Source organism: Cajanus cajan, chromosome 4 (assembly GCF_000230855.2).
Source record: "Cajanus cajan strain Asha chromosome 4, NIPB_CcT2T_4, whole genome shotgun sequence".
NCBI lineage: Eukaryota > Viridiplantae > Streptophyta > Magnoliopsida > Fabales > Fabaceae > Cajanus > Cajanus cajan.
This window is the reverse complement of record NC_138520.1, coordinates 49091826-49236004: the sequence shown is the minus strand read 5'-3', so window position 1 is coordinate 49236004 and position 144179 is coordinate 49091826. Positions and strand designations below refer to the sequence as shown.

The window sequence follows — 144179 nt, the reverse complement described above, 5'->3', positions numbered from 1 at the left end:
TATGCTTAGGGCAGTCCTAAAGGGCAATCACAAATCTTGGGATGAGTTTTTACCTCACATTGAATTTGCCTACACTAGGGTAGTTCACAAAACTACCAATATTTCTCCTTTTGAGGCAGTGTATGGGTTTAATCCTTTAACTCCTTTAGACTTGATACCTCTTCCTAATGTTGAACACTTCATTCATAAGGAAGGGGCTTCAAGGGCTGATTTTGTTAAGAAACTTCATGAAAGGATTAAAACTCATATTCAAAATCAAAATGAGAAGTATGCCAAACAAGGAAGTAAAGGCAAGAAACCTATGATCTTCGAGGAAGGTGATTGGGTTTGGCTTCACTTAAGAAAAGAACGTTTTCCAAATCAAAGGAAGTCCAAACTCAATCCTAGAGGAGATGGTCCCTTTCAGGTCTTACAACGTATCAATGATAACGCTTATAGACTTGATTTACCCTCTGATTATGGAGTCAGCACTACTTTTAATGTTAGTGATCCTAAACCTTTTGTAGGTGCTAGTGATGATGAGGAGGAGTCTTTAGATTCGAGGACAAATCCTTCTCAAGAGGGAGGGAATGATGGAAGAGCATGGGCTAAAGGCCCAACCACTAGAACTATGGCCAGGAGATTACTTGAAGACTTGACTGCTTCAGAGCTTAGTGGGCCCAATGGGCTTGGTGAGCCTAGGGTGCTTCTCACTTGGACTTTGATTGATTAAACACCATGTTTTATTGCATTACTTAGTATAGGAAGTTACTTTGATTTTTAGTCTTGTATTTTGACCATAGATTAGGGTTGTTGTATTTGGGCTTATTTTTGGGCTTCTTAAGCTTTGGGCTTTTGATACCCAATATTAGGCTCATTCTTCTTCTTGTATTTTTTTCTATTCATTGTATTCATTAGACCAATGTAATTCGGTCAATAGATTAGGTTTATTTGTAGAATACATTAATAGGAGAAATAGGTTTCATTTATGCATCATTTAGAAGTAATTTGAATTGAATTTGAGTCACATGGATGGCATGGAGTGGTTCCGGCCATGTGAGCTTCAAATTCACTTTAAATCACTCCTAAATGACACCTAAATGATGGTAGCATCCGGTGTGAGCATGAGTTGGCCAAAGTTTGAATTTCAAATTCAAATTTGAAATTCAAACTTGGCGCCAACTAGGTTTGCTAAAGGTGCCGCCAAGTTTAACCTAATTCCTTCCTATAAATGTAATTTTTCCTACCATGTTAAAACACTTTTGAATATATGAGATTTCTGAATACATATCAGTCATCTTTCAAGAGTCACCGAAATCCAAGAGAGATCCATAGAGAGTGCCTTCAAATTTCCTTAGGAAAACCTAGTTTTCTTCTCTTTGAAGTGAGCAATCCTTTGGGTTCTTGAGCTTGGATGCTTCCCTCTATCATTTCCGCGAGTGTTCTTCTTTTCTAAGGTGTTCAACATCTCGGTCTCATCTCCATTGAAGAGGATCCGTGCCTAAAAGGAGCTTGGAGGATTTCATTCATCACTTCTCCTTCTTACTTCTATCATCTTGTCTAAGGAGTCTCATTTCTTCTTCTGGGATAGCAAGTTGAGTCTCTCTTTCAATCTTTTCTTTTTATTTTAAAATGACTTTTTGCTTCCTCCATAGTTTAAGTGATTTGAGCTCTTTAGCAAGGTGAGAAATACTTTTTGGAGAGCTATCACCTCCACCATAGTTAGAGTTATCAGACATCTTAAACAAAAGAATTTTCCCACAAAATTTTTTTTGAAAACAAAGATTTTGGTGCTAGACTTTGCACTTGGAGGTCTAAGTATACAAATTGAACTATAGAAGGAGGTGAGATATAAGGAGCCACTTAATAACCAAGCATCTTCAAGTAAAAATTACTAAATCCCCTTGTACTTTGTCTTGCATAACACAATTTTCGCAAAAAGTTTTCAAAAGAGAAAATAACACACAAGTTTCTAAGTGTCCTAGCTAAACGTCCCTAGGTGTTACTTTGGCCTTTGGAACCTTGGAAACACCACTAAACAAGTATAGAAGCTACAATCAAAACTTAACTTGCAGAAAAACTTAAACCCTAAAAAATTAAACTAGACGTGTAAATCAATAAACCTATGTGGGTGCTTGAGAAGCACTAAGAGCTTTCAAGGACTACTCCCACCAAGTACTAAAACGGATTTACCCTAAATGAAAACACTAAGGAGAGATGAAGATGTACCAAAGACACCTTCAAGACACTCTCGATGTCCTTGTACACAAATGAAACTAAAATTGCAATAAAATTAAACAAAGTGGCTGCACCAAAATTTCAAAAAAAAATCAGCCACACAATTTGAAACCGAATTAGAGACGAATTTAGTGAGAAAATTTTGTGATAGAAAAATTTCTGTCTCTAATTTTCGTTTCTAATTCCTTCACAAATTTTCTTCAAAGTTTTAATTTCCTTCAATTCAAATTCAGCCTCCACTCCTTGCAGCAACTTCCTCACAAGTGTTTCACTCCTTCTTTGAAGCAATCTTGATGGTGATTGGCTTCAAGGTGTTTTTTCTACCTCGAAAATCTTCCACACCAAGAGAAATCAATCTTCTAGGCCTCCACAAACATCCTAAGATGCTACCTTTGTATCTTGGCCTTCCAATCATTCAAAGAAGAATTCAACACACCAAGTATTTGATGGAATACAATGATAAAAAATTGAAACAGCACAATTAAAGAAAGTTAAACTGAATGGAAACACGATGAGACAAGACTATAAAGATTGCCAACAAAATGAGACAAACTAGCATTAAGGCACAAAAAAAAGCAAGCACTTCAAAAGGAGTCCTATCAATGGCTCTAGAATAGATTACAAACCAAAAGGCTAAGATTAGAAAATGAAAAAATAGAATTAGCAAAGAGTACATAATGCTGGAAAATTAATTGAAAACCGTGAGCAATTTCTTGGAATTTACACTCCTTTTGGCTTTTGTTTTGTCTCTTCTTTTACTTTTATTTTGTATATTATTTTACTTCTATTTTATATACAAACAGGAGTTTAATACCTTTTACAAGTTGTATAAGTCTCGGTCTCAATGTGAAAAGAGTTTTAAGAAAAATTTCACAAACAAAGAGGTTCACTAGTATTTGTGTTACTACTATTTTTTCAACAATTTTCAACACATTTTTTTCACATACTCCAAGCACACATGTTCTTTGATTTTCTTAAACCTTTTGTACACTTTGAACCTTTGTTTTTCTCTATTTTGTTTGATTAAAAATACATAAAAGATTTGGCCAAAACAAGGACACACAAGGACCTAGAAGCAAGTAGTGTTTATGACATTTTTTTGACAACTTTTTAAGTGATAGAAAAGAATGGCTCAATCCAAGAGGGGGGTGAATTGGATTCAATGACACTTAAAAATTTTCATAGTTTAAGGATCTTGATTTCTTTAAAAACTTTTTTAAAATTAATTTCCAATGAAGTATATTAAACCTTTTAGTATATGAGAATGACTCATATATGATTTCTTGATTAATCTTTGTTGAATCGGCTTAAAGAACAATTAATATGCAGTACTTATATTCCAATTTAAACCATTTTAATCATATAAGAATATTACTTTATACCATCCATTTTAACATTCAATTAAAGATTGTTCAATGTGATAAGGATGAGAGAAGAGTTCAAAGTGTTTTATCCTGGTTCAGCCACTCCACATGTGACCTACATCCAGTCCTCAATCATAACCTGATTATGATTTGTTCCACTATCTCAATGAAGAATTTTTACAAGCATACCGCACATGCATACACTTCAACATACAAGATATACCCTTTCTTGCACCCAAGAAAGCACTTCTTGTAGAAACCCACTACAAGAATTCCTTACCACTTGAGAAACCTACTCAAGATTTTTACCACAATGCACAAAAATATTAAAGGAACAAATTCACCTGGAAGCTGAACAAATCAGATTGTGAATTCTTGACCAATCTTAATTCCTCTATCCAAGAATGTAGTGATGATGATGATTCCCCTCAAAGCATTTCACAAAATGTTTTACTTCTTGGTTTCACAAAGAAAACCCTCCAAGAAGATCACAAAGATCAAAAGTTTATCACAAGGACTTCAAAATATTACTTTTTTTTCTTTTTGTTTCTGAATGTGAGAACCATTTTATAAAGTTTTCAGACCCAGATAATCGATTATTTTTAAGGATAATCGATTATTTTGTTCTTCATGAATTCTGGAAATCACTCAAGAACAAAATAATCAATTATTTTGTAGGAAAATTGATTATTCCAGAGAGCACTTTCTAGAAAAATTGATTATTTTACAGATAATCGATTACTACAGCAAGGTTTCTCAACCTCTTGAAAAACAGAGCTAAAATAATCAATTATAGTTAGTAATAATCGATTATTTTGAGTTAGGTTTCAAAATTTGATTTCACACATTCAAAACCTTTCCAAGTTGTTTTTAATCATCATCATACTCACTCTTAGACATTTTGAATTAAGATTTAACTCATGCACAAAGCACAAACATGCATAGAAAATAAAATTGACCAACAAAGCAACTCAACACATAAGAACTCATAAACTACTCCTATTACATTTGGTATTCATTTATTATCTTCATGTCTTCTCTTTTGTTCTCATCAAAGCTTGTATCCTTTGTTATCATCAAAACTTATCAGAAATTGATTCACCATCCATGAATCTCAACATTAAGAAGACATAATGGAAACCTAACCCTAAGAATTTGCTAGAACTAATAGCAAATATGAACTCAAAGATGCAAGTAAAAAGTGAAGTTAGAAGAAAAACACATAGAAGGGGGGTTAAATATGTGTGTGTGTGTGTGTAACTAAGGCTTTTTACAAACATTTTTGCCAGGAAGGCTCTTTTTCGTCTAGTGAAATAATATTAGTGAATGCTAAACTGAAACTGCCTAGGATTGGTTTAACAAAATACTTTTGCGGCTGGGATTTTATCGTCTACACACAATAAATGTTTCTTAGACGAAAACGTATTTCTTAAGGGAGACATTGTTTCTTCAGATAATAGTTTAAACAAGAGTGTTTCTCGTCTAGGGGTAGTTTCATTGAAGAATAAGCAATGGAAAAAGTTTTTAATGTGATTTAGCAAATAGATAAGATCTCGTCTGAAATGTAAATAGATAGTGCAAGGGTTTTATACTGGTTCGCTCAGACTGAGCTACGTCTAGTCTCCTTCAAAAGAAGGGTTCTAGTAGATATTCAATGAAGTAAAAGTATTATGACCACTTCTGGTTTGCCAAGTATTGTCGACCACTTCTGACCCGTCAACTTCACTCATCGACACTAGTATTTTTAATCAGCCTCTTCAGGCTCGCATTGAGTATTATCGACCACTCTTGGTCTTGAGTATTCTTAACCACTCCTAGTTGGCTAATAGCACTAGTATTCTTTGTTCAGCCTCTTCAGGCTCTTAGTGAGTATTCTCGACCACTCCTGGTCCCAAGTATTATCAACCACTCCTGGTTGGCTAACTTCACTCATTAGCTATAGTATTCTTTGTTCAGCCTCTTCAAGCTCTCAGTGAGTATTCTCGACCACTCCTGGTCTTGAGTATTGTCAACCACTCCTGGTTGGCTATTAGTACTAGTATTCTTTATTCAGCCACTTCTAGCTCTCAGTGAGTATTGTCGACCAGCTCCTGGCCCGCCAGCTTCACTCACTAGTGCTAGTATTCTTAATCAGCCACTTCTGGCTTGTAGTGAGTATTCTTTGACAAGCCTCTTTAGGCTTTACAAGTATTCTTTCCTTAGCCTCTTCAAGCTTTGCAAATGATAAATAAACAGTTGAGGTTGAGTGTTTGGTTTACTCTCACAAAGAGGATACGTGTTTTCTACACTCACTAAGGTATATGATCCTAAGTTACACTTAGAACACCTTAGACTATAGAGATAATTACATCAATGTACATTTGACTCTAGGAGCTCTATCTTTCGTTTCCTTACTTCATGGGCTTGATATCACTCCTCATCTATCTTTTCTAAAGCTAACCTTTTCAGGTTCGAAGTTGTGACATATATATAGTTTGGTAAAATTTGCCCGTTGCAAGTGTCTGTTGAAGTGAATATGATCGTTCATGACTAGTTTGATCTTTCATTTAATGGTCATGATCTTGCATTAAATGTTGCTTCCTGTTCATGGACATTGCGTGAAGTCTTCTTCATTTTCCATGCAGTAGTGTCTGAATTTAGCAGAGACCTAGGAACCTTTTTGTCCTTTTCTGATTGCTAGCTGTACAACATTGTTCTTATCTGAAAAAGTAATGTACTTTTTTCTGACACATGCATTCTTTTACTTCTACGCTTGATTTTCTTTTTCTCCTTTTCTATTGCTTGCGCAATCATTTTGAGCTTTTATGATCGTAGACGATGCCTGAGCTGTCTGGGAGACTTGATTTATCAATTGCTTGTATGGCAGTTTTCGTCCGCGTCTTTTGATCTTGTGTGTCTCAAGTCTTGTCCTTCATCTTTCGTTCTGTGTCGTCCTTAGTTTAATACATAAGGCTTTCATTTGTGGTCTGTATCATCTAAAGCTTTAGACATTTTCCTTTTTGTGCTAGGCTTGGCTTCGTTTGACCTTTGCATTTGACACTTGACGCTTTACTCTTTATCTTGGTTCTAGAATAGGAAGTGGCACATGCCGATGCTCTATTCTTCAACTTGGTTGTACTTGTGTTTTTCTGAAACACTAACACAATTGTTAGGAATAACAACGTGTATTATATTTGTCTCATTCAAAACCTTACTGGGAATTTCTTCATTTGACTTAACAAAAAAGAAATCAAAGCACATTTAGGTTCAACCAAAACAAGAGTATGTTCAAATCAAAACCGAATCAACAAATGTTAAGCAAAATAGGTTCAACAAGCTAGTCTAGGAATTTATGACATGTAAAAGGACTACACATGACTTCTAGACAAAACTTTAGGATTCAAAAATCAAAACACATGCTAATATCATTGTTCATACATGGATTAGGAGTTAAGAAAAGGACTCAAGCAAAATAAAAAGGCATAAGAATAATAAATCTAAAAGCACCACGCAGCTTGGTTCAAGATTAATGAACAAGCATTATTTATGAACCAAACAATCAATGAGACATGTATATCTATAAAAATATGTCCAAAATTTAGATCTATTTAACAAACATTACAAGACAAGAAAGAGGACAACACATGACCAAAAATTAGTAGAAGAGATTGATACACATAACCTTAAGAGCAACCATGGCTCTAGATACTAAAAATGATGGAAGAAACTTGGAGAAGAGATTGGCATTCTCCTCCTAGCTCCATCTTTATTGTACAATGTTCTCTTAAGGCTTTAATTCTTCATGGATCAAAGTTTCAAACTCCAAGAGTTTGAAGAAGTAACAAGATTGGCACAGCAATCTTCTTGAAGAAGAAGAAAAAGTTTGGAACCAAGACACAAAGGAAGGATTCCTTTGTGAAGGTTCTTAAAGAAAGAAGTTTCTCCTAGGTCTCGACCCTTGAAAGTAGAGAGAATTTTCTGAAATTCTAATCTCATTAACATTAAAAGTGATTACAAAGACAAGGAAGAGATTTATATAGAGGGGGAATCTTATGGTGCAAGCTAGACTAACTATGGTTCAAGAGAACCATGGTTAGTCCTCTCACACTCAAGCTTGACCGTCCTAGTTAGTTTAGGAAGCTTGTGGAGCAAACTTCTAACTTAGAAGCTTCGGAAGCAAGCTAAGTTAGAAGCTTGTAGCACAAGCTTCCCAAGTGTATAGGAAAAGCTAGTTAATTCAGCCATGAAGAAGGCCAGGCGCCAAGGTTGCTTTCCAACATTTAATCCAATGCAAAAATCTTAGAGTTGGTTTAGTTAGGTCCACTAAATGATGGTAAGACCTAGCTAAATCAATTACTTGGAAAAAAAATAGAGTAAAACAAGCCCAATATGTAAAATTTAGCCTAGGCCCAACTTTGGCCTAATTACTAGTTACACCTACACACCTTACTATTTGACACCCCAATTCTACTACTGAAAATATAAAAATCAATGACCCTTAATACAAGATCAAATGGAGCAAAAGTCTCCAGGTAACATACCCTAAATTCTCTAAAGAGTATCCTATAATAAAATAAAGGAAGTGCCTCACAAATACAAAGGCAAAAAAAACCTATACAAGAACTACTATGTACAAAAGAGCTAGGCCACTTCTCAAGATGTGATGGCCCACATGAAGAGTAGCTTGGGCTTAGAAAGCCCACTAACCTCCAAGCTAGCCAATATTTCTTGTATACTCCTAACCATAGCTCGAGTAATTGGACCCTTGGCCTATGGTCTTCCATCATATCTCCTAGCCTACTAGGCTAAACATTTAATCTTGCTTGCAATACTGTGATTATATGCTGACCCCAATAATTTTTGCACATGATGAGAATCAAATTTGAATTCTTTGTAACACCTTTCTATCCCTAAGCATAATAAATAAAGATTTTTCTTTTTGAAGAACAAATAAATTAAAAACATTTAATAAAAACAAATTAGAATTAGTTCATTTAGTAAAAGGGTTCACAAATACATCATGATAAAATCTCTTCAATTAAAACATAATTAAATTTCCAAAACTAATCGAAATAAGGCAAAAGCTATTTGTTTACACAAACTCCAACAAATATAAAATCACCATAAAATAAAATTCATTGCAGCTATAAATGCAACATAATAAGCTCTATGTCTTGATGTCATATTATCATAGCAAGGACCCAAAGTAATCATAGAAAGCCCTAAGTTTCGCCTTATCAAATTCCTCCTCTTGTACTTAATCTAACCCTACAAGTGGTAATTGTGACACCCTCTACCCTGCATATCATAATACAAATAATAAAATTTGGAATACCACAGTCTTTCTTTTTTAAAATACCAAACATGTTCAGATAGAGAGCACCACATTCATAATTTAAACAAATAACATAATTAGTGGTAATTAAAAAAGAAATAAGGTTAAAGGTTTTGAAAATAATTTAACAGAAACAACATCCTAATTTAATTCTATCTACACCCCGATGTCACATGTCTTATCAGAGAAAATCCCAACATAGAAGATTAAGCTTCATCATCAACATCCTCAGCCTCATGCTGATAATCACCTGTATGACAGTCAAAGAAAATAACATAAGAGAAAAGGGAGTAAGAAACATCTCACTCTGGCTCACAGTGTAGAAATTTACGCCGAATAGCCAAACACAAACAAAACAAGTATAACATAGATAAATTAATAATAACATCACATCTCACTCATCCAAGACATATCAATTTTTCATATAACATTAAAATGCACATGTATGGACACGGACTACATTTTATCATGCATGTGGCGCCAGTAACATATCACATGGCATATTACCGCTAGCAATACACGAAGAGTAGTCTAGGAGTACATGTCGGGTACCCTCTACACACTCTCACTAGAAGGACATACTACTAGGGTCTCATCAAGATAGCTAAGTCGCGCAAGATACATCCCATGCACACAATGGGCGAGACTGTGACTTACAAATTGAGCTATCCCCAAGGACTCACTACTACAAAAGGCACATTTTACATCGGTTGTTTTAGGCATTTTACATCGGTTTTGAAAACGATGTAGATTCAAGCGATGTAAAAAGTGCAAGACATTTTACATCGGTTTCCAAAACCGATGTAAAAAGTATCATTTCTACATCGGTTATTGACATAACTGATGTAAAATATGACATATTTTACATCGGTTCTGGGTGGAACCGATGTAAAATATATCATATATTTTACATCGGTTCCACCCAGAACCGATGTAAAATATGTCATATTTTATAAAATTTCATGTTGCATTATTCTCCCCACATCTCAATGCATTAAACAATTGGGTAACATGGATCAATCAGAATTTAACCAGATCTAATTTTTCCTATCTAGCTAAGATGGATCCATGTGAGGGTGGGGGGGGGGGGGAAGATATATTGCTATTGCAAAATAGTTAGTCCTGTTTAACAGAAAAAAGTGAAATTATATCCCTATGGGGAGAACTCTTGGGTAACAGATGCAAAGATAAAAGTAGAAAATTTAAATACTGCCTATAACAGAAGGACAAACGAGAATTAGATGCTAGGAAAAAAAAGATAAATTATACCCCATTCACACCTTCAACAAGAAAAACATAGAAGAAATCAGAATTTGTTTCCAAAGTACATACTTGGATATCGTTTAAGCTCTCGTTGGACAAGGTCGTAAGGGAAAGGACAAAGTTGTTCCACTCTACATATTGCAACGTCCTTTGCATCAACCTTTCTTCGTTGATCATCAAGTTCATAGTAAATCTGCAAGTGGTAGTTGAATTTTATATTCATATACAGCAATTTAGAAAACAATGGATATATACTAGTCTGATGTAATTGAAGAACCACTTAAATTCATATATACGGAATAATAAAATCCACCAGATGTAACAGCATGAAAACTGGTTAATAATAACATGAAGATAGCTGGTTTATAATGAGAACCACATACCTTTCCAGAGCAAAGTACTAAACGTCTAATACCCTCCTCAACATCTGAGTGGAGATTTTGGTCTTTTATGAGGCGCTTAAATCTGGTTCCCTGTTTGTCAAAACCTGGGTGGCCTTGGACATCATCAAACTCAGATAAATTTGATCTGCAAGCCTTGCTACAAAGCAGTTTCTTGGGGGACATTACAATGAGAGGTTTACGGAATTCTCTATGAACCTACAAGATCAAAAGCAGCAGAGTGAGGCAAAATATGAGCATTTGAATTCAATTAGGCAAGTAGAAAACCATGACAAACAACTATGTGAGGATCTATAGAATGAAGTAGTATTTTCATATTAAGGTTCCACTATAAAACAAAAACACACTTAGGTCGAAACATTTTGAATTTCAGGTCCAACTCTTTCCAACACAAAGTGTTTTAAAAGAATCCTCTATTGTCATACTTTGGTTCACATACAGGACAACCAAAAAGGTCTAAGGAACTAGTCATGAATTTGTTAAAACTGAGAACAGAACATAAACTTTTATGAGTATTCAATGCGCTAATTTAACAAGTCTGATTCTCATTCCTTCATTTCCAAACTACACAACAAAATTTTGAGCAAGGTCCTGAACATACAGAAGTGTTGACACTGTCATATTCAATCCAAGAGTTGACATGACAATAAACATCAGTAAATAATTATATTAGTAATTGCAGTAGTAAATAAACTTAACAATATAAAAAACAAAGGTCACAACGCACCTGCTAGCCTAGCCTTGAGCCACTGACAGAACTTTATCAGAACCCTATGCAAAGAGCCAAACAAATAAAGGGAACAACACATTTGGCACACAACCATTTTAGAAATGAAGGAATGCCAAAACTGTAGCAGAGTTGAAACACATGACATATCTTCAATTAAATATATTATATATACAATTTTAATCCATGCATATTTCCCAGTCATCACAGGAAATTCAACTTCCACCCAAAACATAATCAGTAAACCACACTGACTTTTATGTTTCACAGAGGTGGTTAATGAAAATAAAAACCATTATGTTGCAGTGCAGAGCAGCCATTATACAAGTTAAATAAAAACCATTATACAAGTTAAATAAAAACCATTATGTTGCAGTGCAGAGCAGCCAACCCCAAAATCATTATAGTGGATAACACATGGTGGGATGACATATATTTTAAAGATTATAAACACAAGTTAAATATAAATGGTCAAAAATAAAATAAGTAAAATTAAAGACATTTATAATTAATGGTCAAAAGCCCATCTGATGATATTACTCATGATCAGAGAAAATATACAGTTTAGTATATTTTACACACACACAAAGGTATACTAAACAAACACAACAAATACGTTTTATTGTATCAAGGAATATGAACAATGTGATACCTCCGGTTCGTGACATTTGACTCTTGCCGACCATAAGAGACAAAAGCTTATTACGCCCAAAAAGCAATTCACCATGCTTGACCCCTTTAAAATAAATACACATCAGAATTTTCTAAAGTGGACAAAAAAATGGCAAGTGCAAGCTTTATTTCTTTTAAAATCATCTTACCAACAAAATAACCCACACTGTATAGACTTGCAATATGTTTGAAATCTGAATAAGATACTACAACATTAAGGCATTAACTCTAAATCCATTAATAATTGAAAAATGAAGGGCATATTCCATCTACATATCAAAGAAAATGAAGGGCATGCCAGAATAGAACAATAGATAGTTTCATCTAGATTTCAGATTTATTTTAATGAGTCAACTACTGCTAAGAATTGGAGAACTCTATATACCTGTCACAAATGATTTTCTATATTGAATCGTTAAATACAACGAACTAGATTTCAAGAATTATGTGAGGAGTTTTTTGCAAGTGTAAAATTCCTTCTTAAATTCAGTCGACTATGCAATTCATTAAAGAATTGAACAGCGATAATTTTCTTTTATAGGTGATTAGACTTCTAAAATACATCAAAGACAGATTAGGCAGCTTACTGTTCCAGATTAGTAATACATGAATACACAATGTTGTTCAGAATCTGCTACTAAATGCACACATACAAAGTACAAATACACGTGGTAGAATTGAATTTGGAATTAAAATAGAGACGGGTATTGTATGAAATGATAGTGATGTTAGTGTTACATAAAAGAGGAGGGAGAAAAAGTGTTAGAGATGAGGACCTGAAGTTGAGTTTGAAGTCTGGTTCCACTGAAGTCGGAAAGAGAGGAAGCTAAGGGAGAGAAAGAAAGTTGGTTCTGTTGGAGTGCAACCACCCTTGCCATGATGATTCTTTCCACAGTGTGTGTGGACTTTAGTCCAATGAAAATGGTATGGGACAGAAATTTGAAGTGTTTTTCTTTCTTTCCCTCACCCAATTAACTAACTCCCCACCTCTTCTTTGCTTATGATAAGACAATGACCCACCTCCATCTCCATCCACAGCCTCACAATTCATCCACAAACTGTTTGAAAGAATATATTCTGCATAAATATAAATGGAGTGTACTAAATCTCTAAATCTTAATATTAGTTCAATCTATTTGTTGAGTGAAGAAACAAAACAGGCTTAATCAAGATCTCTAGCCGCAAGTAAATCCTCCGAACAGTTTCCTAAATTTTCCCCAACAACATTCGTGGTAGTTGTTTCCTTGGCTGCCTGCTCGTGAAAGAAAAGATAAGCTTCTGAATTTGAACTTTAAATCACAAAAGAAAGTGAAAAAATTAAGTGATAACTTCATCTAGCTTAAGACTGTTGTTCCCATTTATCAAGTCAATTATTCTCCCTGGAGTCCCAACCACCACGTCCACACCACGTGAAAGTGCACTCTGCTGGGTAACATAAGAAACACCCTCGTAGACACAAACAGTGTTGAGATAAGGCGCAGATTCCTTTATCTCCTTCTCCACTTGCTTGGCCAACTCCCTTGTAGGCGCAAGCACCAAAGCTCTCGGAAGCTTACTAGACCGCCTGCAACAAAGAATCAAATGCATGACCATCAGCATGATATGTAATCATGTGTATGTCCGGAGTCATGTTGGATGATCTAAAATCATGTTAAAATTACCAGCTAGTGAAATTTTAAGTAAACGTCCACATGTTGTAAGGTTTCACGTTGAGAAACTAATTTTTCAAGTCCAAAATTGATTTAACTTTGAGTTGAAACAATTCTAAATAGTTTTTCGAGTTGGATAAATAATTATTTTACTGCTAACTTGGTTTTAGAATAAAAAATCGAAACACTTAAAAATCAATTGGTGTTATATATACATAAAGCAAAGTGCAGAACATGAAGGATGATTGATTACCTGTGAGAAGGTGCAAGTTCATCTTCAGTGAGGCCTTTAATAATTGGAATCCCGAACGCCAATGTTTTACCGGTGCTGGTCTTGGCTCGAGCAATGATATCTCTGCCTTCAAGTGCAGGTACTAACACAGCTCTCTAATGATGCATAAAGAAGGAAATGAAGGTAAACATCGGTAGCGTAATGTAACCCTAACAAGTAAGAAAAAAAAGAAAAGGAACCTGAATAGGGAAAAGGTGCGTAATCCCTCGGGTGCGGAGGGTTTTGACAAGGTGCGTGGGCAAGTGGAGCTTGGAAATGTCGAGTTTGTCGGGCTTGGCAGTTTCGGAATGGGAATTTTGGTCGAAGTCGTGGTCGTTTGGGTCGAAGCCTTGGCTTAGTCCTTTGAAGGCTTCTTCACTAAGGAGGGAGGAATTGGGCGTGGCGACGACGGAAGGGACGAAGGTGGGGGTGGGCCTGAGGCCCGTTTTGAAGGTGGAGTGGCGGTGGGCTCTGACGACGTCATTTCCCTCAAGCCCCTCCACCACCACCACAAGCCCCAAACACGTCTGGAAGAAGCAGATCTAGGTCCTCCTCCTCCTCAATTTGTTCGTCTGCGCCGTCCTCTTCGTCGTCTGGTTGTGGGTTTTCTCGCAGAATCAAAATCAAAAAAACAAAAGGGCTTTGGAGAACGATGGGAAGCAAAGGGTTCAGAGACGACGAAGGCGTTCTTTAGATGTGACGAGCGCGAGGGCTTTCTTTGGTGGTGGCATATGCAATCGAGGAAAGCTATTCAGTTCTACATCGGTCTTAAAGTGAACTGATGTAGATATATTTATGTTTTTTTCTTATTTACGACATTGCCACCGTGCTTTCAGTACTACATCGGTCCTCCAACAAACCGATGTAAATACTTAATATTACATCGTTTTCTTTTAAAACCGATGTAAAATACCACCGCAATTTATTTTTACATCAGTTATACTAAAACCGATGTAAAATTGGCGATGTTGATGAATCCTTTTCTAGTAGTGACTAATCCCCAAGCTTTTACACAAGGGGGCCTTCCCTAGCAGTGTATTCCATATCGTACCCTTAAAAACCTTTATGCAAATGATGCATGTCAATCAGGACTCTATGCATTCTCATATCACATTATCATGTCTCATCATCATGTCACATCATCATGTCATATCGTCATATCACATCATCATATCACATCATCATATCACATCATCATATCACATCATATTCACATAATCTCCATAGAGCACTTTAATTCATATCAAAACTTTTCTATTTACGAAAGTAGACACATATTCGTACACCTCATTCAACAAGGAATACAACAGAACAATCAGAAAGCAAACACATAAAATATTAGAAATTTTCCTGTTCCTCATAGGGTTTCCCGTATGAACCCATAGAGCACTCTAATTCATATCAAAACATTTTTATTCTCAAAATTAATCACATATTCACACAATACATTCAACAAGGAATACAATAGAGCAATCAGAAAATAAAACAGAAAACATTCATATTTTTCCTGTTTCTCATAGGATTCTCTCAAGAACTCACAGAGATCTCAAATCATACAATTATTTACATATAAAAAGAGAAATAGAAAGAAACATATATAATTGGGAAAAACCCCTCATACATGAGCATACAACAAACATAGAATTGGGGGTCAATCCCACTACCCAACATACATTCCCACACCCAGAGCAAGGTTTATCACTCCTCCCTTACCTCGATAAGCAGGAGCTGAAACTAAAGCTAGATCTTGTTGGTCAGTACTTTCTGATAGCAACTACCCTTGCATTGTGTAATTAGTTACATATGTAGTGTCATATACCCTTCATTTAGAACGGATAATATATAATATATGTATTTAACTCATAGATGACTACCCTACATGAAGAAATATTACTTAATATTTGTCTGTTTTTCATCATTTTCAAGCGTCCTTAATCAAGGTTTTAAGTGCACCAACCAAGAAGGAAGAGGATGATGATAATTGGGATCTTCTAGAAGTAGAAGCTCCATATATTTCAATTGCAGGTTCCACTTGCATTTTGTGTAGATTCTTGCATGAAAAATTACTTGGCTTATTCAATGTATATAAATAGACATTATTTTCCAGTGAAAGTCACCTATATTTTCCACCAAAATGAAGTTTACTCATTTATGCAAAAAAGAGAAACTGATTTAGTACTAATAGTAGCATTTGAAATTGATAATACTTTTATGGGTGAGCTTGAGTAATTCACTGCCTTTAGCAAGTAGCTCTTGACTGCAGGCACCCAAAAAATTTTCCCCATTGAAAACTTTCCCACTATCATTGGTACTAGTATTGTTGGTATTAGTATTACTGTTGATAGCACATTAAAAATTGATTTTATTAGGTTGAGTTAAGTCTAAGTTCAAATTTTAAAATATATTTAGTTTTGGAAAATAAAATAAGTAGAGTTATCAGAGATGACAAAAACTAATACAGATAAAGGAATAGTAACAAGTGCAAACTCTTTTAGTCAATGTTCTCCTTTTTTTGCAAACTCAGACCTTGACATGCCTGTAGTTCCCACTCCTGTTGCACAAGTTCGTGACAGGCTTCTACAAAATATAGTTGCAGCTTTAGAATATAATTCTGACCAGGCTTCTTCAAAGGAAAAGGCCCAACTAATACCTCTGATCAAGATGTTACAATGACTAAAGCAAACATTGTCTCAATTAAGGTCTCAACAAATACTAGAGGTTCCTCTATTAAGGTTAATATCTCACACATCTTTCCCTCTATTTGTTTGTTTTTCAAGTATAATTTTGTCTGCAATTTGATTTTAACTTTTGATATATCGTTGAAGTTATTGATCCAAGTAAATTTTTAAGTTTTAACTCTTAATTTTATTTTTCTTTCGTAAAACTTCACTTGAAAAAGAACTTTCACTAATAATAGTTTTTCACACACATGTACATTACATTCTCTGATCATGTTTTTTTTAGAGAAAACTAATATATCAAAATGAGAAAATTATGACTTAATGATTAAAGATAAAGAAAAAATAAAAAGATAATGATAAATCGCTAAGATATTATGTTAATAAACCCCTAAGATATTTTGTTATTTTCAATAATATCGTCTAATAGTGCAATTACATTCCATGTAGGCATCTTGATGGAACTAGGAGAGGAGATTGATGTTCCTCCACTTTGCTCCATGCTTAGGACCGAATCTCTTGAGGTAGACCTTGGATCAAAGCTTGAAACTCCTTGAAGAAATCTTCAATGGAGGTGATGCCTTAGAAGGAGGTTCGGTTACTTCCTTTGGATGAAGAAGTTTGTAGAACCTAAGCTAAGGTTTGAAGAACTTTGGAGAGAACTTAGGAGAGAAAGTTCCTCACGGTTTTGGACTCTTGAATTTGAGAGAAAAATCTGAAGATTGATTCTCATTTATGTCAAAAGTGAGTACATGTGTAGGAAAAACAAATATATAGGGGATGGTAGCTTGTAGGAGAAGTTATCCCTAACCATGGTTCATTAAGAACCATGGTAGGATTAACTTAAACTCCTACGGTTTAGCTAGCTTCTAGGAGAAGCTAAACCTTGACCATGGTTCTTTTAGGAACCAAGGTAAGGTTAAGCTAACCTTGCTTGAGTTTAGAAGCTTGTAAGACAAGCTTCAAACTCAAGCAAGAATGCTTGAAAAATTCGGCCAAGGAGAAGGAAGGAAGCTAGGCGGCCCATGGTTCAAATTGCTCCTTGATTTAATTTGAAATTCTTTGATTTGGTTTAGTTAGGTTCATCATATGATGATGAAACCTAGCTAAATCAAATCTGTGAAAAATTAGGAGCAAAATGAGTCCAATATGTAAAATTTTGCCTAGGCCCAACTCTGGCCCAATTTCTAAGCACACTCCCTAGCTTTGCTAAATGTCACCCCCTTTATCCTACTGAAAAAATAAAGAATGAGTGTGTCAACTAGGGAGGTTAAATGGAGTTAAACTCTCCAAGTAACCTACCTCAAAATCAATATACAAACACTAGAAAAAGCTAGTAAAGTGCCTCACAAATACAAAGGCAAAAATAACCTATACACAAGACTATGTATAAACTGTACAATATAAACAAATAGAACTAAGGCTTTCTCTTCATGATAGAGCATTCCAAGTGAAGATTATCTTGGGCCTGACAAGCCCATTAGTCTTCTCTAGATCCAGCTCTTCCTGTATCCTCCTAGCCATAGCTCTGGTCACTGGGCCCTTGGCCCATGGTCTATCACATCTGCTTCTAAATGAACAACTATTTAGCTCTTGGTATTCTAACATGATGTAATAAAATGACTGATTTAGAGTGCTTAATGTATTGTCAACCAGTGTTGTCGTGTTGGACATCATTGTTGCCATATCCTACATGGATCAGCTTATTGTTAACATGCATTAAAGAATTGTATCATGTATCCTAATTGTTGCATTAGTTTTATAGTAGGAATAGTATATCTATTAGGATTTAGTAGAATGGGAAGGGAAAATCAGTTACTGGCACTACGTCAGTTAGTTAGAAGGGATGGATTTGATAATAAGGGAAAATAAGGGAGAATACGAGAAGGGAATAGGAATGGCAAATATATCCGTACCCACGAGTAATACCTGAAACCATCTCGACTTTGACGGGGAATACCCGATTTGACCGGGTACGGGTACAGGTACGGGTAAAACCCGATATATTAAATCGGGTACGGGTACGAGTTTGTACTTACCCGTCCCGTACCCGTACCCGTACCCGTCTCCGTTCTTATTTTTAATTTAATACTCACTTTCAATTTAATTATATTAAAGAATTTTAATATTTTTTATGTGTGATTATTTATTATAATATCACATAGAGAAATAACCTAATTATAATTATAATATAATTAAAAAAATAATTTAAAAATATTATATTTTTTAAAAAAATAAAAAATAAAAGATTTGACGGGTACGGGTACGGGTATACTCGATACTCGATGGGGACGGGGATGGAGATAAAAATCACATACCCGACGGGTACGGGTACGGGGACGGGGATGGATTTGGCTCGTGGGTGGGGACGGGTATCATGGAACCCGTACCCGCCCCGCCCCGTTGCCATCCCTAGAAGGGAAATCCTTCGAGGAGGTTTCTTTTTCCTATTCTTAGTTGATCACTAGAATTGTACATTTTCTTTGTTCTTATCAAATTTCTATTTCTTTGTTTTTAATTATTAATAATTTTTGTCTCCTAGAATGCCTATAAAACCAATAATATGCAACAATAGTATCAAACTCATCATTTTCCTAGTGTAGCAACAATATGCCTCTATATTTTCTTAGGAAGTCTCGAAAGTACCTAGAGTTAAATTTAAATTCTTTTGTTAATTGATTTATTGTAATTTTTTAAGAATACTTTTAATCATCTAGTGAACACATAAGCTTTATTGATTGTAACTTTTTAATTGATTTCGCTTCACCATCAAAAACCTTTAATAATTTAGTAAACACTACAGTGGAATTGATAATAAGTGAAAATAGAACAACCCTTTCCTCTTTTTTAATTATTTTTTACATGTTTTATTTGTTTGATTAGTTTGTTATCTAATTGGATTTTGAACAGGCCACTTAACCAATGCATTATGTTTATTACTATAGAGTGCTCCACAACCATTATGGAGAGTCATAATGAGTCGTGTAATATGACTTTGCAGTACAGAAGGGAATGTGGCAGGAACAATTAATCTGCAGGATTTTTTTACTGATGTGTGTCTGGTGCTTTGATTTAGGGAATTGTGTACCACAAACATATGGTTTTGATTGGCAGTGTGGTATCAATATCATTCTTGTAAATTCAATTACACATTTGGATAAGCTTTTTTTATTTATCAAATCTGGCACTAATTTCTCTATCACATTTGGATTTCCATTTCATTTTTATGGTTATGTTGCTGCTAGGTGTCATCAATAACTACAAAAAAAATTGAATTTAGCGACCACCAAAATCGGTCGCTAAATTGCTAAAATCGGTCGCTATTTGCCTTAGCGACCGAATTAGCGATCAAATTTAAGTAGTCGCAAAAACCCTAGTCGCAAAGTTATATAGCGACCAAAAAAATTTCGGTCGCTATTTAGCGACCGAAAATTTTGGTCGCAAAAGGGTTGCAATAATTTTGGTCGCTGATGTGTATGGGGACCAAATTAGTGACCGAATAAATCGGTCGCTAAAGATTTATTTTTTATTTTATTAAATTTTATAGACATTGCAAATTCGGTCGCTATGAAATACTCATATTTGGCCTCTCAAGGATTCTATTTCACAATACTTCACTTTTCAGCATGTTTTGTCCTTAATTACACAATTTTTGAGAAACTTCCCAGAAGGTCACCCATCCCTATATTACTCTAAGTCAAGCACGCTTAACTGTGGAGTTCTTATGAGATAAGCTACAGAAAGGCATATGCATATTGTTAGTATAGGTAGTACAAATTAATTCATTTAAGTCATCCTCAAATATACAATCTCATACTTATACTATCTTTGGATCCCTCTCATTTCGGTGTATCCGAACCGTTATAAAAATACAATAATATATTTAATAATTATATTACCAATAATAATTATATTATATTTAATTAATCTTTATTTATATATATTTACTTTTATAATTAACAATCTACTTATTTCTATTTAAAATTAATATTATGATACAATTTAAATTATCTATTATAAATTTAAAATTTTAAATAATAATTTTTATATTTTAAAATGAGAAGGGTTATAATAACACTGGTATAACTTTTACTAAGTATTACATTATTCAATAACTTTATATTAAATGTGAATTTTGTAAATCCAACCGTTAAATTGAAAGTTCATATCACTTTATATGTTTATATCAAGTTTTGTAAAATTGAACAACAACTTGAAGGTAATCAAAGTGCTCATATTTTAATATATTTTGAAATGTATATGTTACGTCAATTTTATTTTACAAAAATGAAGTATCAAATCATCTTGAATTCATATAAAATTTTGTATTTCAATCTAACGGTTGAATTTATAAAATTCAAATTTAATATAAAGTTATTGAGCGATGTAATACTTAATAAAAGTTACACCTGTGTTATTATAACACTTCTCTTTTAAAATATTATTTTTATAAATTAAATTTTAACATTTTAAATAAATTATTAATTAACTTAATATATTTATTCATCTTAAATCTAAGATATAAAATTCAAAAAATGTATTTATCCTTGTTTTATTTTCTAATTATCAACCATTAATAAAATATTAATTTAAAATCTTATTAAGTTATATCATAATATTTTCATATCAAGTTTAAAACCATATATTAGTTATAAAATATGTTAATTTGCATTAAAATTTTATTTCAACATGAAACTTTAAAATAAATGTGCGAATAAAAAAAAACTCTGTTAAAACAGTCACGTATTCTATTTGATAGAGAAAAAAGCAAGGAAACGCATTGTGATGTATTAAAAACTGATAAAAAAGAACCAGAGGGTGGTTTGCCCAATTAGTTAAGGGGGAAGACTTAAGATTTTCTCCACGTAAGTATGTGTATGGATTCGAGCTCTACTGTCAGCAATTTTAGCCTTTTTAAACAAAGCAGGTGTAATTGTAATAAAAAGGAGGTGTATATATCATAAGTTAAATACTATGAACATCTATGAGTAAATTAAAATCAAAGGATAATAATTTTTTAAAATACTAAAAAATATTTCATTTTATAATTGTTTCACAAATTCTTACTAATTTTTGTATAAGTCAATTGCTTTTAAACAATGAAACTAGCACGATTATATCAATTGAATTGAATGATTAAGCCTAACTTTTAAAATAACAATTGAAATAAAATAAGATTCATGAAAATAATTTCAAAATATATTAAGTAAATAATTTTTATATATAATAAAATTAAAGACAAGGATTAAAATAATCAATGGAGTTAATGTAATATTCATTTATAAATATTTAAATAAATTATAAGTAGCAAGGTATTATTTAATTGATGTTTAAAATAAAATATTTTATAATATCTAAATGAATTTATTTTTAAGATATACTATTATATACATATTTATTTAATATAATTTTAAAATATATATGTATAATTAGATATATTTTAAATAAATATTTCTATATTAAAAATTAATTTATCATTGAACAAAATAAAAATATTTCAAAATATGGTTGTTGTTGAATTAGTTTCTCATGGTGGGATCATATTCATATATAATAATAGAATCACGTCTCCTCAAAGAAGCGATATCTACTCCAAAGTACTACAAGCATAATCGAAGATAGATGGTATAACGTATTTTAAGTAATTGATCTCATGTGTTATTGGTGTATATTTTTATATATATAATTTATTTTATAATTTTTATTTATTAAACTAATGGAACATTAATTATATTTTATCAATTTTAGATTTGTTTGATAAATTTTTATTAATCCTTATATAAGCCAATTATTTTTAATTTAATGGAACTAACGTGTTTATATCAATTGAACTAGATGTTTAAGTCAATTTTAAAAATAATAATGAAAATAAAATAAGATTTATGAAAAGAAGTTTATTTATCTTAACAAAATTGGAAAGCACAATAAATTATGTATTTTCATATTATCTAATAATGTAATAAAATATTAAGCATGGTAAAAGAGAAATAAATTTCTCAAGAGAAAAATAAATAAATTTTCAAGATAAATTATTATTTAAATTAGTCTATTTTTTTTTAAAAAAGATTCAATTAAAAAGATTATTATTTAATTTTCATTTATAGCATTATGTTTCTCATTTTTTAATACATCATGATGTATTAGTTATCTATTTTAAATTATATAATTTGTTTTATTTTAAAAATCAAATTAATTTTATTGGGAGGGTATTGATTTTTATTTCTTATCAATAATATTTTTATCATTACAAAAATAATATTTTATTTTTTATATTTTTTTCATTTAAAAGAAATATATTTCTAAATTTTTTAAAAAATTTATATTTAGCGACCGATTTTAATTTGGTCGCTAAAATTATTATAAACAATAATATTTTTATTTTTTTAACGACCGATTTTAATTTGGTCGCTAAAATTATTATAAAATAATAATATTTTTTTTATTTTTTTACCGCCGATTTTAATTTGAACGCTAAAATTATTATAAATAATAATATTTTATTTTTTTAGCGACCGATTTTAATTTGGTCGCTAAAATTATTATAAATAATAATTATTTTTTTATTTTTTTAGCGACCGATTTTAATTTAGTCGCTAAAATTATTATAAAAATAATTATTTATTTATTTTTTTAGCGACCGATTTTAATTTGATCGCTAAAATTATTATAAATAATAAATATTTTTTTATTTTTTTAGCGACCGATTTTAATTTAGTCGCTAAAATTATTATAAATAATAATATTTTATTTTTTAGCGACTGATTTTAATTTAGTCGCTAAAATTTTTATAAATAATAATATTTTTTATTTTTTTAGTGTCCGATTTTAATTTGGTCGCTAAAATTATTATAAATAATAATTTTTTTTATTTTTTTAGCGACCGAAACCATTCCGTCGCTATTTTAATCAATAATTATTATTTTAGCGACCGATTAGCGACCAATTTTCGCCACTAAAAAATTTGGTCGCTAAATAAAATTTGCAACCAAATCAAATCAAATTCGGTTGCTAATTATGTCGTTATTAGCGACGGAAAAAATCGGTCGCTAATTTCAGTGGCTAAATTGACTTTTTTTGTAGTGAATATTTATTCGTTTCATTCAAATTTATATATAAACATGTATATTATAATTTGTTTATGTGAGTTTTGTTATTGTAATTTGGTAGTCAAGTTAATCTTGATGCACAATATTTGTCCATTACATTTATATATGAAAAATATGTTTGAAATATTTATATATGTGTTCATTACAGGTAATAAAAAAGAATCTAAAAACAGGCATATTTTATTTTATAGAAAAAATGCAATCTACATTGGTTTTCTAAAGAACATATGTAAATTTATGCATAAATTTGCATCGGTTTTTGTGAGAATCGATGTAAAAGGGTATAGATTTTCTAAGTTGCTCTATTCTACATCGATTTTAGAACTGATGTAGATGACCTCGCAAAACTGATGTAGAATATGCATCCTGTAGTAGTGCAATGTGGTGACCATGGTACGTACTTGAGCTTGGCATGAAGAGGTCAACGACCTCTCTACCTAATTTGCATCTGGCTTGGATGCCCTATTCCCTACATTGAGTAGTTAGGGATCTCTCTAAAATCCTTGTGCCCAACGTGGCTCTTTTCACGCCTAACACAAGAATTTGGGTTCATTGGTCACAATGCCATGAAGATACATCGTTGCTGCAAATTCTACACTTAACAGAATTGTGAGCTTCACGAAGTAGAGTCTTAAGAACCATCCAACCTTATAAGTTCCTCTATTACATTCAAACATACAGTAAAAACATCATATAGTATAATTCATACAACAATCATAGAGTACCAATTCACTCAAATTCATTTATTTTGAATCAAAATTCCCAAATTTTATAACCCTAGTCCTCAAACACTTCAACTTATCATCAGATCAAATCTATCAAAATTCATGCTTGAAAATACAATAATAAAACAACACTTCAACATTAGATCATACACACACAATAGATATTCAATACGAGGCTCGGGAATTGTCTCACTACTCTTATCCCTCATATGTGCTCATAAATGCGGCTATCTCACTATCTCTTACCTTGAGTGATGATTTTGCACTTCAAGTGCATTCTCCATGGCCTTAGTCGTTACACTGCACTTTATCTAATGGCTTCCTCTAGATTCTTCTTTGCAAGTACTCTTAGAGTTTTAAAAGGATGTGTAAAGAAAATCTAACCCTTGTTTTGATTTTTAAAAGGTTTAAAGTTGGGCTTAGAGTTCATCCAAACTCGCCTTCCTTTCCACACCCATTTATATTTTATTTGATTAATAAAAATATTACTTATATTATAAACTCAATTATTTAATTTAATTAAACTCATAATATTTTTTTTTTATTAAAATAACTTATTTTATTTTATTTTTAAAAAATTTGAAATGTTATATTCTTCACTAAATAAATCATTTTCATAATGTATAAATGTAGTGTACTTAATCACTACGTGAAACTATCAAATTTTTCTATTGTCAATTTGACCAATATTTCCTATCTCTAACTTTTTTGAGTAACTGACATTAAGAGTTGACTATATGTTATTTATGCATAGAAAATTTTACTATTTTATACAAATTAATTATGGCTTCTCAATTTTAATAGTATTTATTGGTTAATGAAGTATCATATTTGTTGCGAAATTTATTTTTTGTTACAAATAAATTATTTTACATGTCAATTTTTTGTTTTGTATTTTTAACATTTTGTATTATAAATGATACTTTTCATTGAACTAAAGTTTAGACTTCAATTGTATCATTGAAACATACTACTTATTTGTATCAAAAATCAGTTTGCCCGTCCTATATATCCATTTTTTTCTCGCTTCCTTTGTGATTTTTCTTTTCCTATATATTGTAATTTGTCTATTGTGATTTGATTTCAACATGTTATATATATATATATATATATATATATATATATATATATATATATATATATATATATATATATATATATATATATATATATATTCAGGAAGACTATAATTCACTACTAGAATTTCTCTTATTACATGCGACTTTTCCTGCAAATTTTTCATAAAAATTCGCAGGAAACGTTGTTCCTGCAAATTTTCTTGCGAAATTTTATCTGTAGGTAATACCTTCGTGGATAATATTTTTTTGCGAATTTTAAAATTCGCAGGAAATTTTCCTGTGAAATTTCTTGTGAAAAAAATTTGCAGGAAAGTTTCTTGCAAAAATAAATTCGCAAGAAAGTTTCCTGCGAAAAAAAATTCGCAGGAAAGTTTCCTGAGAATTTTTTCGCAAGAAATTTTGTAAGAATATTTTTTAGGAAAAAATTAAAGAAATTACTATAAATTCTATCAATAATTTTTCAACTTTCAAATGCTCACAATGAATTCATCCGAAGCATTTGTTTCCATGCCTCCAACATGTGATACATAATCTTTTAAATTCTAAGATTGTAGATTATAAGCCTAACACTCAACCATATAAATCAACTTGTAAGGTAAGTGTTGCCCCAACTTATATACTATTTAATTACTTTATTTTCGATCGATGTGGGACTTGAAATTTTTTTAAAATATTAAACTTATAAATTTAAATATATTTTTTTTATTTTTCCTGCGGATTAAGATTTGCAGGAAAATCCGCAGGAAAAGTTACCTGCAAAATTTTTCTACCATTTAGTAAACATTACTTGCGAATTTATTTTTGCAAGAAAATATGCAAGAAATAAAATAAAATTCTTACTATATTTTCTACAAATTTTTACCATGGAAAAAAATTTCTATGATTATTAAAATTCTAGCAAAATTTGTAAGAAATATCTTTAAATTATTTTTCGCAAATAAATTCGCAAAAAATTTCTGCGAATATTTTTTTATAGGAAAACTCGCAAAAAATTTCTGTGAATATTTTTTTGCAAGAAAATTCGCAAAAAATTTCTGCGAGTATTTTTTTGCAAGAAAATGACACTTTTCTAGCATAGTTTTAAAAACCGGACCGGTCATTGAACCGGTTAAGGTACTGGGTCAGTGGGTCAAAGGTTGAATCAGTGGGTCACTAGCTGAACCGCATGACTCGATTTTTATTTACTTTTATTAAAAAAATTCATATTAAATATATTTAATACTTATAAATTTTAATAAATTCATATCTTATTTTAAATTTCAATTTTTCTATCTTATTTAAAAAAATTATTTTTATTTTGTAAAAAAATACATAAAAAATTACATGTTAAACGGTATATTAATACAAATTAAAAATATAAATAATATGTACATATATAATATGCTTGCAATTAATATCACAAAATAATATATGTAATATTTACATAGATATTATATTATTAAATATATAATTTAAAATTAATAATATACTATAAAAGTTATCTAAGTTGTATATATTGCAAACAAATATATTAGAACAAGTAGTCATTGTTATATTTAATAAGACTCCTTGCTTTTTATTAAGAGATTCAATTTTCATTATTATTTTTGTGGTTTATGGTCTCTTAAAAAAATAAAAAAAATAAAAATAAAAGTGGTTGAACCGGTTTGAGCCACTGGTTCACCGGTTGAACCGAAAATTTGACCGGTTCAATCCGATTTAAAACGGGTCGACTGCATAACCGGTCCAACTTAAGATTCGGACCGGCTGAACCACCGGTTCCCGGTCCAACCGGTCCGTCCGGCCGGTTCGGTCCGGGTTTTAAATCACTGTTTTCTAGTAGTGATTACACCAGTGTAACTTTTACTAAGTATTATATCGCTCAATAACTTTATATTAATTGTTAATTTTGTAAATCCAATCGTTAGATTCAAAATTCATATCACTTTATATGTGTATATCAAATTTTGTTAAAATTGAACAACAACTTGAAAGTAATCAAAGTGTCCATATTTTAGTATATTTTGAAATGAATATATTATGTCAATTTTGTTTTATAAGAATGAAGTATTATCATGGATTAATATGAAATTTTGTATATATGATCTAAGAGTAAAGAATTTTCAATCTAACGGTTGGATTTACAAAATTCATATTTAATATAAAGTTATTGAGCGGTGTAATACTTAGTAAAAGTTACATCAGCGTAATTATAACCCTTCTTTCTTTCTCTCTCTCTCTCTCTCTCTCTCTCTCTATATATATATATATATATATATATATATATATATATATATATATATATATATATTATTTCACAATTATTTGTTCAAACTTGATGTCAATAGTTCTGGTATTTGCCGTAGAAGAACTCTTTGATAATGAAGAAAAAAAACTTGGTTTCAATCCTTTAGGACTTTACTCGGAATGTAAAATAAAATTGATAAATTTTACAATATAAGCTAATACATATATAATACCACTAACATTTCGATCTCGGAGAGTGCTGGAATATGCCTACAGAAAATATGTAGCTACCAACTTTTCACATGTTAAGGAAAAAGAATAAAACTGCGATTGGAAACAACTTAATCATGTTTTTATTCGTAGACTCTTATTACTTTAGTGTTTTAATAAGTCATACATATATGACTATTAAATCTACTAGAATAAATTAAAATTATGATATTCTTACAGGTTTCAAGTAAACTCTAAAAAGACCGAATATTGGATTCTGGTGCCCGAAAACGGCTTACTGTATCCAACGTTAACCTTTAACCAAAAGAACCAAAACTCTTTGGGGGTGTCGATCTGGTAGTAGTTATGATTTTCATTTCTGTTCTCCGTCTTTGATAAACTGCTATATCTTTTGTTGTGATTCTACTGTAGAAAATGGAAGAATATGGTTATTTCATATACGAGTAAATTGTTTGAAAAACTAAATTAAATTTAAAATATATAAATGCTACCTTGAGATGTTGAACAATTTGAATTGTCTGAAACTCTAAAGATGTGGACATGGAAAGTGAGTTTTGTTCCAGGAATGAGCTCAAAGATGCAAACATCACCTATTTTCAAGTTATTGTCCAGTGCAAATGTCTTCCATCCAGTAGAGAGTTCGAGTCTTGTTCTTTTGGCGACTTTCCGTGCTAGGTACCTTACAGTGCAAACTCTCCCATTTGACACCTCAAGATTTATGTCTCCCCTCTTGTTGCGCAAATCAATGTATCTCTTACAAAATTTAGTTGGAAAATTCTGCCGAGGAAAGCAAATTCTGTTATTGCTGACATACATTTTACTACTATATATGATTTATGTGGATAATGATAAATGATAAAACTATATATAAACAAGAGAGATTTTAGTATTTTAACCATCAAGTTAAAGGGACCATAATGTTTAATTTATTAAGCCAAATATCTATCATAACACAAATAGTTTTTAGTAACATTTGAAAAATGTTACTTAATTATGTATAAATGTTACTAATTTTCTTTAGTAACATATTATTAAATGTTGTATATAGTTCATGTTATTAAAGACTTTTAATAACATTTTTACATGATTAGGAAACATTTTTCAAATGTTATTAAAGTAGTATTTTTATAACATTTTAATGATGTTACTAAGATTTTGTTAACTTTATAAAATGATAATTAATTTTAATTTAGATATTACTATCAATTATTATATTTTTTATGCCTCCAAACTCCTAGGAATTCTTTAATGGTGTGTTTGGATGAAGAAAAATTTAAGGAATTTTAAATTTTTGGTATTTGAATTACTTTGATTTCAATTTCTATCATTATTAAAATATTTTGTTTGGATAAGTCAATTCAAATTTCTTAAATTTTAAATTACTAGGTTGGATATGATAATTTGATTCCACCATGGTAAAATTGATTTTAAAAATATATTTATATGTTGAGATTTTTAAATTAAATTTTATAAAAATAAATATTAGCTAATTTTTAAATATTTAATCATTTTAAATATTTAATATTGGATAATATTTAATAATTTTAAAAATATTTTTGAATATTCAATAATTAAAAACATGAAGAGATAAGAGATAAGATAAAATATATAAGTGAAATAAGAAGAAAAAAAAAATATGAGCAATTTCAAATTCTTACTTTTTTGGAAGAATTTGAAATTCTACTATTTCAAAGAATTTCACAAATGTTTGAATTTAAAATTATTTATAAATTCTCCATCCAAACAAGACATTTTACCTCAAAGAATTTGAGATTCTTCAAATAAATGAATTACTTCATTTAAATTCCTCATCCAAACATACTATAAGAGAAGATTTAAAGACATTCTTAATTTTTTTAGGAGAAGACATTTTTAGTTAGCCACCACTAATTATATATAAAATATCAAAGTTTATTTATCTTAAGTATAACTATATGATTATATATACTCTTTATGAGTCATTCATCTATTTGATATAAGACTTTAACTAATGGGTAACAATTAGAGATGAGAGAAATATAGTTTTTTTACTTGATGTGGGACTTTGATTTTAGAAGCAATTATAGTAACATTTATAAAAAAAAAATGTTGCAAAATAACCTATATAACATTATTTTTACTCGATATGAGACTTTGAATTTGAAAAAAATTGAAAATAATAATATTGAAATAAAAAATGTTACTCTATTTATAATAACATTTTAAAAAAAATGTTACAAAATATCCTATTTATTTCATATATAGTAATATTTTAACAAATGTAAGAAAGAAAATGTTACTAAAGAATTAAAATCTATTAGTGATCTAGCCAACTAGTAAAATATTAGTGATTTTCTTTTTATTTTTTTACATTTTTTTCTTCTGGACTTCTATCTTCTCCTTAAAAAAGAAATTGTAGACTAAACCCACTTTTTGAAAAGTTAAGTTAAAAAACACTTCGTTTTCTATAAAATAAAAGGAAAACATACATTATATATATTTTTATATCCTTAAATTTAAAATAGATCTTTTAATTTTAATTTATGTAATTTTAAAATATTTTGTTTTAATCTCTCTCACCACCAATAGCATAATTGATGATAATAGATTAAGACAGTTATATAATTAATATCAATCAAGTTTAATAAAATTTTTTTACTAATAAAAATACAGTAGATAGTTTTGTGCAATAATATTTAACTAATTCTTTAGTGAATTTTGAACTTAAGGACTAAAAACGAATTTTTGAGATTTCTATAACTATAAAAATTAATTTTAAATTTGAGAGAGCAAAAGTTTACGTTATACTTAAAAGATTAAATACATATTTTAGTCAAATTAAAAAAATTGTTTATTTTTTAAATGAAAAAAAATGGAAAATGAGCTTTAAAAAATTGGCATCTCCTATTCCCCTCTTTTCTTTCTCTTCTTTCCTGTGCTCTCCCAATTAAGATTAAAAAAAAAAATTATCAAATACAGTAACTTCTTTATTTTTATTTTCTTTAACTTTAAAACAACAGAGCCAAACACACCCTAGCATGCACATGAAGTATGTTTGGAATTGAATTAAAAAAAATAGTTATCCAACAATTTTTTCCAGTATCAAATATTTTCTTGGAATTAGTGAGTTGAACAATCTTAAATGGTGATTAGAATATAGTAATTTTTCAACTTATATGTTCTACAAGCAAAATCTTAAAACCTTAGCAGCTTACCAAAGGACCCCGAGACAAAACGTATGATGGATTCATGACAACCAGGAAGGATGGATTACAAGGTCTGAAACAATTTGCTCTATCAAAAGCCGTAACTTCCTTATTAGTAGTCATTAGTTTTCCTGCAAAATTAGAATTTTCTAAGCCAGTCATCTTTCGTGCTACTAAAAGCAGATCTTCCTTAAATTTCACATTGTCATTAGTATGGATTTGGTTAAGAGTTTGAATTTTATAACATATGTAGATTAATATAAAAGTTCTTATAATCTAACGTGAAGGCTATTTTTTTTTTCCTGTTCTAATAATCCTAGGTAATAGGTGCTTGTGATTCTAAGGGACAAAAGTAATTTTTGAGACTTGTTAGATACAGATAAAATCTCTTACCTTTGCACTTTATGTCAGTGTGTTGTGGGGCAGCCTTTGGCAATTTCATTGTGTTATCAACCTTAACACATTTGGTACTCTCAATCCGTGATTGAAGGAATTCCAATCGGGAATTATCTTTTCTCTTTTGACCTGATCTATGATATTCCAAATTCTCATCATTTACAGGTTTATTATTTCCATTATTGGAGGCCATTTTACCTTCAACTTTTTCGAGAGGATAGTCTATCTCCAAGGCACTGCTATCAAAGATGTGGACCAACATATGGGAAGTTCTTTGGTATGTAAAAAGCAAAAGATGGCCATGAGCTAGAGAGTGATGCTCTGCAAATTCCTTCCAACCCTTTTGAAACCATAATTTGCCATCGCGTTTTTCCAAACTCAATTTCCATTCTACACCATTTGGAGGCTTAAGGAATACAATATTTGGTAACCCTTGTCCACATTTCTCTACAAACTTATTTGGGATCATCTGTCAATCGATCATATGAAATTAATATTTGTAATATATATGAAAGAAAAAAGTCCGAATTGATTTGTGCAAAGTCTAACAATTTTATAAAGTTGCGTACCAGTCTAAATTTGAAATTATTTTGCCTTTTGGTTAAAAGGGAGGTTGAAAGACTTTAGAACTTACGAGAACAAATACGGAAAGAAATTGAATAAAAATTTCTCACCCAAGTTAAGATCAAAATTTTCACTTCATCTATTAAAAAGTTTGGTTAGAAAATTTCTGAAAGAACGTAAGGTTTATTTTTTTTATTATAAGAAATATGAAGGCTGTTCATCATGGTTCAAATTGCCCAAAAAGTTTGCATGTATAAGCATTATTACTCATGGACTAACGAATACATTTAGACCTGCTGCGTGTTTAAGGTTTAGGGTTCGCATAATCAAAGGTTTTCATGTTTTCATTTTCCTTATCCGTGACACAACGTCACATCTCAAACATAAGAAGTAAATAACATAAAACACTAGAAAAAGGATAACAAAAAGGTTAACAAGGAAGGATTGAAGCGCTAAATTTTTTAGGGGTTCATGCAAAATTTAAGTGCACGCTTACTAGCTTTCCTTCTTGAAGGCTATGAGCGATTATGATATTGAAAAAGGTCATTGACTTCCCCTGATGCTCGTGAAGAATTTTACTAGCCATGAGCCTGAATAAAACCTTAGGTGAGTGCTGCACTTAAGAGTTGGATGATGGTCATGAATCAAGAACAGTGACAATAGATTTTATAGAAGGGATGACTTTCAATTAATAAACAAGAGTGAAATTCATAAGCCATTTAAGTTCTTCTTGGACTTGCAAATTAGCTTATTTCTTTTTCCTGATTAATTCCCAAGGCTTCTTGGAACTAACTAAAATCACAATTAAGTCTTTGTTGGAATTGATCTTCTTTTCAATGCTATGAAAGCATAAGGTTAGGGATGGCAACGGGATGGGTCGAGTACGGGTTTCATGATACCCGTTTCTGCGACTCAAACTCATTCTCGTACCCGTACCCATACCTGTCAGGTATGTAATTTCATCTTCATCTTCGTCCCTGTCGGGTATTGGGTATATCCGTACCCGTAAAAAATTATTATTATTATTTTTAATAAAAAAATACACAATATTTTTAAATTATTTTTTTATTATATTATAATTATAATTAAATTATTTCTTTATCTCATATTTTAATCAAGAGATTTCTTAATAATTAAACATGTATAAATGTTTTACATTATAATAAATAATTACACATAATAAAATATATATTAAACTTTTTTTAACATAATTCAATCGGGGACGGCTACGGCTACGGGACGGGTATGTATATAGACGTACCCGTACCCGGTTTAACATATCGGGTTTTACCCGTACCCATACTCGTACTCGGTCAAACCGGGTATTCCCCGTCAAAGTTGAGACGGGTTCAAGTATTACCACAGGTACAAGTTTATTTGTCATCCCTACATAAGGTCAAAAAGGTAGGAATTATAATAAAGTCCACAAAAAGGTGTAGAACTAAAATCATGTACAAACAAGGTTCAATATTAGTTAATAAAAAAAGAGAAGGGATTCAATTATTTCAAGAGTAAATTATTTTAAACTTACTCCACTCACTAATTTATATTCTACGTTAAATTTTGACGATTCAACTGTTCAATTAATTGAATGCATATATCAGGTTTGCAAAGTTAAAAAAAAAATGAAAATTATTTGATATTTTATTTTATTAATCCAAATTGACGAATAATCATAAAAATATTTTATATATATTAATTTAAATTAATGAATCAAAGTATCAAATAGTTTTCAAATTTTTTTAAAAATTTGTAGACTTGATCTATGTATAAAAAAACGGTTGAATTTTTGAAATTCGATTTAAAATATAAGTTATTAAGTAGAGTAAGTCTTTGGGATAAGTGATTCCCTCCTCATAAAAAAATATAGTAAATACTTTTTTTCATCTCCCATAATAAGTATTACATGTATTCTCTATTAAAAGCAACAAAAAAAAAGTAGACATTTTTTATTCTTAAATATAAATAGAATTTGACAACTTTTATTTCATTTAATAATACCTTCCCTAAAATGTCCCTCCTTTAATGCATGCTTTTGAGTTACAGTACTTTATTTGACATTTATAAGAGGGACAATTTAAGATGAATATTATACTATTAAATAAAATTTTATCCAAATAACTAAATTTCTTAATATGAGTGAAATCAAATTTTTTTATACTTATAATAGAAAACAAATGGAGTAAAATGTTAGAAAAAAAATGTCTCAAAATAAGTGTTCTCTCTGTCCAAGAATTATTGCAATTTAAGATTTTTACACAAAAATTAAGAACAACAATAAACGTAATACATTTTGATATAATTTTACTAATAAAATAGTTTCACCCACTCATTAAATGTTACTTTTGATTGTGGTGGTTGAAAAATTTATAAGAGGACAAATAAGAAAAAACAATAACTAATATTACATTAAAAATTGAAAACTACAATCATTTTAAAAAATCAATTACAAAAATTACAGTTATTTTAGGATGGAGATACTATAATTTTAATTTTTCAAAGTAACATTAATTATATGTTTTTTTTCATTTAGAACCTTGGTAATTTTTTTAAAGTATTAATAGTGTTTAAATCGATCAAACTACATCTATTATAAAACAAAGAAACTATTGAATGTTAACAACACATTCTTTGATATAAAATGTTTAATATATGTTTATTAGCAAAATTTCATGTAATTTATTGAATAATATGTTGTATGTAACACTTTTAAAAAATAAAAAAATAAAGTGTTTTAATAATATTTATATTATAGGGTTAATTAATTTATTAGTAAAGGTTATAATATAAGTGGTGGATGTTTTCAATTAATAAAATAATGATAAATTATAGATTTGTGAGTTAGTTTTTGAGTTTGGACTTTAGAATGTAACCTAGAGTCTAACTTATTAATAAGAGAGGAAAGTAAGAGTTAAGTCAATATACCTAAGAAATTTTATAGAGAAAACCTTGAAGGAGAACACCAAGGAACGCGAGGAATAACTTAGTATTCCTACAAGTTCTTATTGAAGGCCAATAAATCTAAGGTACTCTTTGTTCTATCTCTAGATATGGAGAGGTATCTAATTAAATTAACACCCTACTCTTGTGTTGGTTATGCTCAATTAGACCATTTACGCTCAATCTTAATTCATTTTATCTTCACATGATTAATTTTTTTTTTTATCATCAATTAAAGCCTAAGTTCCTTTTCTATGGTTCAAAAATTATAGGTTTCCCTCTTAATACATCTGTTAATCCATAAAATACAATTAAACACTAACTAATTCATTCAACACATACAAATCAATAGAAAGAAATCAAATAAAAATAATCACACAAGGATAAAAAAAACTAATTCAATCAAAGATATCATAGGGTTAAACCCCCATATCCCATAAATAAGAATGACTACTTAAAGGTAGCCATTGAAACAAAATAAAGATCGAAAAAGAAGACCATAAACCAAAATCATACATCCAACCTTAACCCCCTATACTAAAAGGCAATCTAAACCAATCATCACCATTTCATGAATATACCAATAGAATGTGATACACCAATTCAAGAATATACAAATATGCATATATAATAATTCAATTACCATCTTGAGAGGTTTAAGGGTCACCTCACTACCCATATCCCTAATATTGCCCATGAATGAGACATTTTCACTCTCTCTTACCTTAAGTAACGATTTTGAAATGCAACTCACACTAGTAGAAAATAAGCATTTTACGTCGGAAATACGAAAATCCGACGTAAAAAAAATGAGGTAGCATTTTTGTAATTTTTGCGAACTTTTTTACGTCGCAACTGGTAAGGTCCGACGTAAAAAGTCCAATCTACGTCGCACCTGGGAAGGTCTGACGTAAAAAGTCCAATTTACGTCGCACCCTACTAGGTCCGACGTAAAAAAGACGCAAATTTGAATAAGAGAGCGCGAGGCACACCGCGCGCATTCACTTTTCATCACTTTTCATTTTTTTCTCTGTACAGAGGGATGAACTCTTTGTTACTCATTTGCACATTGTTGCTGCTCCTCAGGTATGAAACAAGGTTTCGTTAGCACTTTTCTACTTAGCATTGCTACTCTGGTTATCTATTTTATTCGATTTTTTGGTTGTTTTATTTGTGTAGGTAGTGGACGTTTTTTTTTTGTTATTCTACAAAGCAGAATGGCTTGTTCTGCAAGCAGAACGGCCTGTTCTGCAAGTAGAACGGGCCGTTCTCCAAGCAGAACGGGCCGTCCTCCAAGCAGAACGGGCCGTTCTGCCTGCGTTCTTAAGTTTTTTTTTGTTTTTTTAAGACTTTTTTACGTCGGGTTTCGTAATTTCCGACGTAAATTTACGTCGGATTTGAAGCCCCGACATAAAATTTACGTCTCCCGCTTCTACGTCGGTACGTTTTCTGACGTAAAAAGCCTAAAATATCCGACGTAGTACACCTCTTTTGTACTAGTGTCACTACCTATAGCCTCAGTCACTACTTTGCACTTTCTATGATGGCCTCTTCTATATGCCTTTAGGTTATCCTAACTCTTCCTCTTTTCCTCACCCTTTTCTTATTTTATTTAATTTATAAAAACATGATTTATATTATAACTTAATTAATTAATTAATCCCATAATATAATTTTTTTTACTAAAAGTAGTATATTTTATTATATTTCAAAAAAATTAGGATGTTATAACTTTTCTCTCCTTAAAAATTTGTCCTTAAATTTTGCCCTTAAAGAAACATTTCGATGAAGATCTTTCTTAGTGCTTTTAAGTTCTCAAGTATTACACCCGCCCACACTTAAAATTCCATAAGGTATCATCCTAATTACCTCTTAATCTTAAGGAAAATCTCTAAGGAGATTCTATAAGGATTAGATAGTTCTATTATATTGGTTATCTATACAATGAGAGGACAAGTGTTTTCTAAGCATGGAACAAATTCTCTCTTTGAGATTGGTCAATTTCATTATATTGATTGCCAAGGAGCCTTCTAACCATTAACAAGTTTCCTTCACAAGGTAAGGTTTCTTCCTCAGAATCTATAGCTTCTTCTTCACTACTAGAAGTAGAAGAAGAGAAAGTAGTTTCATCAAGGCTACTATAGTGATTTTGGCCTCTTAAAATCATTGTTTTCTTTGTAGGATATTGAGAAGCTATATGTCCTCTACCAAGACACTTGAAACACTTGATGTCACTTGACTTAGATTCTTTAGAAAGTGTTTTGAGAGAAGATTTTTCTTTTTCTTTTTCTTTTTCTTTTTCTTCTTTGGAATAAGATTGGGAAGAGTGACCCTCCTCCTTGAAACTCTTGGAATAAGAGGGAGTGGAGTCTTTTCAAAAATATTTTGCTTTAAGTTGATGTTCCACCCTTGAACAAAGTTAAACAAGTTCATTCAAATCTCTATAGGGTAAAAGTTCAACTTTGTCTCTTATCTCAAGGTTAAGATCACTTAGAAATCTAAATATTATCGTTCTTTCTTCTTCCCTTATCCTAGCCCTCATCATGAGTACCTCCATTTGTTGCCTATATTCTTCCACACTAGATGACCCTTGTTTCAACCTTTGTAGCTTATCCATAAGTTTTCGGTCATAGTGTGGGGGAATATGCCTCTTTCTCAAGGCACTACGAGACTCATACCAATATTGAATTGGGGCTCATCATGATTTATTCTCCTTTCTTTTTCTAAGGAGGTGCACTAATACATAGCATGCCCTTGGAAGCTAAGGGTTGTTAAGGAAACATTCCTTTCTTCACTCACTCCATGGCAAGAGAAAAGTTGTTCAACTTTCATTTCCCAATCCAAATAGGTTTCCACATTGTTTTTCTTATGAAATGAGGGAATAGTGATATTAGGTTCCTTATTGGAGGTCTCTCTATGTCTAGGTTGTCTAGGGGGTCTTTGATAGTAATCATCATTGTGATGACTACTATATAGGCTTTCACTTAGAGGTTGGGTGAGTGTTTAATCACTATTTTTAGTGATGGAAATCCCTACAAAGGCCCAGGTAGAGATTCAGATGGCTTCTCCACTTAATCCACCAAAGGTTTGCTAATTGCCTAGGAGTATTCTTCACCTACATCCAAAATGAAACCAACCCAAGAGCAATAGTCCAAGAAAATAAAATTGAAAAGGGACAATTAAAGAAAGGCTAAAATCAAATAGAATTGATTAAGACAAAACAAAAGAGGTCAAGAAATGAAAAACTAAAATTAAGGCATATTTAAAAAAGCAAGCACACAAAGAGAATAGTCTTAGAATGGATTTAGAATAGATTAAGTGCTTTAATCCACTTGATTTGGTATTTAATATGATTCATTCCAGCCACTTCTAAGGTCTCAAAATAAGTCCATGAAGGTCATAAGTCCAACTCCAAAAGCATAGGTAAGGTAAGGGTCCAAGTCCACAAGTCTAGCAAACAAGTCCTTTTGGAAAACAATTTTTTTGTTCTTTTTCCTTTCTTTTTTTTTTTTCACGTCAGATTTTTGTCCTCTTGGTCCAGATTTCTTAAATTTTCATCCCTCTTTTGTTGCTTGGATTTTGCACTTGTGTATGGTTAGATTTTAGGTCAAATTTTGGAGAAAGAAGGAGAAGACAAGTGGAAAATTCTTAGAGGTGTTTAGGGTATCTTTTGAGTGGAAAGTGTGTTGTACAATCTAGTACAAATATGTTTTGCAAAAATTTTCCAGTACACCTCTTAGATTCTTTTAGGTATAGTAAAGCATCAAATATTGACCAAATTCAAGTGGGAATGCAAGGAAAAGTGGGCCATAAATTGAATGCATGTGCAAGGAATCAAATTACACATGGATGCTCAAAAACACATAGAACATGCTAGGACTAAATAACATGCATGAATGACACCTAAAGCTTCTAAATGTCACGCCCACCTTGATGCCATGCAACATAAAACTTTTTTTTTCATGTATTCATGCAAAGTGTTTGGCATACATACATAGATTTTCTTTTTTTGTAGACAGAAAGGAATAACAAGACTAGAAACTTGGATGGATTTAAAAATCAAAAAGCATGTTCATGGCATGTTCTTCATGTTCATATGCAACTCAAAACCTAAAATCAAAAAAGATGAATACCACCTAAACAAGGAGGCCTAAAGCACACAAGGAATAGGTTCATATGAATGCATAAAATGAACTAAAACTCAAGACAAGACATGTAGATCATATGAACATATATTTTTGATGATCTATTCGGCCAAATAACATGACAAGCAAGAAGACATTGACATGACCAAATACAATGAAGAAAGATAAAACTAGAAGTTACCCTTGATGAACCTTGGCTCTAGATACCAAAATGATGAAAACCACTCTCCATTGAAGGATAGATGTTTCAATGGAATGGTCACCTTGCTCCAAGGATCATGGAACACCAAGGATCTTTTAGTCACCAAGAAGGAAATGGGGCATTCAAGGTGAGAAGGAAGGAGGGCATGAAGTGTGGATACTCTCGAGGTAGGGTTGGCTCACTCCAAATGAAGGTGGAGGCCACTTTATGGTTTTCACTCTCCAAGGGTGAAGATAGGAGAAGGTTGGCCGAAACTCTCAACCGAATGACTAAGGAAGGGATGTTGAGGAATGAAATGCTCACTCAATATCATATATTCCAAAGTATTTACAAGGTGGGTGACCTAGTGTATATATAGAAGCAGGAAGGAATTATGGTTGCATTTGTGAGTGTATGGTCAAGTAATGCAAGCCAAATGTGCTCCAAATGCACCCTAAATTAACCATAATGTGATGCCTACTTGGTGGCCAAGGATGGAATTTTTGGCTTGGTTAAGCTACAACTAGATGCATAATAAGACCATGCAACTTAGGTCCCCTCCTCTTGGGCCTAAGCCTTTCCAAGTCCAAAAATAACTCCAATGATCACCAAAAACATGTCTAGGGCTAGTCTCCCAACCCTAATAAAATATCCTAGTTATAAAATAAAATTTTATGATCTAAGGCATCTTATAATACAAGGGTAAATGGGAAATACAAGTAAAAATAGATCTTATGTCTAAGGTACCCCAAAATACAAGGGTAAAATCAGAAATACAAGTAAAATAAATCCTATGTCTAAGGTACCCAAAATACAAGTGTAAAAATAAGAAATTAAAGACAAAGGTAAAATAGGAATAAAAATAAATCTAAGACTTAGAAAAGTGATCAATACTCTATAATCATGAGGAGCATGTCTCTAGGAATGTTAACTCCCCTGTCCTCTTCCAATCTCTTATCCATGGGCCTAGTGATGGATCCCACATGTAGCTCCAAGGATGGTCTTCCATCATCTTCCTTGGGTTTCTAACTTATTGCACATGCATAAGTAACTTAGCTACTGTGAAGTCCCACATCGGTTAGGAAGGAGAACGAAGCATGCCATATATATGGGTGTGGATACCTTCCTTGTGTGGACGCGTTTTGGGGTGGCATGCGTGCCATTGCCAGAAGCAAAATCGTGAGGGCTGCGGCCAAAGCGGACAATATCCACATGCGGGTTGCTGGGGTGTTACATTTGGTATCAGAGCCGGGACCCGGGCTGGTGTGCCAGCGAGGGCGCTGGACTCCCTTGAGGGGGGTGGATTGTGAAGTCCCACATCGGTTAGGAAGGAGAACGAAGCATGCCATATATATGGGTGTGGATACCTTCCTTGTGTGGACGCGTTTTGGGGTGGCATGCATGTCATTGCCAGAAGCAAAACCGTGAGGGCTGCGGCCAAAGCGGACAATATCCACATGTGGGTTGCTGGGGTGTTACATTATTGTGAAGTCCCACATCGGTTAGGAAGGAGAACGAAGCATGCCATATATATGGGTGTGGATACCTTCCTTGTGTGGACGCGTTTTGGGGTGGCATGCGTGCCATTGCCAGAAGCAAAACCGTGAGGGCTGCGGCCAAAGCGGACAATATCCACATGCGGGTTGCTGGGGTGTTACATTTGGTATCAGAGCCGGGACCCGGGCCGGTGTGCCAGCAAGGGCGCTGGACTCCCTTGAGGGGGGTGGATTGTGAAGTCCCACATCAGTTAGGAAGGAGAACGAAGCATGCCATATATATGGGTGTGGATACCTTCTTTGTGTGGACGCGTTTTGGGGTGGCATGCGTGCCATTTCCAGAAGCAAAACCGTGAGGGCTGCGGCCAAAGCGGACAATATCCACATGCGGGTTGCTGGGGTGTTACAGCTACAACTCTTTCCACTCTGACTATCCCCTAAGGTCTTGCTATCTTTATAACTTTAGAGGTGAAAACTTATATTAGTGTCCTATGTCTTTCCTTTAATCTTGTATTCTTAACCTATGGACACTAGGTGTACTCAATTCACCTTGGAATCTTAGAATTTAATCTATACCCCACCTTAAAACCACTCTCCTTACTTTGACTCAAATGCTTTAGTTGAACTAACAGAAATGGACTTAGCTTTTGGCTTTTACTAGTCTTATTTACCATTATATTAGTAATTCTTAATATATCCAACCTAGGATTCATTAAAGGTTACTCAGATGTCAACTATGTTTTCTAGACTTATTCTAAAAGGTTCAACTCTCTAGTCATCTTGGTACACACATTAAAGATTTACCTACACAGGGTTGAATCATAATTCTTAAGAGTTTCTAACCATTTCACTTGTCTTATGCTCAACTATTTCTGATCAAAAGATATTTAAGGTTCTTACTATCACTAAAAATTCTCACAAATATTACTATAATGCTAACTCTCATTAACCAATTCATATTACCATAAATTAAAGAGATACTTACTTGTTATGGTCACTAGTCTAACTAGCAGTACTCCATACATAACAGTCTAACTAGCAGTACTCCATACATAACCCATGCTCTTATACCCTTCTTCACTATCAACATGAGTGCTCACCAAAGTGTCACACAAGGCCTAACAACTATTTACTAAGGGTTCTTCTATTTGGTCCTTAAGCTATCTAAACAAATAGGTTAAGTTACTATTTTATCGACTAATAAAATAATCTCCCTAAACTCATCTTAGAGGTATTGCAAAACACTACAAGAGTTTACTAGGATTAGAAAAACTAAAACAAGTATGGTAGTTAGTCTACCCTTAAGTTCTTGGAAACTATTCTCATATCTAACATCTAACACAGAGATTTGACCCTTCCTAGTCAACTATAGAAAACTCTACCTCTCTCCTAGGTGAAGTATTAAACACATTCTTATAGAAACTTCTACAAATCTTGAGGGAATTATAAGCTCAGTTATTCTCTCCGGTTCTAAAGAAGCAACCTCATGTACACTTAAAATTGTTTTCTTAACAAATATTAACGTGATCTATGACAATAAAATCCACACTCTTACTTACACAAGAAATATTGCTTCGTGAAGAAATTAAATAATATACCTATACCAATAAGTAAATGAAAATTTTCATTTACTTGTGACTGTTTCATGTCAATGTATCGTTTGAGTTATTTAATGATTTTTTTTTTTCTTTATAACCAAAAACAAATATTGCATCGATCTCATAATATTAATGTTTCGTTTGGGACAAATGAAATCAATGCAGTAGGAAAAGCACGAATTCTTACGTGAATTAATCTCTTTTTTTAAAAATATTTTTCAATTAAAAATTAAAAAATGTGTAAAAATCATTTTGTAGGAAAAAATAAGCTTCGTTATATTTACGAAGAGATCATTTTGTACGCAAGCATTTTCCCGAAAAAAGAAAATAACTATCTCACGTAAAACAAGTAGATTAAAAACTCTACCTAAAAATTATACAAATATCCAAAATAAAAATTTTATCTCTAAATTTTGACTTATATTTTAATGTAGGGTTAAATTTTTACGAAGATGGTTCACGCATTATATTTTAATATTATATATTTTTATAAACTCATCCTTTTAAAACTATTAAATAAAAATATATTTAATTTCCTAAAAACATAAAACACATTTAACACTTAAAAAATATATCAATGTGTAGAAAACATGAATAGTTTTAGTGTCTATGCTAAAATTGACTATGTTTGATAGAATATTTTTTCTATTTGTTTTAGGGAAACATTATTTAAGAATAGATGTTATTTACCTTCCTTTCATTTTTGTTAGTTTAGTTTATTTTGTAGGTTTTGGTCTAGTCTTCTCACTCTTGTCTTCTTTCTTCTTTTGAATATATTTCAATAATTATGCAACAAATAATTGATAGTCCTTAGGATGCGAATGTTGTTCGGATGTCTTAAATTTATTGTGATGCTTTTGCATGCTTCACATTTTATTTTAAAAAAATAAACAAGCAGTAGGATTAAAGAGAATTAAGGAGTTGGATAGAAGTGATTAATGTGTTAAATCCAATGTTGAGTCATTCGAATAGTGTTTAAGTTCGATCTTTGACAGAAATAATTATTAGTCAAACGTTACTTGCCCCCAATCAAACTAGATTAATTTAAGAAAAAACCTTAAAATGTGAGTGAAAGTAAAAAGGAGAATTTATTACCGGATGATTTAGAAGGAATCAAAGAAAAAAAACGGAAGGCATTAGCTTCAAATTCGGAACGGGCCGTTTTGATTTCAGAACTGGCCGTTCCAGATTCAAAAATTACTCATAACAGACTAGTCCGAAACTCCACATTCCGATGATCAAAATGGTCATTCCGGTGAAGTCCGACGTCTATAAATATGAGCCTCGTGTATATAGTGCTCAGGATAAAAAAAATTGCATACTAGAGTCTCATATAGCTTGAATTCTTCTCTTTCTCCCTGTTCTTGTATTTCTTGAGATTTGTAAGGTAAATTGTAGTGTGTAAGGCAGCTAAAAAGCGCCTTAAGTCAACGATATTAGAAGCATCTTTTATAAAAGCTCGCTCAGGAGGTATTCCCATCAATTTCCTTCTCTACCATTTACTATTTCTGTCACAAATATTATTGTAAATAAAAGCAATCATGTAAACGTCTTAAGTTCAACGTGTAATTTTAAGATTAAGCATGTAAATAATCATTAATAAAGAGAACCAAATATGTGAACTTTTACTCTCTATCTCGCTAATTTCATCATAGGATATTGATATAGGTGTTGTACCATCACTACAAGAAATTTTGAAATTACAGACGACCAAAATTTGTGATTAATCCAAAAAAATTGTGGTTAACACTTCATTTTTGATGGATTACAGACGGAAAATGATTCGTCGGTAAATTGCTCATCTGAAACATTTACCGAAGAATTATAATTCGTGGGTAACTTTCTGACGAAATTACCACGGATTTGATAATATTTTTAAAAAATAATTTTGAAATTATATTAAATAACACCCTTATTTAGTGCAACATCCCTCATATCTGACCTTTTAGCAACTCCACTTCACGACACTTCACGCAACTCCTCATTGGTCAGAACCCTTCACCGATCAGAACCCTCCATGGATAAACCTTTTTGAGATATTCATCCGCTTTTAAGATCATAGATTGACCCCACAAATCCCACAAATCAACACAAGACTTTTCAGCATGCCCTGTCGTCACTCGCACATTTTTCTGGAAAACATCCCAGAAGGTCACCCATCCCTAAATTACTTCATGTCAGGCATGCTTAATTGTGAAGAGTAGATGCATCTTATTGGTATTAATAGTACAAATTAATTTCTTTAAGTCATCCACAACTATACAATCTCATACTTGTACAATCTTTGGATCCCTCTCATTCTAGTATATTTCACAAATTACAATATAATATAATACAATAATTTTTATGTAAATTAAAAAATACTAATATTTTAGTCTATGTATTTCACAAGTTACATTTTTATTATATATAATTAAAATTTATAATAAATTATATATAAAAATAAATATTATAGTTAAATCAATAAATCATATTTAAAATTTGTATAAATATATATTAAATTAAAATTAGTAACTAATCAAAGAATAATTAACTTCTATATATAAAGCTGATGAGTCATTATTTTTCCTTACTTTCTTACCTTTCTGTACTTATTTTAATCTCTTATCTGTACTTAATTGTTTATATTCTGTACTGTTTTCTATTTGGGTTTTAATTGGACCGGTAATTCATATTTTAATTAATTTGAATTTTCTAAATCTAATTATTCCAAATTTCATTTTCAGGGCAGTTTAATAATTATCTGGGCTTGGAATTAATTTTTGGACTACAAGTGGAGCTGCCACGTCATCTACCACATCATCTGCCATGTCACTGCTGCACCATTTTTTCCACCTCAGCATTTAATTGCAATCTGTATTTTATTTTATTGAACTTGGGTCAGACTTGTATTTTTATTTGGGCCCAATTTCGTTTTTTAGGTCATAGGTCTAGGGTAGGGCTGACTTGGCAGCCACTAGTTTGAATATTCTAAAGTGACTACGTGAACAGTAGCCCCCTTCATTATTGTGGACATTTTTGGCTTCTCTCTTGTTCTTCTGTTTACGTTTTGCTCTCTTGTAGCCCAGTTTTACGTTTTGTTCTCTAGGAGCTGCCATTTTCGTTTTGCCTCTTCTTCTCTGGTTGTGGAACTTGAATATTTACATTTTGAAGAATACATTGCATTTTCGTTTCTCTTCTCTGCCTTGCATTTTCGTTTCCATTTTCGTTTCCATTTTCGTTTCCATTTTCGTTTCTGTTTCTGTTGTATTTTAATGGAAGGCTAAAAACCTCTGGGTTGGCTTCTTGTTGTGGATTGTAATCTCTGTTTGAGGTTCAGTTATGGTTGTATATCTCTGTTCTGCTTTGTCTTCTTCATTTAACCTCTGTATCAATGTCACAGTTGCTTAATCTGTGAAGAGGTTGATGTTGTATACATTTGCTTAATTCGTGAGGGAAATCTTGAGTTAATCTTCGCTTAGTTGGTTAACTCGGATGAACAAGGATTAAGTGGTTAATGGAGTAATCTTTTGAGAACCAGGGATAAGAGAGTTATAATCCAAACAAGGAGCCAATCTATTTTACTTACTGTGTTATCTGCGTTTATTGTGTTACAAACTGAATTTCTGAACCAAACCCCCCCATTTCGTGTGTTTAAGCCTTTAACAGTAAAAGACGGTCCTTGGGAGACGGCCTAGGAGTCACTTCCTAGTACTACATTTACTTGTATTTATTTGATCGGATACGACTTCGATCAAAAGCACAAATATCTTTCTTATGCTATAGCGTTTTTAGAGACTTTTCTTTAACTAGAAGAATTTTATATATTTTTTTATCTAATTTAGTTTTTATTTATAATTATTACTTATAAATTGATTTTATTATTTTTATCATAAATTTAATAAAAAATTATTACTAAAGGATTTATCCGTCGTTAATTACTAACAGATTTATCTGTCGGTAAATTACCAACAGATTTATGATCTATCGGTAATTACTCATGGATTTATCTGTCGGTAATTACTCACAGATTTATCCGTAGGTACCTACGAATTTATCCATCGGTAATTACCCACAGATATATCTGTGGGTAATTATCTAATTTAAATTTTATTTATCATAATTACTTATAAATTAATTTTATTATTTTTAACATAAATTATTAATAAAAAATAATTACCCACGAATTTATCTATCGATAATTACTCACGGATAAATCTGCGGACAATTACCCACGGATACATTCGTGAGTAATTCCATGGATAATTATCTAATTTAATTTTTATTTATCATAATTACTTATGAATTAATTTTATTATTTTTTAAATAATTTATTAATAAAAAAATAATTACCCACAAATACATTCGTTGATAATTTTGTGGGTATTGTTGATAATATTTTTTAAAAAATCATTTTAAAATTGTATTAAATGATAATATTGTTTTATTAAAAATAATATAGTTCAAAATTGGTAAAATTATTATAAATGTTAAGAAATTATCTTTTGATTTTAGACTAACATGTATCAATGTCATTTCACTAATTATATATTTCTCAATTTAAATAAAATTAACTATATAATATTAAAATATGTTGATAGTAAATTATTATTTTATACTATCATTTAATTATAAATTATATATATATGATAGTTGTTATGGTAAATTAATTAGCATGAGAAAATTAGTTAAGTATTTAAGAATTTAATTTGTTAATCTTTTATCATTAAACTTTTTAAAGTTACCCACGAATTTTTTTTGCATTTTATATGAACAACATCTAGATAGATAATCCGTGGAAAATATCTGTCTGAAACATCGTAATTTTCCCACAAAAAAAATTCGTTGGTAACATCCATCTGAAATTTCTAAAGGAAAAAATATGTGGGTAATATCCGTCGAAATCATTTATCTTTCAGACGGACACATATTTGTAGAAAAAATTCATCCGTAATGTCATTTTTCAAACAGATATTTATTCATGGGAAAAAATCTATCGGTAATGAGTGTTTCTTTTGTATTGGGTGTCTAACACATTCCAAACTCAATTTTGGTTACGAATTAAAGCCATTTTGGTAATTTTAAAAATATACTATTTTTCCAATATTTTGAATAAAACATTGGTGGTGACTCCTTCGAACTCTTTTTCTAAAATCATTGATTAGGGATTAGTCTGATTTTCGAGTATTCCGTAACCAATAAGATTTTCAAAATAGAAGTCTAAACCATCTATCGACAAGATCAAAATTTTTTGGGTTCCGAAACTGAGTTAGGAAGAAAGTTTAATACATAAAAGACCACATTTTCCCTTTTTAAAACAAATTAAAAATTAATCTTTCTTTCTCTCCCTCTATTTCTCTTTCTCCCTCTCTTTCTCTTTCTCTTTCTCTCCCTATCCCTTACTTTCACTCCCCTCTCTCTTCCTCTCTCCCTCTCTCTCTCCCCTTATATTTCTCTTTCTCCCCTTCTCTATCTCACCTCCCCCTTTTTTCCTCTCTCTACCTCTCTCCTTCTATTTCTCTCTCTCTCTCTCTCTCTCACTCCCCCTCTCTTCCTCTCCCCTCTCCCCTCTCTCTCCCTTTCATATCTTTATTTCTCTATCTCTTTCTTGTATTTCATTATTTTTTGCCTTATCAATTTTATAATATTATTAAAGTTTGTTATATTTTTACATTTTAATGATATTTGTTAACATATATTTTTATTTTTATTTTACTTGTATGAAATAAAATAATATATTTTATCCTTCTTAATTATTAAATAACATTTTTCTTTGTTTATTTCTTTTGTTGAGTTTTATATTTAAATAATTTTAATTATAAATTTTCAACTTTTTACAATAGTTTAATGACATATTTAGAATAAGATTTGAGTAAATAAATATATATAATGAATTTATTTTAATAAAAGATAATTTTGTAAAAAGTATTTAAATAATTAGAAATATACCATAGTAACCAAATATAATTTTGATAGTCCTTAGGATGAGAACGTTAATAGGATGTCTTAGATTTATAGTGTGATGCTTTTGTATGCTTCATATTTTATTAAAAAAGAAAACAAAAAGAAGGATTAAAGAGAATCTAAGAGTTGGAAAGAAGTGATTAATGTGTTAAATCTAATGTAAAATCATTCAAATAGTGTCCAAGTTCAATCTTTAACAGCAACAATACAATCTTTAATTAAATATTACTTACCCAATCAAACTACATTTGTGACACCCTTACTACCCCAACACATACATCGTAATAATGTAATTAAATTAAGAAAAATAAACTTTTAAAGTTGGTAAAATGGTTCACATAAAAACCTTTAGAAACATTCTTCGATATCCAAAATATTTTGAAAATGAAACTTGGAAAATAAAACATAAGAGGTTATAAAATGTTTTCAAAATAATAAGTACAACTCCATTTACAAATAAATTTCATGTCCTAGAAGTCCTTTGCCCCGATGTCACAATATCATAGCATACCCATAACTCAACTATTGGCATTCTAGATGTCACTCATAGTCGGATCTTCCTCACCTAAAACATCCACAAATTATACGGTGAGAAAAGAAAACATTTATATGAAAAGCACACAAGAAAAATCTACAATATCGTCTCATCATAACTCATTACTTATTAAAGTATTTACAAGCATTTCTATCTATCCTAATTCTATGAATCACGCAACATCTTCACATCACAATTCACAATCACACCAATCCATCACAAATCTTGCAATTAACCTTATGCCAAGGTCACTCCTGTAGCATCTCTTGCTCGAGGTCGTGCCACCCGACATAAGCATTAATTGCCTCACACATCCCACCCTATGCCAAGGTCATGCCTGTAGCATCTCTTGCCCAAGGTCGTGCCACCCCCGACATAAGCATGAGAAATCCAACATCCTACACTGTGCCAAGGTCACGCCTGCAACATCTCTTGCTCGAGGTCGTGCCACCCCCGACATAAGCTTGAGGAATCACCCATCCCATACTATGCCAAGGTCACGCCTGTAGCATCTCTTGTCTAAGGTCGTGCCACCCCTGGTCACAAGTGTGAGGAACCACAATTACATTCACATTCACATCCACATTCACATTCACATCAACATCCACATCCACATCTACATCTCAATTCCACAATACATACACAATCCACACAAAATGGTGGTTCACATACCCCTCAAGTAATTCACCATGAATCCTCACCTAGATCATCAATTTTATCAAATAATATAACAATAACATTCATAAATTAATATAATAATCAATAGAATTAGCAATTTAATATAATGTTAACATAAACGATAAAATCCTCAATTATTCCAAAACCTAACTCACAAGCACTTTTCTACAATTTCGTTATCTCTCCTAGATCATCATTCTTAAAAATTAAATATATATTTCTCATCCTTAACATATACCGAATCTAATGGGATCATCAAATTCTCAAACAAAAATAATCTAATTTTTCCAAAACCTAGCATGCAGGCACTTTTCTATAATTCGTTCTCTCTCCCAAATCATCATTCTTACAAACTAAATATATATTCATAATCCTAAATATATACAGAATCACATAAGACCAATAATTCTCCAAACAGAAGTAATTATAAAATTACTCATAATCCTACGAGCTTCCTCTTCTACCCAATTCCCTCATGTAACTTTGCATACAAATAATCCTTTTTTTTCCCGTACCTGGATAAACAGTAGCTGAAACTAAGGATCTGGTTGATCTCCTCCGCTGGGTTCCCCTCGGCCTTCAAACAGTACAGAAGAAGAGAAGAGAGAAAAGAAGAAAAGAACTTAGAAAATGAGAGGTGTGCTTTTTAGGAGTGGTAGAGTGCTCTATTTATAGGCATCAGGCTTCGCCAGAATGGCCCGTTCCAAATCCGGAACGGCCCGTTCTGGACCCTTAACTCACGACTAAAAATCACATCTAGAACGACCCGTTCTCAAACCAGAATGGCCCGTTCTGGGATGCATTTAATACTCACAACGGTCATATTTTGGAACGGCCCGTTCTCAACTCTGGAACGACCCGTTCTCAATTTGGGAACGCCCCGTTCCCATCTAAAATTTGTAGACAATTTTTGTATTTTGGAACGGCCCGTTCCATTTCTGAAACGGCCCATTTCGGGCTACCAAAAGTAGGTCTATTTAGTAATTCGGAACGGTCCGTTCTAATTTTGGAACGGCCCGTTCCGGCCTACTAAACCACCTTAATTGGGCTCTTGGCCCAGTGAAAATTGGGCTGTTACAATTCTCCCCTCCTTTATGAAATTTCGTCCCCAAAATTTTTGCAATGGTTAGACTCCTCGCATCTTGCTTTCTAATTCCCATGCAACCTCACTACCTTATATATGTACAACTCTATCAAATTCACCAAGGAATGTCTATTATCAACAAGGGTAAGGTAAGTAAACTTAGTGAGTCTATTCACTACAACCCAAATAGAATCAAATTGTTAAGCATCTCAGACAAACCTACAACTAAGGTCTATCCCTCACCATCTCACTTCCAAAATGGAACTTCTACGTGCTACAAAAATTCCTAAAGACTTCTAGCATACTAAACACGAGTATACAAATTCCTCTACTCCTCTATTTATCTTAGGCCACCATGCTTCCACTGCACCACTCTGATACATCTTCCTAAGGTCCTGATACCTCTTAGTAGCTCCTAAATGAATGTTAAGAGTACTCTTATGTCCTTCCTCTAAAATCATCTTTCTTAATTCAAGGTTACTGAGCACCCAAGTTTGTTCTTGCACCTCAAAACAACGTTGATTTCTACTCAGAAATGGTTATCTATACCTATACCAATCTTCTCCACTTAGTTCCCTAAGAAAGGATCTGACTCCTAGGCTTCTCTAATCTCATCCATTCATTCACTAGTCACTTTCAACATAATCAATTCAATGTTCCTAAGGATAATCTCACACACCAAGCATAAGTCTCTAAATTCTTCAATCAAATTCAACCCTTAAATCATAAAAAATGATATATCAAAGGTCATCATAAGGCATCTGCCACAATATTGGTTTTACTTCTATGATCATCTCTAAAGATCAAGCACCTAAGCATAAGTTCACTAGGTATACATATTAGATCTCTAATTTCACCACTCCCTCTACACCCAAGTCAAACCCTTATCCATCACCTTATCCTATAGCCTCATATCTTGTCACCAAAATGAATCAACTAATTATGCTTCTCCAATTTCCTTCAACAATCCATTCGTTACTCAAGTCATACTTAGTCTCACACTACTAAGGGTAACCTTCTAATTTGAGCCAAAAAAGATTCATCTCTCTAATCATAAGGGAGGATAGATGCAAAGATTTACTACTTATCAGCCACCACATTGGCTTTGCCCGGATGATAACTAAGATCAAAATCATAGTCCTTAAGGAATTCTAACCATCTCCTTTGCCTCATATTTAATTCCTTTTGGTCAAATAAATACCTAAAACTCTTATGATCACTAAACACCTCAAATTTTGAACCATACAAATAATGTCTCCAAATCTTAAGTGTGAATACCACAGCTGCTAATTCAAGATCATGGGTGGGGTAATTCTTCTCATGTATTTTCAATTGCCTAGATGCATAAGATACGACCTTTGCTTCTTGCATTAACACTCCACCCAAACCCATCTTAGAAGCATCACAATAAACCACAAAAGTCTTACTAAGGTCAATTTTACTAAATACACAAGCACCCACCAACTGGTCCATAAGATCATCTATCCTAGGCAATGGATATTTATTCTTAATGATCACCTTGTTCAATTGGCGATAATCTACACACAATCTCATGCTACCATCCTTCTTCTTAACTAATAGTACGGGTGCTCCCCAAGGTGATACACTAGGCCTCACAAAGCCCTTCTCCAACAAGTCTTCTATTTGTTTCTTAAGCTCCACTAACTCTATGGGTGACATCCTGTAAGGTGCAATAGAAATAGGTCCTGTTCCTAGTACTAAGTCTATAAAAAATTCTACTTCTCTTCTAGGTGGTAAGCTAGACATATCATCAAAGAAGACATCCGAAAAGTCACACACAACAGGCAGTTCATTCACCAAAACATTACTCTCAAAACTCAAAGAAGCTAACAACATGTACACTTGGGCATCCTCTTGAAAAGATACCTTAACTTGGTTGGCAGTCAAATAATCCTTACTCACTTTTTCAACAGGCTCACCAAAAATAATAGATTTATTAGCAAAATTCAAAAGGACATGATTGGAAGATAACCAGTCCATACCCAGAATGACATCTAGCTGACTTAGAGGCAAACAAATTAAATCAACCATGGAATCTCCACCATCAATAATCAAAGGACACTTTAAACAAATATCAGAAGTAGGAACTGAACCACTAGTTGGTGTCTCTACTATTAATTCAAAAGATAAAGCAGAAACAGGTAATTTTAATTTGGACACACACGCATGCGATATGAAAGAGTGAGTCGCACCAGAGTCATACAAGACAATTTGAGGAGTTCCATCAATGAAACACATACCCTGGATTAAGTCTTTTGATTGAGTAGCTTCAGCACCACTCAAGGCAAACACCCTTCCCATCGCCCTAGGTTTGCTAGCACTCCCTCCAACTTCTATTGTTCCTTTCTTGTTCTTAGGGCATTCACGAGCTTTGTATCCTTTCTCTTGACAATTAAAACATGTTATTACTTTTGATGCCTGACACTCATATGCCCTATGACCTGGCTCTCCACATTTGAAGTAGTTGTTGTGTGGAACATAACCCACACTTCCCCCTTTAGAAGTTTGACTAGTTGTTGAAGCTTGACTCCTTTGTTGCACTGGACCTTGGTTATTCACTTTAGAACTCGAATCCCCAACAGACTTGGTGTAAGGTTTACCCTTACTAGATGACCCAAACTTATTATGATTCCTCATGGGTCCTCCACTCTTATAATGAGTTACTCTAGCACGATTGTCCTCATCATAGACTCAGCACTTGTTCACCAGTTCATGATATTGAGTGATCCCTTGATAATTGAAAACTTTTTTTATCTCAGGGCGAAGACCACTCACAAACTTCGCACATTTGTCCTCCTCATTGCCCACACCATCATACATAGGACAAAATCTAACTAAGTCTTCAAACTTAGTCACATACTCAGCCACATAATCTTCTCCTTGCTTCAACTCAAGAAATTCCACCTGTTTCTTATGTCTCACATCTCGGGGAAAGTATTTCTCCAAGAATAGTCGCTTAAAATTCTCCCAGTTCACTTGGGTACCTACAGCTATCATTCTTTGCAAATCACCTTGCCACCAGATGCCAGCCTCTCCAGAAAGCATGAAGGCAGCCAAAGTCACCTTCTGCACCAGAGGACATCCCATAGCTTGGAATATCTTTTCAATCTCAAATATCCAGTCAACAGCTCCATCAGGATTATAACCCCCATGGAAGCTAGGTGGATTATTTCGCTGGAATCTCTCCAACCAATCTATCTCTGGTCGTTGGTTCAAATTACCAAGAGCCTGAGCCATCGCTTGTAGAGCATCAGCGTTTGCACGATCGTTCCTACCTCTTGCCATTACTTTTCTGATCCCCAGAAAAGTTAACAATTATACTCTAATTAAAAATAAACAACAAACTTAATCAATCATCATACTAGCATATCAATAAGTTCAACAATCAATTCATTACATCATTTATCTACCAAACAAGCATAGTAGACTCATAACTCACGACCGATTGGATCAACCAGGCTCTGATACCACTAAATGTGACACCCTTACTACCCCAACACATACATCGTAATAATGTAATTAAATTAAGAAAAATAAACTTTCAAAGTTGGTAAAATGGTTCACATAAAAACCTTTAGAAACATTCTTCGATATCCAAAATATTTTGAACATGAAACTTGGAAAATAAAACATAAGAGGTTATAAAATGTTTTCCAAATAATAAGTACAACTCCATTTACAAATAAATTCCATGTCCTAGAAGTCATCTGCCCCGATGTCACAATATCAGAGCATACCCATAACTCAACTGTTGGCATTCTAGATGCCACTCATAGCCATATCTTCCTCACCTAAAACATCCACAAATTATACGATGAGAAAAGAAAACATCTATATGAAAAGCACACAAGAAAAATCTACAATATCGTCTCATCATAACTCATTACTTATTAAAGTATTTACAAGCATTTCTATCTATCCTAACTCTATGAATCACGCAACATCTTCACATCACAATTCACAATCACACCAATCCATCACAAATCTTGCAATTAATCCTATGCCAAGGTCACTCCTGTAGCATCTCTTGCTCGAGGTCGTGCCACCCCGACATAAGCATTAATTGCCTCACACATCCCACCCTATGCCAAGGTCACGCCTGTAGCATCTCTTGCCCAAGGTCATGCCACTCCCGACATAATAGCATGAGAAATTACACATCCTACACTGTGCCAAGGTCACACTTGCAACATCTCTTGCTCGAGGTCGTGCCACCCCCGACATAAGCATGAGGAATCACCCATCCCATACTATGCCAAGGTCACGCCTGTAGCATCTCTTGTCTAAGGTCGTGCCACCTCTGGTCACAAGTGTGAGGAACCACAATCACATTCACATTCACATCCATATCCACATCTCAATTCCACAATACATACACAATCCACACAAAATGGTGGTTCACATACCCCTCAGGTAATTCACCATGAATCCTCACCTAGATCATCAATTTTATCAAATAATATAACAATAACATTCATAAATTAATATAATAATCAATAGAATTAGCAATTTAATATAATCTTAACATAAACGGTAAAATTCCCAATTATTCCAAAACCTAACTCACAACACTTTTCTACAATTTCATTCTCTTTCCCAAATCATCATTCTTACAAATTAAATATATATTTCTCATCCTTAACATATACCGATTCTAATGGGATCATCAATTTCTCAAACAGAAATAATCCAATTTTTCCAAAACCTAGCCTGCAGACACTTTTCTATAATTTTGTTCTCTCTCCCAAATCATCATTCTTACAAACTAAATATATATTCATAATCCTAAATATATACAAAATCACATAAGACCAATAATTCTCCAAACAGAAGTAATTATAAAATTACTCATAATCTTACGAGCTTCCTCTTCTACCCAATTCCCTCATGTAACTTTGCATATAAATAATCACATTTTCCCCGTATCTGGATAAACAGTAGCTGAAACTAAGGATCTGGTTGATCTCCTCCGCTGGGTTCCCCTCGGCCTTTAGAGAGTGCAGAAGAAGAGAAAAGAGAAAAGAAGAAAAGAACTTAGAAAATGAGAGGTGTGTTTTTTTGGGAGTGGTAGAGTGCTCTATTTATAGGCATCAGGCTTCGCCGGAACGACCCGTTCCAAATCCGGAATGGCTCGTTCTGGACCCTTAACTCACGACTAAAAATCACATCCAGAACGACCCGTTCTCAAACCAGAACAGCCCGTTCTGGGATGCATTTAATACTCACAACAGTCATATTTTGGAACGGCCCGTTCTCAACTCTGGAACGGCCCGTTCTCAATTTGGGAACGCCCCATTCCCATCTAAAATTTGTAGACAATTTTTGTATTTTGGAAGGGCCCGTTCCATTTCTGAAACGGCCCGTTCCGGGCTACGAAAAATAGGTCTATTTAGTAATTTGGAACGGCCCGTTCCGGCCTACTAAACTACCTTAATTGGGTTCTTAGCTGAGTAAAAATTGGGCTGTTACAACATTAGTTTAAAAAAAAGCTTAGAATATGAGTGAAAGAATAAAAGAGAATAAAATAAGAGAATTTATTGCTGGAGGATTTAGATGGAATTCAAAGAAAAACAGCCGGAAGGCATTAGCTTTGATTATTTTATTTAGTCAAGTAATATTAACCATTACAAGCAAAGCATTTATTTACTCTTCCTCCCCCACCACGAAAAACCACAAGATTTTTCAAGGCCAGCGCCGGCGCTGGCGCATCATGCAGATGACGACGCAACCTTCACAAACTGAATCACCATCGGGTTCTTGTCGGTCACCACCAATCGCCGGTTACCTTTTGCGTCCTTATGAATCCCGATATTCTCACACGAGTCGTCCTCACGTGCGCAAAACATAAGCTTATAGTTGTTAAGTTTCGGCGAAGACGAAACACTCATAATCTTGAACCAACCCTCTACTGTGCTTTCGTAGCCGCCACTAATCTTAACAGCGGGCCCTTCCGGTAGCCCCTCCACAACGGTCCACCAGGGGTTGGACGCACACTCGGGCGAAGAAGAGAACCCAATGCGCACTTTGGAGTCTTCGGGGATGAAGTAGGAACGGAGTGAGGATGCAATTTTTACCGGTAGCCCGTTGACGACCTCAAAGGGAGATTGCACTACGGTGAGAGGGCACGTTTCTTTTCCGGTTCTGACTCGTTCTATGCCACCTCCTTTTCCCATTAAATCTGGCATGAGGTAGTATGCGGCAACGTTGTTCTCAACGGGTTCGCCATCGACGTCGAGAACGAGTTTAGCGGTGGTTGACGCTATGAATGCCGAAAGGAGAATGATGCTCAACACTGTGCTGCTCTTCATCTCTTCCGAAGCTATCGAAGGCTTTCTTTCAATTTCCAACAGTGTTAACTACTTATAGAAAAGGAAATGAGGGTTAGACACTCCTATTATAGTTCATATGGTAGCCAAAATTAATTATAGATGATATCGGTTTAATATGAAAGAGAATAGAGGGGGAAAATGGCATTTAGTTGATATGATGAAATTAAAAAAAAATGGGAATACTATATATTTATTATTATATTTTTAATTTATATTTTAGCAACCAATAATATATATATATATATATATATATATATATATATATTAATTCATATAAAAAATTTGCACAATATTATTATTTTTTTATTTCCCTATTATTAATAAATATAATAAATAATGTGATAGAGATATAAAAATAATATTTTGTTTTACAATTTATTGTATGAGACTATAAGAATCATTTTCCTTTTTCTCTTTTCGCTTTTTTTATTGGTATAATTAATTTCGCATGTATTATTTTCTTTTATATATATATATATATATATATATATATATATATATATATGCAATTATGCATTAAAGAACTATTTAGAGTATTCATATATCATTATTTAATATAATAAAAGATTGAAAGCGAGTAGAACAAAATATAGAAATGTTTATCTTTAATGTTTATCCATACGTTCTCTTCTTCACAAATAGTTCTACGTACTAATAAGAAAAACTAATAATATTTTATCGTTATATTACAGTTATTCCGTATTAGTGTTTGCAACAAGTATAAAACTAAAAAAAATATATTATATATTTTATAGTTTAATAAGCTATTTAATTAAAGAAAGATTCAAAAAGGCTCATGACACTCCTAATAATGTATTAAATCTTGTAAATTTTCTTTTTTTTTTTAAATTTTAAAGACTTATCATTAATTTGGTGTTATTATTTATAATGATTCTTTTTAGTTGTTGAATGTGCAATACTGCCTCAAAATTTTCTTAATACTAAATTAATATGATCAAATGATAACTTTTACTATCCCCACCGATAGATATAAAGTAGATTTTCTTAACTAAGTGAAGATATAAACAGTAGATTTTCTTAACTAAGTTATTGGGTCCGAATTATGTTTTTAAATACGAAATAGATTATATTAAAAGAAAAAAAAATTATTTTATGTATTTTAAAGATCTTTAATAAAGATTAATTGTTAATTTTGATTATAAATATTTTTTTATCGATAACAAGGTAAAAAAATAACTTTTACTTATTATAATTTTTTATTATGTGTTTTTTCTATTAATTCATGACTTATATATTATTTCATATTTATAAATATGCGGGTGATTATATATGATTAATGTAATATTATTTGGTATTTTATTTTATGACGATGTTAAATTAAAAGGTTATATCATTTTTTTTTAATAAAAATTATAGAGGTGTAGTAAAGTAATGATAACATTTTAATGGTGTTAAAAATGTTTATATATATACATATATGATTTCATGACATAATACACCGTCAATCTGACCAATGCATGTACCTAAATACACTCGGTGACACAGGAGATATGGAAGTAAACAATGAAGAATCCATGACAAAGAAAGATTATTTTGAACGTACGTGAGCTCAAAAATTTTGTTTATGTAACCTGTGTACATGTAGTATGTTTTAAAAGGTGGCAACTGGCAACCTCCAACGTACGTGTGCTTCACAAGAAAAATGAACAAAAATCAGGAATCATGAAGTGTGTAGGCTACGTGTTTTCCAATGAAACAAAATTCTCAATGATGTAAATCTATCACGGTGTCAATAGACGCTTCACACATTCTATGGACACGTTGTACGCGAATCTTACCATTAAGTATGATAAATTTAATTTTAATTTATGGTGTAATAAATAAAAAAATATTTAATGGATATGTGATTCCAGGTTTAACATATTACCACATAAAATCAAAGTCTCAATACTCAATCATTCTGGTTAGTTCAAATAGTAAGCTAACTTAGATTTACTCCGTTCAATAATTCATGTTATATATCAAATTTTAACAATTTAACTGTTGAATTTAAAGCTCTTAATGGATAAATCAAGTCTGTAAATTTTTAAAAATTTAAAAATTATTTGATACTTCATTTCATTAATTCAAATTGATAAATAATCATTGAATCATTTTATACATTGATTTGAATTAATGAAATGAAATATCAAATGATTTTCAAATTCTTTTTAAAAATTTGCATATATGATCTATGCATTAAGAACTTTAAATTCAACGGTTAGATTGTTGAAATTTGATGTATACTTACTCCAAGAGTTAACGGATCCCTCCTCATATAGAAAACCCTTAAGTAATCACACCCATGATAATTTATGCACAGACATGCTAATTGGATTTTTTTTATCTCTATGAAGGTTGTAGCTTCAAATGTTAACTTCCATATGTCGTTGGAATCACTTAAAATGAGGTTTAGAACTCAAGTCATGATCAAATTACTAAGCCGAGGTCAAACTATCATATTTAGACTAAAATACTACAATTTTATAATTTTTATAAATAGTAGATAACAAAGTTAAATATTGAGTTCAACATAGAAGTTTTAAATAATTGTCTTATCTTTTTTAAATAATTAATATTAACTTGATAGCATGTATATGACAATAGATATCGTGTTTGGACCACATGAAGTCATAGAAGATTAAGTTATGAAAATACAATTTGTGAGTAGTAATAGTGATTTGTTTTTACCATTTATGTGTTTGATGTTATAGATGACTTTACCCTTTAAACGTTTAATCCTAATTGGGGTATTTCAATGGTGTGACGTAGGATCATGATTTATAATACTAATAGTGATATAAGAATGATTAAGTGATGAGTTGAGTGAGTAGGTTAAGATTTGGTCTTGAATGTTAGGACTTGCTAGACAAGTTATATGTGATGGTGATGTGATGTTCTTGTGTGTGAGATAATAATATGGTGTGTTGTGTGTGAATCTGTGTGATGGTCATGCGATGTGAAATCTAAGACTAACCTAGTAATGTAAAAGTATGGGGGAAATTGCCTAGCTGAGATATAATTATTGTGACTTGAGAATTATGAATATGATTGATATAATATGTATTAAGTCTTGTGTGATGTATCATGTCCATAATGTTCGTTATGGGTACGATATGTAATACGTAACCAAAGAAGGTCCCCCTTATATAAAAGCTTGAGGATTAATGACCTTGTGAATAATTAGGTTTGGGAGCCACAATCTTGTCGTTTGTGTGCATGAGTTGAAACTTTTGCGACATAGCTATCCTAACACGCCACTAATGTATATCTTCCTAATGTTGAGTGCTATTGATGCAATCCTTGAAGAGAATGATGGTCAATCCTTTGCAAGAACAACTTCATCCAAGCTTCATCTCTTGACTAACTCGTGATGAACTATTGGACTAAACAAACAATGGAAGAGAGAGAGGTGTTGGCATAGAAGTTAGCTCCAAGAGAGTTGAAGCAAGGCAAGTGATCAAACTCCACAAGGAAGGTTTCCTTTGTTGGAGTCTTCAAGGAGTAAATTTTCCTAAGAACTTTATTAAGACTTTTGGAAGAGATAATTATACAGAAAATATACTCTCATAAATCTCAAAAGTGAAGGAAAAAGTGTTATATAGAGGTTTGGGTTCCTAATGGCTTGCTTAAGAAGCTTGGTACCGCCATCTGAATTTGAATTCAAATTCAAATTGCTTGACTAGCTTCTCCTTATACCATACGTTCCTTGCCTTCATATGCATGTACTCACATTTGATTTAAGGTGCATTTGAGTTGAATTTGGTGCTCCATGTGGTATATGTGCACATGGCTTCCTAATTCACTTTAAATGTGCCTTAAATTAAATTGCAAGTAACATATATCTTCCCTAAACTCTTCTAAGTCCTATACTACATGGCCTTTATATATAAAGCCAAAAATACCACTACAAAAAATACTCAATTTTGCGACCAAATTTAGCGACTGATTTTTTGTTGTTGTAATAGCGAGATAATTAGTTGCAGTTTTTATTTAATGGCCGAATTAGCGATCGAATATTTTCAGCATCAATTTTTCTGTCACTAATTCTGTTGCTACTCAGTTTGTAAATTACATATCCTTTAGCGATCGAATAGCGACCGAATTGTATGTAAATTTGCGACTGAATTGGTTTCTCTGGCTAAATTAGCGATGAAAAAATTTTGGTCGCTAAAAACAATACAAAAATATTATTTATAATAATCATAGCGACCAAATAAAAATCGGTTGCTAAATGTAAAGTTTTTAAAAAATTTAAGAATATATTTAAAAAAAAAAGGCAAATATAAAAATATATAATATTATTTTTATAATGATAAAAAAAATTAATGATAAGAAATAAAAATCATGACCCTTCCAATAAAATTATTTTATTTTTAAAATAATACATATTATATAATTTAAAATAGATAACATATCATAATGTATTAAAAAATGAGAAATATAATGCTATAAAAGAAATTTAAATAATAATTTTTTTAATTGAATCACTACAAAAAAACTAATTAAATATGGCGGTTTTAATATGGCAGTTTCAAGAAACTGTCACTATTTACTTTATAATACGATAGTTATAAAACTGCCATTATTTTCATTCAAAATATGGCATTTATAAGTGTCATTATTTTAACGACAAAAATGTATGTAAAATATTATATTGTTCTATTTTTAAAGATGTCATTATTATTTGCTTCTAAACTAAACTTTATTTTTTCTCAAATTTGACTTAATGAATTTTGAAATTTGAATTCCCATTTTTATATTTTATTATTTATTAAATAGATATTCATTTTATTAATTATTTAAAAAATTCATTAAGAAATTTTAAAAAATTAAAACTCTAATTTTTTCGCGCAGGGTGCACGCTGCCTTTTCACTCATCAGCAACCCCCTCCCCCTCTCTTTAAATCCCCAAACCCTCCTCCACTCCTACACCGCTACAAACCCTAGATTCAGACGAGGTAGCTCCTCCCACCGCCACCCAAACCCCGGATTCCCACTCCTCCACCCTCCTCCACCTCTCCTTCAACCAAGACTCTGGCTGCTTCGCTGTCGCCACCGACCGCGGCTTCCACATCTTCAACTACGAGCCCTTCCGCGAGATCTTCCGCTGCAACTTCGGCCCCGACGGTGGCGTGGGCCTGGTCCACATGCTCTTCCGATGCAACATCCTCGCCTTCGTGGGCGGCGGATCCGAACAAGTTGATGATCTGGGACGACCACCAGTCCCGGTGCATCGATGAGCTCTCCTTCCGGTCAGAGGTGAAGGGCGTCCGTCTCCGGTGTGACCGCATCGCGGTGGTCCTGGCCCACAAGATTGAGACTATTGCTAACCCTAAGGGCCTCTGCATTCAAGAACAACATAGGTAAATGAGAAGAAACTTCAATTAAGAATGAACAACAATGCCAAAATCACCCAAGGAATTGAAACTTGGTTGCATGGCTGCTTATAGTATTGGTTTGCAATCAGAATTAGAGTTTCATTTATTAAAGGTTTGTGCGTTGTGAATGTTATTTTAAACGCTATCTTTTCTTATTATGTGTCTGTTAGCACGATCTTTTTTTTTTCCTGTGAATCTTGTGGTTTGGATTTTTTCTTTATTTCTGTTTTTTCGAGTGTTCTTGGGTTGCTGTTTCATGTTTGAAATTGGGAGCTTAAGTTGAAAATATTGGTATTTATGTTGTGTTGAACTTTGATTTCAAATTAGGGAACTGAGAAGGAATGTGGAGAGCTTGGTATTTGTCTTTCTCTGTAAAAGGATGGTCCTGTGATGGGAAAGGAACCAATCTAACTCTAATTTGTTATGGATTTGATTTACATAGTGGTTGTTTCTTGATTCAGCTTCTTGTGGATCTTCAATATGTTCTCTTCAATTTATAATGGATATACATTCTGTTGGTTTATAGACACTTTGGTTGATGTCACGAATAATTATGAGAATGTTTTTGTAAAACGTGATGCAGACTTTGGATTTTTTTTCTTCTAGATAGAGGCATATGCTTGCCTAAACTGATAAATTACGATCTCTCCCTTGCCCCCAAATTCTAATTGGTTGTTTAGCTAATCTTTGAGCGCATATTCTTTGTAAAGTCTTGTTAAAAGGGCTTAGGTATCTATCATCTAACCAAAGTGAAAGAATTTGCTTATCATATCAGAAAGCTAGTCATTGTTCTTAAGGTTTATGCCTTCTATCTTATAATAATAATTATAGATGCCATTAATAAAATTCTCAATTAGTTAATGGCTTTGTTTTGAAGGCATTGTTCGTATGGATGTAAATAAAATTCATTGAATGTTTGCGGATTTTGTATGGTGCTCTTCTTGTTAACGAAAAAAGAAAAAGCTTATTTGAACTTAGACTTGTAACATTTAACTCTATGGGTCCTGTTAACATTAAACTCTATTAACTATATACTCCTATTTCATTAGGTTTGACGGGTTTATACAAATAATAAAAATGAATAAATAGTATATAGATGGACAATATAAAACTATAAATACTATTCTCATCCAATTATAGTTTCTATGTACAATAAGCTTGTTAATTTTTACTACTATAACTATTTTTAGTTGTCAGATTTCTAATTAGTTGATATTTATATGCATGGAAATTAAACTCTAATAAAACTCTTTTTTGCATATTTTTAGAAACCCTGTATTTAAACTTGTGAACAAAGAATAAGAATAATTGCTTAGTTAAGCAATTTTCCAAAATGGGCGATGTTTTAATTCGTATGGTCAGGGTTTTAATGGGTGATACCATGTGTTTTCATACCTGAAGATTTGGCTGCTATGGCTGCTGGCTTAGTTCATACTTCTGTTAATCAAGTATATAATTAAATAGTTGAAAATGATTGAGTTAAGAAATGTGCATATGTTGTCTTAGTTTTATTATATTACGTGATTGAAATTAATTGATATAAAATTATTTTTATTATTTCAGGTATCAGATGTTGGAAGTGGTGCTCCATCACCAAACAACATAAGAGGATCTTCAAGAGGAAGCAATGGTGATAATGAGGGTAGCCAAAGGAAGGCTAGTTAGGCACATTAGTATATTAGAAAATGCTACTTTAGTTTCTGTAATGAATTTAAAACTTATGAAGTACTTTGACTCTGTTTGATATAACTATTTATGTTTTACCTAGTACAAGTAATGAATGAATCAACTTTATGTTTTGTATTTTGTTATTACAAGTTGAAGTATATTGAATGAACTTGGTTGTTTGAATGTTTTAAGAGTTGTTGATTACTTCGATTTCACACAATTATGACATTTTAAATATACAGGTGTTTTTAATATTAAAAATATTTAATTAAAAATTTAATTTTTATAAATAATTATGATGAAAAAAAATATTTATTTGAAAATTACGACAGTTAGAAGCGTCATATTTTTATGTACAAATTGTTATAATAATGGCAGTTTGATCATGCCATATTATTATGGAAATAATGGCGCTCAAAATTGTCATTATTAACCTATATAATTATTTTTTATTTTGTAACTTAAGACATTTTAGAGTGTCATTATTTACACTTCTAAACCGTCGCTTTACACAATGTATTAAATGGCGGCTGTTGCGACGGTGCGCTTGTAACCATCGTTTTTTACTTTGTGGCGGCATAAATTATGGCGCTACAGGGAACCGCCACACATGTATATATTGACGGTCATAAATGTCATTATTTATAATTATAACTGCCATTATTAACGCGTTTTTTTGTAGTGAATCTTTTAAAAAATTTGGATTAATTTGAATAATAATTTATCTATCAAATTTATTTATTTTTCTCTTGAGAAATTTATTTCTCTCTTATCATACTTAATATTTTATTTTATTAGATAATATGAAAATACACAATTTATTGTGCTTTCCAATTTTGTTAAAGTAAAGAAACTTCTTTTTAATTTGTAAATATTATTTTATTTCAATTATTGTTTTAAAAATTAAACTTAAACATCTATTTCAGTTGATATAAAAGTGTTAGTTCCATTAACTTAAAAATAATTGGTTTATATAAGGATTAATAAGAACTTATCAAACAAATCTAAAATCGATCAAAAAATTAGATGTTTTTAAAAAAAAAAATTGTGTTAACTTAACAATAAACATCACAAAATTTTAAAATGTATTTTTCATTTAATTATTCATAAAAAAATACTTTTAAATTAAGCATTCACCAAAAAAGATACTTTTAATTAAAATATTTTTTAATTTTATTAATTCATTGTCATCCTTTCAATTGATTAAAAAGTGATAAAATATAATTAATGTTCAATTAGTTTAATAAATAAAAATTATAAAATAAATTATATATAAATATACACACCAATAACATGTGAGTTATAGTACTGATTCAATATTACTGACAAATTTATATTTGTCAAAAATATAAGAGTTTTTGACAAAAATTGGCAATCATATATTAAAAAAAATCTTTAATAAAACTTTAAATATATATATATATATATATATATATATATATATATATAGAGAGAGAGAGAGAGAGAGAGAGAGGAGGAGAAGGAGGAATCAAATGACTCAAAAAGTAACTCTTAGTAAAATTACTAAGCTCAATAACTTATGGTATATGTTGAATTTCATTGATCTAATTATTAAATTAAAAGTTATTAAATTTTAGTAATAATTAATATAGAAAATATTGATTAGCTTTGGAATAAATTATTTGCAAACAATATAGTTGAAAAATTAATTATTTTAAATTATTTAACTAAAATCTTATTAACAATTTACTATATATATGATTTTGATATTTTTGTATAACTAATATCTGGTTTTAAACTTGCTATGAAAATATTATGATATAACTTGATAAGATTTTAAATTAGTACTTTATTAATAGTTGATAATTAGAAAATAAAACAAGCATAAATACATTTTTTGAATTTTATATCTTAGATTTAAGATGAATAAATATATTAAGTTAATTAATAATTTATTTAAAATGTTAAAATTTAATTTATAAAAATAATATTTTAAAAGAGAAGGATTATAATAATACCGGTGTAACTTTTACTAAGTATTACATCGCTCAATAACTCTATATTAAATCTGAATTTTACAAATTCAATCGTTAGATTGAAAGTTTTTTACTCTTAGAGCATATATACAAAATTTTATATGAATTCAAGATGATTTGATACTTCATTCTTGTAAAACAAAATTGATGTAATATATACATTTCAAAATATACTAAAATATGAGCACTTTGATTACCTTCAAGTTGTTGTTCAATTTTAACAAAACTTGATATAAACATATAAAGTGATATGAACTTTCAATCTAACAGTTGAACTTACAAAATTCACATTTAATATAAAGTTATTGAGCGGTGTAATACTTAGTAAAAGTTATACCAGTGTATATTATAACCCTTCTCATTTTAAAATATATAAATTATTATTTAAACTTTTAAATTTATAATAAATAATTTAAATTGTATCATAATATTAATTTTAAATAGAAATAACTAGATTGTTAATTATAAAAATAAGTATATATATAAATAAAGATTAATTAAATATAATATAATATAATAATAATTATTAGTAATATAATTATTATATATATTATTATATATTTATAATGGTCCAGACACATCGAAATGAGAATGATTCAAAGATAGTATAAGTATGAGATTGTATAGTTGAGGATGACTTAAATGGATTAATTTGTACTACATACACTAGCAACATGCATCTGCTTTTCGGTAGCTTATCTCATCAGAACTCCATAGTTAAGTGTGCTTGACTTGGAGTAATATAGAGATGGGTGACCTTCTGGGAAGTTTCCCAGAGACTATATAATTAAGGACAAAACTTGCTGAAAAGTGAAGTATTGTGAAATATAATCTTTGAGAGACCAAATATGAGTGGTTCAAAAATAAATTTCCGTCGCTATATAGCTTGCGACCAGATTTTTGCAACTACTTAAATTCAATTGCTAAGGTAAATAGTGACCGATTTTAACAATTTAGCAATTGATTTTGGTGGTCGCTAAATGTCATATTTTTTGTAGTGACCTGTACAATATATAATTCTTAAAATAAAAAGACAAACAAACAAGCCCAATATTAATTATATAATACCTTAGACCCACTAAGCCTAAAAATAGGTCTAATAAGCCCAAGGCCCACAAACTCTAGAAGCCCAAAATATAAGGCCTAAAATACGAATCTAAACATTATTCTAAGGCATATATTTAATGAAAAGAAAATACTCTAAGAGATAACCCAAAAAAATAAAAGCTTAGGCCCATTATCCTCCATGTTGGCCCATTCTTCATAAATCCTCCTTATCATGGCCCTAGTAGTAGGCCCTTTGGCCAAGGGTCTTTCATCAGCTATGATGGCATTGACCTGACATATTCTCCTAGGCTACTCATGCCTTTGGATGGGGATATGATTTTATTGGAAACACATGCATATTGTTTAGGAGAATCTTGTCCATTGCATAAGTATAACATCCTCATTGATTGTGAATTATATATGAATTGATGATCGATGATATGTATATTATAGGCTTTGTTGCATCTTGCGGATTAATTAATAACATACATATGTTGTTTAACTATATCATGATTAATTGTTAACTATGAATGCGAGTAATGTTGAATGTATGCAATAATTCTTGTTGTCACTAAGTATGATTATTGTTGTTTATTTATGTGTGGCTACTCAACCATTCTTACACTAGTAGCTGGAGTGAGATGATTCTTACTCTCTTTTTCTTTTGTTGTATTGGTGTTGGTCTATAGGTGAGCTTAATTATGATAATGATGTGCTTAAAGGCAATGTTTAGACTTTGTGATGGGAGTATTCTATAGTAGGATGTGACATTAGCGTAATAGTTATGAATTCATATTTTTAGTTAATTATTTTAAACTTCGTTGGTGGAATTAGTATTCGTTTTAATTCTTATTTCACTGTAATTACTTTCTCAAACAATTTTGCCTTTTGTTTTTAAATGTGATGCTTTTAACTAGGAGGTTTTATGTATTTATCAGAATTATTTGCAAAACTCTTTTGATAAATTTGAACCAATATGTTATACTAGTATGTGGGATAAAGGGTGTCATATTTAGTGGTATAAGAGTTTGATTGATTCAAATTGGATTGTGTGTTATGTGTCCTGATCACGTGTTTTATGTGTACTCTAATTTGTGATTTGTTATGTGTTGTTGTGTGGTTGATTGCCTTGATTCTTTTATTTTCTTGTTTGTTTAGATACTTCTTGCTTATGTAAGGAGTAATGGTTGTTGGTGGTATTACTCGTGTTGTCAGCATTGGTACAAGTGGAAATGGACAATGTTTGCATGCTATACTTTCTAAAACAGTTGAAAAATTCTTGTGTGTGATATTGTACCTTTTAGTTACCACTTTGTGATATTTATCTTTCAACTAATTTATTTATATTTATTTCAAATATATTTAGTTTTATAACACCCTAATTTTCACAAATTATATGAAGGCCCAAAGCCCAATAAGGGTGATTTAGTAGCCTAGAACTGGTCGTTCCCAAACTAGAACAGGCCATTCCAAACTACTAAAAAGACCTATATTTAGTAGCCCAGAACGGGTCATTCTAAAATTAGAACGGGCCATTCCAAACTACTAAAAAGGCCTATAACCCTAATTGAGAACGGGCCGCTTTGGTTTAAGAACGGGTCGTTCCAAACATGGTCGTTATGTGTTAAAACGCAACCCCAGAATGGGTGGTTTTGGTTAAAGAACAGGCCGTTTTGGTTTAAGAACGGGTCGTTTTAGATGTGAATTTTACACATGATGAATGAGTCCAGAACTGACTATTTTGGATCCGAAACGGCCCGTTCTGACCACTTCTGACATCTATAAATAGCAGACTCTAGCACTACTTCTAGACACACTCTCTGAAGACCAAGGAGAACCAAGAGAAGGAGATCAACCAGATTCCGCTCTAGCTTCGTCTTCTGCTTATCTAGGTAAGGGGGAGTAAGAAACCTCGCTCTGGGTGTGGGAATGTATGTTGGGTAGTGGGATTGACCCTCAATCTATGTTTGTTGTATGCTCATATGAGGAGTTTTTCTCATTTGTATATTTTTCATCCCTATTTCTCCCTGAATGTTCTAATTGATGTAATTATTTAGTATGTACGTATGAGTAGTGTTTGTGTTAGGATTATAATTGTAGACTTTGGTGTTCCTATGGGTTCCTATGAGAAACCCTAATAGTGTGTTTGGATGGGGAATTTAAATGGAGTAATTCATTTATTTGAAGAATTTCAAATTCTTTGAGGTGAAATATCTTGTTTAAATGAGGAATTTATAAGGAATTTAAAATTCTAGCATTTGTAAAATTCCTTGAAATAGTAGAATTTCAATTTCTCCCAAAAGAGTAAGAATTTGAAATTCCTCATATTTTTTTCTTCTTATTTCACTTATATATTTTATCTTATCTCTTATCTCTTCATGTTTTTAATTATTGAATATTCAAAAATATTTTTAAAATTATTAAATATTATCTAATATTAATTTTTAAAATTATTAAATATTTAAAAATTAGCTAATATTTATTTTTATAAAATTTAATTTAAAAATCTCAACATATAAATATATTTTTAAAACCAATTTTATCATGGTGGAATCAAATTATCATATCTAACCTAATAATTTAAAATTTGAGAAATTTGAATTGACTTATCCAAATAAAATATTTTAAGAATGATAGGTGATTGTAAGAGGAGATTGTTTAAAAAGGCAATTATATGAGTAAATTGTATTGTGTTAAATGTTTATTGTATGAATTAGAGTTCTCTATGAGTTCCTGAGAGAACCCTACGAGAAATAGGCAAATTATGAATATTTTCTATTTTGCTTTTTGATTGTTCTGTTGTATTCCTTGTTGGATGAGATGTACAAATATGTGTTTAATTTCGCAAATAGATGAGTTTTGATATGAATTAAAGTGCTCTGTGGAGACTATGTGAATATGACGAGATAATATGAAATGTAAATATGAGACATGAGATATGAGGATATGTGATAATGTTATATGACAATGAGATATGATAATGTTATATGATAATGTGATATGAGAATGCATAAAGTCTTGATTGACATGCATCATTTGCATAAATGTTTTTAAGTCTACGATATGGAATACACTGTCAGGGAAGGCTCCCTTGTGTAAAAGCTTGGGGATTAGTCCTTGGGGATATAACTCGATTTGTAAGTTCCAGTCTCGCCCATTGTGTGCATGAGATGTATCTTGTGCGGCTTAGTTATCCCGACTAGACCCTGGTAGTATGTCCTTTAGTGAGAGTGCGCAGAGGTTGTGACTCAGCATGTACTCCTAGACTACTCTCATGTGTTGCTAGTGGCAATACACCATGTGATGTGTTACTGGCGCCACATGCATTATAATATGTAGTCCGTGTCTATTACATGTGCATTTTAATGTTATATGTTAACTTGATATTTTTATGTCTTTGATGAGTGGAATGTGATATTGTTGTTAATCCATCTATGCTATGTACATATACATGTCTTGTTTGTGTTTGACTATCCGATGTGTATTCCTACATTGTCAGCCAGAGTGAGATGTTTCTCACTCCCTTTTCTTTTGTGTTGTTTAACTTTGATTATTATACAAGTGATTATTAGCATGAGGCTGAGGATGTTGGTGACGAAGCTTAGACTTCAATGTTGAGCTTTGTTCTAATAAGACATGTGACATCGGAACATAGACAGGATTAGATTAGGATGTTGTTCTTATTATTTTGGAAACCTTAGCATTATTTCTTGTAATTTCTGTTGATTTTGTTATTTTTTTAAGTCATGGGTGTGGTACTCTCTATCTAAACACGTTTGATATTTTAATTATGAAAGTGTGTTATTCTAATTTTATTATTTATGTGTTATGGTATGCGGGGTAGAAGGTGTCACAAGTTTTATCCATATATACTACTTGTACACTATCTCTTTTAAATTAAATTACCATTAACATGTAAAAAAAAAAATGATCAAAATCTCTTTCTATTGTAACTCTTATAATACATATATAAATCACTACCTTTCTTATTTTATTTTTCTTTTCTCTTAATTTTTATAATTTCATTTTTAATTAAATACAAGACATAGATGCATGAAGTTCCTCGAACCACATGTATATATAATTATAATAACTCCATCCATAATATATTTGAACTAGTCAGAATGATGCAGTATTGAGATTTTGATTTTATGTGGTAATATGTTAAATCACTATAATCACATCATTAAATATTTTTTATTACACCATAAATTAAAATTAAATTTATCATATTGAATGGTAAGATTCGCCTACATCACCGTGTGTACATCACCGTGTGTGCAGCTTTCTATATATCGACACCGTGATGGATTTACATTATTGAGAATTTGGCTTCATTGTATTTTTTATAGAAGCTTTCTCTCGTGATTTTTCTATTGAATTATTATTTGGCTCATCTACTTGTGAATTGAATCATTTGTTTTATGTCAGTGCATTTAAGTACATACATTCTGTCTTCATATATAGCTTGTTGATCGCTGGTGCATGGAACATGCATTGGTTAGCTTTGACGGTAACATTCAGTCTTCATATGCAAGTATTTTTGTCATTATAATTTCTACGTATAAAAATATATATATATAATAATTTACATATTGTTTTCTTTTATCTATATATCTATATTATATTTTTTTAAAAAAAAAACTTTATATATTAATTATACAACTTGTTGTAAAATTCGTTATACATGTATTATTTTTTTTACTTTCTTTCATCTCTATCCTTTTCATATTAAATAATGAATTAGGATAATATGTTCTAAGTCTAACATTGTTTTCTTTTCATATTTAATGTTTGTTTTGATATAAAATTAGAAATATTTTTGAAAATTTTGTATTAAAAAAAATATATCTTTCTTAATTTTTATAAAAAAGCTTTGAAGACAATTTTTAGTTTTGGTAACAAACACACTCTTATCCAAAACTCTATTTACAACACTACAATAAAATAGACTTTTAATAGCATTTAATATAATTTTTAGTGACAATAAAAATTGCTGTAAAATCTTTTACAAATATTTTCAAATTAATCATTGTATGTAGTGTCACTAAAATATTTAGTGACAATTATTCTACATGCTGGTAGAGACCTTTATAATGGTCGGGAAAAATGTGCAAGTTTGATGAGGGTTGTCCTCTACTTATATATTTTTTAATTTCTTTATTTTTTAATTCTTATTTTTTAATTAATTATTTTATCTATAGTCAATGTAAGACTTATGCTTTTCCTTATTTTTTTTAATTATCTTCTCTTATCTCCTAAGAGATGTGAGATTTGTAAGGTGAGAGTTGTTCTCTACTTATATACTCTTTAATTATTTTATCTTTAATCGATGTGAAACCTAATTTTTTTAATTAATTATCTTATCTCCTAAGAAATGCGAGACTTATAATTTGAGAGTTATTTTTTACTTATATATTATTTAATTATTTTATCTATAATTGATGTGAAACTTAAATTTTTTTCAATAAATAATTATTAATAATAATAAATTTCAATATGATGTAAATATAATTTTAATATTTATTAATTATTAATAAATAATTATTGTTAATAATAAATTTTAGTGTAATGTAAATACATTTTTAATAACTATTATATATTAGTTATTAATATTTTTATTAAATAACAAAATAAAAATAATTAATTTTTTTATCATTAAATAATTGTCGATAATAATAAATTTTATTATAATGTATCCAACATATTATAAATGATATATAAATGGTATAGCTGGATTCCTTCAAAGTTGCATTACATTACCACCTAAGAAATGAAGGGCATTACAACATTATTATTCTCTCTCTTTCTTCTTTTTGGCTTCACCTCGTACCTTCCTTCAGCCACTGCCTATGACGTGTTGGACACACATGGCGAACTTCTTCGGAACGGTGGCTCATACTACATGGTGCCAGTCAAAAGAGGAAGTGGCGGCGGAATAGAACTAGTCGCAACGGGAAACGAAACTTGCCCTCTCACCGTTGTGCAATCTCCCAATAAAGCCTCTAAGGGGAACCCATGCTTAGTGGCTTCCCCAATCTTGTTTCCTTACATAACCCCAAACTCTCCATTTCAAATCATCTTCGCTTTTGTTCCCACGTGCGCGCCCACACGATTGTGGACCATCGTGGACGGGCTACCGGAAGGACCCGCTGTAAAAATTGGTGGCTACCATAATATACGAAATGGTGCATTTCAAATTCAGAAAGCTTCCCAGAGGGGCTGTAACCATTACAAGCTTTTGTTCTGTTTAGATGACACGTGTGAGGATATTGGGGTTTATGTCGATAGTGAAGGAAATAGGCGTTTGGTGCTCACTAAGAATGATCCTTTTTTGGTTCAGTTTCAGAGAGTTACATCGTCAACTGCGTGAACTAGTATCGGAAAAGTGTAAGACTGAGTAAATAAATGCTTTGGTTGTAATGATAAATGTTGAGTAAACTAAATAAAATTATCAAAGCTCATGCCTTTTGGGTGTATATATATATTATAAATGTTTTGGTTTAATAACTCAACCTAATTGATAGTTGTGTTGTGGAGGCATCTATACAAGAAATTTTATTTTTGATTTTTGCCATATGCGTAAATCTTTCATGCTAATGATGATTACAATATCACGAGTTTGTTTAGTTATGTGACAAGGAAAAAAAATATTTAGTTCATTTAGAGATTAAATCTACTTTCTAACATAAAGTTTTGTAAATGTGTACTATTTTGGTCTCAAAAATTTTTATTACAATTTTGTTTTATTAACTTTTAAAATTAAGTAATATTAAGATCTGTGCATATTAGAATTTTCAGTGTTAAATAATATCATATCTAATTTTTAAATCATACATTCTGTAACATCCCGATTTTTATAAAATTATATTAATAATACGTAGTATTTATTTTAATGTTTTAATATATTTATTAGAAGGATTTTTAATATTATTTAGCTATTTGATATGAGCTTTATTTTGATATAAAACTTATGATATTTCTACTAAAAGAGACAAAATATATTTAATATTATTTATCTATTTTATATGAGTTTTTTAAAAAATATAAAACATGGTTTTTGATTAATATTTTGATTAATTGATATGAAAGGTATATTTATGAAAATATATTGTATTAAGAGTTATGTTTATGTTATTTATTAAAAAGGAGAAAATATATTTTAATTTTTTAATTATTTTATGAGAAGGGAAGGAAGGACGTTGCACTCATTTATTAATTATTTTATTATTATCACGGAGAAGGAGATCAACCGGAGATTGCTATTGCTTCATCTTCTGCTCATCTAGGTAAGGGGGGAGTGAGAAATCTCACTCGAGAGTGTGGGAATAACTATTAGGTAATAGGATTGACCCTCAATCCATTGCTTGATAGGAACAAACACTTTATGAAAGTTTTCTATTTTGCTTTCTGATTGTTCTGTTGCGTTCCTTGTGTGATTCTGAGTGTAAATATGCATTCAATTTCAAGAATTAATAGGTAAGTTTTGATATGGATTAGAGTATTTTATGGGTTCCTATGGGAAACCCTATGAGAAACATAAATTTTGAATGTTTTCTGTTTTGGCTTCTAAGTTTTCTATTGTATTCCTTGATGATTATTGAGCATGAATGTATGTTTAATTTTAGATATGTTTTGATATGAATTAGAGTGCTCTATAGGTTCCTACGGGAAACCTTATGAGAAACACACAAATTTCTAATGTTTTCTGTTTTGGCTTCTAAGTTTTCTGTTGTGTTCCTTGATGTTTGTTGAGTATAAATATGTGTTTAATTTCGAAAATAGACAAGTTTTGATAAGAATTAGAGTGCTATGTGGGTTCCTGTGAGAAACCCATGAAGTGAAATTAGAGATATGATCTTTGGATGAATTTTGAGGCATTATATATAAAATTGATGATGGATTCGTGTTTTTGGGTAACATTTGGAGTGTTTTGACCTATTGAAATATTATATTACTTGGCTATTTGTAAAAAGATGTGTGAAGTCATGAAGTTGGGTTTATGACCTTTGTGCTTCATATGTTATGAATTGCGAATTGAATGTATATGAAGTTGAATAATTTCTTGTTATGGTTTTTGTGTTTTTTTGATGTATATGCCTATGAGAAGTCCCTTGTATAAGACTATGTGAATATGATGAGACAATGTGAAAAGTGAATATGAGACATGACACATGATGATACGTGATAATGAGACATGATATATGAGTAACTATGACAAGTGAAATGATGAGTTAATGAAGTGTGAGTGTGTGACATGCATCATATGCATCTATGTGACGGGTACGATGTGAAGTACACTGTTATGGAAGACCCTCCTTGTGTAATAGCTTGGGGGAGTCCTAGGGGATAGTTCGGTTTGGATGTCTCGATTCTGCCCATTTGTGAGCACGAGACGTAACTTGTGCAACTTCGCTATCCCGACCAGACCCTAATAGTACATCCTTCTAGTTGAGAGTATATGGGTAGCTCCCTACATGTACTCCTAGACTACCTTAGGTGTGTTGTTTAGGCAGCACACCAGTGATATGTGATATGTGACTGGTGCCACATGCATGCATTTGTGAGTTGAGTCCATGACATCATTGCATAATGAGTAACTGTGTATGTGTTACTAATGTATGTATGACTTGAGTTGTGCTTGATTAATGTGTGCTTTGTGTTGTGCTTTGTTATGATTTGTGTGTGTGTTACCTGACCTTTATTTTTACACCTTAACCTGAGGGAGATGTTTCTCACTCCCATGTTTATTCTATGTGTGTCTTCTATTGTGTTGCAGATGACCATCAACATGAGGATGTTGGTGATGAAGCTTAGACTTCAGTTGGGTGTGCTCTGATAGGATATGTGACATCGGGGCATATTAGGACTAGTTTAAGGTGTTATTTCCATTGAACTATTTTGAAAATCTCAATTTCTTTCCTTTGTAATTGCTGCATTGGAGATATTGTTTATGAGTTTATGAATGTGAATCCTCTACGTACGATATTTGAGATTCTGGTTTTACTTTATGAAAGATTTTAATTATTCCTATTTATTGTGTAATTATGAATGTGGGATAGAGGGTGTCACGCATTTAACCCTAATTCTCAATACACAAGATAATTCAAATCAATCATCAAAATTCATAATTTTGCTAAGACAATGGTGATGGAAAACTTGTAGTGGAACCGAATTGATGTTGATTCCTCTTCAAGTTTCTCCCTAGACCTTTGGCTCCATGATTCTCCTTAAGCTTTTCCAAAGGCTCCAATGGATGAGAAGCATTGGATTAGACCAATGGTTTGGTGTGGAACACTCTTCAAGAGGCGCCAATCCTTGGAGGAGATAAGCCCTTTCAATCCTCACCACACTCTTCTTTGAGAGGATAAGAGAATTGGATGAATATCAAAGAGGTTAGAGACTTTTGGAAGAGAGAATTTTCTGAACAAATTTTGAACTCACTCAAATATATCATCAAAAGTGATTACAAAGGTAAGAAAAAGGTTTATATAGGGTGGGGGAATCTTATGGTGCAAGCTAGGCTAACTATGGTTCAAGAGAACCATGGTTAGCTTAGCTTGACCGGTCTAGTTGGTTTAGGAGGCTTGTGGAGCAAGCTTCTAACTTAGAAGCTTAGGAAGCAAGCTAAGTTAGCAGCTTGTAGCACAAGATTCCCAAGTGTGCAAAACAAGCCAAGCAATTCGGCCAAAGAACTAAGCTAGGCGAGCGACTTTTTTTTTTCTTTTCCATATTTAATCCAATCCAAAAACTTAGAGTTGGTTTAGTTAGGTTCACCAAATGATGGTGAGACCTAGCTAAATCAACTCCTTGGAAAATATGGAGCAAAACAAGCCCAATATGTAAAATTTTGATGGAAGCACTTGGAGAAGATGAAGGTTCTTCCAAGCTTTCCATGCAAGGACCGAAATACTCTTGAGGCAACCTTCAAAATAAGGCTTGAATCTCCATGAAGGAACCTTCAATGGAGGTTGAAGCAAGGAAGGGATTCGGTTACTCCTTAGCTTGAGGTAGAAGCTTGAGGAACCAAGCAAAGGTTGAAGCACCTTTGGTAGAAACCTAAAGAGAGAATTCTCTACGGTTTTTAGGAGAGACTTTTGGGAGAGAAATCTGAAGATTTATTTCTCAAATGTTCAAAAGTGTTTACAAAGAGTGAAGGAACAAGCACTTATATATCCTAGAAGCAAGCTAGGTGGCGCCAACTTCACTAGCCAATATTGGAGCCAAAAATTCAAATTTCAAATGGAAATTTGAATTCAAATTCAAGGCTCCATGTTCTTAGTCCGTGAATATGGGGCTGCCATGCATCTAAATGTCATTTAGGGGACATTTAAAGTGTATTTGGAGCTGCACATGTTCAGCCATGCTTGGCAAGAAACATGTGATCCAAATGCATCTCAAATGACTACTAAATGAAACCTAGATTTTAGCTTCTTGGTCTATTTTAGTATTCCTTCAATATTCCTATGCTAATGGCCTAAATACAATGGCCAAACATATACAAACATTAGGAAATAATAAAAGAAACAAAATGAGCCCAATATTGGGTACCAAAAGCCCAAAGGCCCACAAAGCCCAAAAACAGGCCCAATAAGCCTATGGCCAAAAAATGTTAATCTATGTGGTCCAAAATACAAGACCAAAATATGTGAAACCTATACTAATAGAATATGTACACAATATAAGAAAAATGGATTTATCAAGAGATGGCCCATGTGGAGCTCAAATTGGGCCTTCCAGGCCCATCGGGCCCATTGGGCCTTGACTGGCCCAAACCGTCATGCCTAGCCCATTCCTCTTGGCTCCTTTAGTGTGTCACCCCTTGCCTTCCTAGGCATGATTCCATCATCCCCTCCCTCTTGAGAAGGATTTGTCCTCAAATCGCGAGGATCCCTATGATAAGAATCATCACCTACATGCACAACATACCATGTATAAGAGGTGAAAGGTTTATGTGGCGAAAATGGATTGTGGATCCTAAGAGGAATCCTTCTATCCAGTCTAACAAATACAACTAAAATATTGAAATTAAACTCCCTAAAAGTAGAAATAGGATCCTCTTCTAAGCATAACCTAGAATGAAATCCTAAAAATGTAGTAACACTAAGACTATTACCATGGAAAGAATGATTCTTAAAAACTAAAATGTCTTGCCTAAAGTATCCTAAATGGTATCCTAGGCTTTTCCTAAAATATAAAGAAAAGGCTACTAGAAATCTTCCTAAACAATTTTGGATTATATTATTTGTTGGATAGTTATGAAAAGAATTTGTCACAAGGAACCTTGAAGGTTCAGATGTTATATCCAACAAATAATATATTCCATAAATTGGGTGCATTATTGAAACAACTAAAGTAGAAAAAGTCCTACACAAAGGAAAGCTATCTACCTTGGGCACCACCAAGGAAGTAGCATGAGAAGTGGCACTAAATGAAGTCCACTTCTCTTTCACCAATTCTTGAAGTTGAGACTCTTTTTCTTTAAAAATAATGGATTTAGGAATCTCCTCCTCAAGACTAGTGGCAGAATGAGGGCAAGAGTTAAGATCTTTATGAATAAAGATAATTTTTTGGATTTTTAGTACTAAAACAATTCTCTTTAGTCACAAATCCTTTAGAGGATATTTCTTCCTCTTTACTCTTCCCTGCACAAAGTTCTTTCTTTTTTTTCTATTTCTTCTTTTCTTTTGATTTTCATTTTTCTTCTTCTTTTGTGTTTTCTCATGTCTTCTTTCAATTTTTCTTCTTCTTGTTTAAGAATTCTCAACTTCTCATCTAGGATAGCAAGTTTGGCCTCTCTTTCAATTTTCTCCTTCTCTTTTTGAAAGGCCCCTTGCTTCTTCCATTGTTTAAGTGATTTTAGCTCTTTTGTTAAGTAAGAAATGCTTTTAGGAGAGCTATCACTTCCACTATAGTTGGATAGTTGAGACATTTTAAACAACAAGATTTTTTTATCTTCACACAAAAATAGATTTTAAGAAAATAAGATTTTTGAAGTGCTTAGGCTTGGCACTTGGAGGTCTAAGAGTACAAATTGAACTTTGGAGGAAGGTGAGCTACTAAAGAGCCACTTAATAACTAAGCCTCTTCAAGTAAAAATCTCTAAACCCCCTTGTACGTTTGTCTTGCACAAAGCAATTTCACAAAGATCTTTTTCAAAGAAAAATAACAAACAAGTGCCTAGAGTGTACAATTATATTTTGCTTGAACACATAAATGACTAGAAAACATAAATTGCTTGAAAACTTAAAGACAAGAAAACATAAACTAGGCGTGGTAAGCAATTAAACCTATGTGAGAGCTTGAAAGGCACCAAAGACCTTCAAGGACCCTCTCACAAGTACTAAACGAAATTACTATTAGAACACTTAAGGAGAGATGGAGATACACCAAAGGCACTCCAAGACACTCCTTAATAAAGGCCTTGTACAAAAATGGAGAATTAAAAGATTACAAGAAAAATTGAAGTGCAAATTCACACTCCAAATGAAATGTAAATTCACACCAAATGAAATATAAATTCACAATCAAAGGAAATTCGTGGCTGCACTTAATTTCAAAGAAAAAAAATTAGCCACTAATTAGAGATAAATTTTAGAGACGGATTTTGTAAGGAAAATAGGTTTATTAACAAAAATTTCCGTCACTAAAATTGGTCTCTAAAGTTCACAAAAATTTTCAAAATTTGTTGCTCCTTCCTTTCCAACTGCCACCAAGTATGAAGCCCTCCCAAGTGTATCACTCTTCTTTTAGAAGCAACATTGATTTTGGTTACTTCTAGGTGTTTTCAAGAGGCTTTCCACCAAGAGAGAACAAGCTCCCTAAGCAACCACCAAAGCCTTCAAGTTGACTTCCTTTGACTTGGCTCCTACACCTTTTAAGAAGCACTCAACCACCTTCAATTGCTTGAATATTAGTGCTAAAACTGAAAAGGCACAATTTAGAATAGCTACACCAATTGGTAGAATGGAAATGAGACAAACTAGAAGGAGTTCCAAAAATTGACAAGCAAGAAATTAAGGTAAATTTAGAAAGCTAGCACACAAAAGATAACCTATCAAAGGCACTAGAATGGATTACAAAATCAAAGCTAAGATTAGAAACAAAAATAAGACACAAAATATGTGGCTGGACAGAAAATTTTTAAGGCAAAGCTTCACCAAAACCGAGAGCTAGTTACACTAGGTTTTTCACTTCTTTTGGCTTTTTCTTTTGCTATTTTCTTTCTTTTCTTTTTGCAAAATATTTTTCACTTCTTTTTCTTTTAATGATCAGGAGTTCAAATGCCTTTTTAGCACATATAAGTCTCGGTTTTAGACTACTAAAAATTGCAGCAAAAATTTCACACAAAACAAAAGGTGTTCACATGCATTTTGTAACTAGTGCTTCACAATTTTGTAGTGTTTTTAGGTCAGATTTTTAAGCACTCATTCTTTTTTTTTTCTCATGCATTTAGAACACATGCACCTCTGTTTTGTCTCTGTTTTAATTTTTTAAAAATTGCAATAGGTTTCAGCCACACATAAGACTCAAGGAAAACCAAATAGGAATTAGTGTTTATGAATTTTTTTTGACAAAACTTTTAACAAGACATAATAGAAACCTAACTCTAGGAAATTTGCTAGATCTAATAGCAAATTATGAACTCAAATATGTAAAACAAAAGCACATATAGGTAAGGTTCAGATTCAATAAGAAAATACACAAACAAAATTCGGACACAAACAATACACAAAAAATTAGGTCAACAAGCTAGTCTAGGAATTTTCAACATGAAAAGGACTACACATGACTTCTATGACAAAACAATTGATTCAAAAATAAAGCAAATGCAATGTGAATGAAGTCCAATCACGGACACATGTTATAGAATGGATAGACTCAAACAAAAGCAAAACGCACAAGTATAGGAACCTAAAGCACAAAAAACAATTGATTCACGGATTAGGAACAAGCAAGAACATGAATCAATTTCTTCTTATGTGACATATAGGATCTATAAAAAAAATTTAGAAAATTTAGATCCATGCAGCAAACACATATTTAGACATGGGATAAGGAAGAAACAACACGGATCCATACAAAAAAATTAGAACACCAAACCTCAAGAGCACTAGGCTCTAGATACCAAAAATGATGGAAGCACTTGGAGAAGATGAAGGTTCTTCCAAGCTTTCCATGCAAGGACCGAAATACTCTTGAGGCAACCTTCAAAATAAGGCTTGAATCTCCATGAAGGAACCTTCAATGGAGGTTGAAGCAAGGAAGGGATTCGATTACTCCTTAGCTTGAGGTAGAAGCTTGAGGAACCAACCAAAGGTTGAAGCACCTTTGGTAGAAACCTAAAGAGAGAATTCTCTACGGTTTTTAGGAGAGACTTTTGGGAGAGAAATCTGAAGATTTATTTCTCAAATGTTCAAAAGTGTTTACAAAGAGTGAAGGAACAAGCACTTATATATCCTAGAAGCAAGCTAGGTGGCGCCAACTTCACTAGCCAATATTGGAGCCAAAAATTCAAATTTCAAATGGAAATTTGAATTCAAATTCAAGGCTCCATGTTCTTAGTCCGTGAATATGGGGCTGCCATGCATCTAAATGTCATTTAGTGGACATTTAAAGTGTATTTGGAGCTGCACATGTTCAGCCATGCTTGGCAAGAAACATGTGATCCAAATGCATCTCAAATGACTACTAAATGAAACCTAGATTTTAGCTTTTTGGGTTATTTTAGTATTCCTTCAATATTCCTATGCTAATGGCCTAAATACAATGGCCAAACATATACAAACATTAGGAAATAATAAAAGAAACAAAATGAGCCCAATATTGGGTACCAAAAGCCCAAAGGCCCACAAAGCCCAAAAACAGGCCCAATAAGCCTATGGCCAAAAAAATGCTAATCTATGTGGTCCAAAATACAAGACCAAAAATATGTGAAACCTATACTAATAGAATATGTACAAAATATAAGAAAAATGGATTTATCAAGAGATGGCCCATGTGGAGCTCAAATTGGGCCTTCCAGGCCCATCGGGCCCATTGGGCGTTGACTGGCCCAAATAGTCATGCCTAGCCCATTCCTCTTGGCTCCTTTAGTGTGTCACCCCTTGCCTTCCTAGGCATGATTCCATCAAATTTGGCCTAGGCCCAATTTTGGCCCAATTTAGTTGCACTTACACACCTTGCTATTTGTCACCCAACTTCTATTACTGAAAAAATAAAAAATGAATGACCCTTAATACAAGATCAAATGGAGAAAAAGTATCCAAGTAACATACCCTAAATTCCTAAAGGATAACCTAAAATAAAAGAAAGACAAATACAAAGGCAAAATACACCTATACAAGAAACTACTATGTACAAGTATCATACAATGGAGTCTAAGAGACTAATAAGAGGAATCGTACTCAATGCTCATGAAAAACAAAGGTCTAAGAAGCACCTCCTCTATAGAAGCCTCCTCCAGCCTCCTAACCATGGACCTAGTTAAAGGTCCAATGGCCTTCAAGTATGTATCCTCCTTGGATGGTCCTCCATCAAATGGGATATGCTAATTCAAAAGAAAACAAATATGCATTTACATTAAATCAATTAACATCCTATGAGGCTTAAGAATTGTTTCACTACTCATACCTCTCATATGTATCCATGAATGAGACCTTCTCACACTTTCTTACCTCAAGTGATAATTCTATAGTACTATTCACTTCCTATAGTCTCGATCACTACTTCACACTCTCTTTGGTGGCCTCTTTTAGGAATCTTCAAATGCTTTTAAAGTTTTAAAAGATACATAAGAAAAAACCTTTGTTTTTATTATTAAAAGTCTTCGAGTTGGAATAATGTCTAACCCAAACTTACTTTCTTTTCATTATCCCTTTCTTATTTTATTTAATATGTAAACATATTATTTATATTATAAATTTAATTAATATAAATTTATAACGACTCACTATGGTCTTTATACTAAATGGCACAACAACTAACTTAAGATCACATACTTACAAATACTAGAATATGTACTATATTGCATGCATATAAGGATGAAACGATTGGTCCAATATGTAAAATATACATACAATAATCCTGCATATGTAAATATACAACTAAGTTGTCAGTCAAAAAACTATAACTATCTACACAAATCTACCCCCAATAGGCAGTCATCAAAACATCCAACTCCAATGCCATTGTATAGTGATGGAGGACCATTCTTGGAGCTACATGTGGGACCAATCACTAGGTTCATGACTAGGAGAATGAAGGAGGATAAGGGAGCTACCATGCCTAGAGATATACTCCTCATGATTATAGAGTATTGATCATTCTCCTAAGCCTTGTTAGTATAGGATTTATTTTTCATTTCCTATTTTTGCCCTTGTATTTTGGATACCTTAAACAGGATTTATTTTTGCTTGTATTTTCCATTTTACCCTTGTATTTTGAGGATACCCTAGATGATAGGATTTTATTTTATAGCTAGGGAATTATGATAGGATTAGTGAGATGGCCTAGACTCATTTTTTTTAGTGATTTTTGGAGTTATTTTGGGTTTGGAGAAGCTTAAGCCTAAGAGGAGGGCACATGGGTTGCATAATCTTATTATGCACCTAGTTGTAGCTTAGCCAAACCAAAGATACCATCCTTGGTCACCAAGTAGGTGTGACATTTCGGGTTCATTTGGCTCAGATTTGTGTTGCATTTCCTTCACATTTAGCAAAGAAATGTGCACATTCCTAACCCTGGCCGTGACATTACACACCTAGCCATGACCTCGCATCCTAATCTATATATACCCTTGGTTGTGCTCCATGTATTTATTTTGGATATATGATATTGAGAGAGCCTTTGTGCCTTAGTATCTTCTTTAGTCCCTTAGGTCAATTCGACCACCATTCTCCGATCTCCCCCCTGAGTGATCAAAACCTAGGAGTGGCCTTCATCCACCTTGAAGTTAGCCAAACCCTAGAGTACTACTCAAACCTTTCATCAAACACCTATCCTCCATTATCACTTTTGGCCATCATCATCATCATCATCTAAGGTTAGAATACTTGAAGAATCATGATCCTTGGAGTCAAGGAGACCTCCCATTGGTAGTTCTTAATCCATCAATGCTTGGAGGGTTTCCATCATATGACCTCTACCATAACACTCCATCCCTATCTTTGCCTTGCTCCTATACCATGTATGTAGGGATGGCAAATATACCCGTACCCGTGGGTAATACCCGAACCCGTCCCGACTTTGACGGGGAATACCCGGTTTGACCGGGTACGGGTACGGGTACGGGTAAAACCCGATATATTGAATCGGGTACGGGTACGGGTACGAGTATGTACTTACCCGCCCCGTACCCGTACCCGTACCCGTCCCCGTTCTCATTTTTAATTTAATATTCACTTTTAATTTAATTATATTAAAAAATTTTAATATTTTTTTATGTATGATTATTTATTATAATGTGAGATAAAAAAATAACCTAATTATAATTATAATATAATATAAAAAAATAATTTAAAAATATTATTTCAAAAAAAATAAAAAAATAAAAAAATTGACGGGTACGGGTACGGGTACGGGTATACCCGATACCCGACGGGGACGGGGATGGGGATGAAAATCCATACCCGACGGGTATGGGGACGGGGATGGGGATGAGTTTTACTTGCGGGGACGGGGACGGGTATCATGAAACCCGTACCCGCCCCGCCCCGTTGCCATCCCTACATGTATGATCATCGTAGTTCAAATCACATAAAAACACGCAAGGGTAAGTTAGGAAGAAAAAAAAAGAAGAAAAAACATATATATATATATATACACACATAATATAGGAATATCACATCATCATCTCATCTTTGACAACACAGCAACAAATTAAAACATCACAACATACAACACAAATCAACATAATCCAACTTTGAATCAACACAATAACACATTTCATCACAGTTCAACTCAGCATATGAACAAAACAATCATCTCAACACATCATATGCTCAACATAGCAACTATATGCGTCATCACACATTTCAACTAGGAGATCTCCTACAACACAGGGTGAACAATTTAAGTGGTTTGATCCTACTGAATCAACAACACAAGATTATTTTTTTGTACTTGCTAGATCAACAACAATTTGGATATAAATCCATAACACAACAACTTAGTTTCTTAGATTTCGCTACTTAAATAAGGAAGTATAATACTAATATCAAGATAAAACAGTTCGGTATGGGCTTACCACAACATTAGCTAGCTTAACCAAGCCTCCTACAAGATTATCCCACCAACTATCCTCTGAATACTACAAACTTCCAATACTCAATTAGGAACTAAATTCCCGACTTTGTACTTTACTCAGTTGGTCACTTGTTATTAGTATAACTCGACCTGACCCCTATACTGTGGTCCCTTCATACACATGTGCCTTGACCTTGCCAACACACGGTACCAACAAAGTCCTAAAGGAGAAACAACAGTATCCATTTCAAGGGTCAACTTTTCAAGAAGGATTTTTCAACAAATTGGGCTCTTGGAGCACAATAACAAAATATCCACACAATGGGATACGCTACTTTAAAAAATGTTCTCTAGTCCTAAGTGGTCAACACAACTCAACAACACAAAAACTAATTATAATTTTCAATATAACAACTCAATCAACATATTGTCAACTTATATCACTAACATCACAACTCATTTACAACATTATGATCAACATGCATCTCAATAACACATCAACATTGTTCATATAGAATCCTAATGTAGCTACACAACTTTACAACATACTACTTGACTCAACTTTCAACTTCACATCATCTCAACTTACATAACGTAAACAACATAAATCTTTACAAAATTCACATATGAGAAAATAACATCATAAATCAACTTAAGTAGCTAGAACTACTTACAACATAATCATCTTTCAATAACTAATACAATTTAACCAAATCACTTATTATAAAATAGCACCCTTCACATAAAATAATGCATAGAAATTTATACTACTCCTATCATGCTTATATTTATCTCATATGAAAGACAAGAACATTTTCTACAACTTTTATGAAAACCTCAGTTCTTAATTTCATCATTTACCATGTTAAAAATTGTAAAAACTACAACAATTTTCCTAAAGGTTGATAGTTTGACCTTTACTCACTAAAAAGGTCCTAAATGGAATTATAGACCTCCTTTTTAGGTGATTCTAAAGTCATTGAAAATTTAATATCCAACGCTATAACTTTCGTGAAGACATCAATACCAAATTCAACCATATACTCTCAACGCTGCAGCGCTCAACTCAGCACTTCAGTGCTGGATTTATGTCAACTCAATTTCTTTCTAGGACTATAGTGCTCAACTCAATGCTTCAACTCTAGATCTCTACCAACTCAGTTTCTTCCCAGGGTTTCAGTGCTCAACTCAATGTTGCAGCACTAGATCTTTGCTAGTTCAAGTTTTCCTATAGTTGTAGCGCTCAACTACGGTTGCAATAATGAGTGTAGAAATTTTCTACATTTTCATTGTTTCCTCTTCGTTCACTAGTACAAAAGAGACATTTTATGTCTGTTAGTTTGGACTTTTTACGTCAGAAAAAAGTCTGACGTCAATGCGGGAGACATAAATTTACGTCGGGTGTTTTAGTTGATGTAAAATTACATCGAAGATCCTCCACGTCCGACATAAAATGGTTGACAGACAAAAAAGAAAAACCTTAGTCCGTGAACATTTCCAGAAAATACCAAATGCTTCAATCCAATCATAGAGATAGGTCTAGAATAAAAAATGGGTCTTGCCGCCCTGCACCGTGAACGAAAAATGTTCAAAGGTCACGCACTGCTGTCGCTAGAAATTGCTGGAGAGGAAAACAATGTCAAAACACTCGCGTGCAGGAATAAAACAACATTTTTACTTAGAAAGATCAACACACGCATGAAAGCACCAACCTCAATCCGTGAAAATGCCTAAATGCTTCAATCCAATCGGAGAGATAGGTTCAGAATCAAAAAATGGCTTGCTGCCATTGTTGTTGCCGCTCATCGTGACTGAAAAACACCCAAAGGTCTCATACCACCGTTGTCGAAAATTGCTAGAGGAAAACCCTAGAGGAAAACAATGTAAAAACACTTGCGCGCACAAAGAAGACGAAGGTGTTGGGGGGAATAAAACAACTTTTGTACGTCGGGCCAAAAGGGATCCGACGTAAATATTGAAATCTACGTCGAACTGTACTTCATATCTGACGTAGATTTTAATTTTTATGCCAGACCCCCCCTTTGGTTCGACGTAAAAAAGTTTAGATTAATTTCAAAAATGCTACCGCGTATTTTTTACATTGGATATTTTTATGATTGACGAGAAAATGCTGACGTAAAAGACTGATTTTCCACTAGTGATTCCTCACCTTCACTTCACCAATATTCCTCCTAAACACTATTTACCACTCATTATTTCTACTAAATTTGCATGCAACCCATAAATTATAAAAATTTCAACATGCATGCATCAAAACTTCAAAGGAATCATTAAGAACATCAAAATTTCAATAATGTGCAACCAAAACATCAAACTCATTCGAAAAGCTACACTTTTCATAAATTCTACTGATTTTAAGTTCTCAATTTATTCAACAACCCAACATTTCAATAAAATCCAAGATTTTTAACTTCCCTTATGATGGAGTAGTTCCTTCCATGGATGATGATAGTGGTTGAAAGGAGACTCCTTGCCCTTGATCTAGGTTCACCAAGGGGTAGACAAAGGAAGGTTTTTGTGGGACAAAAGGGAGATGGGCGTGAAAGGAGGTGTTGGGCGGAAGCATATGGTTAAAGGTGTTTGGGTGCTCACAAGGTTGGCTCACTCCAAGTGTAGGTGGAGGCCACTCTAGGGTTTCACTCTCCAAGGGTGGAGAATGAAGGGGGCTAGCCGAAACTAACCTAGGGACTAAGGATAGATTTTGAGGCACAAAAGGCTCACTCAATATCATATAATCCAAAGTATTTACAAGTGGTGGGGTGTTGGGTATTTATAGGAGGGGAGGCATCTAGGGTTGCATTTGGAGTGTGCATGGCCGAAATTCATAAGGCAAATGCACTCCAAATGACATGCCAAATGAACCCTAGATGCTACTTGGTGACCAAGTTTGGAATCTATGGGTCTAGATTGGCTACATCAAGGTGTATGATATGATCATGCAACCTTTGCCCTCCACTTGGGCCTAAGCCTTTCTATCACCAAAAATAGATCCAAAACTCACCAAAAATGTGTCACCCTTCTAGTGTAATACCCTAGCCCAAATTAAAAACCTAATCATCTAAAACACCCCATAATACAAGGGTAAAATAGGAAATACAAAGAAAATAGATCCTATGACTAAAATACCCCAAAATACAAGGGTAAAATAGGAAATAAAATAAATGCTAAAAAAAACATAGGAGCTAAGGTCCAAAAATGGCCTCACTATCCCATTCCTCTTGCCTCCTTTAGTATATCACCTCTTGGTCTTCTCGGCCTTAGTGTTATTCCATCATTCCCTCCCTCTTGAAAAGGATTTGACCTCAAATCAAGAGGTTCTTCATGGTGGGCCTCATGACCAATAAAAACATAAAAATAAGCATTAAAGGTGACAGTATATGATAGAAATGGAAAGTGTATCCAAAGAGGAGTTCCACTAAAAATGCTAAAAAGATTGTCTAAACTAAAAAGACTAGACTCTCTAATGCGAAAGATAGGATCCTCCTCATAGTGAAGTCTAGGTGTATAACTAAAACCTAAAAAGTTAAAAAGACTAAAACTATAGCACACTAAAGCACTAGTCCTAAAAACTAAAATATCTTGTTGGAAGTGCCCAATGTAATGACCTAGGTAAGTATTGGAAAATAAAGAAAACTTAACTAAAAATTTACCTAAACAACTTTGTATTGCATAATTTGTTAGATACATATGAGAAAAAGGTGTTAAGGGGAGTTTAGAAAAATCATATAATCTAAGTTTGTCTTGTAGGGAAGTGTCCAAGTTAAGTTCAAATAAGTTTGAACTTCCCTCAAGATCAAAAATAGGAAATAGGACACCATGAGATGTATCCAACAAATCATACCAATCTAAAGTTGGGTGCTTTATGAAGGGAACTAAAGTAGAAAGAGTCTTAAAGAAAGAATGCTTATCTTCCTTGGGCACCACCAAGGAAGTAGCACAAGAAGTGGTACTAGGTGAAGTCCACTTCTTCTTCACTAAATCTTGAAGTTGAGATTCTTTTTCTTTAAAAAGGATTTGCTTTTGAATCTCCACTTCATGACTAGTGGCAATGTGAGAGAAAGAATTAAGGTCTTGATGAATAAAGAGAGTTTCTTTTAAATCATTTTCAATGGGAAAGTGACTCTCTTTAAGCATAAGCCCTTTGGAGGAAACATTATCCTCCTTACTCTTCTCCAAGAGTGTTGGTTGTGTCTCATTTTCTAACCACTCTTGAACTTTCTCTATACTTTTCTTTATTTTTTCTTTCTTTTCTCTTTTCTTTTCTTTTTCTTTTCTTTTAAGTTCTTCCTCTCTTTTTGTATTTTCTTCCTCATGCATACTCCTAGGAATTCTAGCTTCTTTCTCCTTTTGAGATCTAGATGGAACAATCCTAGGGTGGGATCCACGAGTTTCTACCAACTTTGCAAGTAAATTTCTTATTTCCTTATTATTCTTTTCAAACTCTTTTTCTTTTCTTCTCAACTCTTCCTCTCTTTTTATATTTTCCTTTTCTTTTTTTCTTAGGTACTCTTTCAATTCCCTAAGTTCATCCCTAACACTAGACCTAGTACTACGAGAATTATGACCATGGACACTAGAATGATCACTCATCTTTGATCAAGAAAAGGTTTTCACAAATTGTTTTCAAAGGGGTTAGAAAAGTTTTCACAAAGAGTGAGTGATAAAATGGTTTTCACAAAAGGTTTTCAAAGTGCAAGATAGGTAGGAAAAGGCCTAAGTGTACAAAGTGAACTTTCAAGGGGAGGTGGACTACAAAGAATCACTTAAAAACCAAGCCCTATCAAGTAAAAATCACTAAGCCTTTTCTACTTTTCTTACAAAACAATTTGGCACAACAATAAAGTGTGTGTGTGCACGTTACCCCTAGTAGGCAAATAGCAAGCCTTCTAAACGGATTTGAAGACAAAGATAAAAGCCTAAACAATTATACTACCAAAAGCTATAAAGCATGCAAAACAAAAGCACTTAAAACATAGTCTAGTCGAGGTCCTAGGTGAAGGTTTTCAAATCACCTTCAAACTACACGAAGCTAAACCAAAATGAAGAGGTTTAAGAATGGCCAATTACAAACCAAAAGAATGAAAACAAGGCCAAAGAACACAAAAGGCCGAAAAGAACAATTCAAGCAAAAATTATGAAAAACAAAAGTCTTGGTCTTCAAACTCCTCCACTTGGGGTTCCTTCACAAAGAGCAAACTTGTTAGTCCTCTCCAAGTGTTTAACACTCCTTTTGTATGGTGGAAATCCCTCCAAAGGCTAGGTTTGGATTCGGTTCATATTTAATTAGATTTGTGTCTATCATACTTATTTATGAATTAAATTTTAATATTTTAAAATAAATTATTAATAAATAAAAATAATATTATGTTACAATATAAATTATTTATCATAAATTTAAAATATAATATATATTTATATATATATATATATTTAAAAAATATCTGTTAATTCAAATTTTAAATATAATTTATATATTTAAAAATAATATTTATTTATACACATTGATTTTAATTTTCGTAATATAATTAACACTTAACTTGTATATTGCACATAATAAATAATAAAAAAACATTTTTTAGGCAAAAAATTATTTATAACAACGGATAAAGAAAATACTATTTTTAGCTTTCTCTTTTCTTAAGGCATATTACCCTTTAATTATATTTGTTTCAAATATTTCTAATTTTATCCTTATGTACTATTTTTATATTCTCTTCTTTAAATAAAACTATCATTAATGTGTAAAATTAGATCGAACAAACTCTCTTTCCATTGTAACTTGTTATAATACGTATAAAACTCATTACCTTTCTTATTTTAATTTTTTCTCTTAATTTTTATATATTAAATTTTAATATAATGAAATACATAGATGCTAGATGTGTTTCGAACCACACGTATATAAAAATATAATAACTCCACTCGGAATATATTTGAACTAACCAGAATGATGGAGTATTGAGACTTTGATTTTATGTGGTAATATGTTAAACCTGGAATCACATATCCATTAAATATTTTTTTATTTATTACACCATAAATTAAAATTAAATTTATCATACTTAATGGTAAGATTCGCGTACAACGTGTCCAAAGAATGTGTGCAGCGTCTATTGACACCATGATAGATTTACATCATTGAGAATTTTGTTTCATATATTGTATCCTTTATAGAAGCTTTCTTTGTTGTGAGCTTTCTATTGAATTATTTTTTGGTTCATCTCCTTGTGAATTGAATCATTTGTTTTATGTCACAGTGCATTTATGTACATACGTTCTGTCTTCATATATAAATGTTTGTTATAGGTGCATTCTAACATGCATTGGTTAGCTTTGACGGTTAATTTTGTTGCTAATGAGGGAAATTTATTTATTCTATTCAACAAACTATAAATACATTTATAATATAAAAGAAACAATGGTCTGTCTATAACTTGGTGCAATGGTTAATTTGTTGGTTCGAGACATGACATTCCTCATCCAAACCAAAAAAAAAAAAAAAAAAAAGACAATATGTAACTTTTACCGGCAATAATTTAATTATTCGTATTATTTTTCCATGATTTTTTTCTTTGATGAAATTTTAATTTCTTCCTTAAATATTTCTTTTCTTAAATTTAGAACATGTTTTGATATGAAATAAAATATTAAAGAAGTATTACATAAATTATAAATAATAAAATTAATATTTATATATGTTAAATGACATTAGTAATGTATTATTATTGTGAAAAGTCATGAAAAAGAATTATATAATAAAATATTATAAAAACTAAGTAAAAATTATCATGTAATAATATTAAAATAGTATTTGGGAAAAAGTCCGATGCAACTGCACATAAAATAATAACTACAAAATTGTAATAACTCAGTAGGTCATTACACTAATTGCAACACAACTACTAAATAAAGAAAAATATAAACATCATTTAACTTAGGGTTCTCGTGCATACAACACTTGGACATTTATACAATAATATATGTACAAGAGTAGAAAATTAATTTAAAACAATCCCTGCATGCATGCTTAATATCTTAAAAGATAAAGTCCTTCACTAAATGGGATTACAACACAATCCTATACATGTATTTACAAGATCTAAAAGTAGAAAGCAATAAAAATCCTAAGTTGTTAATCAAGCAATAACTAGTTGTATTAGAACAACCTCCACCAAAACACATCATCTCCTGCATGGCCTAACATCTACTTGCACTCTAGCCTAATCTTGACCTACTCTCATAATAATATGATCATCCTAGTTCTATAACATAAAAAAAGTAAGGGTAAACTTGTATACAAGGAAAATAACATATAATATAGAAGTTATCAACTAACTATATAACAACTTCATCTCAAATACACACCAAGCATAAGCTCAACTTAACAACACAAGATCAACACAAATACTTAATAAACAATGTAAGATCAATCATTTCATATCCCAACATACAAATTAATAACACAACATATTTACAACACATCGTCTTCATGACACAACATATTTATGCATTGTAGCACATTTTCCACTAAGATATCTCTTATAATAGTGGTGAACAATTTAAGTAACTTAACATAACTGAATTAACAACACAACAAGGCCTTTCATTTTTAGGTCATACAACACAACTTTTGGATATCAATCCATTTTCCACGCAAAAATGATTTCTTGAATTTTGTCACTAAAACTACAAAAGCCTAGTGCTACTGTCAAAAGCGCTGATTCACAACCATGGTCGTGGAAAGGAAACTGAGCTTGTAGAAATCTAGTGCTAAAGTGCTGATTTGAGTGCTGCATAGGTGAGGGTATATGAACGAATTTGGTCTTGGGTTCTTCATGAAAGGTGTAGCCTTGGATGTTATCTTTCCAATGACGCTGAAATCACCCAAAGCGGAGGTATAGATCTTCAGTTATGACCTTTTTAGTGAGCAAAGGTTAAGCTGTCAGCATTTAGAAAAAATGGTTGCGGTTATTTTACAATTTTTGACAAGGTAGATGATGGATTTAGGACTTGGTGTCTTCATGAGAGTTGTAGAAAATCTTATTATCTTTTATATGAGATAAGGATGAGAATGATTGGACTAGTATAACTCCTTATGAGTTATTTTAGGTGAAGGTCGTCAGTGTAGAAATATGTGATTTTGATAAATTGCATGTGATATATGTTGTATGATAGGTGAAATTGGTGAACATGAATAGAATGGTTGTCTATTGCATGTTTTGTGTTATAGGATTATAATAATAAGTATTGTAATTCTATCTTTTTGTACTTGAAATGGTGAAAGCATTGGTATGCTTTATATTATTAATATGCTATGTTTGAATTAATTGTGGGGCATTGATATGCTATTATTGTATAAATTGTTAAGCATTTGTATGCTGTTCTTGGTGGAGATGTTAAGCATTGATATGTTATTATTATATAAATTGCTAAGCATTGCTATGTTGTTATTGGGTGAGATGTTAAGCATTGGTATGTTGTACATGATTAATGTTGTTGATCTATATATGCATTAACTGGATATAATGTACATAGTAGATGTATGGTGTGGTGTGGATGCTGAGAATGCGGTGTGGCATTATAGCATGATGGCTAGGGATGGAAACGAGGCGGGTTGGGTACGGGTTTCATGATTCCCGTCCCCTTCCCCGCGACTCAAACCCATCCCTGTACCCGTACCCGTACCCACCAGGTATGTAATTTTCGTCCCTATCCCCGTCCTCATCAGGTATAGGGTATACCCGTACCTGTACCCGTAAAAAATTATTATTATTTTTTTTACCAAAAATATACACTATTTTTAAATTATTTTTTCATTATATTAAAATTATAATTAAATTATTTCTCTATCTCATATTTTAATCAAGAGATTTCTTAATAATTAAACAACTATAAATGTTTCACATTATAATAAATAATTACACATAATAAAATATTAATTTTTTTTAACATAATTCAATCGGGGATGGGTACGAGTACGGGTACGGGGCGGGTATGTATATACCCGTACCCGTACCTATACTCGGTTTAACATATCGGGTTTTACCCGTGTACTTGTACCTGGTCAAACCAGGTATTCCCCGTCAAAGTCAGGACGGGTTCGGGTATTACCCACGGGTACTAGTTTATTTTCCATCCCTAATGATGGCTAGCTTACGATTTGAGGAGAGAAAATTATTTTGAAAATTGAAGATCCCACATAGGGTATCTTAGAGTGGTGCTCGGGTAGGCCACTATTTGGAAAACCCTCCTTGAGTAGTTGTGTTTCTTGGAGTAGGTTTTGAGGTTTGTTGAGTCTCCTCCAAATCCTTAGTTAGTGGTTGAGTAAGGTAGAAGGTCGAGGGCTACAACCCTTAACCAAGTACCTAGAAAGGTAACGTGGTTCCTCAAGGATAATCAGTGGGCGAATTCCATATGTGACTTGGTAATGTATGCCAAGGTCGTGATAAGCCTATACCCAATTGTACTACTCCTGACGGTGGAATTGGACTTTTCTAGTGTAAGTGGTGAGACCCGAGAAACTAGAGGAGGGATTGGTATCCCATTTTGTTGTGATCGAGCCGGGGTTTTGGGCGTGAAAACGATTGGATTGGTTCAATAAGGTGGAAATCACTTAGACTACTCATGTTGTTAGGAGATCTCCGTAGGTGAATGTGTGACAACGCATTGGTTAATGTGTTTGCATATGATGTTTGTTGAGATGTGTTCATATGCATTTGATGTCCTTTGGGACATGATTGGGTGAGGTACATGCTTGGTTGAAATGTGATTAGTTTTCATACATGATATCTGGTGTGTTGTTGCATATTATAGACGTGTTTCTATATATATATATAGATATTTTTTTAAACTCTAGCTTACCCTTTCTATTTCCATGGTGGTTTAGACTGCAATGATCATACGTGGTATGGGAGCAGATCAGGGCTAGGCTTGAGGTGTTGAAATGGCCAGAAGTTGTGATTTTTTGATGGCGGTACTACTGATGTACCTTGTATAGGTGTGCTTGACCGACACTAGAATGTAGGATTATTTTGGGATGACTATATATATATATCATGTTTATATTTGTTTGATTTCTTCTTATATATTCATGATACTTATATGTATGGTATATTTTCTTTTACTAATCTTGTACATTCTAGTACCTTAGCTTTAGTTGCTAATGTTAGTGATTCCACAAAGTGTGGTGACTATGAAGAGTCATTACACTTTTATGGTTTTAGAGCCGGTCGAGTTTGTAGGGCACTTTGTGGGGGTGATCTCATTAGGTTTCTGTTGTGTGATCTATGTGATATATGGGGGTTGTAGTTGTGTATGGTGATGGTATAATGATTCTAAATGGTTGTTGATTTCTTGTAGAATGGTTAGACCATAGTATGATCAGATTGTTAAGGCCATGGAGATGATGGCAATGGCAATGCAACAACAATGTGCTCACTTTGCTCAGATAGAGGCAGGTAGAGTTGTAGCTGAGGCAGCTAGACTTATTGTGTCACAGGAAATGAGGGACTTGGCAGAGTTTAAGAAGTGTCACCCACCCCAATTCAAAGGGGATTCAGATCTAGATGTGGCTGACCATTGGCTGAGTGAGATGGAGAAGATCTTTGGGGTTCTTAGGTCCACTAATGAGCAAAAATTAGCTTATTCTGTGTACATGCTAGTAGAAGAGGCTGAGTATTGGTGGAGAGGCACCAGGCAAATGTTGGAAAATAGAGGTGTAGTAGTTGACTGGGAATGCTTCAGGAGAGTATTTTTGGAGAAGTACTTTTCAGATAGCGTTAGATACACTAAAGATGTGGAATTATGTGACTGCACCAAGGGAATATGACTGTTTTGAAGTATGCAATGAAGTTTGAGCATCTGGCTCGTTTCTACTCTCAGGTCATAACTGAGGCTTGGAGATGTAGAAAGTTTGCAAAGAGGTTGAGGCATGAGTTGAAGAGAGTTATTATACCTATGTCTATAGTGGAGTCTCGGGCCTTGGTTGAAAAGGCAAAGATAATTGAGAGATTGGAAGGTGGTGGTGGAGGCAAAGCTACCAGGAATTAGGAAGGATCATCAAGATCCAAGAGGGGAGGTCAGCAGAGGAGGCCCTATGATAGACCCGCTCAGCATCAGAGTGGTTTTGTAACTAGGGGACCTCAATTTTCTACTCCTCAAGGAGGTTCTCAAGTAGTGAGATGTTTTAGGTGTGGAGGAGCTCACCTTGTTCGTGATTGTTCTCATCTAGGCAATGTGTGCTATAGGTGTGGCAAGTCAGGCCACATTTCCAAAGATTGTCAAGTGAGGTCTGTTTAGGCAGGGAATGCTCCTAGGCTAGCTAGGCCTACAACTGCAGGGAGGGTTTTTGCATTGAATGGTGTGGAGGCTTCCACTTCATTAGATTTGGTGAAAGGGGAGGGTAAAACTACTGGTAAGGATGTTGTGTTTCTATTTGATTCAGGAGCTACACATTCATTTATATATGTTAATTATGTGGGGAAGTTGGGGTTATTTGTATCTGCTTTACATGTTGATTTGCGTGTTTCTACTCTGGCTTCTATTTCTGTGGTGACGTCAAAGATGTGTGTGAGATGCCCCATTGAGGTGTTTGGTAGGAAGTTCAGGGTGAAATTGATTTGTTTACCCATGGTGGATATTGACATAATCTTAGGGATGGATTGGTTGTTTGCTAATCATATCCTTATAGATTGTGCCAATAGGGAGTTGGTATTTCCTCAGGTGGATGATGAGGTGTTGATGTCAACTAGTCAAGCTAAAGATTTGTTGAGGGATGAAGTATAGTGTTTTATCCTATTTGCTAATATCAATGTAGAAACTGAAAAAGTGATCAGTGGGATTGAAGTTGTGAAGGATTTCCCGGAGGTGTTTCCGGATGAGGTGTATGGATTACCTCCTATTAGGGAGATTGAGTTTAGCATTGAATTGGTTCCAGGTGTAGGGTCAGTGTCAGTAGCTCCCTATAGGATGCCTCCAGCTGAGTTAGTTGAGTTGAAAAGACAAGTAGAGGAGTTGCTAGAGAAGTAGATGGTGAGGCCAAGTGTGTCTCCGTGGGGTGCTCCTGTGTTGTTGGTAAAGAAGAAAGATGGAGGGAGCCGGTTGTTTGTAGATTATAGACAATTAAACAAGTTGATCATTAAGAACAAATTGTTGAGCTTAGGAGAGCTTGAAGCTTAAAGGAGTTTTGATGATCTCAACATGTGTGTACAACAACAACTTATGATCACAATGTGTGTGTACAACAACAACTTGGAAGCAGAAAAACAAAGTCAAAGAAAATGTCAAAGAAAATGCTATGTAACAAGAATTAGTGTGTAAATTGTTTAGTTTGATGTGTATGCTGTGTGCATGAGCAAAATCTATATCTAAGCTAAGTAGAGAGTATATGATGATGAGTTAAAAAGGTTAAAAAGTTATTTTGAGGCTTAAAACGAAGTTTTGAAAACTAACTCAAAATAATCGATTATCGTTAAATATAATCGATTATTCCAGCAACAGGAAAAATGGGATGCCTTGCTGCAATAATCGATTATTTGCCAAAATAATCGATTATCCCAGGAATAACTCTCTGGAATAATCGATTATCCAGCAAAATAATCGATTATATTGTTCTTGGTTGGTTTCCAGAAAACCTGAAGAACAAAATAATCGATTATTCTTTAAAATAATCGATTATCTGGGTCTGAGACTTTTATAAATAGTTTGAACTTTTAGAAACTTCAGACATGAGTTAGAACTGATAATCAAATTGAGAAAAGCATTTTTGAGGAGTCTTTGTGACTATCTTGGAGAGTTTTCTTTGCGAAATCCAAGAGTAAAAACGTTTTTGAAAAACTTTGTTAGAGGATCATCATCATCATCATATTCTTGAAAGGGGAAGATTAAGATTTGCTTTTGAATTCCAGGTGAATTCGTTCCTTTATTCTGTGTGAATACTTGTAAAATCTTGAGAAGGGTTTCTCAAGTGGTAAGGTTTCTTGTAGTGGGTTTCTACAAGGGGTGCTTTCTTGGGGTCAAGAAAGTGGTTATCTTTTGTGTTGAAGTATATGCATGTGTGTGCTTGTAAACCTTCTTCCTTGAGATAGTGGAACAAAATCTTGATCAGGTGCTGATTGAGGACTGGATTTAGGTCACATGTGGAGTGGCTGAACCAGTATAAAAGACTTGTGCAATCTTCTTCTACCTTATCTTTTACTTTGAGTAATTTCTTGGTTGAACATTAAATAAGATAATTCTTGATTAACATGTGTGTGTGAATATTGATGGTTTAATCTGAATTAGAGCATTGCATTTCAACCTCATTGTTTTGTAATCAAGAAAGCATATTGCATTCATACTTTCATAACAAGTCTTTAAAGAAGCTTCATTTGAAAATTCGGTCTTAGAAAAGTTTAAGTGAAATAAAGATCCTAAATACTCTGATAATTTTTTAAAAGGTCATAGAATCCAATTCACCCCCCCTCTTGGATTGTGCCATTCTTTTCTAACACAAATATCCACTTCCTAGGATAGATGACTTGATGGATCAACTTAAAGGAGCATCGATGTTCTCCAAGATCGACTTAAGGTCAGGTTATCACCAGATTATGGTGAAGGAGAGTGACATACCTAAGACTGCATTCAAGACTAGGTATGGTCACTATGAATATGTTGTGATGCCATTTGGGGTGACCAATGTCCCAACAGTGTTCATGGATTACATGAACAGAATCTTCTGGCAATTTTTGGATAATTTTTTGGTGGTATTTATTGATGATATCCTTATTTATTCCAAAAATCCAGAGGAACATGGAAAACACTTGAGGTTGGTGTTGGAAAATTTGAAGGAGAAATAGTTGTATTCGAAGTTGTCAAAATGTGAATTTTGGTTGAAGGAAGTGAAGTTCTTGGAACATGTTATTTCAGCAAAAGGAATTGTAGCTGATCTGGTTAAAGTGGAGTCAGTGTTACAATGGAAACGCCCAAGGACTATCACAGATATTAGGAGCTTTGTGGGTCTAGTGGGATACTATAGGAGGTTGGTTCATTGAGGGATTCTCCAAGATAGTAATGCCCTTAACCTAGTTGACTAGAAAGGATCAGCTTTTCATTTGGACGGATGCATGTGAACAAAGTTTGGAAGAGTTGAAGAGGAGGTTGACTACTTCTCCTGTGTTAGTGTTACCTGACTCTAGTGAGTCATTTGAAGTGTATTATGGTGCTTCTCACCAAGGATTAAGGTGTGTTAAGTCAAACGAAGCAACTCCCAGTAAGGTTTTGAATGAGACAAATATAATGCATATTGTTATTTCTAACAAGTGTGTTAGTGTTTCAGATAAAGACATAAGTACAGGCAAACTGAAGAATAAAGAATATACATGTATTACCATCTACACCAGAACCAAGAAGATATGAGCTAAGCGCTGGATAAAGGCTGATCAAAAGAAGGAAATACACCAGACGAAGACACCCACAAACATAGACACAAAGGAAATAAAGAACAAAGCATGAGTAACCAAGATGAAGGACAAAAGCTAACGAGATGTCAGATGAGGAGATCAAACAATCAAACAAAATCAAGCCCAACACAAAAAGGAAAATAATGAAGGCTCAGATGATACAAGACCATGAACGATGGACAAAACTAAGTCAAAGCATCCTAGACGAAGTCAAGAGCCTGCACAGCTGACCAGACGAGACTCAAATACACAGACGAAAACTAAGAAGGCTAGATTGCGTTTGAAGTCACAACGAGAGGAACTACCTAGCATCCACACCCTCAGAAGAACACATGAAGTCATCAAAATAAAAGAAGAGAGAAGAGAAAAATGGACTAGCGCTTATCCACAAATCAAAGCTACATGTGTCAGAGCAAGTACACCTACTAGTCAGCAAAGGACAATGCCTCTGTAGCTACAATACCATGAGAGTACAGAGATATCTAGGTCATGATTAATGTCAAGCATAGAAGTAAACAAATAGTACAAATGACTTCACGTAACCCAGAATCACTGAGAAAACATTTAATGCAAGATAAACTACATTAAATACAAAATCTACAAAGCCTAGACAAACTGAACAAATCAGAAAATGGCTGATAAAGCATCAAGACTAGGTCGAATCAAAAATAGAAGAACGGTCAACAAACACTAGGTGAAGCCTACTATAAGATGAAACCTTGGAGTATCAGATGATAAGCCAGAATAGGACTAAAGCGTGAACAAGGCAAACATTGGTTGAACATCAAGTGAAGCCAGATGGTCAAATTGACGAATAAAAAATCAAGGCAAGGTACGTCATCAAAATCAGACAACTAAAGTCAACAGAATAGACAAAGAGTAATGAGTGCACTAGACAACTATGGATCAAATATCAAACGAAGGTGTGTCAAAAGAAAAATTCAAGCGCGATAAGAAGTCAGATGAAGGGAGGTCAAGAATGGAGTCAACAACATGTAAAGGACAGCACAGACCAAAGAAGAACTTAGACAAAAACAAAGTCCATCTACAGAGTTGACTAGACTAAAGGAGAAGTCAATGCATAAATACTCAGACGAAGCTCAAAGTTCTAAATTACACATTGACTAGTCTAATCAGTGAAAGTTAGACGAAGATCCATAACTTGAGAAGTACATGAAATGATCAGACGAAGACGAAAATTATCATGAAGAATAGAATCAGATCTTAGAGGAAAACTCAGACACCGTCCATAATCACACAAGAAGCTCTCAATGTTAAAGGAAAGAAAGAAGAAGATGAGAAATGAGTCAAAAGAGAAAGCATGCATGTGTCAGAAAAAGTGCATTACTTTTTCAGATAAGGACAACGACTATATTGTTGCATGACCAGAAAAGGACAAAAAGGTTCCTAGGTCTTAGCTAAGGTCAGACACACAAGCTAACAAATGAAGAAAATTACACACAATGTCCATGAACGGGAAGAAGCATTTAATGGAAGAACCTGAGCATTAAATGAAAAGACCAAACTAGTTATGAACGACTATATTTGCTTCAACGGACACTTGCAATGGGCAAATTCTACAAGACTGTATATATATCACTACTTCAAACCTTGAAGGGTTGGCTTTTCGAAAATGAATAAAAAGTGATATCAAGTCCATATAGCAACGAAGCCAGAAACAGAGCATATAGAGTAGAATGTACCTTAGTGTATTTCTCTTTGTAGACTAAGGAGTTCTAAGTGTAACTTAGGAACGTGTACCTTAGGGAGTGTAATAATTTATGTATCCTCTCCGTGAGAGTAAACCACACTCAATCATTGCAAAAATTAAGGGTGCAAATCTTAGTGAGTGTATCAATCTGTGTATCCTCTTTGTGAGAGTAACCCAAACACTCAAACCTGATTATACGTCTATCATCTGTAAAGCCTGAAGAGGTTAGGAAAAGAATACTTGTAAAGCCAAGAGAGGCTAGTCAAAGAATACTCACTACTAGCCAGAACTGGCTGATAAGAATATACTAGCGTTGACGAGTGAAGCCGATGGGCCAGGAGTGGTCTAAAATACTTGGGGAACTAGAAGTGGTTTAAGAATACTAGAGCTGGTGAGTGAAGCTAGCCAACCAGGAGTGGTTGAGAATACTCGTGACCAGGAGTGGTCGTGACTAGGATGGTCTAGAATACTCAAGACCTAAAGAGGTCGAGAATACTTGGACCAGGAGTGGTTCTGACCTGGGTGGTCCATAATACTCACTAGGAGCCTGAAGAGGCTGATTAAAGAATACTAGCGCTGGTGAGTGAAGCTGGCAGGCCAGGAGTGGTCGATAATACTTGGACTAGGAGTGGTTCTAACCTGGGTGGTCCATAATTCTCACTACTAGCCTGAAGAGGCTAATAAGAAAATACTAACGTTGATGAGTGAAGTCGATGGACAGAAGTGGTCGAAAATACTTTTGTACTTCATTGAAAATATAGTGGAACCCTTCTATTGAAGGAAACTAGACGTAACTCAGATTGAGCGAACTAGTATAAAAACGCTTGCACTACTTATTGATAATTCATATGTAAATTTTACTTAACTGTCAAATCATCTTATAAAAATTTTGTCCAGCATTTATTCTTCATTGAAACCAATTTTCAAACGCAGACACAAACCTTTTTTAGCTTATTTATTAAACTGAAAGTTTCATCTACTACTTGTTTCCAAAACGTAACCATCTTTAAACGGAAGATACACACTTTTAACTTATTACTTTAAGAAACATCTTCTTAAAGCAGATGATAGAACTCTCAAACGCAAACACCCTTTGCTAAGAAAATTATGCAGAATCATCATATGCTTAAAAATATATTCTCATTGGAGGAACAAATGACTTCTTGCGAAAATGGTTTAAAAATTCTCCTTATTCACACACACACACATATTCAACCCGCCTTTTATGTGTTTTCATCTAACTTCAAGGTGTGTGTTGATGTAGAATAGGAGGGTAGTTGCATATGCTTCAAGGAAATTGAAGAATCATGAGAGGAATTACCCTGCTCATGACTTAGAGTTGGCAACTATTATTTTTTCCTTGAAGATATGGAGGCATTATTTGTATGGTGCTAAATTCAGTGTCTTCAGTGATCACATGAATTTGAAGTATTTGTTTGATCAGAAGGAGTTGAATATGAGACAGAGACGGTGGATGGAATTTTTGAAGGATTATGATTTTCAGTTGATGTATCACCCAGGGAAGGCCAATATACTGGCGGATGCCTTTAGTAGGAAAACCATCCACATGTCTACCATGATGGTGAAAGACTTAGAGTTAGTAAAGAAATTTAGAGATATGAATCTATGTGTGGAGTTGGCTGAAGATCACATTAGTTGTGGGATGACCACCAAAACTAGTGAGTTCTTGAAGCAAGTTGGGTTGAAACAGTTGCAAGATCTTGAGTTGGTGAAGACTTTTGGGTTGTTAGGCACATAAAAAGCAGTTGGTTTTGAGTTGGGTGGAGATGGAATTTTGAGGTTTAAGGACAGAATTTGTCTACCTCAAGATTTTGTGTTGAGGAAGGTTGTGTTGGAGGAAGGCCACAAGAGTAAGTTTAGTATACATCCAAATATGGCTACGATGTACCAAGACCTCAAGAAGATTTTTTGGTGTTCTGGTATGAAGAGAGACATTGCAGAGTATGTGGCGGCCTGTTTGACTTGTCAGAAGGAAAAGGTTGAGCACTAGAAGCTTGGTGGTTTGTTGTAGATGATAGAAATTCCTGAGTGGAATTGGGATAGTGTCATGATGGATTTCGTTGTTGGGTTGCCTAGGTCGACTCAGAACAACGATGCTGTTGGTCCCTACGGTTAGAATCTAGAAGGGGGGGTTGAATAGATTCTATGTTAGTTTTCCTTTTCTTGTTTGCTTTCTAAATCTTTACCAAACAAATCTTGATTTAAAACAAACCTTTAAACATAAAAAGTAATTCAGAGTTATATATGCACAGCTTATCCAACAAGATTTGAATAACACAATTAATACAAGATATGTAAAGATTGAATTTATCAATTACCAAGAATCTTTAAAGTTCAGTTTCTGCAGATAATGTTTTTCTTCATACAACATTAATCAAGAAACTTATACAGAATGTAAAGAGTGTAAGAGTTAAGAAAATCATGCACCAAGATATATACTGGTTCAGCCATCCAAAGGCCTACATCCAGTTTCAGATTTAGATACACCTCTAAATCCAGTCAAATCCACTATTGATATTCTTTACATGCACCCTGCACAAGCAATATCCAATCAATGAATTTAACAAGCAAATCTTGACACCCACAAGATTAACAAACCATTTCTTGACTCCACAAGAAACATATAACCCAAGAATATTGATCCCACAATATCCTACTTGAGAAAAACCTATCTCAAGATTCCTCTTTACACAACTCTTCCAGAGATTCTCTAATCTCAAGAGTTAAAACCATTCAAACAATAACAAAAGATCAGAAACGAGTACACCTGTTCGTGTAGATATGATCTTCAACAACGTAAACCAGTTTAGAATGAATTTTCTATATGAACTTCATCTTCTTGAATTGATCTTGCACACTTCTTTTTCTAAAAGTTGATTTTCAGCAGATATGTTCTTTCTTTCTTTTTCAGAAAATCTTTTTCTCTTTTGCAGTAATGTGTATTCTAAAAAAAAAGTCTCTCTTGTTCGTGTAAGTATCTCTCTTTTTTCCGTGTGTGAAAATTCTCTTTTAAAAGCTTCAGTTTTAATCTTATTTAAAGACAATTTTTCATGTGCAAGGAAACAGTTATTTCAGTTATATTCATAACGGAGATAATCTATTACCTGTGATGGTAATCTATTACCACGAGTTAGAATAACTGAACTAATTATTTCAGCTCCTGTTTTAATCTATTACCTAACATGGTAACCGATTAACACGATGCCAAAATAACACAAAACTCACATTTGGAACAGAGGTAATCGATTACTTTAAAGAGATAATCGATTAACACGATCCTTTTTCCTCTTGAAATCATCAGAATCAGTTTGGTAATCTATTACCACACATGGTAATCGATTATTCCGGTATCAATCAGTTTTTCAACATGAGTCAGGTAATCTATTACCAGTTCAGGTAATCTATTCCTTAACTCAGAAAATTTCTGATGTTTTCAAGTTTTCATTTAAAGTCTCAAACACTCAGTAAATTAATACTTCATGTTCTCAACAATGAATGAAATAAGAAAAATGAGTATTATGATATTTTCACCTTCATGTTAATTACTAATTTTTAACACATAACAAACAAACACATACAAGCCTAATCTTTTAAACAATCAATACATTATCCTTTTGACATAGGCTTAAAATAAAAAGCAACATGAGCAAAACATCAAAACTAAAACTTCTAGGGAACATCTTCCAGATGTAGATTCTTCAATCTTCAACAATCTCCCCCTTTTTGGTTTTGATGAGCCAAACTCTTCATGTTGACTTTCAGGATCATCATGTTGTTTTGTTTCACTTGTTTGTTTGAAATTTGAACTTGAATTTGAACCTGCATATGTCTAGAACAAAAACTTCCATACAAAGCATTATGCAGTTCTATTTCCATTTCTTTCTTATACAATACATAAACAACCATATAAACATTTAATCAGTTTCTCATGAATTTCTCCCCCTGTTTGGCTTAACCAAACCAAAAAAAAAACAGAGTAAACAGAGAAATAACATGATACTTATGCAACAAAAACAACAAGCACTTAATAAGACTTTCATCATATAAGCATTAAAAATGTTCAGAAGCATACAAATACTACAACTATTACAAACTTTAAGTCTGAAATATAAATCAAAGTATTTATGCAGAACAAATTAAAATGCAGTGCCTAAAATGTAATGCATAACTAAATTTCTTCAGGGTAGGGTATGTTCATCGCATCCAGTCGTTCAGATATAGATTCAAGACAAGCCTTCAGCTCTTGATAATCTCTTCTCTGAGTTTCTCTGATGTCATCTAGCTTTGCCAGAACAGATAGCTCAAAAGTAGAAAGAGGCTTGGCTCTTCAGCTCCTTCCTCTTCTTCAGTTTGAACTTCAGGTTGAGACGGCTCTGTAGTCTCAGCAGTAGGACCATCTTCCTTTGCTATCCAACCAGCATCTGTTTTCACTAGCTTCATCATTTTCAGAGCTCTATCCTTGATATCATGAACATCTCTGGTGACCTCTCTTGCTTCACCAGTTAAGGGAACTTTATAGAACACCAATACCTTGCTTATGAACACAGCATATGGACACTTGCAGTCCATTAACCTCCTTGTCTTTAGCATTATGTCTTCTACCACATATACCCAATCAACTTGAATGTTGTTCTTAAAAGCTGCGAGCAGTGCCATATCTTCTTCACTGATTTGTGCGTGATTGCTCCCCCTTGCTGCCAGAATCCAAACAATTACATAATGTAGGAGTCTATCTTCCACTCGTAGACCTCCAGCATTATATGTAATTTTCCTCTTTTCTTTTCTTTTGTATTCTTTATTAGCCTCCCAGGCTGAAACATCCCTCAGCATACTCATAAAAAACGTATCTTTACCTATTGAGAAATTTTTCATCTTTAATTCATTGAAGGTAGGTTTAATACCATTTCTGGTTAATCCACCAATCTTCAAAAATACATCAGCAGATAGAGTAACTTTTATTCCTTTAACTTCTGAAACCAAAGCACCATTTTCATCTCTTCCCAAATTTGAGTAAAAGACCCTAACAAGATCAGGGTAGTACAGTCCACTTAACCCAACAAATTTGCTAACTCCTTGACAAGATAACAGAGTAGGAAATGTAAAACCTTGCTCTATAAGCCAAGACGAGTAGAGTACCTTTGGAGCCACAATGTCTTTGCAAGCAAAAGACTCATTGAAAGTTTCCTCTTGAGACTTCCTTGTGAACCATGAATGAGAATATTCTTCTTCAGGTTCTGGACGAGAGGACTCTTGTTTCTTCTTTTTAGATGTACCTTGACCTTGAGTAGTAGGACGAGGGTAATCTCTGTTGGCTTTGTGCTTTACACGCTTTCCTTTGCCAAGACTTTCCATGAATGGGGCTTAGGGTTAGGTTTTGAAAGAGATTTTGAGATAGAAAAGGGAACCAGGGGTTTCGTTCGTTTTAGTTTGAAGCAAAAATGGAGAGAGTTTTGAATTAATTTGAATTCGAAACAGATTTAAAGAGGGTTTTTGAGTACTTAAAAAAAACACAGGGGTTCGCGTCAGGTAATCGATTAACCCAGTTGGTAATCGATTATCTCGCAACTGAAACAGGGTAATTATGCAAGTGAGTGAGTGGTAATCGATTAACCCGCATGGTAATCGATTATCACAGTGGGTATGCATAAGAAATTGCATCAAAGTAGCAGAGGTAGTCGATTACTGAAAATTGATAATCGATTACTGCTGTTGATTTTTCAGCAATTTCTTCATTTCTTCCAATGGTAATCGATTAATCCCGATAGGTAATCGATTATCACAGAGAAATGTGTGCAGATACAGGGCATACTGTGTTTTGTGTGATTTCCTATTATGAGTGCACATACATCAAGTTTAAACCTATAAGTGCTTAGCAATTTCATGCATATTCACACAATCATACTTTAATTATGAGATTTAGGATAGATTGGACTCACTAATGATACCAAGATTGGTTCTTAGCTTGAAAAATCTTTCCTTTGGTAGAGGCTTTGTAAAGATGTCAGCAAGTTGATCTTCTGACATTATGAATTTGATGTCACAGTCTCCTTTCTCTACATGATCTCTGATAAAGTGATGTCTAACTTCAATGTGCTTAGTTCTTGAGTGTAGAATAGGATTCCTTGAAATGTTAATTGCACTTGTGTTGTCACACTTCAGTGGTATGTGATCAATCTTCAAACCAAAGTCTTGAAGTTGATGTTTAAACCAAATTGACTGAGCACAGCAGCTTCCAGCAGCTATATACTCAGCTTCAGCAGTTGAGAGTGCTACACAAGCTTGTTTCTTGCTCTGCCACGATATGAGACATTCTCCAAACGTGTGGCACGTTCCACTTGTACTTTTCCTATCCAATTTACAACCAGCAAAATCGGAGTCAGAGTAACCAGTTAAAGATGGAGAAGTACCTTTAGGATACCACAATCCAACATTGATTGTGCCTTTCAAATACTTCAGTATTTTCTTTACAGCCTTCAGATGTGATTCCTTTGGTTTTGATTGGAATCTAGCACATACACATACACTGTACATGATGTCAGGTCTGCTAGCTGTTAGATACAGAAGAGATCCAATGATCCCTCTATACATTGATTCTTCAACATCTTTTCCTGCAATATCACTATCTAGATAACAATTAGTAGACATAGGAGTATTTGATATCTTACAATTCTCCATATCAAATTTCTTTAACAGTTCTTTGCTATATTTAGTTTGATGTAGAAAAATTCCATTTTCCATTTGTTTGACTTGTAGTCCTAGGAAGAAGCTTAATTCTCCCATCATAGACATATCAAACTCCTTCTGCATATTGGAAACAAATTCTCCACAAAGAGATTGGTTAGTTGATCCAAATATTATATCATCAACATAAATCTGAATCAGCAGAATATCTTTTGATTTTCTCTTTATGAAAAGAGTTTTATCAACATTACCTCTTTGAAAGTCATGAGTTAGTAGAAACTTACTCAGCCTTTCATACCATTTCCTTGGAGCTTGTTTCAGTCCATACAAAGCTTTCTTGAGCTTGTAAACATGCTTAGGTAATTTGCAGTCAACAAAACCAGGTGGTTGAGCTACATAAACTTCTTCATCAATTAAACCATTTAAAAATGCACTTTTCACATCCATTTGATATAGTTTGAAATCAAACACACAAGCAAATGCAAGTAAAAGCCTAACAGCTTCTAATCTAGCAACTGGAGCATATGTTTCACCAAAGTCTATACCTTCCTGTTGATTGTATCCTTTGGCTACTAATCTAGCTTTATTTTTAACTATAACACCTTCTTCATTTAGTTTGTTTCTGAAAACCCATTTTGTACCAATGATATTCATATTCTTATTGAAAGGAACTAAAATCCAAACATCATTTCTTTTGAATTGATTCAGTTCATCATGCATGGCCATTATCCAGAATTCATCTTTTAATGCATGTTCCACACATAATGGTTCAATTTGAGAAACAAATGCCATATCATCACTTAGAAGATTAAAAGAGTGTCTAGTAGAAACTCCCTTATTTATATCTCCAAGAATGTTATCCAGAGATAGATCTTTGGGTTTCCTCCATTCTTTGGGTAGTGATGTGTCTTCAGATGGTGTTTTCTGCTGTAGTTCCAGTTTTTCTTCTTCTTGTGTAATACTGTCACCTATCTCATCTTCATCATTAAGAGATTTTCCTTTTTCAAGGATGTTAGTTTCATCAAAAGTAACATGTATAGATTCTTCAACAGATAAGGTACTTTTGTTAAAGACTCTATATGCTTTGCTAATTGCAGAATATCCAATAAAAACTCCTTCATCAGCCTTAGCATCAAATTTTCCAAGAGTGTCTTTTCCATTATTCAGAACAAAACACTTACAGCCAAACACTTTAAAATGTGAAATGTCAGGCTTTCTTCCTTTGTAAAGCTCATATGGTGTTTTCTTTAAAATAGGTCTAATCAAGATTCTATTTAGAACATAGCATGCAGTGCTTACTGCATCAGCCCAAAAGTATTTTGGTAAACCATTTCCATTTAACATGGCTCTTGCTAGCTCTATTAGAGATCTATTTTTCCTCTCTACAACTCCATTTTGTTGAGGAGTTCTAGGGACAGAAAAATTGTGATTAATACCATTTTCTTCACAAAAAGTTTGAAAAGATTCATTTTGAAATTCACCACCATGATCACTTCGCAAAGATTTAATTTTCAAGTCCTTTTCATTCTGAATTCTTTTTGAAATGATTCTAAAGGCTTTAAAAGCATTGTCTTTATGGGATATAAATGCAACCCATGTGAATCTGGAGTAGTCATCAATGAGAACTAAAGCATAAGTGTTTCCACCTAGACTTTTGGTTCTTGATGGTCCAAAGAGATCCATGTGCAAAAGTTCCAGCGGTCTAGAGGTTGACATAACTTTCTTTGATTTAAAAGAAGCTCTAGTCTGCTTTCCCTTTTGACATGCATCACAAAGTCCTTGTTTAGAGAACTTGATCTTTGGAAGACCACTAACAAGATCTTTAGATGCAAGTCTATTTAACTGATCTGCATTTATATGTGCAATGCGTCTATGCCATAACCATGTTATATTATCATGTGATGTGAGACAAGAATTGGATGATGAATGCTCTAAGTCTAAGATGTATATGTTATTGACTCTTTTTCCTATAAGCAGGACTTCATTTGATTCCTTATCACAAACCATACAACATTGATTATTAAAAGAGATATTGTAATTTTTGTCACAAAGCTGGCTAATACTAAGCAGGTTATATTTGAGACCTTCTACATACAGGACATTTTCAATGAGAGTATTGGAATTGTTACCAACACTGCCTGAGCCTAGTATTCTGCCTTTGTTGTTATCTCCATATGTTACAGATCCTCCTTCTTTTTCCTGTAATGAGATAAATTTGCTTTTATCTCCTGTCATGTGTCTTGAGCAGCCGCTGTCTAAGTACCACATTGATTGCTTTGCTCTCAAGCACACCTGCAACACAAGTTATTCAATTTGATTTTGGTACCCAATGGATCTTGGGTCGTGGAGAATCAGTGAGTACATAATCTAATTTCTTAATCCATTTATATTTTCCACTAGGAATGCCAAATTTCCTTATCATGCATCTGTAGTAGTTATGACCAGATTTCATACAATAGTTACATGAGTGGGAATTAATGGATTTCATAACATTAACATTCTGTTTTTCTTTATCCTTTGCTTTTAATGCAGCATACAATGTTTCACAGTTCTCACATGGTGACTTTAGTTTAGAGATATCTGAAAGTAGTTTCCTGTTATCATTCTCTAAATCAGAAATTTTATCTCTCATGTGTGTCATTTTCTTTTTGTAAACATTATTTGATTTTTCTAATTTCTTTGCTTCAGCATACAGTTCAGCAAATGCATTTTGCAATTCATCATACGAGTCAATAGATGAGTCAGAATCATATACCTCATAATCTGAATTATGTTTGGTCATGAGACAGAGATTTGCTTCCTGATCCTCATCACTATCACTTGAAGTTGTTGAGGCATTCTCTTCCCATGCTATGTATGCTTTCTTTTTCTTTGATCTGAACTTTTGTTTCGTCTCCTCATTCTTTTTCAGGCTTGGACAGTCAGCTCTCATGTGTCCAGCTTTTCCACATTCAAAACATTTGAACTTTGGAGATGAGTTTTCATTCTTCTTGAAGGATTTCTTCTGACTGGAGAATCTCTTATTGTTGTTCTTCCTTCTCATGAATTTTCTGAAATTCTTCACCATTAGATTTAATTCTTCTTGTTCAGAACTTTCATTGCTGCTATCCTCTTCATCACTTGAGGATTCTTTTACCTTTAAGGCCAGACCTTTTGCCTTTTTATCTTTTTGTTCTTCATCAGCAATCCTTGACAGATCCATCTCATATTCTCTTAGCTTTCCAAATAACTCAGCACTTGTCATCTGAGCTAAGTTCTTTGACTCTGTAATTACTGTGACAGTTGGTTGCCATCTTCTGTTTAGTGACTTCAGGATTTTGACATTTACTTCTTCTTCCACGAAGTCTTTCCCTAATCCTTTTAGGTGATTTATTATGTGAATGAACCTCTTTTGCATATCCATGACAGTTTCACCTTGATTCATTCTGAAGGTTTCATATTCCTGAATGAGTGTGTTCTTTCTAGCTCTTCTCACTTCTGGAGTTCCTTCATGTGTTACTTGGATTAAATCCCAAGCTTCCTTTGCTGTAGAACAAGCTGAAATTCTAAAAAATTCATCAGAATTTAGTGCAGAATGTATGATATTTAAAGCTTTTGCATCATTCTCTGCTCTTCTAATTTCACTTTGATCCCAGCTATCATATGGTTTCTCAATTTCTTTTCCTCCCTCTATCTTAGTGGGTATTTTGTAATCTGTGATTACAGCCTGCCAAATATTTCTATGAACAGATTCCATGAAAATTTTCATTCTAACTTTCCAAAAGGGATAGTTATCTCCACAAAACAATGGGGGTCTGTTTATAGAAGCACCTTCAGCAAACGGTAATTGATTACCAGCCATCTAACCTTTCTAAAGATCTAGTCTTGAATGTTTTACAAGATACAGCTCTGGTACCAATTGTTGGTCCCTACGGTTAGAATCTAGAAGGGGGGGTTGAATAGATTCTATGTTAGTTTTCCTTTTCTTGTTTGCTTTCTAAATCTTTACCAAACAAATCTTGATTTAAAACAAACCTTTAAACATAAAAAGTAATTCAGAGTTATATATGCACAGCTTATCCAACAAGATTTGAATAACACAATTAATACAAGATATGTAAAGATTGAATTTATCAATTACCAAGAATCTTTAAAGTTCAGTTTCTGCAGATAATGTTTTTCTTCATACAACATTAATCAAGAAACTTATACAGAATGTAAAGAGTGTAAGAGTTAAGAAAATCATGCACCAAGATATATACTGGTTCAGCCATCCAAAGGCCTACATCCAGTTTCAGATTTAGATACACCTCTAAATCCAGTCAAATCCACTATTGATATTCTTTACATGCACCCTGCACAAGCAATATCCAATCAATGAATTTAACAAGCAAATCTTGACACCCACAAGATTAACAAACCATTTCTTGACTCCACAAGAAACATATAACCCAAGAATATTGATCCCACAATATCCTACTTGAGAAAAACCTATCTCAAGATTCCTCTTTACACAACTCTTCCAGAGATTCTCTAATCTCAAGAGTTAAAACCATTCAAACAATAACAAAAGATCAGAAACGAGTACACCTGTTCGTGTAGATATGATCTTCAACAACGTAAACCAGTTTAGAATGAATTTTCTATATGAACTTCATCTTCTTGAATTGATCTTGCACACTTCTTTTTCCAAAAGTTGATTTTCAGCAGATATGTTCTTTCTTCTTTTTCAGAAAATCTTTTTCTCTTATGCAGTAATGTGTATTCTAAAAAAAAAGTCTCTCTTGTTCGTGTAAGTATCTCTCTTTTTTCCGTGTGTGAAAATTCTCTTTTAAAAGCTTCAGTTTTAATCTTATTTAAAGACAATTTTTCATGTGCAAGGAAACAGTTATTTCAGTTATATTCATAACGGAGATAATCTATTACCTGTGATGGTAATCTATTACCACGAGTTAGAATAACTGAACTAATTATTTCAGCTCCTGTTTTAATCTATTACCTAACATGGTAACCGATTAACACGATGCCAAAATAACACAAAACTCACATTTGGAACAGAGGTAATCGATTACTTTAAAGAGATAATCGATTAACACGATCCTTTTTCCTCTTGAAATCATCAGAATCAGTTTGGTAATCTATTACCACACATGGTAATCGATTATTCCGGTATCAATCAGTTTTTCAACATGAGTCAGGTAATCTATTACCAGTTCAGGTAATCTATTCCTTAACTCAGAAAATTTCTGATGTTTTCAAGTTTTCATTTAAAGTCTCAAACACTCAGTAAATTAATACTTCATGTTCTCAACAATGAATGAAATAAGAAAAATGAGTATTATGATATTTTCACCTTCATGTTAATTACTAATTTTTAACACATAACAAACAAACACATACAAGCCTAATCTTTTAAACAATCAATACATTATCCTTTTGACATAGGCTTAAAATAAAAAGCAACATGAGCAAAACATCAAAACTAAAACTTCTAGGGAACATCTTCCAGATGTAGATTCTTCAATCTTCAACAGATGCTATCTAGGTGATTGTTGATAGATTGACAAAGTGTGCGCACTTTCTTCCCATCAACAATAAGTGGTCCTTGGAGAGGCTTACATAGATGTATATTAGGGAGATAGTGTGGTTGCATGGTGTGCCTTCCAATATTATCTCTGTTAGAGATCTAAGGTTCACTTCTAGATTTTGGAAGAGTTTACATCAAACTCTAGGAACACAGTTGAGGTTGAGTTTCGCTTATCACCCACAGACGGATGGACAATTAGAGAGGACGATTCAGTCTTTGGAGAACTTGTTGAGAGCTTGCATTCTAGATCATCTAGGTAGTTAGGAAGAAGTGTTGCCTCTAGTGGAGTTTACCTATAACAATTATTATTATGCAAGTATCGGTATGGTGCCTTTTGAGGCTCTATATGGCAGGAGGTGTAGGACACCATTATGTTGGTACTATGAGGGTGAGTCAATGGTGGTAGGGTCAGAGTTGGTTCTACAGACTACTGAGAAGGTGAAACAGATTCAAGAAAGGATGAGGACTTCCCACAGTAGCAGTAGAAGTCTTATGTAGACAAGAGGAGGAGGCCTCTTGAATTTGAGGAGGGAGAACATGTATTTTTGAAGGTTACACCCACTACCAGATCCGGAGTGGGAAGGGCTGTAAGGGCCAAGAAACTAACCCCTAGGTTTATTGGTCCTTACCAAATCCTCCATTGTGTAGGTCTTGTGACGTATTAGTTGGTTATACCACCTTTCCTTTCCAATCTATACGATTTGTTTCATGTCTCCCAATTGAGGAAGTATGTTCATGACCCAAGTCATGTCGTTGAAATGGATGAAGTTCAAGTTAGAGAGAACCTAACATACGAGAAGAAACCTGTAGTTGTGATTGTTCACAAGTTGAAAGAGTTGAGGCCAAGTCTATTGGCTTAGTGAAAATTCTATGGGATACAATTATTGGTGATGTAACGACCCACCCTAGGCCGTCACATCCAGAACCAACCAGAATAAAATAATATATATATATATATTAAAGAAAATAGAGCAAGGGCCAGCTACGCTAGAGTGTAAATATACAATAACATATAAATTATTTCCAAAATATATAACATATTTTTATAGCAGAGTCATTATCCTCAATAAGATTATACAGTAATCCAAAATGATAATGAATATAAAACGTCATGAAGACACCAAAATAAGACACCCTAGGTGCTGGTCAAGCTCTAAGCCTAGCCACTTCTCAAAGCAGCTACCAAAAGACTCCTTGCTATCCCAAAGCCTCACACCTGATCTGCTCCCCCACATAGTGAGATCATCATAGTCCACAACATGGAAATATAAGGGTTAGCACGTATAAAACCAACCATAGTACAATAAAATGAAATATCATTAACTAGATACTCATCAACAGTATGTATCCATACCAAGGGAATCACAACATTATAATAAGTCATTTCCATGCCAAATATAAACCAATCCAAAATCCAATGTATACACATCCATGCCAATGCATACATATTCTATGATAATAAAGAATCCATAACCAATGTATACAATCCATACCATATGTATACATATTCCACATCCAAAACAAAATCACACCTCTGTATAATTCCATGATGTAACCAACACATCCAAACCAAATGTTGGCCTCAACACATCCAAACCAAGTGTTGATTCGGTGAAACATGTCATCAACCCATGTCACACACCTAACCTCTCATGGAAAATATACAGTTGGATTACGTCGTCACGTAACCCTGGTGATTGTGGCCACTTCATCCATCGGTATGACTCGGCCTTGCCCCCATACCGGTAGCAAATAGAATACTTAGAGGAGTACTTCAGAATCCACCTAACATCTGAAGTGGTTTATTATATAATCTTTGGAAAAGTTCCATATTGGGATCCTCACCATGGGACCCCCAAATCCCATATTTTCCCAAAGATTATATCCAGACCTCACCAAGAGATCTCCCAATCCATACCATAACCTTACTCCTCTAAGTTCTATTAGCTTTCCAAACCAAACACACATAGCATATTCCATAATTACATGCAATCTTTTCCAAAACCATGCCACATTCCATACCAAATATATAACATCAAAGATGATATGATTCAACATTTAAAAGTTTCATAAAAAACTCAATTATAAAATGTTTTCCTCAAACTGGGAGCCTATCAGGCTTTGCCCGCTCAGCACGTCACCACGTGCGCTCAGCCCATGACTATATGCGCTCAGCACATAGACCCGTGCGCTCCGCGCGCTCTAAACAGAAAGCTCTGTTCTTTAATGCGCTCAGCGCGTAATTGTCTCGGGCGCTCAGCGCACATCCTGACAAAAAGTTTTGTTCTTCAGTGTGCTCAGCGCGTCGTTGTGTGCGCTCAGCGCGTCGTTGTGTGCGCTCAGCGCGCATGCATCAGACAGCGTGTCGAAAGTTCGAAAACTCAAATTTTCACCCCCAAAATCCATCCCAAATGAATCCCAAACGAAATTTATACAATTCCGAACCATTATAGAGTATAAACACCATCCAAAAACAACATATTAAGTGATAAAAACAAGTATTAACCATTAATCCATGAAAATCGTAGGAAATCATGAAGAAACCTAACCAAACCGTCTCCATCTCAATCCAGCCTCAATCATGCGTAAAACATGGAATCAATGTGATATTTCAACTCCATACATACTAGATTAAGTCTTATAAGTACTACCATTACCTCAGAAACTTCCGAAATGCAAGATTTGGACAAAACCCTCAAATCCCAACTCAAACTTTAATCCTCCTTTTCAAGGCTTTAAAGGTTGAATCTCTTGAAACTCTAGTTGTGAAGATTGATCCTGGCTTGATAAGCTTCCCAAATGTGTCCTCAGCTTCCCTCCGGACCAGAGCCCCTCTCTCTACTTTCTCTCTCTAGAACTGTCCCTATCTGACAAATGAAATCCTCCGGTCCTAAGTCCCTATATATAGCCATTTTCCAAAATTTCCAAATTTCACCCTTAGCACCTATTCACCTCAAATATCCTATTCCTTGAAGTATTTCAACTCCCTAAGCTCTAAAACAACCTCAAATTCACTCAAAAAGACTAGATTTATCTTATGTTCCTATCCTTCAATCTCCTGTCCATCCTATTCCTTTCCATGCAATACTCACAACTCACCACCATATGAAATGCAACATGTATCAACACACAAACAAACATCACTTTCAGATACATATTCTTTGAACAATGAGTTGCATGCCATAATACTTCACTTAACCAAGATGAGAAGGAAGGTGATCAGTCTTCTTCCCTCTTAGTACCAATTCAGTATAATGGTGTACAATGCATCATCCACCAAATTCATGCACACACATGCCTATATAAACCTCTCAAAACATCAACCTCTCATCTCATACTATAAAATCACTACCATGCTTAAACAACTAATCAAAACCACATCAACATACAACATGCACAAAGTACATTTCAAATCCACATCTTCATAATCCAATCCAAATCCATATAAACAACATATACATACATGCATACATACACACATATATATATAGAGTATATCTACCAAATAGCTCGGTATTTCCATGGCGTTACAGGTGAAGCTACTTGGGAGGTTGAGGAGCAGTGTAGAAAGCAATATCCATTCCTATTTCCTAGTAATTTTATTTTCGGGGACGAAATTCCTGATGTTGGGGAGGTTGTGAGACCCAAAATAGTCATTCCCTTCTTTATTCCTTCTACACTTTCTTTCACTTCCCATTTACAATTTTTCCTTCGTTCACTTACCTTCACTCGTTGTGCTGGAAAACCATTGCATTCTTGATGTTTCTTTGTTGATGAAATCATCTTCTCATTTTGATTCACCAAGGCACTAAGCAATAGGGAAGTTGAAGACTTTGAGCACCAGAGTCACACGGATTCTCCTTCAACATTCTTCTTCTTCGTTCTCCTTTTTTTCTTCCTCGTAAAGCTTGGGATTGAGGTAAAGGAAGCTAGAAATCTTAGATTTTTATGATTTGTGGGGTTGTTGATTGAGTTGAGAACTAAAAAATTATGTAAATTCTGAAAATCCAAACTGGGAAAAAAAGGATTGAAGTTTTTTGCTTGCGAAAGTTCAAACTTTGTTGTTCTTGATGATCTCTTTGAAAATTTGATGCATGCATGTTGTGGTTCCTGAATTTTTCGTGTTGCATGTGATTGGTAGTGTTGCATTTGAGTTGTAGCATGGATTGGGTCTCCTTGGATTGCAGGGTTATGGAGGATTTGAGTGAAAATCAAAGGTGAAACACATGGATTTCATAAATTCTGAGACTCACAACCATGATCGTGGATTTGCAGCCATGTCCATGGAGGAAAAATGAACTGGTAGAAACTCACAGCCATAGCCTTGGATTCACAGCCATGGCTGTGGGGAAAAAAATGTGGTGGCTGAGACTTGCAGCCATGGCCGTGGATTCACAGCCATGGCCGTGGGAGGGAAATAGGTGGTGGAAGAGACTTGCAGCCGTGGCCGTGGATTCGAAGCCATGGCTGTGGGGAAAAATGGAGTGGCAAAAACCTGCAGCCATGGCCGTGGAAAGAAAACTGAACTAGCATAAATCCAGCGCTAAAGCGCTACATATGTGAGGGTATATGACCGAATTTGGTCTTAAAGTTTGCATGAAAGTTGTACCCTTGAATGTTAGCTTTCCAATGGCACTAGAATCACCTAAAAAGGAGGTCTAGAGCTCCAGTTATGACCTTTTTACTAAGCAAAGGTCAAGCTGTCAGCATTTAGAAAAATGGTTGCGGTTTTTATAATTTTTGACAAGGTAGATGATGGAATTAGGACTTGGTGTCTTCATGAGAGTTGTAGTAAATCTTCTTATATTTCATAGGAGATAAGTATGAGAATGCTTGGAGTAGTATAAATCCATATAGGTTGTTTTAGGTGAAGGTTATCAGTGTAGAAATATGTGATTTTGATAAATTGCATGTAATGTATGTTGTATGATAGGTGAAATTGGTGAACATGAATAGAATGATTGTCTATTGTATGTTGTGTGTCATAGGATGATGATAATAACCATTGGAATTCTATATTTATGTACTTGAAATGGTGAGAGCATTAGTATGCTTTATATTATTGACATGCTATGTTTGAATTAATTGTGGGGTTATGCTATTATTGTATAAATTGTTAAGCATTTGTATGTTGTTTTTGGTGTAGATGTTAAGCATTGATATGCTATTATTTTATAAATTTCTAAGGATTGGTATGTTGTTATTGGGTGAGATGTTAAGAATTGGTATGTTGTACATGATTAATGTTGTTGATCTCTATATGCATTGACTGGATGTAATGTATATAGTAGATGTATGGTACAGTGCTGATGCTGAGAATGTGGTGTGGAATTATAGCATGATGGCTAGCTTAAGATTTGAGGAGAGAAAATTATTTTTAAAATTGAAGATCCCATATAGGTTATCTTGGAGTGGTGCTCGGGTAGGCCACTATTTGGAAAACCCTTCTTGAGTAATTGTGTTTGTTGGAGTAGGTTTTGAGGTTTGTTGAGTCTCCTCCAAATCCTTTGTTAGTGGTTGAGTAAGTAGGAGGTCGAGGGCTACAACCCTTAACCAATTACCTAGAAAGGTTACGTGGTTCCTTGAGGATAATCAGTGGGTGCATTCCATATGTGACTTGGTAATGCATGCCAAGGTCGTGATAAGCCTATACCCAACTGTACTACTCTGATGATGGAATCGGAATTTCCTAGTGTAAGTGATGAGACCTGAGAAACCAGAGGAGGGATTGGTATCCCATTTTGCTATCATCAAGCCGAGGTTTTGGGCGTGAAAACGATTGGGTTGGTTCGGTAGGGTGGAAATCACTTAGACTACTCATGTTGTTAGGAAATCTCCGTAGGTGAATGCGTGACGATGTGTTGGTCAATGTGTTTGCATATGATGTTTGTTGAGATGTGTTCATGTGCATTTGATGTCCTTTGGGACATGATTGGGTGAGGTACATGCTTGGTTGAAATGTGATTAGTTTTCATACATGATATCTGGTGTGTTATAGACGTGTTTCTATATATATATATATATATATATATATATAAAACTCTAGCTTACCCTTTCTATTTCCATTATAGTTTGGACTACGATGATCATACGTGATATGTGAGTAGATCAGGGCTAGGCTTGAGGAGCTAAAGTGGACAAGAGTTTTGATTTTTTATGGCTGTACTACTGATGTACCTTGTATAGGTGTTCTTGACCGACACTAGGATGTAGGATTATTTTGGGATGACTATATATATATATATGTATGTATCATGTTTATATTTGTTTGATTTCTTCTTATATATTCATGATACTTATATGCATGGTATATTTTCGTTTATTAATCTTGTACATTCTAGTACCTTAGCTTTAGTTGCTAGTGTTAGCGATTTCACAAAATGTGGTGACTATGGCGGGTCATTACAATGTGTGTCCACTATAACATTAATATGTATCAACTAAGCTTATATAAAATTAACTTATCGATTGCCTTCCAAATACTTCACACCTTTCTAGTAACCAAATAAGGATTTTACCTCTCAACTTCATACCTCACTCAATTTGGTCACTTATAAACCTGTATGTCTCAACCTTATCCCACACATTATTAACTAAGGACTTAGAAGAGACACAACACTTCACTTTAAGAGTTAGTTATCTCAAGAAGATATTTCAACAATGGGTTATCAGAACACCACAACACATATCCACATGTTTGGATATTTCAACATTCAATAACATTCTCTTCTCTAATCTTAAGTTCACAACACAACTCAACCATATACATCATACACATCTCATCACAACTCAACTTAACACAAATCCTCTACTTATTCAACATAGTTTATACAACTTTTGAAATATTATCCAAATCAACTTAAAACAACTTAATATACTTCATTTCAAATTTCTATAACATGATTCATCAATCGTAGACAACATATTATATTAATTTTCATAATATTTCAACTTATCATCTTAAAATAGTATGTAAGAGCATGGGCTAAAGGCCCAACCACTAGAGTTATGGCCAGGAGATTACTTGAAAACTTGTCTATTTCAAAACTTAGTGGGCCCAGTGGGCTTGGTGGACCTAGGGTGCTTCTCACTTGGGTTTTAATAGATTGACACCATGTTTATATTGTAATTTCATAGAATAGGGATTTACTTTGTTTTGGTCTTGTATTTGACCTTAGATTAGGGTTTGTACACTTTGGGCTTATAATTGGGCTTCATGGGCCTTTGGGCTTTTGACACCCAATATTAGGCTCATTCTCCTTCTTGTAATTTTTCCTTTTCATTGTATTTCATTGACCATTGTAATTAGGTCATTAGATTAGGATTTAAGGAGGAGTTATTAATTCATAGGATTAGGCAACATTAGGTTTAATTTAAATTGCATTTAAGTTGAATTTGGAGTCACATGGTTTGCGCCACCTTGGATGAACATGTGTGACTCAAATTCAACCCTAAATGCAACTTAAATCCAACCTAAATGTATACTTAGCACATGGGACCGGTGAAGCACATGTGGGTTAAGTTTTGAATTCAAAATTCAAATTTGAATTCAAAACTTGGCGCCACATGTGAAGCCTCCACATTGGCGCCAAGTTAACCTAAATCCGGATGACATATAAGCTTCCCTCCTTACCTATTGTATTCACTTTTGAGCTAATGAAATTTGAGAGCATTTTATGCCAAGTCTCCTCCAAAAGTCACCGAGAGTTCCAACTTCAAAACCCTAGGAGAATTCACCTTAATCCTACTTATTGAAGTGAGCTTTCCTTTTCTCCTTAAGCTTGGATGCTTCCATCCATAGCCTAGGACACCTTAATTCCGAAAATCCTCCTCCATTCAAGTGTTCTTACATTTGGTTCAAGTCTTCTTGAAGAGAATCCGTGCATAGGTGAAGCTAAGGAGAGGAACACCTACCACTTCTCCTTCCTTTGCCATCAATTAATCATAAAAAGTCATGAAATAAGGCTCTTGTTGGGTGAGCTAAGCTCTTTGGAGCTTTTCCATGGGGGAGATTACTCTCCCTCAATGTAGGAAACACTTAGTGACTTTTCTTGTTGGGTGGACTTTTGGATCATTGGGTGGCCAAACTCCTCTAGAGCTCGTCGCTGGGCAACCAAGAGCTTACTAAGTGGACAAAAACCCTTGTGATTCCTCTCACTAAGCAATTATAGCTCGTTGGGCGAGCCTATGAATTTAATCATTTTATCGCTAGGCGATGCTTCATGACTAAGGAAGGTCATGATTCTAGGCAACTGTTCTTCAACTCATGAACATGAACTAGGCATTGTATCATTTCGATGGGAGAGAAGAAGGTTTTAAACAATGGAGAAACGTCTTTTCTCATAAAACCCAACCATCACTCAACATAAATCCAACATGCAACCTTCATTATATCATTTACACATTTGATACAAAATTCAGAAGAAAACCACATGCATTAACAACAAGATCCAAGATCATCGTTCATTCTTCAAAACAACATAAGCAACCAAAAACCTAAAGCATTTGGGTTTTTACTTCTCAATTCAATACTAAAGCCACCAATGAGCCAAACAATGCACTAATCAATGTATGCAACACACATAAAAAAAATATCTATCAACTTCCCTTACCACAATTACTCCTAGAAACAAGGAAAGAAAACCTAAGAAACTTCTAAGTCTCCTATGTCGACTTTTGTCTCTGACCCTCAGCTCCTCAACTTTAAATCTTTACTCAAGCACAACATAAACTAGTTTAGGGAAGAATCTGAACACTCTTATAAATTTAGAAGAAGGAAAAATATTCTTTAGCTCCAGAGCCCATCTTTCTAAAATTTCTCTCTAAACCTTGGAAAAATGGATTTATGAAACTCAAGTTTCTTGAAAACCTTGTATACCACTTTTTGTTTTTGGTCAACTTTGACCTCAACACTAAAAAATTATAAATAGCTAAACTCATAAAAATTTCATAATCTTTAGAGTTCTAAAAGGATCATATAACATGCAATATATAAAAAGGACACAACTCACACCATAGCGTTACAAAAAAAATTAAAAATAACTATAATAAATTTTAACACTAAATTAGAGGTAAATTTTATTAAAATATAGAAAAAAGAAATTTGTAATTAACTTTTATATGTGTTACAACTAAATATAATAAAAAAAATATTATTATATATAATGAAAATATCTCAAAATTATTTAAAATAATGATGACCTATAATAATATACAAAAGGGATATCCCTTTTTGGTACCCACTTTTTCAAAGACAATTATATCCTTGTGTGTATGTTACTTTTTTTTTTTGACTAATTTATACTTAAGGATAAAATACTATATATATATATATATAGGATTTTAATACCTTATACATTCTTATGAGCACTACAAGAAAAATGCAAATTATTGACGAATAATTTTTTATTGAAACAAATTTGTCAGAAAATTTATATTTCTAACGAATACAAATCTATTGAAAAAATTATATTTCTGACGGATATATATATCCAACGATAATTTTTGACAGACACAAATTTGTCGAAAAATTTATATTTCTGATGAAAAAAATTCGTAGAAAAAGTTATATAATTACCGACAGAATATTTCTGACGAATTTATATTTGTCGAAAATGTAAGAATTTCTGACGAAATTTTTTGATAGATGCCTAAGTCAAAATTTTCCAATGGAATGTTACTAACGGATAATGATTTGTCAAAAATTTGATCTATAAAAAATGTTTAATAATCTATCAAAAATTAAATTCATAAGAAATGTTTAATATTTCGTTCGGTAATAATACAGATGATTAAAATTGACAATAATATATTAAAAAAGATCAATAAAATTATATATATAGGATAAATACATTTTTTGAATTTTATATCTTAGATTTAAGATAAATAAATTTATTAAATTAATTAATAATTTATTTAAAATATTAAAATTTAATTTATAAGTATGTAATAAATAAATATTTATAATTTTATAAATTATATTATCATTATAAATTATAAAAATAATATTTTAAAATATTTAAATTATTATTTAAATTTTTAAATTTATAATAAATAATTTAAATTGTATCATAATATTAATTTTAAATAGAAATAAGTAGACTGTTAATTATAAAAGTATGTATATATACAAATAAATATTAATTAAATATAATATAATTATTATTATTGGTTAATATAATTATTATATATATTATTATATTTTTATAACAGTCCAGACACATCGGAATGAGAGGGATCCAAAGATAGTATAAGTATAAGATTGTATAGTTGAGGATGACTTAAAGGAATTAATTTGTACTACCTATACTAACAAGATGCATCTTGTAACGTAGTTAGTAGACTAGAACGGGGCGTTCCAAAATTGGAACGGGCCATTCCAAACTACTAAAACAAGGGTGATTTAGTAGCCTAGAACGGGTCGTTCCCAAACTGGAACAAACTGTTCCAAACTACTAAATAGGCCTAAAAATATTAGTTGAGAACGGGACGTTCCAAACAGGGTCATTGTGAGTAAAATGCAACCCTAGAACGGGCTGTTCTGGTTTGAGAACGGGTCGTTCTGCATGTGAATTTTACACATGATGTTTGAGTGCAGAACGGGTTGTTTCGGATTCGAAACGGGTTGTTCTGGCCACTCCAGAATTCTATAAATAGGCCACATGAGGAGAAAGAAGGGGAACTTAGAGAGAGGTTTTAGAGAGAAATTTTAGAGAGAATGACTCTGGGTCTGTGAGCTCCTTTCTTTCCCAAATTTCTCTGTATGATTCTTCTTCTCCTCTAGATCACTAATGTCTTCTGTGTTTTCTTGAAATTCAGACTAGGAATCTTGCTTTGGGTGGATTGAAGTTTCCGGGTTGAGCTTCAAAAGGGAATTTTACTTCGTCTCAGTTCTTGGCCATTTTGAGCCAATTTTCAGGTGAGGGAAGCTAGAATGTTTGTCGTTTAGTTGCATGTGAGTTTAGTGACTCAATTGATGCATGAAAGTCGAGGATCCATGGCTGGATCGGAGAATTCGCTAATTTTTTGGGGTTTTGGGAAAAATGGGGTTTTTGGTGATTTTGATGCATTGGATGGGTGCATGTTGATTTTGAGTTTATTTTTGTGTTGTATAGAGCCTGTGCATTGTGTTTTTATGTTTACATGTGGTTGTATTTGCTGGTTTAGATGAGTTTTTGAACTCTCTGACTGGGATTAGGCCGGGCGCAAGTTGAGTGCACCGGGCGTGGAAGAGCTTAGAGCTCTCGGGTTAGATGTTAGGCCGGCGTGATTTGGCTGCGCCGGGCGTGAACATATTTATGAATGAATTGATGCTAATGCATGTTAAGTTGAAGTTTTGAATCATGTATGTATGATATATGATGTATGGTGAGGTGTGATTCATATGTATGCATAGTGATGATATGTATGAATGTTTAAATATGATGTGACATGTGTATATGTTCATATGTGTATGATTATTGATTATGATGGTGGGTAGACCATGTATGATGTATGATGCATTATTGCATGTGCTGCCTTATGGCATGAATATGATTATTATCATATGATGGTGGGTAGATCATGTATGATGTATGATGCATTATTGCATGTGATGCCTTATGGAATGAGTATGATTATTGATCATGATGGTGGATAGACCATGTATGATGTATGATGCATAATTTCATGTGATGCCTTATGGCATGAGTCTAGCCTAGGACTTGAGGAAAGGAAAAATATTTTCAAACTTGAAGAGCTCACACAGAGTCTCTTGAGAGTGGTGCTTGGATAGACCACTGATATATGAGAGTGGTGCTCAGGTAGGCCATTGGATTGGGTGAATCTCCTCTAAGTCCTTAGCTAGTGTTGGAGCGGAGTATGAGGTCGAGGATTATTCCCTTAACCAAATACTGGGGAAGGTGTGTGGATCCTTGCGGATAGTTAGTGGGTGAACTCCATAAGTGACTTGGTAATGCATGCCAAGGTCGTGGTAAGCCTGTACCCAACTGTGCTCTACCTGATGGTGGATCTGGACTGCCGATTGTGTAAGTGATATCATCCGAGTAAACTCGAGTGAGGTTTTTTATCCTGTTTAGTTGTGACCGAGCGGGCGCATTGAGCGTGAAAACGGCTGGGGTGGTTTCGGTAGGATTGGGATGTCACTTACACTGCTCTATTGTTAGGGAGATATCCTAGGTGTATGCGTGACGACGCATTAAATGATTGATACGCATTGATATCTGTCATGAGTTGCATGTATTGCATGATTGTTAAGATGCATCTATGAACATGATTAGGGCTCTATGAACATGATTGAATGAATGTGTAGTATAGATTATTGTTCTATACTTGTATGGTTGTTTATTGAACTCTAGCTTACCCTTCTGTTTTCCATGTGGATGGACTACGATGATCATACTTTGTATGGGAGAAGATTAGGGCTAGCTTGGAGTTAAGGTCCGCTGCGAGACGAGGAGTTTTGTCCTAGTGTTAGAGTTACCTGCTGGGGTAACTGTTGTTGTGCTTGACCGACACTAGAGAATATTATTTTGGATGACTGTACATATATATAACGTTATAATTTATTTTTAGAAAACTTAGTTATTATTATATTTTATATACCCTGTATGTATGAGTTGTCACATTTAATATTCCTTTTAGTCTAGTTGTAGTAGTACGATTCCACTAAGTGTAGGGACCATGGAGGGTCGTTACACATCTACTTTTAGATAACTTACTGATAGAAAAGAATGGCACAATCCAAGAGGGGGGTGAATTGGATTCTATGACCCTTTAAAAAATTATCAGAGTTTCTAGGATCTTTATTTCACTTAAAACTTTTCTGACTGAATTTCCAAATGAAGCTTTTCTAAAGTTAAACATAGTGAGCTTCACTAAAGTTAAACATAGTTTGAAGATTTTCATGCTCATGCTTCAAATCTTCAAGCTCTTGTTCAGCTTCAATTAAAGCATTTTCATACCATTTCAGCTTGTTTTTCAACTTTGAATTTAAGGCACCTAATTTGACAGCTTCTTCATGAATTTGTATAAAATCTTCTTGAAGCTGATCATAATCCGGATTGGATTCAATGTCAGAGTCACTTACAATTGTGTCATGGTCAGTTCCAGCCATCAAGCACAGGTTGTTCTCCTCACATTCAGATTCATCACTTGATGTGCTTGAGTCATTATCTTCCCAAGCAATGTAGGCTCTCTTCCCTTTTCCATTTTTCTTAAATTTCTTCTCCTCTTGTTGCTTCTTCAAGAGATTTGGACACTCAGCTTTCATGTGTCCCGGTTTTCCACATTCAAATCAATTAAAGGAGGATGTGCTTGCTTCCTCTTTCTTGTTTGTCTTTTTGTTGAATTTATACGGAGAATTCTTCTTTCTTCTCATGAACTTTCTGAACTTCTTTACCAACAGATTGAAGTTCTCGGTTTCGGAATCATCGGAGCTTGTTTCTTCACACACCTCCTTTCCTTTGGCAGATTTTAAGGCTTTCAATGACACTCTTTTACCTTTCTTATCTTGAAAGGTAAAGGAGTAGCTAATGTTCATCAAATATGTGCAGCTTTTGCTCATGCTCCCTCAACTTCCCAAAGAGAGTAACTAATGTCAAGGAGGTCAAATCCTTTTATTCTTCAATGGCTGTTACCTTTGCTTGCCATGTTCTGTCCAAGCATTGCAGCACTTTTAAATTCAGCTCTTCCTTCTCAAATTTCCTGCCAAGGTCAACAAGGTGATTTATCAAGTGTGTAAATCTCTTTTGAAAATCAGAAATAGATTCACCATTTTGCATTCTAAATAGCTCATATTCTTTTATGAGTGTATGCTTTCTTGATCTCTTTACATCACTTGTTCCTTCATGAGTGACTTGCAAAGTATCCCACATTTCTTTAGCAGATAAGCATTGTGAAATTCTGAAAAATTCATCAATAGACAATGCAGATGTTATGATGTTTTTGATGTTTTATCATGTTGAGCTCTTTTCTTTTCCTCATCACTCCACTCACTCCAATGTTTTTCCTTAAGCTCACCATCATCATCTTTATTCATAGGAATATAGGGTCCATTTTCTATAGCATCCCATACAGCAATATCAATAGCTTCAATGAAAATTCTCATCCTAATTTTCCAATAGACATAGTTTTCACCATTGAAAACAGGAGGTCTATGAATAGACACACCCTCACCATAGGGTAAGTTGTTGTTGGCCATTTTTGAAATCTTGAATAACTCTCAAGAACCTTGCTCTAGATACCAATTGATAGAAAAGAATGGCACAATCCAAGAGGGGGGGTGAATTGGATTCTATGACCCTTTAAAAAATTATCAGAGTTTCTAGGATCTTTATTTCACTTAAAACTTTTCTATGATTGAATTTCCAAATGAAGCTTTTCTAAAGACTTGTTATGAAAATATGAATGCAATATGCCCACTTGATTACAACATAATGAGGTTCAATAACAATGTACTAATTCAGATTTAAACCATCAAGATTCACATACACTTGTTAATCAAGTTTTATCTTCTTTAAAGTTCAACCAAGAAATTACACACTGTAAAAGATAAGGTAGAAGAAGATTGCACAAGTCTTTTATATTGGTTTAGCCACTCCACATGTGACCTACATCCAGTCCTTAATCAACACCTGATTAAGATTTGTTCCACTATCTTTAATCAAGAAGGTTTACAAGCAAACACACATGCATATACTTCTATACTAAAGATAACCACTTTCTTGACCCCAAGAAAGCACCCCTTGTAGAACCCACTACAAGAAACCTTATTACTTGAGAAACCCTTCTCAAGATTTTCCACAAAGATTCACAAAGAATAAAAGGAACGAATTCACCTGGAATTCTTGAACAAATCTTTATCTTCCCCTTTCAAGAATATGATGATGATGATTTTCTAACAAAGTTTTTCACAAACGTTTTTACTCTTGGATTTCACAAAGAAAACTTCTCCAAGATGTCACAAAGACTCACAAAAAACGCTTTTCACAGATTGATTATCAGTTCCAACTCAATGTCTGAAGTTTCTCAAAGTTCAAACTATTTATAAATTTTCAGACGCAGATAATCGATTATTTTAAAGAATAATCGATTATTTTGTTCTTCAGGTTTTCTGGAAACCAACCAAGAACAATTTAATCGATTATTTTGCTGGATAATCGATTATTCCAGAGAGTTGTTCCTAGGATAATCGATTATTTTGGCAAATAATCGATTATTACAGCAAGGCATTCCACTTAGCCTATTAGCTGGAATAATCGATTATATTTAACGATAATCGATTATTTTGATTTAGTTTTTAAAACTTCATTTTATACCTCAAAATAAGTTTCCAATCTTCTTAATTCATCATCATATACTCTCTACTTAGTTTAGACATAGATTTTGTTTATGCACAAAGCATACTAAGCACACAAAACTATAGAAACATATTCACAACAATTTATATCCTAAGTTCTATTACATAGCTCCAACTCATAACATTTTCTTGACACTTCTTTGACTTTGTTTTTGTGCTCCAAGTTGTTGTTCTCATGTTGTAATCATCAAAACTCTTTTAAGCTCTCCCAAGCTCAAGACTTATCTCATTAGAACTTCAGGTTGAAGCGTGCTTGACTTTGAGTAATTTAGGAATGGGTGACCTTTTGGAAAGTTTCCTAGAAAGAGTTCCTGTAAGGACAAAGCACGCTGAAAAATGAAGTGTCATGAAATGGAACCTTTGAAAGATCATATAGGAGGAGTGTTACATTAATAAATTTATAAAATTAAACAGAAATCTATCGAAATCACATAAAGATTTTCAAATAATTCCAACGGATATATTTATCGGTAATTTTTTATGGATTAAAATATTTTTGACGGATTTTTTTTCGACACCTTTTTTTCCAACAAATTTGCATTTGTTGAAAAACTCTCTTTTTTCAATGGATATGCATTTTTACTGACGGAATATGTCTATCAGAAATTTACATTTTTTCTTGTAGTGAAGGAATACTAAATGCATCAAGTCTTAATCATCTCTATTTTTTGACAGTAGGGTTAGGTGTTGAAGAATCAGATCCCCTTTTCATCATATTTTGATTAAAAGAAACATGACAGCTGAAGATAAGAAAGAGGATAAAAGAAGTTATTTCCCATGGAATATGGAAATGGAATGTCCTTTAGTTGATGTATTTAAAGACCAAAGGAGCTTGGACAATAAAAGTGATGGAAATTGGAAAGTAATGAAATATAATACTACAACTCAAGTTTAGTCTAAGTGTTTCGGTGTTCCCATCATATATAGGAGATAATGTCAAGAACCTTTCTAAACATGGTATAGAATTGTTAGTATAATTATTAGTCAAAGTGGATTCAATTGGGATAGTACAAAGTACATGATTACATTTGAAAACAAAATGTATTGAATGAATATGTTAAGGTAGTCAATCATTTTTTTAATGGTAGTATTATTCAATTGAATTTATTATTAATATTTAAATTATTATTAACATGTTTCCTTTTGTTTTCAACTCACATCAAGAAGCCAAATGATTTCGATTCAAAGTCATTCCTAATTTGGATGATATTGTTGACTTATGTGCCAAGGGTGGAGCTATTGAAATTAAAGTAGAAAATGCATTAGATGTAGATGATATCATTAGCAAGGAAGAAAATAAAGAGGAAGGAGTTCAAAGTGTGGGCATTGACTTAGAGGAATCAATTTATGGAACAAAGAAAAAAAAAACCTACACAAGTAAGAGTGGAGAGACAAAAGGGATGATTTCCTCAATGAAAAAAGTGGCTAAGTCATTGAAAGATTTTTTTGCAAGTAATTAAAAATAAGATATATGATAAAAAAAAATTGAAGAAATGGTAGATGAAATGTTGAATGAGTTGAAGAATATATAATGTCTTGATAGCACACTTTGACTTAAAGAAATTGACTAGTTGACAAAAAATTACAATAAGTTTGTGATTCTAAAAGCTATTCTATTGAATGAGAAGGATAATTAATTACATCTTGACTTTTATGCCTTGATGTCAAATTGAAGATAAATTTTAATTTTTGAGTGAAGCATTAGATTGCATTGACATTAAAATTACTGTTTTTTTAAATTTTATTTTCTTTGTAATTCTAATTTTTATAATTGGATTTTATGTTGGTGCAATAACCAAAATCTTGGGGTGGTAGCCATAAACTGCATTATTGAGAGCTGGCTAGGGCAACTTGGTTGTGAAGTTGGAACTGCTAGTTGTGATATCTCTTATCACATTTCCTAGTTAGCTTAGTGTAGTATAATTCAATTTTTAGGGTTTGTGATTGAGAAACTTGTGGAGATATCTAAAACTAGAATGAGTACTCATCTCAGATGTAGATAATTCCTCAACCTTTTGTCTTTATCAATAGTGTTTTGTATTTAAATTGAGAAAATATAGTTGCATATATTATGCTTTATTTGAGTACAAAATTATAATAAGAAAATGTTATTCTATTGTTTGATGTACCTGAAATTATCAAGTAGTTTAGATTATAGAGTTAAAAACAACTATTTATTTAAGATAAAAAGGTTTTATAATAATGAGAGAAATTTAGATGCTTTATTCTAATATAAAAATTTTAAAATAAAGAAATTCAGTTATTTTATCAAGTTAAGAAATTTTAGAAATGAAGAAATCCAATTGTCTTATGGTAACACAAAATTTTGAAAATGAAATAATTTAATTATTTTATCCAAATAAAAAATTTTAAAACATAGAAATTTTAGTTGAGACAATTGAAATTCTTGAAATTTAATCTCAAAAATTCGAAAATCACATATCAAACACAACCTTAGGTCAATTGAAAATTGAAGAAAAGATATTTTTCAACGAAGTTTTTAACAAAAAATTTTGAAACATCTATTTCGAGTACCTTCTTAGATTTAGCCATTATTTCTAACAAAAAGAAGGCCTTTTTTATATCGATTAAATGTAAAACATATTTAAAATGTCCTATTTTAAATTGATTATTTGAGAATTGATATGGTATATATAGTTCATTAGAATATACTACATTAAAGCTAACATTTTATATATGGCCATTAATTTATCTTTTAAGGGTCATATAAATGATCATTAATTTTTTTTATCAGCAACTAAATAATAGTCAATGTATCCAAAATCATTGATACTATTATTGATGATATTTATTTATATTGAATGATGGTAAAGATATATTAAATTGTAAAAACAAAGCCTTAATTAAACTAATTACATATATAAAATGATTAAAGACTAATAAATAATAGATTTTAAAAGCTAACATTTATTGACCATAAAATTATGTAATTTATGATTGATTTATATAGTGACAATTACGTTTTTGTCACCATAAAATTATCATTAAAATTTATTTTTGTGGTATTTGTGAGAGTGAAATTATAGTTGTAAAAACTAATTTTTGCACTATAGATCCGCCTGATAGCTAGGTATTTTACGTACTTTTTCTTTTCAATTCTTATTATTTTAACAAATATTTATATAATTATCTAGGAATATTTATTGTTTAATAAGCTGATTTAGAAGGAAATATTTATAAAAAAATTTATAGATATAGGCTTAATAGATGAGATGAATACTAGACAAGTTTTTATTTCACAAAATGGATGACAAGCGTACTACTGTATCCACTATCCATCCTGATTTTTGTTCATTTTTCATTGTGAAGCACACGTACGTTGGAGGTTGCCAGTTGCCACCTTTTAAAACATACTACATTTACACACGTTACATAAATAAAAATTTTGAGCTCACGTATGTTCAAAAAAAATCTTTCTTTGTCATGGATTCTTCACTGTTTTCTTCCATCTCGCCTGTGTCACTGAGTGTATTTAGGTACATGCATTGGCCAGATTGACGGTGTATTATGTCATGAATATATATATATATATATATATATATATATATATATATATATAAAGAAGAGATTTATTTATTTTGAAAGTAAGTCTACCTAGAATTAATCAGTTTAATAATTTATATTATACATCTATTGAATTTAAAATTTTTAATACTTAGATTAAGTCTACATTAACATATAATATGAATATTCTAAATAGTTCTTTAATGCATAATTGCATATATATATATATATATATATATATATATATATATATATATATAAAAGAAAATAATGTATTAACATATCTATAAATGGTAGATAAATGATATAGCCGGATTCCTTTAAAGTTGCATTATTAGATTACCACCTAAGAAATGAAGGGCATTACAACATTATTGTTGTCTCTCTTTCTTCTTTTTGGCTTCACCTCGTACCTTCCTTCAGCCACTGCCTTTGACCTGTTGGACACAGACGGCGAACTTCTTCGAAACGGTGGCTTATACTACGTGGTGCCAGTCAAAAGAGGAAGTGGCGGGGGAATAGAACTAGCCGCCACGGGAAACGAAACTTGCCCTCTCACCGTTGTGCAATCTCCCAATAAAGCCTCTAAGGGGAACCCATGCTTAGTGCTTTCCTCAATCTTGTTTGCTTACATAACCCCAAACTTTCCCTTTCAAATCAACTTCGCTTCTGTTCCCACTTGCGCGCCCACACTTTTGTGGACCGTCGTGGACGGGCTACCGGAAGGACCCGCTGTGAAAATTGGTGGTTACCGTGATGCACGAAGTGGTGCGTTTCAAGTTCAGAAAGCTTCCCACAGGGGCTGTAACCATTACAAGCTTTTGTTCTGTTTAGATGACACGTGTGAGGATATTGGGGTTTATGTCGATAGTGAAGGAAATAGGCGTTTGGTGCTCACTAAGAATGATCCTTTGTTGATTCAGTTTCAGAGAGTTACATCGTCAACTGCGTGAACTAGTATCGGAAAAGTGTAAGACTAAGTAAATAAATGCTTTAGTTGTAATGATAAATGTTGAGTAAACTAAATAAAATCATCAAAGCTTATGCCTTTTGGATGTATATATTATAAATGTTTGGTTTAATAACTCGTGACCTAATTGATAGTGTGTTGTGGAGGGAATCTATACAAGAAATTTTATTTTTGATTTTTGCCATGTGTAACTCTTTCATGTTAACGATGATTACAATATCACGAGTTTGTTTAGTTATGTGACTGGAAAAAAAGATTTAGTATATTAGAGATTAAATCTACTTTTTAACATGTAGTTTTGTAAATGTTTACTTATGATCTTGAAAATTTTATTACAATTTTGATCTATTAACTTTTAAAATTAAGTAATATCGATATATGTTCATATCATAAATTTTAGAATTAAACAAATCATGCCTAATTTTTAAATCATACATCCAACCCTAATTCTTAATATATAAGATGATTCAAATCAATCATCAAAATCCATAATTTTACCAAGACAATGTAATATATGCTAATTCAAGAGCAAACAAATGTGCATCCACATTAAATCAATTAATATCCTATGAGGCTTAAGAATTGTATCACTACTCATATCTCTCATATATATCCATGAATGAAACCTTCTCATCACTCTCTCTTACTTTAAGTAATAATTTTGTAGTACTATTCACTTCCTGTACTCTCGGCCGCTACTTTACACTTTCTTTGGTGCCCTCTTATAGAAATTTACAAATGCTTTTAAAGTTTCAAAAGATACATAAGAAAAACTTTTTATTTTTATTATTAAAAGTCTTCGGGTTAGATAATTTCCAACCCAAACTTGCCTTCTTTTTGTTAACCCCTTCTTATTTTATTTAATATGTAAGAATATTATTTATATTATAAATTTAATTAACTAATAAATTTGTAACGATCTGCAATGATCTCTACAGTAAACGACACAACTACTAACTTAATATCATATACTTACAAATACTAGAATAGGTACAATATTGTATGTATATAAAGATGAAACAACTACTCTAATATGTGCAATATACATAGAGTAATCTTGAACATGTAAATATACAACTAACTTGTCAGTCAAACAACTATAATACTATCTACACAAATATAGCCACAATAGGTAATCATCAAAACATCTAGCTCCAATGCCACTGTATGGCCTCTATTGCAACACTCCGACCCTATCTCTGCTTGCTCTCATATCATGTATGATCATCGCAGTTCAAACCACATGGAAACATGCAAAGGTAAGTTAGGAAAAAAAAGAAATAATATATATATATATATATATATACACACACAATATAGGAATATCACATCATCATCTCATATTTGACAACAAAGCATCACAACATACACCATAAATCAATAGAATCCAACTTGAATCAACACAACAACACATTTTATCATAGTTCAACTCAGCATATGAACAATGCAATCATTTCAACACATCATATGCTCAACACAGTAACTATATGCGTCGTCACCCATTTCAACTAGAAGATCTCCTACAACACAGGGTGAGTAATTTAAGTGGCTTGATCCTACCGAATCGACAACACAATATGATTTTTTTATGCTTGCTAGATCAACAAAAATTTGGATATAAATCCACAACATAGTAACTCAATTTCTTAGATGTAGCCACTTAAACAAGGAAGTATATAATATTAATGTTAGGATAAAACAGTTGGGTATATGTTTACCACGACATTAGCATAGCTTAATCAAGCCTCCTATGGGGTTAGCCCATTGATTATCCTTTAAATACTACAACTTTCCGATACTTAGTTAGGAACTAAATTTCCGACTTTGTACTTTACTTGGTTGGTCACTTATAATCAGTATAGCTCGACCTTATCAACACAAGGTACCAACAAAGTCTTAAAGGAGAAATAACACAATACCCACTTCAAGGATCAACTTCCCAAGAAGGGTTTTCAATAAATTGGGCTTTTAGAGCACAACAACACAATATTCACACAATGGGATATGCTACTTTCAAAAATATCTCCTCTAGTCCTAATTGGTCAACACAACTCAACAACATAGTAACTCATTATATTTTTCAATACAGCAACTCAATCAACACACAACTTGTTAACGCATATCACTTTCATCATAACTCATTTACAATTCTATGATTAACATGCATCTCAATAACACATCAACATTGTTCATATAAAATCCTAACACAGCTAAACAACATTACTCAACTCAACTTTCAACTTCACATCATGTCAACTTACACAAGGTAAACAACATATATCTTTACAACATTCACATCTGAAGAAAACAACATCATAAATCAACTTAAGCGACTAGAACAACTTACAACTTAATTATTTTTCAACAACTAATAGAACTTAACCAAATCACTTATTGTGAAATAGCAACCTTCACATAAAATAATGCATAGAAATTTGTTCTACTACTCCTATCATACTTATCCTTATCTTATCCTTATCTCATATGAAAGACAAGAAGATTTTCTACAACTTTTATGAATAACCTAGATCCTAATTCCATCATCTACCATGTTAAAAATTGTAAAAATCGCAATAATTTGCCTAAAGGCTGACAACTTGACCTTTACTCACTAATAAAAAGGTCATAAATGGAGTTCTACACCTCTTTTTTAGGTGATTCTAAAGCCATTGAAAAGCTAACATTCAATGCTACAACTTTCATAAAGACATCAAGACCAAATTTGGCCATCTACCCTCAACATTGTAGCGCTCAACTCAACGCTTCAACATTGGATTTCTGTTAGCTCAGTTTCTTTCCAGGGCTACAACGCTTCAACTCTAGTTCTCTACCAATTTAGTTCTTCCCAGGGCTATAGCGCTCAACTCAGTGTTGCAGCACTAGATCTTTGCCAACTCAAGTTTCCCCACTATTGCAGCGCTCAACCACTGTTGTAGTGTTGAGTGTAGAAATTTTCTACATTTTCATGGTCTCCTCTTCATTTCCTCACCTTCACTTCACCAATATTCCTCCTAAACACTATTTACCAGTCATTATCTCTACTAAATTCATTCATGCAACCCGAAAATTATAAAAATTTCAACATGCATGCATCAAAACTTCAAAGGAATCATTGAGAACATCAAAATTTTAGTTTCAACATGAAACCAACATCAAATTCATCCCCAAAGCTACAATTTTAAAAGATTCTACTGATTTTAAGTTCTCAATTCATTTAACAACCCAACATTTCAACAAAACTCAAGGTATCCAACTTCCCTTACCTCGATTCCGAGCTCTCCGAGAGGAAGAAAAAAAAAAGAACGAATAACTCCGAGCTATATTCCGAGATAGAAGAAGAGAAAGAGAAGACAACCCCACATACTACTAGGTTGAAGCTCCTAACCCCAAAACTCAGATTTCCTCACTTGTTCTAGTGATCAATTGTGAAAATGATAAGGAAGGAAGGACTTAAGTGAAAAATGAAAGATAAAAGAGAAAGGAAAAAAAAAGTGTTTAGATTCTCTCCATTGTGAGTCATATCTTACAAAATTAATATTAATTAACCAAATCTATAATATAATTCTTATTAAAGAGAATTCATTTTACTTGATTTCCCAAAATTTCAAAAATTACACTCGTGATGTGATGTAAACTTAAATTGGTGAATTATAAAGCTAGTGAATGTTTCTATGTCAGTTTTAAATTCCTCAATTATGTCGTTAAATAATTATGAATAACATTTTATTATGAATTTACCTATATAAGTTAAATGTTAAAATTAAATTAATATTTATAATGATAAAGAAAAAGTTACTCTTGTTTTCAATTAATATTTCAAGTAATTTTATAATAATAAGAAAATGAGGTTAAAATAAAATTAAATAAATTCTGGGATATGTATCGATATGATTGGATGTCATATAGTAATTAACACTGCAATGTTTATACAATTTGTTGAATTTCACCTGGAAGAAAAAAACTACACGGATTTGGATCCTCTTTCACCAATTATATTCTCTCCATCCTCTCAATCTAGCTCTCTCCATTTTTCTTTTTCTTCCTATCATTCAGCTTCCAATTTTTTTAATATTATTTTTATCCTTATCTTTTTGTATTTTATTGGCAGGAGGGCTGGAGAGGATCCTCAGACAAACTTAACCCCCCAAATTTTAAAGCAAAAAAAAAAATTAATCAATCCTTATATATAATGAATGATTATTTTACGTAAAAAAAAAATATAATATATTTTTTTCGATAACAGGATTTTAATGATATTTTTAACTTCATATTTAATAGACTTTTGTCTATAATACTTGTTTATAAATTAAATTTTAACATTTTAAAATAAATTATTAATAGATAAAAATATTATTGTTATAATATAAATTATTTACCATAAATTTAAAATATAATTTATATATTCAAACATAATATTTATTCATACACATAATTGATTTTAATTATATATATATATATATATATAAATATATATATAAAAGAAGGGATCCACTTACTTTGGAAATAGCTTAGATATACTCTATTTAATAATTCAAATTTCAATGATTCAACCGTTGACTTAAAAGTTTCTAATGTATAGATTAAGTTTGCAAATTTTTAAAAATTTTCAAAATTATTTGATACTTTGTTTCATTAATTAAAAATAATTTTTAATTTTTTTTTATCATTATCCGTCAATTTGAAAATTTTATCTATGTATTAAAAACCTTTAATTCAATGGTTCAATCATTAAAATATGATATCAAATTTAAGTTATTGAATAGAAGAGGGTTATAATTACACTGGTGTAACTTTTACTAAGTATTACACTACTCAATAACCTTATATTTAATGTGAATTTTGTAAATCCAACCGTTAGATTGAAAGTTCTTTACTATTATATCAAATATATAAAATTTCATATTAATCAAAGATGATTTGATACTTCATTTTTATAAAACAAAATTGACGTAATATATTCATTTCAAAATATACTAAAATATAAACACTTTAATTACCTTCAAGTTGTTGTTCAATTTTAACAAAATTTAATATACACATATAAAGTGATATGATTTTTCAGTCTAACGGTTGAGTTTACAAAATTCGCAATTAATATAAAGTTATAAGGCAGTGTAATACTTAATAAAAGTTATAGTGATATAATTATAACTCTCCTTATATATATATATGAGAGCTACTTTGTTTCTTATTTTATTTTAGACTAACTTGATGAGTGATGTATGGTGGTGCATGAATTTTGTCCATTTGATTAACTTTATCCTGCAGATGATATTATGCTACATCTTTTGCATTGAATCATTCATATACCTTTGTTGTTCCTCAGCTTCAACTCCACCAGTTCCCACTCTAACCTCGCCTGAGAAATCTCCTTCACTTCATGTGTCCTATGGTGTGGCTCAGAAGAGAGAAATACGATGGTACGGTGGTGAGAACACTATAAGCTAGAATTGATAAGAGAGATGTAGTCTCACGTGAAAGAGATATAATACAACACCAACTCATTATGTACCTATGTTTTGCCTCCTTGTTATTGTCGAATTCGTTTACTTTTAAATTTTATCCAATTTTCTTTTTTTAAAAAAAAATTGCATATCAAATTTGAGCATTTAACATTCACCAACACACAATGATTACAATCCCTTAATGCCACTGTTATTGTGCAACTTTGAAGAAAAAAAGGGAACTGTGGATGAGATGGGAAAATGAGGGAAATGGGAGGAGGTAAGCAGTGTAGTGTACGTTGATGACTGAGGAGGGAGAAAGAAAAGTATAGAAGAAAAACATTCGGTCCAGATGGTATACCATTGAATCTGATAGAACTACAAATCTAACAATATATATTAGTTCTCCACCATGGACTATATGAAAACAAAGACCACCGTAGCCTTCGTCTCATATGAATTACATTTCTATCATTAGTGCTTACTCCCAATAGATAGAATTACCTATAATACATTATAAATATTATTAGATATTTTAACTAAAGTACATGCTTATAATAAACATATGTATGAAATAAACATATGTATGAAAAAATATGGATTAGAAGAGAGATTTCACTAAAGATACAATGAAGGTCTATGATAAAAACTAATATTTTACAAAATTAATAAATTTTTATATTAATAATATGGTTGAAAATTCGTATACTTGATTTAGTTTATTTTCAACAACAAAAAAATCATCACTTAATCAATGTTTTAAATGAACTTTCTTTTTTAATAAACATTCATTGTTTTCAAAATTCAAATTAAGACATATATAAGTGAAATAAATTTGTTGAATTAATAAAGAGAGTATACTGAATGTCCTTAGTTAATATAGGTAATCCAAAAACAGTAAATCAAATGTTTCCACTAACACCTTGACAATGACACCAACTTCACGCGCATAGTTAAAATTAAATTGAGGAATTGAAAGAATACAAAGCATCTAGCGGGATGTTGGAGAGCGAAACCTACAAGTCAACTCTAAATCAGCTATGCCAAATTGGGAACTTGGAGTAACTAGCACAAACAATGTTTTATCCTTGTTTTATAAATCATATGTCAACAATATCATCCAAATTAGGAATGACTTTGAATCAAAACCGTTTAGCTTCTTGATGTGAGTTAAAAACAAAAGGAAACATGTTAATAATAATTCAAATATTAATAATAAATTCAATTGAATAATAATACCATTAAAAAATAATTGACTACCTTAACATATTCATTCCATACATTTTTGGTTTTCAAATGTAATCATGTACTGTACTATCCCAATTGAATCCACTTTGACTAATAATTTTACTAACAATTCTACACCATGTTTAAAAAGGTTCTTGACATTATCTTCTGTGAGGGGAACACCAAAATGCTTAGACAAAACTTGATTGTAGTATTATATTTCATTACTTTCCAATTTTCATCACGTTTATTGCCCAAACTCCTTTGGTCTTTAAATACATCAACTAAAGGACATTTCATTTTCATATTCCATGAGAAATAACTTCTTTTATCCTCTTTCTTATCTTCAGTTGTCATGTTTCTTTTAATCAAGAAATGATGTAAAGGGTATATGATCCTTCTACACCTAACACTAATGTCAAAAAAATAGAGATGATTAAGACTCGATGCATTTAGTATTCCTCCACTACAAGAAAAATGTAAATTTTCGACAAACATAATCCGTCGGTAAAATTGAATATTTTTTGGAAAAAGAGAATTTTTGACAAATTTCCAACGGATGCAAATCCGTTGGAAAAAGGGGTGTCGGAAAAAAAATCTGTCAAAAACAATTTAATCCATCAGAAATAACCAATAGATATATCCGTCAGAATTGTTTGAAAATCTTTATGAGATTTCGATAGATTTCTGTTTAATTTTAATAAATTTATTAATGTAACACTCCTCATATTTGATCTTTCAAGGGTTTCATTTCACGACACTTCACTTTTTAGTGTGCTTTGTCCTTACAAGAACACTTTCTGGGAAACTTCCCAGAAGGTCACTCATTCCTAAATTACTCAAAGTTAAGCACGCTTAAATGTGAAGTTCTAATGAAATAAGCTATCTAAAAGTAGAGGCATCTTGTTAGTATAAGTAGTACAAATTAATTACTTTAAGTCTTTCTCAACTATACAATCTCATACTTATATTATCTTTGGATCCCTTTCATTCCGATGTGTCCGGACTGTTATAAAAATACAATAATGTATATAATAATTATATTAACCAATAATAATAATTATATTATATATAATTAATATTTATTTGTATATATACTTACTTTTATAATTAACAGTCTACTTATTTCTATTTCAAATTACTATTATGAGACAATTTAAATTATTTCTTATAAATTTAAAAGTTTAAATAAAAATTTATATATTTTAACATATTATTTTTATAATTTATAATGACAATATAATTTATAAATTATAAATATTTATTTATTACATACTTATAAACTAAATTTTAATATTTTAAATAAATTATTAATTAACTTAATATATTTACTTATCTTAAATCTAAGATATATAAAATTTAAAAAATGTATTTATCCCTATATATAATTTACTAGTCTTTTTTAGATAAAAATTTATTAGAATATATGTATATATATATATATATATATATAGAGAGAGAGAGAGAGAGAGAGATTTAAAATTTTATTAATCTTTTTTAATATATGATTTTCAATTTTAATCATCTTTATTGTTACTGAACGAAATAATAAACATTTTCGATGAATACAATTTCCAATAGATTATTAAACATTTTTTATAGATCAAATTTTTGACAAACAATTATCCGTTAGTAACATTCCATCGAAAATTTTTGACTTAAGCATCTGTCAAAAATTTTCGTAAGAAATTCTTACATTTTCGAGAAATATAAATTTCTAAAAAATATTATGTCGCTAATATAACTTTTTCTACGAGTTTTTTCCATCATAAATATAAATCTTTCGACAGATTTTTATCTGTTAGAAATTACCGATGGATATATATATATGTCGAAAATATAATTTTTTTGATACATTTGTATCCGTCAGAAATTAATCATCGAAAAAATAAATTTTCTGATAGATTTGTATCCGTAAAATATTATATGTCGGTAAAATTCTTGGAGATATAAATTTTCTGACATATTTGTATTCGTTGGTAATATAACTTTTCCTACGATTTTTTTTTCTGTCGAAAATATAAATTTTTCGACAAATTTATATCTGTCGAAAACTATTCGTCGATAATTTACATTTTTCTTGTAGTGTTCATAAGAAAGTATAAGGTATTAAAATCCTCTATATATATATCGTAATTTATCCTTAAATATAAATTAGTGAGAAAAAAATGTAACATACAACACCAGGATATAATTTTCTTTGAAAAAGTGGGCACCAAAAAGGGATATCCCTTTTTATATATTGTTATAGGTCATCATTATTTTAAATAACTTTGAGATATTTTAATTATATATTATAATACTTTTTTATTATATTTAGTTGTAATACATATAAAAGTTGATTATTACAATTTTCTTTTTTCTATATTTTTTAATAAAATTTACCTCTAATTTAGTGTAAATATTTATTATAGTTATTTTTAATTTTTTGTAACGTGGTGTGAGTTGTGTCCTTTTTTATATATTGCATGTTATATGATGCTTTTAGAACTCTAAAGATTATGAAATTTTTATGAGTTTAGCTGTATATAATTGTTTAGTGTTGAGGTTAAAGTTGACCAAAAATAAAAAAAGGTATACAAGGTTTTCAAGAAACTTGAGCTTCATAAATTCATTTTTCCAAGGTTTAGAGAGATGGACTCTGAAGCTAAAAGATATTTTTCCTTCTTCTGAATTTATAAGAGTGTTCAAATCCTTCCCTAAACTAGTTTATGTTGTGCTTGAGTAGAGATTTAAAGTTGAGGAGTAAAGGGTCAGAGACAGAAGTCGACATAGGAGACTTAGAAGTTTCTCAGGTTTTCTTTCCTTGTTTCTAGGAGCAATTGTGGTAAGGAAAGTTGGTAGATAATTTTTTTGTGTGTGTGTTTCATAGGTTGATTAGTGCATTGTTTGGCTCATTAGTGGCTTTAGTATTGAATTGAGAAGTGAAAACCCAAATGCTTTAGGTTTTATTGGTTCTTATGTTGTTTTGAAGAATGAATGATGATCTTGGATCTTGTTGTTAATGCATGTGGTTTTCTTTTGAATTTTGTATCAAATGTGTAAATGTTATAATGAAGGTTGCATGTTGGATTTATGTTGAGTGATTGTTGGATTTTATGAGAGATGATGTTTCTCCATTGGTTAAAACCTTGTTCTCTACCATCAAAATGATAAGATGCCTAGTGCGTGTTCATGAGCTGAAGAATAGTTGCCCAGAATCATGACCTTGCTTAGTGATGAAGCATCGCCTAGAAATAAAATGATAAAATTTGTAGGCTCACCCAATGAGCTATAGTTGCTTAGCGAGAGCAATCATAAGGGGTTTTGTCCACTTAGTAAGCTCTTGGCCGCCCAGCGACAAGCTTTAAAGGAGTTTGGCCACCCAATGATCCAAAAGTACACCCAACAACAAAAGTCACTAAGTGTTTCCTACGTTGAGGGAGAGTAATCTCACCCATGGAGAAGCTCCAAAGAGCTCAGCTCACCCGACAAGAGCCTTATTTCATGAGTTTTTGTGATTAATGCTTTTGCATACTATTTTAAGATGATAAGTTGAAATATTATGAAAATTAATATAATATGTTGTTTACGATTGATGAATCATGTATTAGAAATTTGAAATGAAGTATATTAAGTTGTTTTAAGTTGATTTGGATAATATTTCAAGAGTTGTATAAACTATGTTGAATAACTAGAAGAGTTGTGTTACGTTCAGTTGTGATGAGATGTGTATGATGGATATGGTTGAGTTGTGTTGTGAAATTATGATTAGAGAAGAGAATGTTATTGAATGTTGAAATATCCAAACGTGTGGATATGTGTTGTGATGTTCTAATAACCCAATGTTGAAATCTCTTCTTAAGATAACTAACTTTTGA

The 144179-nt window shown here is 32.6% G+C and overlaps 5 protein-coding genes and 1 long non-coding RNA gene across 8 annotated transcripts; 4 read left to right on the top strand and 2 right to left on the bottom strand.

Moving 5' to 3' along the window:
- Nucleotides 1–8885: 8885 nt before the first annotated feature.
- LOC145949196 (uncharacterized) lies at nt 8886–14632 on the bottom strand. 3 transcript variants are annotated; one of them, XM_083072535.1, is made up of 7 exons: nt 14079–14632; nt 13861–13994; nt 12735–13522; nt 11939–12014; nt 10542–10757; nt 10228–10351; nt 8886–9145 (listed from the first exon to the last, which is right to left on the bottom strand). In XM_083072535.1, exons 4-7 carry the CDS (start codon nt 12011–12013, stop codon nt 9102–9104), a joined length of 459 nt encoding a protein of 152 aa, XP_082928661.1. In that variant the 5' UTR covers nt 12014; nt 12735–13522; nt 13861–13994; nt 14079–14632; the 3' UTR covers nt 8886–9101. The 3 variants fall into 3 exon arrangements, with proteins under 3 accessions (XP_082928661.1, XP_082928659.1, XP_082928660.1); XM_083072533.1 differs by having other exon boundaries at nt 11939–12022; nt 14079–14631; XM_083072534.1 differs by lacking the exon at nt 11939–12014 and having other exon boundaries at nt 14079–14631.
- Nucleotides 14633–56248: 41616 nt separating this feature from the next.
- Nucleotides 56249–57091, bottom strand: LOC109806415 (trypsin inhibitor 1A). Its single transcript, XM_020368808.3, has one exon. The coding sequence runs from the start codon at nt 56995–56997 to the stop codon at nt 56398–56400; it is 600 nt and encodes a 199-aa protein (XP_020224397.1). The 5' UTR covers nt 56998–57091; the 3' UTR covers nt 56249–56397.
- A 4379-nt stretch (nt 57092–61470) lies between these two features.
- On the top strand, nt 61471–64258 carry LOC145956820 (uncharacterized). Its single transcript, XR_014433081.1, has 2 exons — nt 61471–62384; nt 63963–64258. It is a non-coding gene; the product is annotated as an uncharacterized LOC145956820 (long non-coding RNA).
- An 8611-nt stretch (nt 64259–72869) lies between these two features.
- Nucleotides 72870–73590, top strand: LOC109806505 (trypsin inhibitor 1A). The gene has a single exon (XM_020368932.3). It carries the CDS (start codon nt 72885–72887, stop codon nt 73482–73484), a length of 600 nt encoding a protein of 199 aa, XP_020224521.1. The 5' UTR covers nt 72870–72884; the 3' UTR covers nt 73485–73590.
- Nucleotides 73591–96202: 22612 nt separating this feature from the next.
- LOC145957337 (uncharacterized) lies at nt 96203–97405 on the top strand. Its single transcript, XM_083073571.1, has 3 exons — nt 96203–96407; nt 96681–97127; nt 97194–97405. The coding sequence occupies exons 1-3, from the start codon at nt 96203–96205 to the stop codon at nt 97403–97405; spliced, it is 864 nt and encodes a 287-aa protein (XP_082929697.1).
- A 35559-nt stretch (nt 97406–132964) lies between these two features.
- Nucleotides 132965–133739, top strand: LOC109806507 (trypsin inhibitor 1A). The gene has a single exon (XM_020368934.3). The coding sequence runs from the start codon at nt 133032–133034 to the stop codon at nt 133629–133631; it is 600 nt and encodes a 199-aa protein (XP_020224523.2). The 5' UTR covers nt 132965–133031; the 3' UTR covers nt 133632–133739.
- The last annotated feature ends 10440 nt before the right edge of the window (nt 133740–144179 follow it).

Bases quoted from the DNA above. Each gene is read 5' to 3' on its own strand.
- LOC145949196 (XM_083072533.1), bottom strand. From the start codon at position 12,836: ATGGCAAGGGTGGTTGCACTCCAACAGAACCAACTTTCTTTCTCTCCC. The intron at 12,023-12,734 runs GTCCTCATCTCT...TTTATTTTAAAG, and splicing joins GACTTCAAACTCAACTTCAG to GGGTCAAGCATGGTGAATTG. The intron at 10,352-10,541 runs GTATGTGGTTCT...TACCACTTGCAG, and splicing joins TAGTACTTTGCTCTGGAAAG to ATTTACTATGAACTTGATGA.
- LOC109806415 (XM_020368808.3), bottom strand. From the start codon at position 56,997: ATGAAGAGCAGCACAGTGTTGAGCATCATTCTCCTTTCGGCATTCATA.
- LOC109806505 (XM_020368932.3), top strand. From the start codon at position 72,885: ATGAAGGGCATTACAACATTATTATTCTCTCTCTTTCTTCTTTTTGGC.
- LOC145957337 (XM_083073571.1), top strand. From the start codon at position 96,203: ATGACTGTTTTGAAGTATGCAATGAAGTTTGAGCATCTGGCTCGTTTC. The intron at 96,408-96,680 runs GCAAAGCTACCA...CTGTTTAGGCAG, and splicing joins ATTGGAAGGTGGTGGTGGAG to GGAATGCTCCTAGGCTAGCT. The intron at 97,128-97,193 runs GTCAAGCTAAAG...ATATCAATGTAG, and splicing joins TGAGGTGTTGATGTCAACTA to AAACTGAAAAAGTGATCAGT.
- LOC109806507 (XM_020368934.3), top strand. From the start codon at position 133,032: ATGAAGGGCATTACAACATTATTGTTGTCTCTCTTTCTTCTTTTTGGC.